General features: G+C 44.1%; 3 protein-coding genes across 5 annotated transcripts; 1 reads left to right on the top strand and 2 right to left on the bottom strand.

The window, feature by feature from the left end:
- Window positions 1-15,546: 15,546 nt before the first annotated feature.
- Window positions 15,547-70,582, bottom strand: SMARCA1 (SNF2 related chromatin remodeling ATPase 1). Of its 2 annotated transcripts, none has more exons than XM_028714667.2 (24): window positions 70,562-70,582; window positions 66,856-66,942; window positions 60,859-61,025; window positions 59,259-59,359; window positions 59,054-59,154; window positions 57,188-57,367; window positions 56,433-56,588; window positions 55,926-56,057; window positions 54,601-54,669; window positions 53,920-54,029; window positions 52,629-52,855; window positions 51,685-51,806; window positions 51,014-51,166; window positions 49,088-49,220; window positions 46,308-46,456; window positions 45,972-46,091; window positions 43,009-43,119; window positions 42,752-42,865; window positions 38,289-38,411; window positions 35,530-35,662; window positions 32,530-32,648; window positions 31,923-32,135; window positions 17,654-17,764; window positions 15,547-16,033 (listed from the first exon to the last, which is right to left on the bottom strand). In XM_028714667.2, exons 1-24 carry the CDS (start codon window positions 70,565-70,567, stop codon window positions 15,962-15,964), a joined length of 3,009 nt encoding a protein of 1,002 aa, XP_028570500.2. In that variant the 5' UTR covers window positions 70,568-70,582; the 3' UTR covers window positions 15,547-15,961. The 2 variants fall into 2 exon arrangements, with proteins under 2 accessions (XP_028570500.2, XP_028570499.2); XM_028714666.2 differs by lacking the exon at window positions 70,562-70,582 and adding an exon at window positions 69,430-69,816.
- Window positions 70,583-95,968: 25,386 nt separating this feature from the next.
- LOC114589097 (synaptotagmin-like protein 2) lies at window positions 95,969-142,612 on the top strand. Of its 2 annotated transcripts, none has more exons than XM_077922333.1 (16): window positions 95,969-96,459; window positions 100,338-100,489; window positions 112,541-112,640; window positions 120,636-120,729; window positions 121,888-121,981; window positions 122,802-123,953; window positions 124,893-124,991; window positions 126,880-126,971; window positions 127,735-127,836; window positions 128,310-128,479; window positions 131,616-131,709; window positions 132,651-132,812; window positions 133,747-133,825; window positions 135,246-135,345; window positions 137,143-137,348; window positions 141,369-142,612. In XM_077922333.1, the coding sequence occupies exons 1-16, from the start codon at window positions 96,359-96,361 to the stop codon at window positions 141,512-141,514; spliced, it is 2,943 nt and encodes a 980-aa protein (XP_077778459.1). In that variant the 5' UTR covers window positions 95,969-96,358; the 3' UTR covers window positions 141,515-142,612. The 2 variants fall into 2 exon arrangements, with proteins under 2 accessions (XP_077778459.1, XP_028570996.2); XM_028715163.2 differs by having other exon boundaries at window positions 131,616-131,718.
- LOC114589098 (uncharacterized) lies at window positions 116,991-124,852 on the bottom strand. Its single transcript, XM_077922335.1, has 2 exons — window positions 124,264-124,852; window positions 116,991-120,778 (listed from the first exon to the last, which is right to left on the bottom strand). The coding sequence occupies exon 2, from the start codon at window positions 120,032-120,034 to the stop codon at window positions 119,429-119,431; it is 606 nt and encodes a 201-aa protein (XP_077778461.1). The 5' UTR covers window positions 120,035-120,778; window positions 124,264-124,852; the 3' UTR covers window positions 116,991-119,428.
- Window positions 142,613-144,179: the final 1,567 nt, after the last annotated feature.

Raw genomic sequence — 144,179 nt, 5'->3', positions numbered from 1 at the left:
TAGCTTAAGTGCATTAAATGCCATCTGCAGTGGGACAGGAAACTATTGTCCTGATTCAAGCCCAAACAAATAGAATCATACTAGCTTTGTGGAAGTTGTTACAGAGGCTCTCTAGATACCAAAACTACCCCTAACTTTTGTGTAGCAGTGTGTTCAGAACCCTTGCTTGTGTGAGAGATGGCTATGAACATGCAGTATTTCTCTGATCATTGCAGTCAGTAGCCTTGATAATATTTTAAGTCATTTTGAACTTTGTTTTGCCTGGCAGAATCAAGCAATAATTGCTCAAAATATATCAAACAGCTCATTAAACTGCCCAGTAAACTTGAAGGTTAATCTGAATCAAAGGGTGAGAACTCAAGTCATTTATTGGTGAGAAGAAGAATGGCTTAATCATTGGTGTGCCAAGCAGAGGCAAGCAGCGACAAGCGACACAGCTTAAAACCAAAGCTGTTAATTTACACTTCTCAGAAAGTGGCAAGCGGGGAGGTGGGGCTGTTATACTGCAAGCTCCTGCGCTGGATGAATGAAGGTTCACTCTAAGTAACTATAATGCTGTGGAACAAGCATTCTGCACATCCTCAAGGCATCCTCGTTCTCCACATTACTCAACAGCAGGGCCAGCCCAAGACATTGTGCTGCCTGAGGCAAAGGACAAGATAGTGCCTCCCCTTTTGCATGTGCAAAAGCTAACCAGTCTTGTAACACGGGAAACTGCCTTATACCGAGTCAGACCAGTGGACTATCAAGCTCAATACTGTCCGCAGAGACTGGCAGCAGTTATTCAGGGTCTGAGGCAGGAGCTTTTCCCAAAAAGACAAAAGGGATTCAACTTGGGAGACACCACTGAGACACATATCTTCTCAACATACGGTATATAGTTCTATATGTACTGGCCACCTAAGGCCTGGAGAGCTGCCACTTGTTCACGTCAACAATACTCAGTCAAGATAGACCAATGGTCTGGCTCAGTGTAAGGTATCTTCCTTGTGGAAGAACACCCTGTTTATACTCAAAAGGTCCCAAGTTCAATTCATAGCTCCTTCAGAGCTGAAAATATCACATCACAGAATCATGGAATCAAGAATTGTAGGTTTGGAAGGGGCCCAAAAGTCCCACTCCCTCCAATGCAGGAATCTCAACTAAAGCATTCATGACAGATGGCCATCCAACCTCTGCTAAAAAACCTCCAAGAAGGGAGAGTCCACCACCTTCTGAGGTCATCCATTCCACTGTCCAACAGCTCTTACTGTCACAAAGTTCTTCCAGATGTTAAGTTGGAATCTCCTTCCTTGTAACTTGAAGCCATTGGTTTGGGTGCGACCCTCTGGAACAGGAGAAAACAAGCTTGCTCCATCTTCCATGTGACAACCCTGTAGATATTTGAAGATGGCTATCATATCACCTCTCCGTCTTCCCTGTTTCAAACCCTGGAAAGTAGCTGACAGTCAGTATTGGCAGTCCTGAGGAAGATGGACCGAACAACCTGACTCAGTGAAAGGCTGGTTCCTGTGTTTCCCTGTGTTCCTAAAATGTATTTGCCTATTGACAGGAGGTCGTCAAAGATAGAGTTGGCCAGGCCTCCTTTGATGGCCATCTCCTGGAGACAGATATGGGGAGCGTAGAGACCTTATGCACAGCTGCTCACCTTTTCTGTGAAAAATCCTGTTCTGACCCTCCTTCAGTCCAACCACTGATAACTGTTACAAGGTCAGCACAGGACAAGCAGCAGCTGCTCAGTTTGTGTGACTGTTGCCATGGAGTGTATCAAGGGGACACTTCCTTTCTGAACACCTAATTCTAGCACCAAGAACATCTGTATGATGGTGCCTTTCCATGCCTGATGAAATCAAACTGCTCTGGAGCAGAATTTTCTCCCTTCCCAACTGCACTTAGACTTTTTCTCCATTTGAGCAACTCAGAAGCCTGTCTCCAAGTGTAAAGACACCTCCCTCCCCCCCCCCACTGGCACATCTGGGCTCAGGCTGGTGTACTCTGAGCTCCACTGCACATCGCCCCATTTTTCATAAGAGGATCCTGCTCGGGAACCTCATTAGAAACCAAATTACTACCTGCATCAGGTTTGCACTAATGTATTGACATCTACAGCAGTTGTTAAATGAACTGTAAATCCAATACACTAAAGTCATTTTCAAGTGAATCAAATCAGGTTGCAGTCAAAAGAATTGTGAAGCGTGAGAGACTTAATGCCTCGTGCTTTGCAAGGCATTCCCCAGCTAGATGATTTCAGACACATACAAAAAAGAGAATTGTAAAGCCATGAGAGAGTGTGAGCTAGATTGGATGCCACTGCAAGCATACTAAGCAGAGGGCTAAGAGTTTAATGGCAATAATGGACTCTAATTGAGTGGTTGGTAAACCTACACAGGCACCCATGGCTGCTTGTTTACTGATCGCTTTCCACTGATCTGTTTCCTTCTCTGCCATTAATTTAGACCCTCTGATTTGAAGCGACATTGCTTGTGTTTTTGAGTGCCTTTGCATTTAAGATCTCACCACCACCCACCTCCCCCTACCCCATGTCTTCAAGGATAATGAATGAAAGGGCAAATGCTTTGGGGGGTCATATTGAAGTGGGAGAAAAGGAGAAACATCTGTTTGCTCTCCAGCATTTGCAAAGGAGTGAATGGCAATTATGCCTCCAATGTCTTAGGCAACAAATTGTGTTTCAGAGGGATCCTTTCCCAAGTTGCTGCCGTTGTCGTTTCTTCAACTTGGCCTTTAAAACAAATATTCAGCTAGCATCCTTGAAGGGTAGGCGCACTTTATCCAACATGTTCTTTCTGACCTTAAGAACACCAGAATAGTACCACAGAATTGGAGGGCTGCTTGTGAAGCCATTTACTCCAACCCCTATTGATTGTAGGAAATCCTGAGCTAAAGCCTCCCTAGCATAGAATGGCTGCTCTTTGCCTGAAAGTCTCCAGAGAAGGGAAATTCTACCCCAGCCCAAGGGAATTGATCCTGCTATTGATCTGCCCTCACTGTTAAGAGGTTTCATCTAACGTTCAGCCAAAATCCTGTATCTTAAGCCAATGAACTCTAGTCCTGCCCTCTTGGACAGCAAAAAACAAAACAAAACAAAACCCAGATCTTCACCCTTTTCTAGCAGAGCCATTCGTGAATTTGAAGAGTGTGATCATGCCTCCCTCGCCTTCTCTTATCTGAGTGAAAGATACTCATTTCCTTCAAATTAATCATTTGGGTTGTGTTTTAATGCAAATCTACCTTTATCTGCACTTCCTGAAACAATATGCAAAATTAAGAATAACTATCCTTCAAAATTAACATGTATTTTGTGATACAATTATCCAACCAAAACATGTGTCCATTTTTGCATATTCTGGGGAAATGTGTGCATTAAAATGCATATTGTTGGCATCCATCTGTCTCGATGGGGGTGAAGTCAAACAGCTGCTTTAGCAGTACCAAAGTGGCCTCCCTGGGGCACAAGTCTCAGCAAGGTATATGGAAGCCCTGGGCTGCCCAGATGTTGTGGTCCTAAGGAAAGCAGAACAATACTTTTGGCACCAGCTTGGCTGCAGGAGTTGCCAGAAGGAGGTGTACAAGGCAGCATCCAACTGTCTGAGGGATTCCATTCTGGATTTGTGTAGGGTTTACTCCTTTGCCTTCTCTTCTCCTGAATATATCCTGCAAGGCAGTGGAGGTTTAACATCATTCTTCTCCTAGATGGGCTGCCTTTCTAGGTGGCCAAGCCCCATCTGCTCCTCACTTCTCTCTACACATGTGTAGAAACAGCAGTCTCCAGCATTGGACCCACTTTTGGTCTCGTCCTCTCAATCTAATACAAAAATTAATTTTACTAGGCAAAATTGCATCCATATATTTATTTATTAGGAGAACTCTGCACTAAAAAGCTGGTGAATTTTCATGGCTATCTTTTTAAAGCGGGGGGGGGGGGGTTAAGAAAATAATGCAGAGATGTGGCAAACCAAATTTAAGATTGGAAAAATAAGAAACTCAAATTGACAGATTCAGCTGTCCATGTCAGTCACTGCAGACCAGAGGTTCTCAAATTTTGGTCCACAGGCCACCAGTGAGCTTCATTCAGACGGTTTGGAGTGTGTTCTGTGAAGAATGGCAGACGCCACTGCTGCTCTAACATTCTTAGAATTCAGCAGTTCACCTGGAAGGACAGCAGGATGGGCCAGTCGTGAAAGGGGAAGGAGGAACATGAAAGTAGTGGAGAAGTTTAGTCGCAAAGCTAATAGGAGGCTAGAATGAAGAGGTTTTATCTTGAATCATGGAGATATATTTCTTACATTGTCTTTTACTGTGTTACAATTTGAATTATATAGGGTGCAAACTGTAATACAAGAAAATGAACAAAAAAAACAAAAGAAGCCATTAAAAAATATAATGAAAAACCATACAGCATCTAGCACAGCACATACCTCACTGTTTCTGAAAGTAGCAGGCTTGTGTAAAAGCAGTATCTGTAATCTGGAACTGGCCTCAGGCGCTTTGTTTGCTCCTATAATCAAAGTCCATTTGTAGCAAATCCTTCCCCAGCCTTTTATAAAAACTATTCTACAGAAGCCAAGCAGATGGGCAAAATGCTGCAGTTCCAAGTGATAGACCCTTAACGATTTACGAGTCTGGACTGGGTGGGAGAGGGAGAGGGGGAGAGAGCATTAACCTGTGCACACAAAATATGTCTGTTGTTATTATTCTCTGTAAACTTGTCATATGCTGGTGGAAATATGCACAGTAAAAACCCAGTGACTGATATACTGTGGTAGTAAACAGCCTGTTAAATAGAAACAGTATACTCAACAAAATGTACTTGATCTTGGTCAGCTGTAAAATACAGTGTGGGCTCAATGCTTGCGAGATGCACAGCTAAACCTTCTGAATACTGTCTACAAACCCCTGATGAAAAGGCAGGCAGGCACTTAGGGGCACTTTCATTTTCAAATCGTGATCTTTTTTCCAACGTCAAGCATCTCTGCCCGTTTGACTTTCAGGGAGCTTATGCTCCTATTCCCGCCAATGAATCAACTTGTTTGTGTCAGGTGAAGGTTCCCAAAGCTTCTCATAGAAAGTTGTTTTGATTGCCGTTGGGTTGCATAATTGATTTCACAACCTTCTCATACAAACTTGTTTTGGCCCCAGTCATACTGCACCACTGGTTTCACAATCCTAAGGCAGCATAAGTCATTTCCATATAATATGTGAATTTAGGGGGTAAATGCTCACAATTTCAGAAGTGATCTGGTAAAAGGAGGGGGAAAGTGGGGAGAACTATTTTTTAATTACAGTATTTGATAAGATTATATAAGGTGTTCTGGACAGGGAATGTTAAAATATTTGAAAGACTCAGGGTGTTCATTACCCTGGCAATCAACAACAGCAGAGATCTTCTTGGGTGTTGATTTGCTGAAAACAGTGCAGACTTTGTAAAGTCTGCCAGCTGTTAGGGAACTGCATTCTGCTTCAGTGGAACTGCAAATTTCAAACCAAATTTAGAATTTGGCAGCCATCCTAATAAACTCACTCCAAAGATGTAAGAAGTGAAGGTTATGCAGTGCTTTGGGGGAGACTAAATGCCAGCTTCTTTTGAAAAGAGTTTGTTGGGATTGTTGCCAAGTTCCAAATAGATTTGAAATATAGATTAGGAGCTGCAGCTCATATCTCACCACTGACTCCTGGGGGACCCTTTTGCACTATTCCTCATCCACAACCCCTCATTTATATGTCCAGGAGATCTGTACATGAAGAAGCATTCCAGAACAAAATGCTGGAAGGGTGCTGGTCAGAAGTGAGCAGCTTGCCCTGCTGGTAGAGGTCACACTGTGGCTGGAACGGCAATTCCACTTAATGTTGGCTAACAAGAAACCTAGTGCTCATTGTCCCTGGACAGGGAATCCTCCTCCCCAGTTGAAAGCTTCATATGGTAAATGTTATCAACTGACTCAAGCTGTGTGGCAGGTGCCGTCCTGAGCTCCTGGCCTGGACATTGTCATTAGCTCTGCCTCTGCTCCTGGATCTGAACTGGGGTGGGTGGGAAGAGCACTTCCAGGGGAGGGACTGCTCTTTATCAAGGCCAAGACACACATAACTGTCACTGATGTCAGAAAGGTGTTGCTGCCTTTAACTGCATTATACAAACTGTAACTTTCTGAGCATGTGCTTGAGCTCACTTTTGCCTCCTCCCACCTGCTAACTTTTTTCTTGCACATCAAGAGGGATAAAAATGTCTTTCCATCTACTTTCTGCACACCGTGCATTTTTAAAAAAAATCTTCTATCTTGTCTCCTCTTTTTCACATTTTCTCTAAGGTTAAAAGCCCCAAATTCTGTAACCTTTCCTCAAATGGAACTCGCTCCATCCCCTTGATCATTCTGGCTGCCTTTTCCTGAACTTGTTCTGGCTCCACAACTTCTATCCCCAACATTTGCAAAGCATTGCCACAGGTAGAGTGCAAAATTTGCAGTATTCAGTGTTCCATCTCCTAGCGTGCAGAAAAGCGGAGGACAAGCCAAAGCTGCAGGCTTCTCCAAACTGCAGAATCTGGGTAGAGAGCTCTTTTTTCCGTTCCTTATAGCTCAAATCCCTTTGGGGATATTCAGAGCTCACCCTGCCCCTTCTGGAACAAAAGGACTGCGGTCCCCAGGCAGTGCCGGGAGGCATCAGAGACAATCATCCTTCCTGACTCAACAGGTGAGAGAATCAAAAGCTCAGCAGGCCACCTTTTGAGCCTTTGTCCGGGCTTGAGACATCCAGCTGCTTTAGAGGGTTTCACAGCCTTGGCAATTCAGTAGTCTTGGAAGGAGCTGGGCCTGTTTGCAGTGACCCACAAAAAGGACAAGGAGGAAAATGTCTTACCTTATTTGAATCCTCCCTTTTCTTCACATGTGCTTTTGTGAATGTCTGGAGGTAGAGCCACATCAAGGAAGCACATGGAGAGGCTAGCCTCGTGGAAAACTCATCAGTACTTTAGTGTGAATCTCTCCATTTTTGCAAAGTATATTATATATATAATATAATAATATAATATAATATAATTATAATAATTTCATTTTTTAAGCACACTATGCCCCAGTATATACATTGTTGTACACATTACTTGGCTTACTTGGCTGGAGAAATGTGTTTATGACATGTTGTCATAAAACATCTCTCTGTATGATATAAACTGGGATGGCTCAGTCAGAGGTAGAGCATGAGACTCTTAATCTCAGGGTCGTAGGTTTGAGCCCCACGTTGAGCAAAAGATTCTTGCATCGCAGGGGGTTGGATTGAATAACCCTTGAGGTCTCTTCCAACTCTATGATGCACTTTGATGTATTTCAATATATTTTGATGTTTGGCATATGTTTTGTTATTGTGATTCTTAGTTGTTTACTTATGTACATTGTTTGCAGATATTTACTCAATTATGGTACCTAAAATGTGGACTTAATTATGATTTGCATTGTTTAGTTTTGAATGTGTGTTTGTTTGTTTTTCCTTTCTGGAATTTGTAAACCAAGAGATGGAGGAGAAATAGGATGAAGAGGCCACATGGAAGATGCTTAACAACAACTTTAATTTAGAACAATCCATGTGACAGGCTGCTGCCTGCAAGGCAGAACTGAAACTAAACAGTACTCTGCCTGAGGGGCTGACTCAGCAGTGCCTGGTATGGCAAGCCAGGAGGGCTAATACACTACACTGGTGACTGGCCCAATATCATTCAATGAGATTTGTGGCTGAGTGAGGATTTGAATCTGGTTTGCTCTAGTCCTAGGTTGACACTACTGTACACTGGTTCTCAACACTGGCTCACCATAACCCAAATATGTGTTTCAGTCAAACCCTTAAAGTGTCCCTATTTTCCAGGGACAGTCCCAGATTTACAGAAGCCATCCCAGTTTCTGCTTTGATCCTGGAATGTCCCACTTTTCCATAGGACGTCTCTATTTTCATCAGAGAAATGTTGGAAGGTATGGAGTTATGCAACCCTGAGCCAAGGAAGTAAGTAACTATAGAATCTTTAGAAGACATCTGAAGGCAGCCCTGTATAGTTTATTGTGTTTTTAAAAATGTTGGAAGCTGCCCAGAGTTGCTGGGGCAACCTAGTAGGATGGGTGGGGTATAAATAATAACATTATTATTGTTCTTGTTGTTGAATGAGACATCCCTGTTTTCATCGGACAAATGTTATTATGACATGGAAATATTCTGTGACCAGTGGCAGCATCTTTCCCAGGCAAGGACAACAGGTTTGTCCTCCTTTGCCGAGAGTCGCAAAAGACCTGATCTGCTTTCGTGATTGTGCTATCCTCTGCGGAAGAAAGTAACTTTTAATAACGTGCGCTAGAGCCAGGGAAAAATTGATCAGATCACAGTGCTGGTATAATAGGATTTAATTCTGCTTCAGATGTGCTAGTTTTAATAAAAAAGGATTGAACAAAGCTAAAATAAATTACACAGAAAGGTCAGGCTTATTGCTTGTACAGTTATGTTAACTCTACTAGGGACGTTTTTAGAGACTGTATTTATGAGACCTTTTGATTTTTGGAAGAGGGATATAAACCACATCTATGGTGCCTCCATTATTTGCTGCTGTGATTCATTTGCAAGTGTCAGCCCTCCACACTTAAACACAGCATCTTTAAGGGGAGTTCATATATACTGATGACTTGTTTATAGAGCAGGTTTCCCCAATATATTAACTAAACTATCTTCCCTTCCACTGGAAAATTAGGAGATCTTAACTGGTTTGTTGCATATGAAATATGGGCTCAATTATGTGTCCATCTCATTCAGCAAATGTGTGCTGGTTTCAGTAATAATACCTCTTATATGCTAAAAATGTAATACTGTGAGTCATGATAGAGAGTAGTCATACCATAGAGATGGAGAACGTTTGTGGCCCTGTAGACATTGGTAGACTCCAACTCCCACATCCCCCAGCCAGCACAGTCAACTGTCTGGGATGAAGGGGGTTGTAGTCCAACAGCACTGGGAGGGCACACATTCCCAATCACTGTGATAGAGGTTTATAAAAATATAAATATGAATGGATAGGAAAGGAAAGGTATCACCTCCCTTTCATTGTTAAAGAACTCAGGGTACAATTCCCAGAATGGTTTAACAATCATTCTTCCCAGGGAACTCTGCGATTTGTAGCTCTGTGAGAGGAATAAGGGGCCTCTATAACAATTCTTTGTTTTGCCAACAAAGGTCCATATACTTAAAGCCATGGTTTTCCCAGTAGTGATGTATGGAAGTGAGAGCTGGACCATAAAGAAGGCTGATCGCCGAAGAATTGATGCTTTTGAATTATGGTGCTGGAGAAGACTCTTGAGAGTCCCATGGACTGCAAGAAGATCAAACGCATCCATTCTTAAGGAAATCAGCCCTGAGTGCTCACTGGAAGGACAGATCGTGAAGCTGAGGCTCCAGTACTTTGGCCACCTCATGAGAAGAGAAAACTCCCTGGAGAAGGCACTGATGCTGGGAAAGATGGAGGGCACAAGGAGAAGGGGGCGACAGAGGACGAGATGGTTGGATAGTGTTTTCGAGGTTACCAGCATGAATTTGACCAAACTGCGGGAGGTAGTGGAGGACAGAGGTGCCTGGCGTGCTCTGGTCCATGGGGTCACGAAGAGTCGAACACGACTAAACGACTAAACAACAAATAACAATTCTCAGCACCCTTAACAAACTAAAGTTCCCAATATTCTTTTGGGGAAGCCATAGCTGCTAAAGTGGTATCATGCGCTTTAAATGTATGGGGCAGGTGAGGCCTGTATGGTAGCTTCTACCAGCTACATGGGAGAACAAGAGAAGAGTGTATGAACTTGAGGTTTGTACTGGGCTTCCTTACACCTCTAGCACAGAGAAATGAACACATGCAAACTTGCCTTGTGAAGATCAGAGACACTATGAAGATTGCTAGCTTTATACAGCCCATTCCTTTGGCCCTTATCCAAAACCCCAAAGCCTTCAGGATTCCAGGTAATATCTGTGCCTCAGTGGGAAAATAAAACAAACTAGCGCATGAGCAACATACTGTGAAAGTCATGGAAGCCACATTAGTGCATATGCTCAGCCACCTGCCTCTCCAAACACTGATGATTCATCTTGTCCCACTGGTTTCAGCTGTATTGATCAAATGTGAGCGTCTCTCTCTTTCTCTCTCTCTCGTCAGACTGAAGAAAGGATGCCTTTCTTTGGAAACGCCTGGTGTGGCTTTGGATGAAGGGTCCCTGGGTATAGAAAACCCTGCTAAGCCCATTGGATTTTCTTCCTTTTTGCCAGGACCTGTGACTAACCTGGGTGGCCACAGTCACTCTGCTATTTGGGAACAGTCTAGCTCCAGGTTTAGGGAGCCCTCCTTGTCCCCTCCTATATGGCTCTTCCCCAAGTTTTTATTTTTTTTAAACACCCAGTATTGTCTGTTTCGACTGACAGATGATCTCCAAGACAGGGATAGAAAACCTCAGATATAGGGCCAAGTATGTACTTACATTTATTGCTCCACCCACATTTGCCTCTGGCCCCACCCACTACAATCATGTGGCTCCCAGGTGGTTGCCTAGAGGGGAAATGCAGCTCTCAAGGCAGTAAAATGTTCCCAACCCCTGCTCTGAAGTGAGTCAGAGACCTTGCTCACTATCTCCCTTTTTTGCTGGAGACACTATATCCTTTGTATGGTGTTCTGCATGCCCAGTGCATGCTCTGCCACTGATTCACTATGAGGGTGCAATGGAACAACCACACCACTTTTTCCCACTTGTTTGGAATAACATCATGATGTTAAAAATGAGCTGCCCCACCCTGGGAGGCATTCACATTGAGGCTTTCTGCTTCAGATCTCACTGCAAACTGTTGAACTGCTCAGTCATACATATGAATGTTGCTGAGGGGAGAGAAAAAGAGATTCTGTTTGCATTTAAAGCAGAATCCACCACATTCACACTTTCTGGAACGATACATGAACCAAAACACAGCCGTTGTTCTAAATTTGCACTTCTCTGAATTTTGCAATGTAGCTCTCCTACAAAGCAAGGGTACAAAAATGTATTGTGTTAGGGGGAAATGCTTTGCAAAAATGTGCATATTACTCAAAACTGCATGCAAACATGTGCATGGTAGGATAAATTTGAACTAAAATGCTGAATAATTTTCATGAAGGATTTTTTAAAAATGCAAATTGATTTGGAAATGTGGAAAGCAAAGCTTAATATTGGGGGGTGGGAGCAAGAAATTGAGAGAAAGCATAATTGACAGATTTCCCCAACCCTAGTCGCGCATCAGATCGGACTATACTTAAACACGCATATAAAAAACTATTATAGGTTGCTGTCAGCATTCTATGGAAACCCCACTGCATAGCTCAAGACGAATTGGGCATCTTCCATGTCTTTGATCTTGTGCTTACAACTTCATAGATACTAGAATAATTTTTCATACTATTAAAAAAAAAAAACACCCACCAAGAAAAACATGCCATGCCGGGAAAATCTTATCCATTCTCTTTTTGCTTCATGTGACCAGAATCAATAATTCCACCGATCGATTGTGGACATAAATTCAAAGCATTAATTTACATTGAGTACTTTAACCTAATAAAAAAGCAACAACTGAATTTGCCAAAATTGATTTCCCTTTTGTTTTCAAGAGGGGGATGGAATCTCGAGGTCTGTGTGGAAAACAAAGCATCAATAAGTTGTAGCATGCAAAAGCAGTTAATTATCAGTAAATATCAGAAAGTGAAGAACTAAGCAAGAAGAAAATGTGTTATTCTTGGGTTGGAGAAATTTCACATATTATGTAAGGGGCTGAGTAAGAAAATTGTTCCTTTACTCAATCCTTCATTCAGGGACAGGCAGAAGATAGATTCAGGACTACTGGTAGATCTTTGGTTTTTTGCAAAGGTTCCTGAAACCCAGTCCTTTAACAATGTTATTTATATTTAATTCAAATATTATAGGTAATGGTAAAATACCCCTGGACGGTTAAGTCTAGTCAAAGGTGACTATAGGGTTGCGGTGCTCATCTTGCTTTCAGGCTGAGGGAGCAGACATTTTTCTACAGATAGCTTTCTGAGTCATGTGGCCAGCAGGACTAAACCGCTTCTGGGGCAACGGGACACCGTGACGTAAACCAGAGCACACAGAAACAGCGTTTACCTTCCCTATTTATCTACTTGCACTGATATGCTTTCAAACTGCTAGGTTGGCAGGAGCTGGGACCGAGCAAAAGGAGCTCACCCAGTTGTGCGGATCTGAACTGCCAACCTTCTGATCAGCAAGCCCAAGAGGCTCAGTGGTTTAGACCACAGCATGACATAAGGGCAAAGTACAGTCAAAATTTAAGCCATGAAATATCTCCCAATTACAACCAAAACAACAATAAAAACAAAATACATAAGAACATTGCAAGCTCCATATTACCCACACTGGCAGCTGCTCTCAGCCTTGCTTGGAGATGTGGGATTGAACCTGGGACCTTTGGCATGGAAAGAAGTTCTACCACTGTGCTTTACCCTGTCTTCAAGCATCTGTGTGGATGCACAAATTTCTTAATTAATTCCTTGCAGTGTTGCAAAAATATGATGGGCACGTATCTAGTATAAGACAAGGAGTGTATATTTTAATAAAGTGCTTTTAATTTTCTGACAGTAAACATACCATTTTCTTGTAGTCACACGTGTTCCTCATTTAGGAGACCTTCAGGAGGCAACCCTACTAGATCATAACTGAGGGCTCAGTAGGATTGGTCAAGCTGGTTGCTGTAGAATATGTCTTGATGGAAGTTAACCCACAGACCAAAAGAGACACAAGCAAATGCCCTAATAATCTGAAGCCCAGCTTCCCAATTACAGATATTCGTTCCTGCATTAGTTATCTTGCATACTAATAGCAAACTCATTCTCCAAGTGAGAATCATCCATGCATAGGAGAGAAGTAGCAGCATGTTTGGAAGCCCAAGATTTGCAGAAATGCAAAACAAAAGAATCCTTAAGAGAGGAAAATCCCAAAACACTCCAGGCACAATCAGACTATTGTAGAGTGGGAAATGGAAAACTAAGGGCGAGGGGAATGAAATGGAGTATCCTGAAGGAATGGCTGTCTACTCGGCTAGCTGGCCCCTTTTATAGGAGCACTCTATGCTGCAACATTTTGTTGAATTTAGCTACAAAGAACTATCATATTTTCCAACCATGATATTAAGATCTATTCAAGTAAGGCAATAGATGATGGAAGCAATCTTAAAAGACAAATCCTACGCAGTGGAAAAAGCACTGTCAGGTTTTTGAAAATATGCAGATGAAGAAAGGGGGGGGCACAGTCTATTGGCATAAAGATAATAAAAAAGCTTATGGCTTACCAATACAATCATTTTACTAAGTTGCTGACTTTACTGTAAAATGCTAGCATTTTATATCCAGTTCCTCAATTGACTGACATGTAATTATAATTTTACTAGGTTAAAACTTCTTGAAGAACTCTCAATTGCATTCAAGTCATTGCTTCAGCAAAGGGAGAGGCCAAATGCTACGAGTATATGAAATGTAAGGGTTGATCATTTATTTAAGTTGTGCAAATTGCCTGGAATGTGAAAATTTCAATGGCAATCATATTTTGTGTGCAAAACTCGTGTCCTCACATTTTGCCGCAATGGTTTAAAAGCCTTTACATTAGCCAGTACTTCCGTTGTGGACTAAAGCAGAACATTAAGAGTGCTACACTTAAAAAGCACGTTGACCTTGCTATTACTTTATGAAAATGTATTGTTACTGTAATTTTGTACTTATTAGCTTTTTATCCTTCTTAATAGTCACACTGAAAGCAGCAACTAGGTTCACACAAGCACATTTGAAACAAATGGGGTTTGTACATGACTGGTAGTTGAGCCAGACCACTGGTCCATCTAAGCCAAATACTGTGTACTCCTACTGAGAGCTGTTCTTCAAGGTCTGAGTTTCTGAGACTCAAGGTCCATGCAACTTCATATGGATGCAGACAACTTTCAAGTAACCTGGTCACAAGCCATTGAGGGCAGCCGTCCTTAACCTAATGCCCTCCAGATGTTTTAGAGTATAATACTGATCTGCCCTGGCCAGCAGCCAGTGGTCAGAAATGACATAAGTTCTATTCCAAAACATCTGGAGGGCACCAGATTGGGGAAAGGCTGGTTTAAGGTGTGTAAATCAGCCCTTTAAATTGAACCCCAAACCATATAGGCAACTAATGAAACTAGTACGGAACTGAAGCCCACCTGACCTCCACAAACAACCTAGAAGGCTTTCTGTAGTAACTGAAGTTTCTGAACAGTCTTTAAAGGTAGCCCCACACAAAATGCACTGCAGTAATTTAGCCTGGATATAACCAGAATGTGTGCAAGTGAAGCCCCTCAATGACCACCCATTCCTCCTGCCCACAAACTACGAACAGTTGACATTATACTTTTACTTGGGCAGGCACAATGGATGTTATTTGCAGGCCCTGTCAAATGACATCTCATCAAACTAAAAGGTCCCTGTGTTTTCCAAACTCTGGTATTATTTAGTGATCACTGAACTTACTTAATCCTTTCATTGCACTTGGGCAAGCAGCTTCCACCTGCAGAAAGAGCCTTTATCCAGCTCTGCCAACAGACGCTGTGCCCAGTGACAAAGCCCTGGCAGGATGTAAAATATTGCCACAGCATGTTGCCCCAGACATCATCTCCCTCAGGGCTGGAGGGGTCCTGATTAATTTGTCTATACTGTTGTGTTCACTCCCCATTTCAGAATAAGAACTAGATCCTTTCTTGCATACCTCTGTGCAGCATTCACACCTAAGCATAGCGTAATGCTAATCCAAAATAAGAAAGACCACCTCAGCCAGCACTTCATCTACCAATGAAGATCAGAAATATAAAGGGATCCCGTTGCTTCAGAAGGATAGAAAGGAGCACACTGGGCGATTTCGTCTTACTTTATTTTGCACAGCACCACAGTCACTTGTGTTTAGATTTTGCAATTATATATATAATAAATGTTGGGCTGGCTTTTGTGTTGCAAACATCAAAAAGCTAAGCCTGATTTTGCTACTGGGAACATTTAAATATTGTGTGAATTATTTGCTTTGTGGACTACGAACTGTTGCTGATAGATACGAGTTGTTGTGGGAGGGGGTTTGGGGGAGGTAAATAAAATGCCTGCGGCTGAGAGAGAAGGTGTATAATCCAGCCCATTCCCTTCATGTTAAGTTGTCTATTTGCAGGAAGCTTTTAATACGGAGAGGCGTTTATAAAAACAAAAAGCATACTTTTTGCACAACCTTTAGTTTGTAGTTTGTACAGCCTGTTTACCACCTACTTCTGCTTCTGCCTAAGAGATACCTAGGAACTGATAGATCAAAAGCCCAAACGGGACCATGTTCACACATACAAAAAGATAATTCCTCTTATAGTCAATTACTCTAGCAGTAAATGTTATCTAAGCCACTGTATAGAGGGGGGGGGGACTACAAGATGGAGTGGGTTGAAGAGAGAGAGAGAAAAAACAAAACAAATTAAAAGTATATTTCTCCTCTGGTCATTTTAATTCATTTTGGTTTTCCACGATCATATAAAGTAGGAAACAACAATAATACAACAACAGAATAATCAAGTTTGTTTTTTTGTCAAAGCATATAAAACATATGAAAGCTAAAAGCCCCAGCACAAACTTCAGAAGAACAAGGACTGAGTAAAATTTTGCTCAAGAAATGCAGAAAAAGCGTAAAATACAAGTGCACAAAAATATTGGAATGCATAAAATAAAAAACTACACATTAGGTAAAGCATTGTAAAATATACAGGTTTGCAAAAATTGAAACTGGCGGGAAGATTTTGGGGGGAAGGGGTATAATGAATACACAGACAGTGTCAATAACACTGGAAGACAGAGAAGGGGGGGAAATGGCAGTTTTAAACTGAGCTTCAATTCCCAATTTTACGTCTTCACTTTCTTGGCATCCTTTTTTCCAGAGCTTTCTATGGCAGAGTCTGCTTTTCTTTTTTGTGACTGGAAAAAAAAGGTGGGAAGGGAGAGAAGTTGTCACATTTTTGTCCATCATAACAATGCTTGATGCAGAATGTATATAAAGGTAATGAAATCCAATAGACCATGAGGTTGCCGGTTAAAATAACAACAGATCCTAGATTTCTCTGGATTTCATCCATATAAATTCAAAAGCAATCTAACAGAGGCATTGAAAGAAGATTCAGGATAAGACTGATAAGGCAAGGAGTGGCTAACTTGGTGCGTTACAGATTTGTTGAACTGCAACTCAAATCAACAAGAATACTGACCATGCTAGCTGATCAGAAATATACACCATTCTGTTTTATTGTTACAGATGCTGCTGCTATGTCATATGTGGTTATGCTTGTTAAATAGCATTTGCCATTGACTGGGAAATGAAAGATCCATCAAGAATTCAGTTTCTAGGTATCAGTGGTCTAAGAAGCACTAAGGAAAGTCACATTAAACCACCTGTGCTAGGAAAGGTAAATGTAAAGGATGACACAGGGGGTTGCCCCTGTCATTCTACTTTCCTATTATCTACCCTTGTGGAAACCAGTGTGTTAGAGAACTGAGGATAAGCCTTCATCAGTACTCCCGTTTCTGACTCTAGCATTTTTGTTTTGTCATGCTGTAGCTAGACAGAAGTGCCAGGAATGTGGGAAGGAGGGGATACAAAAGCACAGCTCTATCTCTTCTGAACTTTCCCACCCTGACAGGTACATTGGGCTCAATGGTCTACAACTGCAGCAAGCTTAAAAATCACCAGGAAGGCCTCCCCCAACCTCCACTTGTCTTATTGTCACCAAGTGGAACAGAGGAGGGGAGCTGGAGCAAAAGAAGTGGGATAGGAAAGTGGCACATGCACAGAGCTTTCCTCCCCCCATAAAACACTCCATAGCAGTAGTCAGCAGTTGGTTTTCTCAGAAACCATGAAGGTTTCCTCCAAGTAGACCAAGTTTACACAGAAGCCACCAATATGACCTTCATCTATTCCCTTTCTGAAAGCAAGGGACCTGAAAGCAAGCTGTGGCCTGTTGTCATAACAGCAGGTCTCTTTCTGGCAAAGGAAAAGGAGAAGGAAACCTCTAAGCACGCTGTGCTATGATTTGTTTCTACCTCAATAACTACAGTACTTTCAAAGTAAGCTACTATTATAGTTCATCTACAAAGCCTGAACCACATACTTTAGAGACTGTCTCTTCATGCATCCAAGGTGGGAAACCTGTGACCCTCCAGATATTTTTGGGAAGTCCAACTCCTGTCACCCCAAGTCATCATGGCCATCTTAAGGGCCACAGGTTTCCCAGGCCCAATTCAGTTAACATCTATTCTGTGTAATCTGAACATCTGCCACTAAAATCGGGGACCCTGGAAGTGAGGAATTATTCCACCTTGTTTTCATTCCAGAAGGACTGTAAACCCTCTCTACTCATCCTTTGGACTTCCTAAAGTGACTTTTCTCACTCATCTGCTGGTTATTTATGTTTTTAAAATCCTATTTATTTTTTAAGTATTGTTTTATGTTATTCTCTGCATTCTAAGCTACTTTGAAAACATGTTGGAAAAGTGCAACATAAGTATTTTAAATGTTTGGAAGGGGTGCTGATGATTGATTACCGCTGGAGCTTTTGTTCCCCGCTTTTTCTTTTCAGCTCTTTCCTTTTCCTCAATTTCCATATTTTCTTTTTCAATGAGTGATATGAGTGTATTGCAGCGTCTCTGGAGTTCCTGAGAAATAAGATTAATATATGTGTGTATATATATCAAATTCTGTGACAACCTAGCCAAACATACAGAGACATTAAGCAAGCAAGACATTCAGAGGAGAAGGTGCAGATCACTCATACCTGTCAAAATTCTAAAATGACACCCACAAAGTCCTTTTAAAATGTGTTTCATGTTAGCAAAACATATTGTTGATTGTAGCTTTAGGGTGCAGTACAGAGTAATTAAAATCAATGGGTATTTAATAATAAAATTCAATGGGATGTTGACTTTTTCTCTAATTATGTCCTATGAGATTCTACAGCAACTTAGAAAGAGAAGAGCTTTGCACTTTAGACTTGCCGAGCTGGCTCATCTAAAACAAACTGCAATAAAAGCATGACTAACACCTAAATGCACATGAAAATGTGCTCTATGGCATGCAGAATGTTTTCAAAAAGTGCATGCATGCAAACACACACAGAGAAAGAAAATTCCGTTATCATTCATTTTATGGCAGCCTTTTTACCTTTTCACTCAGTTCCATATAAAACACAGTATCTCTTAAAATAATTAATATAAAATAATTCAGAAACCTTCTGAAAGAGCACTTCAAATCATCCTGCAACACTTAATTTATATCCAGTTTCAAGATACTGCTAAAATAAATTGAGATTGTGTTTTAAAAAATGGGCTGATTCCACCGCCACTGTGGTATAGTTATTAAATTTAGATACCCAGATTCAAATAATCAGTCATTAAGTTCACTGAGTGGCCATGGTCCAGTCACTCTCTCTCAACCTAACCTACCTCACAGGGCTACTGCAAGGAAAACAATGGGGGTGGTAGTGAGCTCCTTGAAGCAAAGGCATATACATGTAATATGGAAATAAATTTTAAAACAATTAAGAGTACAACTGCTGTTCACTACTTCTGGAATCGTTTTGGGATGAAGCATGTTCATAGAAATTTAAATTATGTATAAATAAATAAAATTTTCAGCCTGTTTTGGAGTACAGTACAAACACACATGTCAGAGACTGCCTCCAGGTCCCAGCTCACCGAAGACCAACGCTAGCCAGCAGAACTGTACAAAAGTCTTTATTGAAGCTTAGTTTCCATTTTCAAGCCCTAGCGTGCGTCTCTACGTCTAGACCCTAGACCAGCGAAGCCTCGTCTGAGTCTCCGCCCCCTGTACACCAGTTTAAGACTCTAGCCTTACTCCACCTTCTTCGTTTCTCCTTCCGCCTCTGGGTCCTACTACCCCCCGGGGTGCCTTCCTTCCTGGACGCCTCGGAGGCGGACCCCTCGGACTCCTCCCCCTCTCTTCGGCGGGCTTTGGGACCCGGCTCCCTCTCCGGGCTGCTCATTGCGCCACCCTCTTGTACATTTGAACTTGGCGCGCGCGCGCTGCCTCTGACCTTCCTTTTGACCGTTTCCTCGCTCTCTGATGCAGGCGTGGCTAACCCTGACTCATGTCCTTCCGCTGACGGAAAGCTGCCTGCTGCCGATGCTTGGGACTCCTCCCCCTTACTGCTCTCCGGTGGGGAAGCTGGTCCCGATTTCCAACTGCTGCTTTCTGAGTCCCCTCTGGCCCCTCCTTCCTGTGGTGTTCCCTCTGGCAACCCCCTAGCTCTGACCACGGGAGCCCCTTTCTGTGAATCCTCTGATTCGCTGGAGAGACTTAGAGACCTCGGACGGCTATCATCGCTGACCTCTCCCTCGGATTCCTCTCCCTCGGTCTCTAATTCCTCCCTTTCCTGTCCCTCTGCTCCTGAACCCCTGACATCCATCCCCCCCTCGAAGCCCCCCCTTCCCCCCTCCCCTCCTTCCGGTGTGGGTACTGGGTGCTCCGTCGTAGCGGGGGTGCGTGCAGGATACAGTTCGTCCCCCATGTACTCGTCGACGTCGCTCTCCTCTGCTTCCATCTCTCTGCCTCCTTGCTCGAACCCCACGTCTTCCCCCAACACGTCCATGTCCGTCTCGCCCCCGTTCCCCTCTGCGGGTGATGCCTGCCAAGGACCCCCCAGCCACTTACTGCGCCACTGCTCCTCTGGTCGATCGTCCCACCAATAAGAACGGTCTGAGGCAGACCCCGGTGGCGAACCCTCCGGGGAGCTTGTGACTGGGGCCTGTTCCTCGTCCGAGGCGAACCCCTGGAAAGTGCTGGCTGAAAGTGTGGGTGTGAAGAGCCAGTCGTCGAAATACTCGGCGGGCATGGGCCTGTGTGGGAAGAGGGCATGAAACTCCTCTTTGAGCAGAGGCTCCTCCAAGGCATAGTCCGGTACCCAGCTGTTGGCACTGGCCGGGGTACCCTCTCTGGCTAGGAGATATTCTACTCCCTCTTCCCCCCATCTCGAGTCTAAAATCTCTGTGACCTCGTTGATGTGTCCCCTTCTTGGCGACCCCCCCTTTCTGGGCCCTTCTCTGAGCGGGTCTGGTGCTGTGTCTGGCTCCTGAAATCTATGAGGTGCTTTGTAGGGCGTGAGCACCGATCTATGGAACACCGGATGCATTCTGGAACCCTCCGGAAGAGCCAACCGGAAAGCCACTGGATTGACCTGTGCCTGGACTTGGTAAGGTCCTAGCTGCTTATGTCCTAGCTTCTTCTTCGCTAACGATCTGGTCGGCACTGCTTGCGCTGCTAACCAGACCCAGTCTCCCACCTGTATGTCTTCCCCAACTCTTCTGTGTCTGTCGGCCTGCACTTTGTATGCTTGCTTTGCTAGTTCTAACTGCCTCCTAAGCTGTTCGTGAACTTCCTGCAACTCCGACGCTAAGGCTTCCGCTGCCATTGGCTCCCCCTCCCCCACTCTCTCTAAACCCGGGAAGGTTCTGGGATGCCTCCCGTTGTTGGCGAAGAACGGCGTCACCCCCGTCGACACGTGCTTCGTATTGTTGTAAGCGAACTCGGCGAGTGGCAGGTAGTCCACCCATGTCGTGGGCTGCTGATTGGCGTAGCATCTCAGGTACTGCTGCATGATGGCGTTGACCCTCTCCGCTTGTCCGTTGGTCTGTGGGTGTCTCGCCGACGCTAAATTGACTTTGACGTTCAGGATGCCCATCAGCTTCTGCCAGAAGTTCGAGATGAACTGTCGCCCCCGGTCGGAGAGAATAGACCGTGGCAGACCGTGGACTTTGAACACGTGGTCTATGAACAGTTTGGCGGTCTGCTCTGCCGTGGCTACCTTCGCACACGGAATGAAGTGTGCCATTTTGGTAAACATGTCCACCACCACTAGCACTGCTGTCTTTCCCCTCGAACTGGGCAGATCCGTGACGAAGTCCAGGGCCACCCTCTCCCACGGTTCAGACGGTGTCTGCAGCGGTTCCAGCAGTCCCGCCGGCGGTTTGTGAACTGACTTGGCCCTTTGGCAGGTGTCACATCTCGAGACGTAATCCGCTACTTCCCCCCGCATCTTGGGCCACCAAAAGTCTCTGGCTACTAGTTCGACAGTCTTTTCTTTGCCAAAGTGCCCGGCGGTGGGAGCGTCGTGTAGCTGCTGCAGTACCCTTGCGCGGAGGTCGTCTCCCGGCACGTAGAGTGCTCCCTTGTGGAGGAGCAACCCATCTCGTATCTGGAACTCGTCGGCCTTCGCTGTGCCCCTATGCACCTCCTCCATCTTGGCCTGTGCGAAGGGGTCTTCCCGCAGCGCGCGACGTACGTCGTCCAGGTCCACGGTTGCCGACGCGCATGCCCACGCTTCCGGTGCGAAAATGTGTTTGGCCGCCGACGGTGCCGCCTCCTCAAGGTATTGCGGCTTTCTGGACAATGCATCCGCCATCACGTTGTTGTCGCCTGGAATGTACTCTATCTTGAAGTCGAAGTCCGCGAAGAACTCTGCCCATCTAATGTGTCTCTGGTTGAGGAACCTAGCCGTGCGCCAGTACTCCAGATTCTTGTGGTCCGTGTGGACCTGCACTGTGTGTCTGGCTCCGATAAGGAAGTGCCGCCATGCCTTGAACGCTGCATGGATGGCTAGCAACTCCCTGTCCCAGATGGTATAATTCTGCTCCGACTTGCTGAGCTTCCTCGAGTAGAAGGCGCACGGCCTCCAGTCCCCCTGCTGGTCTTGTTGCAACAGGACAGCTCCCACGGCTCTGTCTGAGGCGTCTGTCTCCACCCTCATGGGTCTGCTGGGATTCACATGCAGCAGCTGCTCTTCGGACGCGAAGAGACGCTTGAGTTTCTGAAAGGACTGCTCCGCTTGCTCCGTCCAGATGAATTTCTTCTTGGAGCTGAGCGTGTCGGTGATGGCCGCTGTCTGCATGGCAAATCCCTTGATGAACTTGCGGTAAAAGTTGGCAAAGCCGACAAACCGCTGGACTTCCTTCCGATTGCGTGGGCTTTTCCAGTCTAAAACTGCACGAACCTTGGCGCTGTCCATGGCGAGCCCCTTGTCCGACAACTTGTAGCCCAGGAAATCCACCTCCGTCATGTCGAACTGGCACTTCTCTAGCTTGGCGTACAGCCTGTGCTCCTTCAGTCTCTGCAGAACTTCCCTGACATCCCTCTCGTGCGCCTCTCGCGATTCTGAAAAAATCAGGATGTCGTCCAGGAAGCATACGCACTTCTTGTAAAGGAGTCCCGCCAGCACATGATGCATAAAGGCTTGGAAACAGTGAGAGCCATTTTGTAATCCGAAGGGCATAACTCTGTATTCGTAGGTGCCCAGTGGCATGAACATGGCCGTCTTCCACTCGTCGCCTTCGCGCATGCGAATCAGGTTGTACGCCCCACGTAGATCCAACTTGGTGAAAACGCGTCCTTTCCTCACCGTCGCGAGCAGGTCGTCTATCTTGGGCATGGGGAAGGCTGAGGGCTTGGTTTTCGAGTTTAAAATTCGATAGTCCACCACCAGCCTCTTTTGGGGCGTGTCCCGTTTCTTCACAAAGAATACTGGACTGCCTCCCACAGCTTTTGACTCCCGGATGAACCCACGCTTCAAATTGTGATCTATGAACTCCCTGAGTTCCTGCAGTTCATCCTCAGACATGGAGTACAGTTTCCCAGTTGGCAGCGTCGCCCCCGGCAGGAGGTCAATCTTGCAGTCATAGGGTCTGTGAGGAGGTAGCTTGTCCGCCTCCTTCTCGCAGAATACCTCCAAAAACTCCGCATACTTGAGGGGTACTGCTTGCAGCGTGCCCAACTGTAGCTGCGGGTCTTCCTCTTCCCCTTCTGGGCTGGGTATAATGCAGTGTTCCGCACAGTAGGAGGAGCCAAAAGTCAGTTGGCGCTGGTACCAAGCCAATGCTGGGCTGTGCCTGTGCAGCCAACTCATGCCTAATACTACAGGCGTGTCCGACAGTTGGGTGACATTGAAGCTGATGACCTCCCGGTGATTCCCAATTTGCATCACCATCGGCGGCGTCTGCTGTACCACCTGCCCCCCTAGCAGTTCCCTGCCATCCACCGTGACAACCTTCAGGGGCAGCGTGGCTGGCAGTAGCGCTACGTTGTGTTGTTGAATGAACTCCAGTCCTATAAAGTCTGCATTACTGCCAGAGTCAATTGTAATAGGCACTTCTAAGGTGAGTCCATTGGGCAGCTGGAGCGATGCGGTGAGCTGCACCACTGGTTTGGGCGGGAGGGGGTCTGTGGGTTGCAAAATCTCTGGGGACTTCCTCACTGACTCGTCTGGCTGGGCCCCAGTGCCTCCTTTTCCAGCCAGACTCCGTCGTTTCCCTGCTGTGGTTCTCTCTGCTGAGTTGTTTCCAATACTGTCACTGAAGCTGCAGTGTGCTTGTGGAGCCTCTGGGGACACTCTTTCGCCATGTGCTGTCCACTATCACATATATAGCACTTCCTGTTCCCTCTAGGCAGCTTCGGTTTGACTGCTCCCGGTGTTAAGGCTCTGGTAGCTGAGTGAGCCCTAGCACCGCCAATCTCCATCGGCTCTTCGCCCCCTCCCTGTGGAGGCGTGGACTGCGCACGCGCTGCATCCCTGGGCAAGAGGGGGGGCACTCTCGCTGGTGTGCGTCCCCAATGCCCTTCTTCTTTGCTCCATGGGCGTTCTTCCTGCCTCACCCCAATCCTTAGCGCTCTTTCAACCACTTGCTGAGTGGTTGTGGGTCTCTCTCCCCGTGCCATCTCATCCTTGATCTGTGGGCTCAATCCCTCCAAAAAAAGGTCTCTAACTGGCGGAGAATCCTTATCCCAATTCAGCGCGTTGACCAATGCAAAAAACCGGGAATGATACTGCCTTACGCTGGCTTTCCCTTGTCTTAGCCCAAATATGTCTTTCCGGGCAATGTCAATGTCTATGTTTGATAAGAAACAGGAATCCATTGCCCTAATGAATGCATTTGCGCTTTGGAGCGCTGGATCCTTATCCCTCCACAGATTGCGCAGCCATGCTTTCGCGTCCCCATGCAAATGGGACAAGATAAACCCCACTTTCTCTTGCTCATCTCTAAAGTCTCTCTCCAGCAGCTGCAGCGCAAACAGCACGTCTGCTCGGAAATTGGGGTACTGCTGCAAATTCCCATCAAAATGAGATACAATGCTGCCTCCTCTCTTCCCCAACCCAATCCCCTCGGATCTGGGTCCCGGTAGCCCCTGCTTCGCAAGCCCTTCCAACCTGGCTTGAAGATCTTTGCAGGCAGCCGCCGCTTCTTCTTCTCTTCCTGGATGCGATTATTTCAGCGCTGAGTTGTGTCACCGCTTCTTGCAGGGAAGCTATTTTCTGTTCTGTAGTCATCTCGCCTGACTTTTGTGAGCTCGCAAGACACCAGTCTTCTGCCCTCCCTGCCTCGCTCCCGTAGCGATGCTTGAGGCGAAGAAAACCGATGAAATGTGAGACGAGGCTTACTGTCAGAGACTGCCTCCAGGTCCCAGCTCACCGAAGACCAACGCTAGCCAGCAGAACTGTACAAAAGTCTTTATTGAAGCTTAGTTTCCATTTTCAAGCCCTAGCGTGCGTCTCTACGTCTAGACCCTAGACCAGCGAAGCCTCGTCTGAGTCTCCGCCCCCTGTACACCAGTTTAAGACTCTAGCCTTACTCCACCTTCTTCGTTTCTCCTTCCGCCTCTGGGTCCTACTACCCCCCGGGGTGCCTTCCTTCCTGGACGCCTCGGAGGCGGACCCCTCGGACTCCTCCCCCTCTCTTCGGCGGGCTTTGGGACCCGGCTCCCTCTCCGGGCTGCTCATTGCGCCACCCTCTTGTACATTTGAACTTGGCGCGCGCGCGCTGCCTCTGACCTTCCTTTTGACCGTTTCCTCGCTCTCTGATGCAGGCGTGGCTAACCCTGACTCATGTCCTTCCGCTGACGGAAAGCTGCCTGCTGCCGATGCTTGGGACTCCTCCCCCTTACTGCTCTCCGGTGGGGAAGCTGGTCCCGATTTCCAACTGTTGCTTTCTGAGTCCCCTCTGGCCCCTCCTTCCTGTGGTGTTCCCTCTGGCAACCCCCTAGCTCTGACCACGGGAGCCCCTTTCTGTGAATCCTCTGATTCGCTGGAGAGACTTAGAGACCTCGGACGGCTATCATCGCTGACCTCTCCCTCGGATTCCTCTCCCTCGGTCTCTAATTCCTCCCTTTCCTGTCCCTCTGCTCCTGAACCCCTGACAACACAATATGTGCATTTAACTTGCATGATATCAACCATGTGTAGTAGAAGGCAGGCTGGTTGAAACTGGCACATAAAGAGCTCTTAGGCTCTCTGAGAAACTGTCACAACATCTTGTAGGGTCATCCGTTCCCACGAGAGCATTCCTAGCCTCCAAAGTCCATCCGTCAAGCAGGCCTTGCCCAACAAGCAATGCAGAGAGCAATGAATCATCCCTAACTAGCAGGAGCAGTGGTCAGGGATGATGGGAGCTGTAGTCCAACAACAGCTAGAGACCAAAGTTTGAGAAACATCGCCCTAAGCTCCAGGTGGTTAAGATATGTTAAGTGAAGATCTTACAATGCATAAGGGATTATTACCAATAACATCAACCAACCAAAGAATATAATTTCCTATCTTATGTTAGGCCCATTAGGTCCACTGTTGTCTTTGACTGGCATGAGTTCTACGAGGTCTCTGTAGCAGAGGTCTTTTCCACTGCCTGCTACATGATCCTTTTAAAAAGTGACTGCCAAGATTGACCCCAAGACCTACGGCATGCAAAACACACGCTCTAACTTTCCTCATTGTAACCCACAGAAAAGTTTTCAACTGCTTTTCTCTACAACCTCTATAAGAAATGTCATTTGTAGGAAAAAAGGGAAAAGCAGGTAACCTAATGATCCCTTGAAGTCAGTCATTTTCAGCTCAGTCTCTGACCCCAGTGCTGCGGGTATAAAAGTCACGCCGTATCTATGCAGCTGTCTCATACAAAGGAGTTTTCTTAAAAGCCTCTATTTCAGGCAGAGGACAGAGAGGCTGTTCTCAGTTATTTTTGGCATCTTCTGAGTTTAAAAGCTGCACGTCCGCATCTTCTTTGCACTGAAGCAAACCAGAAACTGGGTCCTGCATGTACAAGCTATAGGATTCACTGGCTTCTTACGTCTTTTCTTAGGAGGAAAGACCTGCTATTAGGAGCTGCTCTGTAACAATATAAAACTTTCTGGAATATCAAGCACTTCACATTGCCTCAAAAATTACCCACTGCTCTAAGCCAGAAACTCATTTTCAGTTGAATATTTCATACACGTAGAACAATCCCAACTGTCAAGGGGCGGTGAGAGGAAGAACAGGATCAATTAGAGGCATGGGCACTTTTTCCAGTGAAACCAACATCCCATTAAAAAAAAAAATTAAAAGACTGTATTCTTTAAAATACAACTAAAATTTGGGATACATGAGAAATGAAAACACATTGCTTATATTGTAAATGTCACATGAAGTTCACATTGCAAACCTTTTGTTTAAGATATAGTTATAAAGGGTTGTAGTAAACTAAACCCTACTCAGGGCATACCAAATGAAATGAGTCATGCTCATTAACTTCAATGAGTCTACCCTGAGTAGGATTAAGATAAAAAAAAAGTTTGTACGGGGATGTAGTTAGCAGTATGCTTCCTGCGTCATCTGAGGGTTTCACTTTATGACAAGACTCTTTTTCTGATTCTATGATTTCTCTGGACTACAAATGTTATTCAATTGAAGTGATGTCTGCAGTTCAGAGCCCAGAATCTTTCTTTTCTCTCTCTCAATAAATCCACAACACTAATTTGCACCAAGGGTGTGTGTAATATATGTAGGAAAAGCAACAGGGGTGGTGATGTAGCGCAGAAAAGTGGTCAGCAGAGAAAGGGTTATGAAACTCCTATCAGTGGGAAAGACTTTAGCAAAAGCTGCTGAATCTTGGCTTAGCTTTTCTCACAGGACAGCTGTGAAGAAACAGAGATTACGAATAGTAATCATTTGCTATTGACTTACATAAGGATCAGAAGTGAAATAGCAAGATTGACCAAAAAACACAACCACCTCAAAACAACAAAGGGAATGGGGGGGGGGGGGGAGAGAGACTAGGCAACTTATCTGCACTTACTGCCTTTAGATTTTTCTCCCGCTGAACACCAAGAGTATTGATACAAAAATCACTTACAGCTGTTTCTTTTTGCCTTCCACAAATCTGTACCTGCAGGTTTGATTTTGACATAAGACGACATGGGAAGGACGAACAGGAGCACCTTTGTTCTTCCTCAGGAAAACCAGAGGAAGAAGAAATTTGGTCTCCCCAATTCTGTGACTGAAATATAAATAGCTTACAGCTGTTCTATCTTCCCATGTGCTTAACAGCATATTGTCAGAATTGTTACATTCAAAGTTGTCAAAAGCAGAGGTGATAAGACTTTCTAGAATACTCAAGTTTTAAGCTTACCGTGTGACTGAAACATGCACTAGATTTGGGGGGGGGGGGATGCATGCATAATGGAAGAAGCATTCTGAACTTGCATCAGAGACATGCATGAAATCATTTTATTCTGTGTAGGCTGGAATGTGAGAGTAAACACAGACACCACAATTTCTTTAAAATGTCATGGTTTTCAGATGCCCTTTCTCTTCCTTACTGGTATACCAACATATACAGTGTTTGTGATAATGGATACATTATGTATGGCCAGGGAGAATTCATGATTTACTGAAGATTACCAATGTCACTGATACCACCGCAGCAATACATGTAACAAAATCATCAATAATATCTGCTGGTGCTTCCAGAAAGCCTAACGCTCTGCCTCCAGAAAGGAATTTATGAGGAGCACTGAATAGGACACCAACTCCCACATGTGCTGAAGTGCAGGGCTTAAGGACAGATATTTCATTCCAGTGCCAACCGCAGTCTCTGTTTCTGAAAGCACTCTCAATTCAGGAATTTTCACATTTCCTAACTGTTAAAAAGTAAATACAGCACTACTTCTTTTGGTCCTCCTTGTGTGAATTAAACCTATGGAAATCATATCCCTCCTGCTCAGCAAGTAAGAATGTCTGGCTTTGCTAAAGCTCTAGTAGCAATTTTTTGCATTTCTGTCTATGGTGTTCCCTCCCCATCCATATCTTATTGACCCCCAAAGCATACAGTCAGTGAATGTTACAGACCTCTTGTTCTCACCACACAATATTTCCTTGTATCCTAGGTTTTAAACAATGTTGTACTTCTCTTACCCACATCTTACTAATGAAGCAATTACAACTATCCCTTTTTACACTAGAATCCCCCTACCAGAAAATAAACTCCATTGTGCTCACACTCAGCACCCTGGTTAGTCAATGGAGTAAGAAGAGGAGGCATCATAACAGGCTAAAAAAAAAATCATTTAACTTATTAAAAATTGGAACTTCCAGCAAATGCAGAAAGTATCAAGTAAACCTCAATGGAGGAAGTGCTGTTCTCCACTGCCATGGACAAAAGCCAGGGTAGCCAACCTGGTTCCCTTCTGATGTTGTTGAACTACAAATCCCATCATCCCTGACCACTGGCCATGCTGGCTGGAGCTGATGGGAGTTGGAGTTCCACCACATTGTCTCTCTCTAATCTAAACCACCAATGAAGCAGAAAGACAAAAGAACACCAAAACTTCAAAGGAGAAATCACAGCCCAATGATTCTGCACCAATGGGAAAGGAAGTATACAGAGAACAGTCATATGCACGCCTTAAAGAGAACAGATATGCGATTCAGCGGTGCGCTTACCATTCCCCTCTCAGAGTCACAAAGAAGAAGGGCAGTTACGACAGCAGAACATCTAAATGTGAAGTACAAAGTCTGGTGCAGAAAAACTAGAATTTTATAGAAACCATCAAGCAATTTATGAGCTCATACTGTGTGAGCCATATGCTTGCATGAAAATAAGAAACAAAAAAGAATTTATATTGGTTTCTGAAGAGAAGTTTTCTGAAGAGAAATTTTCAAATAAATACATAGAGGGGAAACATGGAAAAAATCAATGTATTTAGGCAGAACCAGGGAGACATCTAGTGGCCATCAGAAAGTAATCATGAATTTCTAAGTAAAATGCACAGAAGTCTTGGTTTTTAAGTATAAGCATTTTGAAATAATTGTTAAAAGATTATAAAATTTCTACCTAGCAATCCTTTACAAAAAGAAAATTCTAGGAAGAACCTCCACTGTGATATGATATCATGGGCTACTGAGGTGTGACAGACTGGGACGGGGGTGGGGGTGGTGGACTCTAGTTCCATTCCCCACTCAGCTATGAATATTACTAGATGGCCTTGGGCCAATCACATATAAAATCATCCTAGCCTATCTGACAGGGTGACTGTGGAAATAAAAAGTAGGAAATATATGCTGTCTTGAGCACACTGGAGGAAAAGTGGGATATAAATGTAATAAGCAAACAAATACATATTTTGGTTTGATAAACAAGGTATGAACATTAAGCCAGACATTTCTGACAAGACAAGTAAGAGATAGACAACATTTTGAAAAAACTACAAACCCAACATTATCAGAGACCGGAACACATGACTGAACAACCATGCCCTGAAATGCAGTCTGTAAATCAGGATGTCCACAAGCAAACTAACAGTCCTCCCCTGCTGCTGTTCCCCAGAAATTGTTATTCAGGGGCATAAGCTTCTGCACACAGCATAGTCATTATGACTAGTACCCACTAGTGATCACAGCTTCCATTAATTTATTTACTGCCCTTGTAAAGCCATTTAAGCTAGTGGTCAGCTTCACATCATGTGGCAGCAAAATCCATGCTTTAACTACGCAGCATGTGATTCCATCTGCCTGTCCTGAATCTCCAGCCAATCAGTTTCATCAATGATCCCAATGAGGGGGAGAAAAAATTTCTTTATCCACATTCTGCATAATTTTGTATACCTCTTCCCTAACCTCTTACTTATCTTTCTGCAAAACCCAAAAGTTGCAAATGTTGTGATCTTTCCTTATAGGGAACATGTTCCAGCCTCTTAACCATGTTGTTGTTTTTTTCCATTCTACAAGATTTGAGCTGTGACCATGAGAATTGCATCCCATCATGATCAGGCTTGGAATTTCAAGTGGAAGAATAGTGACAGCCAGGACTGATAACTCCAGCTGAAGTGGTATGTAAAATGCCATGCATAGGAACTACTTGTCCACAGTACATGGTAAAAGGTATACTGCCTGCCAATCATAGGTGTTCAGGCACTACTAACCCTTTGGACATATTTGATCCTTTTGGGAAGCATCCTCAAAGTAACCCTTCTTGGAAGACTTTAGCCAATTTAACAGCATTGAAACCATTATTTTCACACTGCTTCTCCAACTTTAAAGCACCAGGCAAAAACATTCCTCTTCTCCCAGATCTCTGGCTAATTAAACAAACAGTGGCCTTTTAAACTGGGGGGGGGGTGTTACTATGTTCTGTATTTTTGTAGTTTTTTATATTGTAAACCATCTTGAGATCCTTGGATGAGAAGAGTACAGATTTATTTTAGTAATAATAATAATTTAAAAGTTATTCCTGAACAGAAGAGAAATTGTCCATGCAATAACAGAAGTGGACAAAAAAACTCAGCTTAGGCTATATGAAATGACTTGGGTGCAAAAACAGAAATTCTGCTCTTAATGAAGTGGCATATCTTTCCCTCAAGGCTTTAATTAATTATCAAGAGAACCGTTGCTAAATTGCCACTGTGAAAAATATGTCATCCTCGAAACAACTCTACCATACAGTCTTCCTTCAAAAAACAAAAACATTACAGGATCAACCACATATAACAGATGTTAGTTGTGCAGCACTGCATGCTTCTGGGAAGTACTCAAATTATAATAGCAAACCACAGAACTGCATCAGACACCAATATTAAATCAGCACGTCTATTAACTAGCTTTTTAGAGCATACCCTCCTACCATCCCACAACAACTTCATGTTTTGCTATAAACATAGAAGAAAAACTATTGGCTTCAAGGTCTATCTTCCTATTTTATGGTTTGTCAGTTTTTCTGGGAAGAATTATTCTATGCATCAGCTGATCCTGGAAAATGAGAGTAATTTTGTTTACTTACTGTTAATGAGTGAATGTACAATTGTACCAAAATCGGTCTTTAAACCAGACACTGCATCTGTGACTAATATCAGGATCAGGACAAACTTCCAGATGGCAGCTTCTCCAGATATGGTAGTGCCAGAAGAGAAAGCAGCCAAGTGGTACTTCCTGTTCATGTGCGCTTGGTTTTATATTGGCTGTCTTCACATTACCACTGCTGCTGAATCTGTAGTGCACCCACTTGTCCATTTGCGTAGCCACACACACCCCATAAGACTTTGGGTGCCGCGGTACTTGCCAGCATCTTGACTGGACAGGGCTCATCTTGACTGGACAGGGCTAGGGACATGCAAGAACTCTAAGACCAGAGTTTTAAATGCACTTGTTCTCATACATACTCATTCTGGTGCTCTTGTAGAGTGGTATAATATACATACAGACCAGGGATGGAGATCTTGGTATCCTCCAGATTTTGTTGGACTACACCTCCCATCAGTCATGATCATTAGGTCATGCTGTGGGGGACTGGTTGGAGTTGGAGTCCATCAACATCTGGAAGGTCTCAGGTTCCCCATGACATAATGATTGATTTAATATCTCTATATTGCTTTTTGATAAAAGTTAACAAATTCAAAACATAAATCAGTGTAACATAATGAAACACAGGAAGACCTAAAACCCTTTGAAATAATAAAGAAAAACCCATGCAAAAACTAAGCTCGTGTAAATCAACACTATTTACTTACCATTGCTGTCCTAGATTTGATAAACCAGTCAAATCTAAATTGGGGTGCATTGCGTACACACTGTCTTAGTTCTTCATACACATTTTCTTTATCAAATCCCATTTTATGCAACATGCATATCAAGAATCTATCTTCTTCTTCTGTGTAGTTTTTGCCTTTGTTTGTTCCATACTGTATACGCAGCTGATGAAAAGGTGCTTTGTATCTAGCAATCTAAAGGGAAAAAAGATTTTTACTAGGAATGTGCATATGAATATTATTCAGTGGCCATTTATGCTATTTTAGCTGCAGTGGGATTATACTAAAGTCAGCAGCCATTAAATCAGCCCCTAATCAAGACTTTTAGCCAGTTGTAAGACTAAAATTGTTACAGCTGGTGTAGCAATCCTAATGTGTTTATACTGGGAATTTCAATCCATATGGCTTAATAAAGTTAAACTACTTATCATAGAAAAGAATAACTTTGCTCACCACTGAATTAGTGTAAGCTTTGTACTGAAAAATTAGAAGGGGACTGAGAATACTTTATCAGTGGGGAACATAACCATATGCTGGTTTCTTAGGAAAAAAATTAATCAGAGGAAATATTAATTTGTGGAAAAATTACTTTGACATCCAGGGCTTTTTTGATGCTAATTCGCCTCTGTATTCTGGCCTCCCCTCGTTCAATCTGAGCCATGATCCTCTCAATGTCCTGGAGTTCATTGCAACGTTCCCAAAAAACAGCTGAAAATTTCAAGCATTCAAAAAAACACCTTAAATGCTTTGTAATAAAATAACATTAATAACTACTTTTATATAATTAAAGCTTTTACTCTTTCCCAATATTGTCTAACACAGTTTAAACAAGGTATATTATCATATATATATTTAGAATATATTTTTTTAAAATCTTACAATGTAGTGAGTTGGACTTCATACAGAAAGTCTTTTTTCCACAAAGGCTCTAAGTCCCTTAAGAAATTTGCAACAGAAAGCAAATGCATCTCTGATGTGATTTTGTGGAAATATATGAAATAATCTAAATCTCCTATAAGAAGGAACTTCAGATGCTTGCTCCAGAAAAGGCCCGCTGAAAACAACCAATGTTACATACAGTGAGGGGGGAAAGTATTTGATCCCCTGCTAAATTTTCTCATTTGCCCTCTGAAGAAATGACCAGCCCATAATTTTAATGGTAGGTTTATTATAGCTGTGAGAGACAGAATAACAACAGGAAAACCTCCAGAAACCCAGAAGACAAAAGTCAGAGATTGATGTGCATTATAATGAGTGAAATAAGTATTTGATCGCCTATCAACCAGCCAGATGGCAGGCTACTTGGTATCTTCACTGTATGTAACCATCTGAGATTAGAAGCACCTGCTATAAGGGAGAGGTCTTACCTGTAATCCCAGCTCATTACAGTACCTGTACAAGACACCTGTCGACAGAAGCAATCAATCCAGCAGATTCCAAAGTAGCCACCATGACCAAGACCAAAGAGCTGTCCAAGGATGTCAGGGACAAGCTTGTAGACCTGCACAGGGCTGGACTGGGCTACAAGACTATTGACAAGCAGCTTGGTGAGAAGGTGACAACAGTTGGTGCAATAATTTGCAAATGGAAGAGACACAAAATAACTGTCAACCTCCCTCAGTCTGGGGCTCCATGCAAGATCTCATCTCGTGGACTTGCAATGATCATGAGAACGGTGATGAAGCAGCCCAGAACTACACAGGGGGAGCTTGTCAAAGATCTGAAGGCAGCTGGGACCATAGTCACCATGAAAAAAGTGGTAACACACTACGCCATGAAGGACTGAGATCTTGCAGAGCCTGCAAGGTCCCCTTGCTCAAGGCAGCACATGTACAGGCCCGTCTGCAGTTTGCCAGTGCACGTCTGAATGACCCAGAGGAGAACTGGGTGAAAGTGTTGTGGTCAGATGAGACCAAAATCGAGCTCTTTGGCATCAACTCAACTCGCCATGTTTGGAGGAGGAGGAATGCTGCCTACGACCCCAAGAACACCATTCCCACCATCAAACACGGAGGGGGACATATTATGCTTTGGGGGTCTTTTTCTGCTAAGGGGACAGGACACCTTCACCGCATCGAAGGGACGATGGGCAGGACCATGTATTGTCAAATCTTGGGTGAGCACCTCCTTCCCTCAGCCAGGGCACTGAAAATGGGTCAAGGATGGGTATTCCAGCATGACAATGACCCAAAACACACGGCCAAGGCAACAAAGGAATGACTCAAGAAGAAGCACATTAAGGCCCTGGAGTGGCCTAGCCAGTCTCCAGACCTTAATCCCAACGAAAATCTGTGGAGGGAGCTGAAGGTTCAAGTAGCTACACATCAGCCTCGAAATCTTACTGACTTGGAGAGGATCTGCAAAGAGGAGTGGGACAAAATACCTCCTGAGATGTGAGCAAACCTGGTGGCCACCTACGTCCGACCTCTGTAATTGCCAACAAGGGTTTGGCTACCAAGTACTAAGTCAACTTTTGCAAAGGGATCAAATACTTATTTCACTCATTATAATGCACATCAATCTCTGACTTTTGTCTTCTGGGTTTCTGGGGGCCTTCCTGTTGTTATTCTGTCTCTCACAGCTACAGTAAACCTACCATTAAAATTATGGACTGGTCATTTCTTCATCAGAGGGCAAACGGGCAAATTTAACAGGGGATCAAATACTTTCCCCCCTCACTGTATAGAGCTAACTGAGTTGTTTCACGGGAAATTGCTAGGCGGGGGTGGGGGGTGGAATTGAGCAGAAAACAGACAGAAGCAAACTGCTTAGTAGTCCCCGTCCCCCCACTTAAACTTCTCTACTCTCAATCAAAGCCTCCGATTACAACTTTTCATTAAACATGAGCATGCAAATATACTCTAAGCTCTGGCACAGGATGTCTATCATGTCATAAAATCATAGAATTGTAGAGCTGGAAGGGACCCAAAGGGTCATCCAGTCCGAAGCAGCCAAAGATGTACAGATCCAGGTTCAAATCCTTACTCAGCCATGAGACTCACTGGGTGACCTTGGAGCAGTTTGCTTCTTTTCTTTTTTTCCAGTGCTGTACCCCAGTGGACAACAGGCAGTTAGCATGTGGTGTTTGTTATATGCGTGTTTGTAGGGAGGCAGGAGCAATTTCTAGTGTTTCCCAATAAATGGCTGAAACTATTTAAAAACACACCTCACCCTTGAAAAGGTACGGCTGAGGCTGCAAAACAGAATTATGTCTGCATACATTAGAACTGCATTTTGGGTTCTTCCAAATTCCTATCACTCAAAATCATTATCAGCATTATATTGCTGTCAAGAGAAGGGAAGAATAAATCCAGCCGCTCCGCCCCTGCTTTGCCATCCACAGCGGTGGCAAATGAAGCATGTCACGATCTAAAAAACAGTGCAGAATAGTAATGGCTAAAGGGTTACAGAGTAGCATTCTCAGCATAATCCCTCTGCAGATTTTAAATCTCTCCATGCGGGACCATGCATTCTTTCTACACTACACATTCTTCAAAATTGCCAACCCTTGTAGAACTACAAAAGTAACCCAACAAATATAACCGTTTTGGAAATATTTTTTTAATTATCCAATATATATTTGACAAACCTGAATATTCAATAACTTCTTCAGGTGACTTTCCTTCCACTTCACGGGCAATATTATCTATATCATCTCGTCCATATTTTTCATTAGCTTTAATAAACTGGTTGAAGTCTCTTTTGTTCCAGTTTGTAAAACCCTGTTAAGCAAGAAGTTGCCATTAGGTGAAGGAGGAAATGTTTTGCTAGATCTTGCATCTTAGAAGGATACAGTTGGATTTGCTCGTTAATGCTTCGGTACAATGTCACATAATAATTACAGGGGTTAATGATCTTGCAGGATTTCCATAAACATCTATTATCCAAGGTTTATTACTCAGTCATAAAAAGTTGAACGAGTTATTTTTGCACACAGCTCCCCATGCATCAGGGAGAGAAGCTTTTTATTCACGCTTGTAAATGGCATTTCTTCGAAGAAACAAAGTTCAATTCAAATCTTAATGGATTTTCACTTATATCACACTTGAGCAAGCACAAGTAACAAATAAAATTGCAAGAGTATGAGGGCACTTGTCCAGATGTCACTGGCAATCTCCTGGGCATCCTGGAACTAAATGCAATAACATTCTGTTTTGAATACTTACAAAGCAAATGGTGAATGAAATGAACACCTGGATAGAAAGAAAATGGAGCCAAAACACCCATTTCCCTACACCTCCTCTATCAATACAATTGCAAGAACTTCTTGTAGCAGATGCAAAACAAAACAAAACAAAAGACCCCAAAGCTAACATTGTATATTAAGTCAGAACTTTAAAATCCCTCAGGTTCTTAACCCACTAGAAGTTGATTTATAAGTTACAAGAATAATGGCAACTTTTAAAAAAGAACTTCATGGGGTTTCTAGTAAAAAAAGCTTCCAAATTTCATCTTTATCATTTTTACTCCTAGATTCCATAGATAATGAATGTCGGACTAACTGCAGGCATGACACTCAATTCACATGGTTGTAACAAACCAACTGTAAATTGTTTCTGACATTGTGCATACAGGAGAGCAAACTGTTCTATACAACAGATTGGATCCAAAGCTTCCATTTTCCATTGCTCCAACAGAAAGTCTTCCCCTGGTGGAAAAAAAACTTCATATGTCAACAAAAGCAGTTCTTCCATCAAATAAAATCTACTTTCATCAGAGGAAAGGAACGTTTGTATCCACCACAATTTAACAACAAGGAATGTCTGAAAAGAAAAGTAATGGCAATGAGAGGCACCCTATCTACATTTGGTTTTGCTGGTTTAATTCTCATTGCTTTTGGGTGAATAAGAAGTGAAATGCATATTTGTATTTTAAATATTAACAGAAGCCTATAACAGCAGCTCTTCTATTTATATTCTGTCCTTAAAAAGGTAAAGATAAAGGTACCCCTGCCGGTACGGGCCAGTCTTGCCAGACTCTAGGGTTGTGCACTCATCTCACTCTATAGGCCGGGAGCCAGCGCTGTCCGAAGACACTTCCTGGTCACGTGGCCAGCGTGACAAGCTGCATCTGGCGGGCCAGCGCAGCACACAGAACGCCGTTTACCTTCCCGCTGGTAAGCGGTCCCTATTTATCTACTTGCACCCGGGGTGCTTTCGAACTGCTAGGTTGGCAGGCGCTGGGACTGAACGACGGAAGCGCACCCCGTCGTGGGGATTCAAACTGCCGACCATGCGATCGGCAAGTCCTAGGCGCTGAGGTTTTACCCACAGCGCCACCCGCGTCCCTATTCTCTCCTTAATACGTGACAAAAAGAGGAAGAATGCTTTCAAACAGCAAAGGAGTAGATAGAGTCATATGGCTTTGGCTTGATCAAAGGTATTACAGAGAAATAAGAAAAATTCCAGGTACTTTGGTATAGCTCTACTTCCAGAGAGCAATACTAGCATTAAAGATTTTTAAACTGCCTACACAGAAACTAAGAGTGATGTGGCTGATATTGTACTTTCAAGAGATTCACTTCAATCAACACAAGGCAATTTAAATTTTCAAAGGACAATTACTAAAATAACCATTTAAGAACACCACTCAAGAATGTGACTACTTACATGCAGAGAAGTATCAGAGAATGTGAGCAAACCCTGCACTTCCTTCCTTATAATATTTAAAAAGTCAAGTGAGCTAAAAATGATCTTCAGAGTAACCCAAAAATAATTATGTAAGTGTCAACAAGACAAGTTAAATGCATAAAGTAAATCTAAGTTTTGAAAGCTGAAGTGGACAGCTAAGGAATGCCTATCCACTGTAGTGTACACAACTATGCTATTCGAAGGAAGATTAATAACGTAATCATTGCAAGAAGAAAACCATTCACTCTGAGAGAAACAATGTGATCTTTCCAAAGGAACTGTCGAAGGACTCGAGATTCAACTTGACTATTGTTGAGCTCAGCTGCTCTCTTCTCTGAACTCTCATCCACCTGCACCTTTTTGTGGAGAGAAATCACCTGACACACCAGCGACAGCTTAGCAGCTGCCATTTTGAAAATAGAAGAGCCTAACCAATTTTCTCAGTTTCTACACACACACAATCCAAAACAAAGGCACTGTAACTAAATCCCTTCAAATTAATGTAACTATGAGATAATTTGTAAGATCAGATGATAGTATCTGCAGTTTTCCATAGGAAAACTAGTTATCACTGCTTGTGTTTACTGCACATGGCTGTTATCAACCTTTTTTCATCACAATCTAGCTTGTCACACAGTAAGCACACAAGCTTATAAATGTTCTTATTTGTTTATAAGTTCTTCTTTCGTTAAAGAAAAGAAATTTAAAAGCCATTTACCTGGGTAAGAAGTCTTTCTTTTTCTTCAGTCTCTTCTGAAGTAAGAGGAGCTGACTCATCAATCTTCCGCTGTTCCTCTTTCTGTACCTGAGCTGCATTTGGGAGGTCAGGGTTTCTGGGGACCTAAAATCAGTGGTGGAATGAATGTATAGTAAAAGAGCAATGCTATTAAAGGTTCTGTATATAGTCCTATCCATCTCCCTTTACTGCCTTTTTGAGAAACACTAGTCGGGTGGGATTGATGCGCTTCTCATCTACTGAGTATTTGTTAGAGAAGGAAATATTTCCCTAGCATGTGGCCGCTGGTGGAGAAACATCTTTTACTTGTGTTTACAGTCCTCAGAAAGTTCTTCAGGCAAGGTGAATGTAGCATATCATAACTCATCCATCTATATTTGTCCTTTTGTAGCTTGCAGGCTCTTGTCCATGGAAATGTAATGATAACTGCAACTAGCAAGCAACCACTGCACCTCAAGAGGGTTTTCTTTAAGCCTTTCAGTGTTCCCAGATACCACAAACAAGAAAGAGAAGGGGGGGAGGAAATGTATGTGTGTTACTCCAGCAATTAAACAGTGAAGAAGACATTAATTCCTACAGTTAGGGTAAAATGGAATGAACACAAGTTGCAATTATCTGATATCAAAAGAATGTTTAAATGTGTTTTAGTGCTCTTTATTTCTTTTAATATTTCTAACTTTTCCCCAACTACAGTGATTATTAGAACCCCAAGGCCTTTTCGGCAAGCACCAACCTTTTCCACACCTGGCATCATTTACAATCATTATCACTGAAACTGAACTCATGCAACTGGACCTGTCAGTGCTCTGGACACCTTAGCTGAAACTGTATCAACAGTGGTATCAAGTTCAGAGTGAAAGTGAACAACTTTACCATCGGAGTGCTTAGAAAATTTGTCAGAACAAGACTCTGATGCTCCATTGCCCATAACCTTTGGGGCATATCTCAACAGTTCATTAACCACTTGGAAAAGCTCTCCTGGGCAGCTAGCTGAGCATGTGAAAAATAAGAAAAAGGTGGAAAAATAAGCCTACTCTGTGCCTACCATGTGGCAGTAATGGCAGCAATCATGTGCTCAGTGGTATTCTCTATGAGATTTCTGGCACTCGCACCCCAGCTGTCACCTGTTCTGCTTCCTTGCCTGTAACTCTCCTGAAAACAGGGGCAGGGGGAGTAGTACAGGTTCCTTGTCACCAAAAAAGGGCATATAGGATTGATTGTGTCCTCCTCACCATTCTAAACTGAAAAAGAGCCTTGACAAGAGCACCAGCCATGTCAACTGGAAAATACCCCAGAGCATTCAGTAAGCTTTATGATTCCTTAAGTCTCTATGAGCAAACCATCTCAGTAAGTCCCCCCACCTTCCGGGAATGGCCTGGCATGGGCAGGGGGGTGGGGGAGAAAGAACTGCCACTGTCAAGCCAGGCATTGCCATGAAATAACTCATGCATGGCAAGGGAAACACTAAAATACTCCCTACACACTATAGCAGAAAGCATATCGAGGACCTATCTTGCCACATGCACTTGAGCTGTGATGTACTGAAACAAGCTCATGATTGTGATGGTGACCATGAAGTCCCAGGCAGGTGCTTTTAAGGCAGATCCAGTGTGATACTGGAAGTCTCCCAGTATCTGCTCTATCTGGGGTAGGCCATCTTGGCTATGGAGACTGTTGGGCAGTGGGATGGATAGTACACCAGCAAAATCCCTGCTTTGTTCTTTGAACTGACACTAGGCACAGATCCTCAAAGCCAGCCCCCATGCATAATCAGTTTCCTGATTTAGATGGATTCTTAAGGAAGAGCCATAATGATCCATTTGTCTTGATGCTGCATAAAGAAAAGGAAAGCAACATAGGGTTAGATCAAGATATCATGGCTTCCCCACCCAAGTCTGAATAATACACGAGAGGTTGGGACCTTCCTCTCCAATAAGACTGTGGATGATAAATGTCTTATAGTGGATGACCTGGTGACCAACTTGGTAACTTTCCTGGTAAGGGCTGTGGGAAAAGCCAACCTATAAATCAATCTCTGCCTCTGTGAGAGAGATATCTTTGAAATTAATACACAGCTGATATTTGACGCCCAAACACTTGGCCCATATTACACACTATTGGAACTGTTTGACAGGTCAAATAGGATCTTAAAGAACAAGTAAATTATTCTCTCTCTCATAAACTAGAGGTGATGAGAGGGCAACAGAAAAGAGATCAATTGGAGGCTATTTAGTTTCCCTTCCTTGGATATAAAAATGCACAGAAGCCCAGCAAGATGGCCCCAGCAAAATATTGGTGTGGATATCCTGAAGTCTATGTGGAGAAATTCAATCTTTAATTTTTCCATATTTGCTAGTCAGAAACTCTGTATTTTCTTTTTTTAAAAAAATAACTGAAGGGCAACGTAACACATTCAACATTAAATATTCACATACTGCTTTTGACAGCTTATTAAATTTATGTTAACTGTACTGTCATATTTCATATTGCACCTTGAATTGCAGTGTGGGGTCTTGGTCCTGTTTATCTCTGTGAATGAAGTGGGTGGGGCTTTTTTGGTAGTTTTATTTATTTGTAGATATCCGATGACTGTTATTTTTGTAATACATAAAAACTCAGTAAGAACTGTATTAAAAAAACAAAACCTTGGTAACTCTCCATCCATAGCCTGTCAGACCTATAAGGAAGACACTTCCCACCACTCTGACACTTCTTCCTGGAAGAAGGTGACGCTATTTGGACCCCGGGGTGGAACTGATGTTCTGCCCACATGTGTTCTGTCTTTTGAACACCATATGGTCACCAGAACAATATGAGGAATCAGAAATTGTCCAGAGCGCATGACCTCTCCCCCAACTGGATGGGACAAATAGCTTTATTTGTGTCACTAAGATCCCAGGTACACTATGGAAAAGAATGTTATTTTTGGGATTGTGAAATGGAATTCAAGTCTTAGGACATAGATCTTATACATAGGTAAATGTAGCTAATATATTCTTCAGAAGGAAATATCGCTGATTTTGTTCTGTTTTCTTCTTTTATTCACAGCAATCCTTTGAAATTATATCTATTGTAGTGAGGAAAATGTGCCCATTTCTACTACACACTTCTGAATTCATTTTAAAATGATACTTAACTTCACATAACTGCTATTGAAAAGTAACACATTTCCTATCCATCATATCTAAGAAGCCTGAGAGATATCTTCATGCCAGTTATTTCAGGACAAGAAACTGGAGCGTACCTTATCCCTGACATTGGTTTACAAAATGATATTTCACTGATTTCAGCACATATATAATCTTGGCTTGATATAGAGCATGTTACGAGGCAAATTGTTACCATTGTAAAACCATTTTTAGAAAGCATGGAAGTAATTTTGCCTATGACTATATAAATTAGCTACTGAATATTTCCATTTAAGCATGTCAGTCACAAAAGCAAAGTTTAGAAACATAGAATTAAATAGCTCTGATTTTATCCTTTGAAGATGAAAGACCATACCAACATATTGTTCTTTTCCAAGCACAATATTACTATTCATACAATCCATCTACAGTGGTACCTCGGGTTAAGAACTTAATTCGTTCCAGAGGTCTGTTCTTAACCTGAAATGGTTCTTAACCTGAGGCACCCTTTCGCTAATGGGGCCTCTCAATGCCACTGCGCTGCTGGCACGCAATTTCCGTTCTTATCCTGGGGCAAAGTTCTTAACCTAGAGCAACCACTTCCTGGTTAGTGGAGTTTGTAACCCGAAGCATCTGTAACCTGAAGCGTCTGTAACCTGAGGTACCACTGTAATCTATGGTTGAATTTCTTTTGACAATGTGCCAAAAATGCAAATATTTAAAAGGACGAATTTGGAAGGCTTATTTGGAAACAATGCATAGAAGTTGTAGGGGCAGAGCTGTCAAGCAGAACCAAAAGTGTCAGACAGTAGAACCACTAATGTGGAGGCTCAACCTGACAAAATAGCACTCGGAGCTCAACAGCAGTAATCCTAGAAGGGTGTAGTGGTGGTAGCTAGGGGACATCACTATCATTACAAAATATTCACACAGCCTTAATGGCAGCACTCTTGCTGAGGCACATTCAAGGCACCAGAATGTCTGCTGTCCCTATTCCTTTGTGGGTTAGGATCAAGCTTTCTATGATTCTACTGTCTTCCCCCAATGTTTTTGTTTAATTTTAAAGTCAAGCAGCTGCAGGAAGCCACAACTGGGATCAGAAGCTTACACAGAGAGGAGACTGCTCCTCCTTTTCCTTGTTAAAATCACTTTTGATTGTGTTTGCTCTCACTCCACTTCACCCTTGAGCAAACAACATAAGTTATAATGTCCCCCATTTACATAAGAGCAGGTCATCTAATCATTTTCAAAATGTGGATACATGGAAATCCACATTCCTGCCTCATATTAGGGAAGGAAAGGAAAAGAGATCCTTACCTTGTAGCCTATGGTCTTGCGATAATAAAGAATCTCTTTTTCAAGGAGTTCAAACAACCGTGGGGGGAAGAACTGGAAATCTTGAATATTTGGCTGTTTCGGAGGTCGTGGAGCCTTTGAAATTAAACATATATACCATTAATGCTACATGTTTGTCTTTGGACATGTTGCAACATGTTTTTATATAAAAAAGGTTATTAAAGGCTGAGGTTGGGAGGTGGGTGTAACTAGTATGAACTACCAAACTGTCCCCTCACCTTTGGGATTTTTGGTTCACTAACTCGAAGAGCTTCTCTGAAATAGGCATCCACAGCATAGTTGGCTTTGCGTTCTCGTTTTGGAGGCTCTATCCATTCCATCATGCTCAGCTAGAAAACAAATAAGATCAAAACTTTTAAAAAATACCAAAAGATAATTCTAAGTAGTACATATTTAATTGCTCAATTGGTATTGTTGACAGAGGTACTTGTTTTAAGACAAGACTAGAATGCAGAAGACTGGAATGAAGACTAGTGCATGTTTCAATAGATATTAAACTACCTGCATTGCTATGAATGGATAAAATAGCAAATCACTTAGTTCAAGAGGGGTTACTTTAGAATAGCATTTCTTTCAGGTTTTGTTTTTTAATTTCCAACTCCTCTTTGAAACCTGATAATTTTTGAATAAGCAGAAGAAATAAGTTTTGTATGTTTACATGTTCCTCTTGTAAGCAGACAGCAGACTGGCTAACATTCAAACATGAATTATATTATTATGTCATCAGCACAAATACCAAACTTCATTGCCACATCCTAATCTGCACTATTAGTGATTTTCGGCCAGCTGGTTCCACCAATCAGAAAAGCATTTATCAGCAAAGTCCTCCCGATGTTACTGTATGGGGTTGAAATCTGGGGGTGGAATTTAAAAACACTACAACGGCTGGAGATTCTACAAAACTCTTTTGCACGGAAGATACTGGGTCTCCCCAAGGGCTCGGTTGCAGCACAGTTAAGAACAGAACTGGGCCTCCCCTCCATTGTTGCGAGAGCCCACATTAGAATTATTAGCTTTTATTGTAAATTAATCAATGCCCCAGGTTCCCTACTAGCCAGGCAAGCCTTTTTAACGTGTTCTCAAAGCAATAAATGGTCCAAGGCCATGGTGACTATTACTGCACGCTACTCTCTCCCAAATCTTGACTCGCTGTCCTCTTGGGACAAACATAAAATCCGGGCCTGGATTCTTACAAGAGACGAGGCCATGGACCGGGCACAGTCCACCTCAGCTCGCCTTTCCATGTGGCTCCCTAAAGTGAAAGTGGTAAGATCACTTGCCAACTACTTGATAGACCTGACGGAGCCCAATTTGAGAAGAGCGTTTACAATGGCCCGCTTCCATTCTATACCCACGGCCTTCCTGCAGGGGATTTACTCTAAGACCCCTATTACCCAGCGTCTATGTCCATGCACAATGAATGAAGTAGAGGACTTCATACATTTCTTTTTCTACTGCCCTATTTATGAGCCAATAAGATCTAAGCTCCTCCTTTTGATCCCGTCCACCATTACATCTAAGGAAGACTGTTTGAAATCGCTTCTTGTGGACGCAAATCCCCAAATCTCACGTGGGGTGGCAATCTTCATAGTGCAGGCTCTGAAACTCAGGGCTACTCTGACAGGGTAGCGTGCCCTAGACCTGGACCTGTTTTAATTCTTTTATTACTTTTAACTCATTATGCTGAGTCTGTTCTGGGGCCATTTTGTGCTTTATATATACCCGCATATTAGTTTTTGGGCGCTGGCTACTATATCTTTGCATTATTGTCTTCGGGTAACTTAAATGTCACTACGCCAGCCAAAACACCTGAATTTTGCTTGGTTGCTTGTCTCTAGTTTGTCTTTTTTCTTTTTGTATTGTCTTATTTTGCTATGGCAGTTTGCTAATGCAATAAAGGTTTGAGTTTGAGTTATTAGTGATTTTTTTTTTAAACCCTCTCTCACAAACAAGGAGAGAAACCAACAAAACATTCCAAACACATTAACTTGAAACCAGGCTCATAATCCTTGCCTCGTTAAATGAAGAGGGTAGGCCTTATGTTGCCCAGTTGCATGAACTATAACAGAACTAAAGAACAGAGTTCACTTTTCAGCAAGTTTCTTTCACTTCACTTAAGAAAACTAGCAGTTCTTTCCTTTAACGGAATCTTCCAATCCAAGGTCTGCATTTATTTGTAGGCTCTTAAAAGAATCTACCATGAAATAAACTGCTGCTCTTATAGCTTTATTGTCCCATTTCGTACAGTGATAGATTGCTTTCATTCATTTCTTTTCTTCAGTTATTATTCCCTCACATTATGGACAGAATCCCATTCCAGTATCTTTCTGAACAGAGGCCTCTCAATATGCCTACATATCCTTTTAACTTCTGTCTTACAGTATTTTTTCCTCTGCATATGCAACAGTTCTACAGTGTTCATGCTGAATACATTTTACATTATTATGGACTCCTTCAAAACAGGTAAGTGAACTGAATTAGTTTTCTAATGTGAAACATACAATTATGTCTTGTTACAGCAAGCTTCATTTGTTTTCTCTGAATGTTCAAATTCCAGGCATCAAAAGAAAGATGTGTTCTCAGGACTCTTTCTTTTTGATAGATATACTCTAAGCCTGGTTAATGCCCCTACAAAGTGCTATAGGTAAAGTGAATCAAAGGGGGGGGGGGGGAGTACATTGAAATCCTACATCTTCCCTACATAACCTGCTCTGAATATTAGGAGTGTTTGTTGTTAACCTTTTTGAAGTGGAACTTTATTCACTTACCGTATTTTTCGCCCTATAGGACGCATTTTTTCCCCTCCAAAAATGTGTGTGTGTCCTATGGGGCGAATGCAGGCTTTCGCTGAAGCTTGGAGAGCGAGAGGGGTCGGTGTGCACCGACCCCTCTCGCTCTCCAGGCTTCAGGAAGCTCTCCGCAAGCTGTGGGAGCCCGGCGCGACGGCGCGACGGGCTCCCTAGGCTTGCAGATAGCAGCCTGTTCTGGGGGCTGGGGTCGGGGGAAGCTCAGGCTTCCCCCGCCCCAGCCCCACACCTGGGGGGGAAATAATTTTTTTTAAATTTATTTTCCCCCCAAAAAACTAGGTGCACCCTATGGGCCGGTGCGCCCTATGGGGCGAAAAATATGGTAACAGTACAATGCAAACACATTTATACTTATCAGTACAGCAGAAAGGTACCTTTTGTTTTCCTCTATAATCTTCACCTTCAAAATTGTACAAACTCATTTCTGTGTCCATAGTGAAGTTTCGGAGAGAGCTCTCACCCATTTTTTGCAAACGCTCATTCATTTCAGCTGTCTAAAGCAGGCCACCAAAAATAAAATGAAGTTAATCTTTAGAAAACCCTTTTTTCATCAATAAAACATAAAAACTGATTTGATAAGATACTCGAATAGCTAAATCAGACAGACTTGATTCTTTTTTCTTAATTCAAAGCAGATGATTTTTATAGAGACAGAAGATGAGCAACAATGAAAGTAATGGTAACATACAGAACCATCCAAATCCTCTCACCTTTTTTTCACCTCTTTCTAAAATAGTGGTAATATCTTCATCAGTCAGTTCACTGTCCTTGGAAGCAAATACATGTGTTGCTCCATGTCGGATCATCTGTAGCATTTCATCTTTTGCCAGTTTATTAGACTGCTGATCAATAAGTCTCCCTGACACAGGAAACAAAGTCACAGTTTTAATGCAAAACATCTCAGCTTTTTCATACCAGAGTTATAAAGGGACTCCAGTTAGAACCTGTAGTAAGGCAGAGGGGTAAGAATGAATCCTAATACATGATTTACAACCCAAAAATGCATAAGTTTTAAAAATAATTTCTATAGGTGTAGGTAATGAGCTAAAGTAAGCATCACATTAAACTAATGCCATTTTATAGATTCATCAAACTAACTCTTGAACATTTTTTCTTACTACAGAGATGGAGAATTTTTTGGCTCCATGGGTCAGAAACTTATAAGGATTAGCCTAACAGGCCAAATTTGACCAGTGGGTGTGGATGCTTACCTGACAAAATCTCTTGTGCGGCTTTGCAACATTCCTCCTACAAGCCTGGCCAATTTGAGGTTTAAAAGGGAAACATGGGGAGATTTACAAAGGCTTTAAAACAGCCCCTACACTCCCATTTCAGCCTCTTGAAACAGAAGTGTCCTGTTTGAGGCACTTCTTCTTTAAGCAAGTGAATGGGCAGCGGCAGCAGGGCAGGTGCTCGCCTACCTCACTGCTGTCACTGCCCATCCACTGACTTTTGAAGCACAAGCTGCTTCAAACAGGGCTTTTGCAATGTACTTTAATCCTTGTTCATCAGATGATAGGAATAGGCATGCAGCCAATGCAGGATTAAATCCTTTCCTCCCACCCCAGTTACACCAGCTGATGGGGGTGGTGCAGTCTGGGGAAGATGGCTTCATGAGCCAAACTGGACTCTGTGGCAAGCCAAGACTGGTCCATGGGCCAAAGGTTTGCCACCTCTGCCTCGCTGTCACTGCTAAGGAACATAACATATTTGGAAAGCATAGCCTACTTGTTTGGCATTGAGGGGCACATCAGAAATGTAAGATAGAAGGATGCTGAGCTTCAGCTGTATTACATTAACATAACTTAGATATTTTTATGACCACAGTGGCCATTCAACTAACATTTGTGGACAAAAGCATTTATTGTGCAATATTCTGGTTCATATGTGAAAAATATGAGACAGGCTTTGAAAATCTTTAGGACTTCAAAATCAGAAGAGATGTTGAGCAAAGAAAATAGTCTTCTTTTACAACCATTTTTTGTTTCCAATCCCAATTATTTCACACAGTATTTTTAGAACATCCCCCTGGAATCCTTAAGTGCCTAGAGCATCCAAAAGCTGACATTCTAACAAAGATGTTGCAGACTGCAGAAAAATCCCTTGAGCTTATGTATGGCTTATGAGTTTTATGTTGCCCACCCAGCATTTATATATTTTATTTCTTTTTTAAAAAAACTTCATAACAAATGGGATGCCTGACCTACATAATGTTTCATAGTCACAAAGTTTCAACTACTTCAATAGAGCTTTCACCAGCTGAAAGCTAAGTTCTAATCTGCTTTACAAAATTAATCTTTGCTAACATTAAGTCAATGTTTAGACCATAAAAGGCCTGTTGGTTTTGAGGGTCTTCTGTGTGAATGAGTAGAGAGTGGTCAATAATTATCTATGCTGAAATATCCTTGCTACAAAAGAGCCTGGTTTTATCTTAAATAATTGCTTTTTGTTTGTATAACAACTCACTCATCTCTCCAAAATAATTGTGTGTGGGATGACAACTGGCACTGTGACTCTTTTTTATGACACGAAACAGAGGTGATCAGATAGCGGCTTGCCCAGCAAAAAAATTTAAAAGCTGGGTTTCCTAGGTGAATTGCAAAACACTCTACTAGAATATCTATCTAACTATCTATTCCTTTTCATGACAAACATTTGCCGCCCCAGGCACATGATGACCGCGGCCGGTGCAGGGAGGGCCTCCAGAATGGACACAGGAGACGGGTATTGAGTTGAATTATGCCACAACTTTATTGATTACAGGAAAGGAGTAGGTTTGGCTCTGGCAATGGGCATGTATCCAGCAACAGGCAGCCTCAGTGGGGTCGACCTTGTGCTGCTAAGTCGCCCCCAACATGGATTGGGTGCCATGACACTGCACAGGCCGCCATTGGGAGAGTTGAATTGGCCCATTTCTCTCCCTCTGGACTCCCAGACAGTCACTCCTCTTGGGCCCCTCTAACAGGGTTCCCTTGAAACAAAGAACTCACCCAATGCCTTATCCACCAAAGTTGTGACGGATGCTATGAGGTAGGCAAAAACCTGGAAGCTGGCCAATTCGTTTGTAGGAGAAAATTCCTCCCTATCCCCGAATATGGCAACCGCATAAGCCATAGCAAGCTCCATATGTCAACTTGCCCGTTTTCCCCAATGGACAATCCCTTAACAGTCTGAGCGGGTGGGAAAATCCTATGTCGATCTACAAAGAGGGTGGCCTGCACCTGGCCGCTCCCTTAAATAAGCCAGGGGCAGGTTGGGCTCAGCACCCATGCTCTTCCCCTTGACGGGCCTTGCAGGCACTGACCACCCCTACCTGGAGGTCCATTGCAGCTGGAGGGGGGGCACCAGGTGACCATCCCCTCCCCCGCCCATGTAGGAAGGTGACAAGCTCCCTGGACCAGCCGCGGCCGTGCCATGCGGCAAATGCCGCCCACCCGGAGCCCCAGGTGAGCGACTATTTAGCCACTAACAGTTAAATATTATGCAGTACCTTGCTGTATAACTATTGAGTCTAGCCTCAGTTTTATCTCAGCTCTCTCTACAATTCTCTCTTCAACAGTGTTGTCTGTGATAAGTCGGAATACTCGAACTCGCTTCTTTTGACCAATACGATGTGCTCGATCCTAAATCACAAAAATAGCAAATTTAAATAAAAGCATCCTGGCACATCTGTAATTGAAATTCTGACAAAAGAAAAAAACCACACACTGCCCTGTAATTATTAAGGTTAGCACAAATGAAAATATTTTTCATTGTTGTTTATTTTAATTGTTTACCCTATTTTCAGAAGTCCTTCAAAGCTGGCATGTATTAACATAAGCAGCTTGTTATTCTGTTTTCTCTTTTTCTCAATTCATTTTAACGGCGGCAGCTGCACCAAGACTTGAATTGGGGCAAGCCATTTGCAATATTTTTTTCTTTAACAGAATGAGATACCACCTTTAAACTTTTGCTTTTTCAGCAGGTCTTCAGCTTAGCTGAAGCATGGGAAACAGGTAGCCTTCCAAAAGATATTTACTGGGCTGCAACACCCATAGTCCCACATCCTGGCAGAAGCTGATGGGTGCTGATGGCCAACATGTTCCCCATCACTATCTCAGATTGTTAATAGTGTTTTAGTTCTCCCAAATGATTGGCTTCTATGTGCTTCTGTTTTAATATTTAATTATTTATTTGTTATTTTGTTATGATTTTAGAGGAAATACAACAGCCTTAGTACTTAAAAAAAAGCAGAAAAGTGAATATAGATAACCAATTTTTATTTTTATTTTAAAGGATTTCCTAGTCAACAAAGGCCTAGCAACTGCTACATTATCCATATTCAGAAATATTCTGTTAACTGTTCTCTTTCGGGTCTGTGCAATGTGGCTATGCCCAAATGCATCAGTGTGACAATGTGCTGCACTGCACTGGCACTTCTACGTGTACCTATGTTCTTCCTATTAGCATTTGACAGACCCCTATATTGAGATGCAGACTAGTAGCATCACTTTATGCATGTGACATTTGACCCCTTCACCCTTAAACTCCTGAATAAACAGTTATCCTGGTGAATAGACAGCTAATCCCTTTTTCACACTAGTCAACTAGTCTAATTATTTTTTTGTAACTGAAGTCTAGAATCATTAAGGACATGGACTCAGTCTCTTTAAGGCCTCCCTTACCACTGGGCAAAACTATAGTCTGCTTCCAGTAAAGGGTCAGCTTTTACCAATCTCACTCCCATAAATATGTGAAGAATCACCCAGTTTTTAGTCACCTTGGAAACATCCAAGCAGGTGACCAAAGATGCTCTTACACTCTCAGAATCTCTTTCCTGCAAGGAATTTTGCACAAGCTCTGAAAACCAAGACTCTACTCCAGCAGGTAAAATGCAGCAAGCTAAGCTAGACTGATTTTGATTTGATTTTAAATGTGTTTCCCTTCCCCTACTTTTTCTTCCTTTCCCCTTTCCATACACTGACAGCTGACTTCAAAGTGATTTTACTGAATTTCTCACTAAAATTGTCCCTGTGTTCTAGACTACATGGTTATCTAACTACCTTTGTATTCTAAGGAGAGTTCACAAGGCTCTGAAAATATTTGGTGTCCTCTGGCCTTTGGAAAAGTGACAGTAAAGTGCCCATTTATTTTTCTCTAGAGATGGACTGAAGGGAGGGTCCTTGTGTATGATTTGGTATTATTTGGTATTATGAAAGATAGGCCCAGGTGCTCCCCCTTCCTCTTATATTCATCCACACCTGTTTTTTATTACACATGAAGCAAGCCAAAGCCAGCTTCCTAGGCTCTTGGCTCTCTGAAAGATTGCTCCAAGCCTGCCTCTCAGCTCCACAGGCACAGCCTATCAGTTCTAACTATCCTGTTGTTACTACAGTAGAAGCTCTGGCTTTGCATGAGACATTCCAAGAGTACTCACCATTGCTTGTAGATCGACTTGTGGGTTCCAGTCAGAGTCGTAGAGGATAACAACATCAGCTGTTGCTAAATTAATCCCCAGGCCTCCAGCTCTTGTACTCAGCATAAAAATAAACTTTCTGCTGTTGGGAGCATTAAAGGTGTCTATTGCTTCCTATAAAGGGAAAACAATTTAAAATTGCAGGGATTTCATGAAAATAACTTGTTTACGGGGTATTAAAATTGCATAAGTTGCTTATTTTCCCTGGAAAAGCTGTTGGGCTAAATATGGACAAAGTAAGATCACCGTGAATCAAAATAATTTCCTTCAACTTCACTAGTACCACAAGGCCCCCTGAACCAATGAATCACAGATAACCTTCTAGATGCTTATTCCTCACAGGTACTGTGTAAATGCATCTTTCACTTGACTGTTTAAACACAAATTAGAAGACTGAATGATATGAAAGAAACTCAAAGGACCATTTAATAACCCTAGATCAATCCCTGTTTATAAGGCATGCCATAAAAGAAATCCTTATTTAGCAAGATAGCACTCAGGGAAGCTTAAATGCCAACAGAGAAATGACTAGCCACCTTATAAGAGCAACTGGACAGCTACTGTCAAGGCTCCAACATGCCTCCAGGATAGAATGGAATGAAAATCCAATGAGCTACATAAATCCTTCTCACCTCTCTCTCTTCGTGCGGTGTTTGCCCATCTAATCGACAATACTCATAGCCCCGCCACATACAATAATCTTCCAGTATATCCAGCAGACGGGTCATTTGGCTAAAAATGAGAACTCTGGAACCTGAGAGACAAATAAGTTATAAGACTACAATTCATCACACTGCTGAACTTACACTTATATGAAATAAAAGTATGTTCTCTGTCCCGTACACTGTCTCTCCATTTTACTCTATCCTTTCTTCTACAGCTTCTGGTACTGCTCCTTCCCCTCTATAACTTTCTCTCAGTTCGTAAGTCCCTTCCTCATACTAAAAACTGGCTTTCCCCATTCCAATCTGATGTCTTCTGCTTCACTGGTATCTCCCTAGTCTCAGGAATTCCACCCCAAAGGTCTACAGCAGTAACAACTGGCCTTCTCAATTTTGGATCCTGATAATTCTCAACCCACTACTTTTCGTCCATTTAAAATACCACTTTGTACACATCTATTTGGCTAAGGTGTGGAACCCTGGGTAGGTGCAATATGTGCCTCTGCAGAACACAGACATATTGCACATCACCTTGGGCTGCCCTGCTGAAGGCCAGGTCTTCTACAAGAGGAATGGCAGGGTTTGTTCCCAATACATTACTTTAAGGTCCCCATTTTTAGGCACTGTATTCTTTGCCATATGAATAGATGGATGAATTAAAAGGGATAAATTCATAGACCCACCTGCAGTGGGAACTAAATCTGCACTATTCCCCAGTTGACCCCAGGTTTTTTCCCATCTAGGTTGCATCCAGAAATGCATCCCATTTGCCCCTTTTCATTCAGTGGGATCCACCAGAGAACCTTAAAATTTCTTTCCCTCATAGTTTCACCCGGGGGTCTGTTTTCTTGGTCATGCCACAATGACTAAATACATTTCTAAATAAACAGTGACTCATAACAAGCCCTTCTTACCCTGCTCTTTGAGTTTTGATAGTAATTTATCCAGAGCAACCATTTTGCCACTGTTGGTCACAAGATGAGTATCAGTGGTATAGGGTGGGCCAGGCTCGGCACCATCAAAGAGGTATGGGTGATTACAGCACTTCCGCAGCTGCATCAGAATGTTCAACAGCCGCATCTTATCCATTTTTCCAGCCGAATTTAAGATATCAATATCTTTCATTAGGATCTTGGTGTACCTAAAAGGTTATTGGACAATTTAAAAACAACTCTTTGTCCTTGGACGTATGAAAGCATACAAATATGAAGGCATCTAAATCCCAATGCTTTACACATTTACACAGTGGCAACTGGCATTTATTTAAATGTGGTTTGTGTCTCTAATATTATTTTATTTTTCTGCAAAATATGATTCTAACAAAGATTCATTAGCACTAGCTGCACACACATCAGATTTGACAGTGGTTGGGGACAGGGAGGCCACTCCAAGCACAGACTAGGAGAAAGATAGGAAACAATGGGACAAGTTTCTGCACTTTCTGAAGCCCCCAGCTGAGTTTATCCTGAAGTGCTACCATGGGCCAAGCATGGGCAGGAAGCCCTGCTACACGACCATAGTGAAACACAAATACCCATGTCCAGCTTAGCTCAAACACAACATCCTGCCCCAAAGCTACTGAATCTGGATATTAAAGTGGTAGCCAAGAGATACGCTGCCTCCTTCATCACACACCCACAAGCTAATTCCTGGCTTACAGGGAGGGACTGCATCTCTGACACCATTCCACTCTTTCTCTGTATACGAATTTCCTTAGCTCCATGTTGGAACTGAGGAAAAATTGTTTTTATACCTAAGGTTCACACCATGTAGAATGGCCTTGCTTCATCTCATCCTGAAACCAAGTTTCTGTCTTCTGTTTCTCTGAGGTGACAGCTCACAGTATAAAACACAGACAGAACATAGGGAATTGGTTTTATTTTTCATCTACATAGATACCTGTATGGATTATAATACTTAGCATGTATATAGTACATTTCAAGTGTACAAAGTGCTTCACATACATTGTCTCAGTAATATTTATTATAGTACTGTAACGTAGGTCAGTACTATTATTTCTCTATTACAGACTAAGGTGCGGGGTTGGGACTGAGATGTGGTAGCTTGCCCAAGGCAATTTAATGAATGTGTAGCTTAAATCATATGTAGGTTTGAAGCGGGTCTTTACTGTTAATATGTTATTGTTACTATGTTAGGCCAGTATAATAGACTGATTTTAAATTAAATTTTACAAAAGAATCTTACCATTCCCTCTGCATTTTGCTGAGTCCTAGATAAATTTTTACTTCTTTTTTAGGAGGCAAGCTCTTCTCCACCTCAGCTTTTATACGCCGTAACAAAAATGGCTTCAAAACCTAAAAATCAACACATCAACACATTTTACACATTGCTACAAGTCAGCATTTCAAGTATTTGTTTTGCCAATGTCCTAGACTTCTTATACTGCTCTTATGGTGCCTTTTCCTAAACCTAATTTTTTGAGGCTACTTGAGGTGGGAGAGCATGCAGAATACATGACCATTTCTCATGGTGTTTCTAGGACAAACAGGAGCAACTAGGACCCCCTTATACAGAATGTATCTCCTAAAGACCTTGGTATCACAAATTGTGAAAGGAAAGTTTCAAGATGCGCCTCATTCTAAATACATTTACTGAGTGTATAGTATAAATAACTGGATGCTTTGCTTCTATTGGGAAAAGACACAAAGGCACACATAAATAGTTATGTTAATAAGTAGTAAACAAATGACTGCCTCACCAGAATTCCACAAATTCTGTCTTATATCACATCACAATCTACACAACACATAGCCTTCATTTCTCAGAAATGTACATTAAGATGTTACACTAAGAATCATATACTATTCGTACAATACAATGGAAATAAATTTAATTTATTTCAGAAAGCAGAATTGCCATACTTACCGCGTGAAGTCTCTCTACAAGTTTTTGATCACCAAGGCAATTTTTAGTGTCAAACCATGAATCAAAGTCCTGTAAAAATTATGTTGTTGTTACTGGGTTTGTTGTTACTGTGTTTGTACTTTCAAAACTCAAGGGGAAATTTTAGTAAACTAGAAACGAAGCTGTCCACTGGAAACACTGTGTCAAGTTCTTCCCTTCTTTAACATCTAGTAAAGCATACCTATGCCCTGACATTATTATATTTCTGCCACAGATGTGCATCACTAGCAGGGGGGCGTACGTGAACAGGCACAAGCAAATGTTGTTACAAATTGTGAAAAGCATCCCTGTGTCTCATATAATGTGCAGATCCACTTAAAATGTGGCCCAAAGTGGCTGAACCAACTTCTCAAAGCAGTTCCACCTACCCCTCCCTTCAAATGCTCGTGTAGAATACACTGACTAAAAGCTAAGTCAATAGGAAACAATGCAGTTCGGATACACCAATACTATAAACTAATACTTGCATCTGAAAGATGCAATGACGATTTAGTCCCTCTCCTCCTGTAAAATGTCCTCTACCCACAGTGACCATTTCAGTTGCTCATTATGCAACTTCATTATGTAACAGTACAGTCATACCCATGTTACGTCCGCTTCATGTTACATTCTTTCAAGTTATGCCCCACGGCGACCTGGAAGTACTGGAAAGGGTTACTTCAGGGTTTCACCGCTCGCGCATGCGCAGAAACGCAAAATGTCACGTGCATGCACAGAAGCAGCAAATTACAACCTGCCTGTGCGCAGATGCGCCACTGCGAGTTGCACTCTTTTCATGTTGCGAATGGGCCTCCGGAACGGATTGTGTTCGCAACCAGAGGTACCACTGTATTAAGAATCTGCTACATAATTTTTATCCTAACTTCCCTCTCTATTCATTTACCTTCTCTTAAGAATGTAAACCATTACAGTGGTGCCTCGCAAGATGAATGCCTCGCAAGACGAAAAACTCGCTAGACGAAAGGGTTTTCCGTTTTTTGAGTCGTTCCGCAAGACGAATTTCCCTATGGGCTTGCTTCGCAAGACGAAACGTCTTGCGAGTTCTTGCGAGTTTGTTTTCTTTTTCTTAAAGCCGCTAAGCCGCTAATAGCCGCTAAGCCGCTAATAGCCGTGCTTCGCAAGACGAAAAAACCGCAAGACGAAGAGACTCGCGGAACGGATTAATTTTGTCTTGCGAGGCACCACTGTATAATATGATAAAAAGATAAATTATTGGCAAAAGTTAGGTTACCATATAAAGTGTGCAAAACCAAAAAATAGGACTTTAACATAATGTACAATCTCACCTCTGCAGAATTGAAGACATCAGGCAAAAGGAAATTGAGCAATGCCCATAGTTCATGAAGATTATTCTGTAAGGGAGTTCCTGTTAATAGCAACCGATTTGTTGTCTTGAACTCTCGAACAATTTCAGAGAGCTAGGAAATTTTTTAGAAGAGCACTTGTTACTACTACATTACTACCATACTCCAGGATACATTTTTTACAAATGAAAGTACATACAAAGTATTTCAAAATGAAGCTCCAAACTCCCATAACCTAAGATAATAATTACAAGCATTATTAATAGTTCAGATGTAACAGTTAGTGTTTTAAATTCTTCATTTTTTCCCTGCCTGCCATTCTGAAAGGAATTATTTTTTAACTTCCTATTTTTTTACTTCCTATTGCTTCCTATTTTCTCAAAGTGTACAAAAAGTTATCCTTCCATTCAAGAGTTACCAGATTTTTCCACTATCCTAGTATTCTGTAGTATTTCTCTAGGTATCTACAGAAATAAAGCTTAGGCTCACCTTAGATTTTTCATTCTTGATTCGATGGGCTTCATCAATCACCAGATACCTCCAGTTGAATTTTTTGAAAACAGACTTCTCTTTAATTACCATTTCATAGGAGGTAACACACACATCCCACTCTCCAGGCATCATAACATCGCGGATAAAAGCAGCCTAATGAAAAATGAACATGGTAAACACTTCTAGATAGGTAAGCTGAATAGGGCCACCTAACTCATTTGGAAGCTGCTCCTGCAGCCATATACTAGTTATAAGGGGAAAGCATTTCACAAAAATGAAGAAGAAATGGAAGGTGGGGAGGAAATCAAGTTCCATAAAGGCTCATACGATGACTCACCCCCCAGTAAATAAATAAAAATCAATGATGACAAATATATATTTAAAAATAAAGGAGGGGAGGGATAAGTGAATGCCTCTTCTCAGATGAACCTTGGTGTGACATATGCATCTTAAAATGAAGTATGTCATTCATTAATACATACAAAACTTTTATATCCCGCCCCTTCTCCAAACGGAGTCTGAGGGGGCTAGCAAGAATAAACAACACAGCCATACAAAATTTGATAAAAAGTTAAAAAACAAAATCTTAGTAACAACAACAAATCTTAGTAAAACAATAAGAACATTAGTGATGTATGGTTTAACCTGTAAACTGCTGTGCACAATTATGATGCTATACAAATGCAATGGCAGAAAGGCATTACACTCCCAACTTGAAAAGCAAGTCACTTCTTTATATAGTGCTCACTTACCCTGGCATCCTTGTCTCCAATGAGACAAACGGCACGTAGAGATGGAACCCAGCGTTTAAATTCATTCATCCAGTTGTGCAAAGTCGATTTGGGGACCAGAACCATGTGTGGGCCAGGAATGTTTCGGTAATGTTTCAGATAGCCCAGCAATGCAATTGTTTGCAGAGTCTTTCCTAGACCCTACAATAGTATTAAAAATTATTTAAAGTTATGCATCATTGTTAGCAGCACTGAACTGATTTCCATTTATAATAATGAGCAGAAAAGTTTACGAACATGGTACAATTTATGGAATAGAAATCTGCCATAATTTCAATATATTGCAATATGCAAATTACAACTCTGTTTTGAGTTTGTTTTGAGATAATAAAACTACAGCTTCTCATAAGCATTCCTCTGCAATATGCATGAATTATTACAGAGAATGAATTTTTTAATTACATTTTGCTCTTAGCTATGTTACAACTGAATATTTGAGTCTCAGTCTGTACTACTGCTATGCATTATGCATCTTTTCTTTGAATTACACACAATTGTTATTCCTTGACTCTCTGAGTTCAGTAAATTTTCTACATACCAAAGAGAAAATGCCCACATAATACTAGGAAATGCTAATGGCAGGCAAGTTGTGATACTTATCTCCTCTGTCACCATACTGAATTCTATTTCCACCAAAGTTCAACAGACCTGCTGTCAATGAACCCATGAGAAATCTTTCATGAGCTCAGTCAATAGTACGTCAGTTAAGACATAGTGATCTTCATCTAACACATCATGGTTTGTCAGAGACAGCAAGCATTGTGCTGCCTTCTCTCGTCTTCTATGCCACAACAGTATTAATTCTGCAGTTTGTTAAGCCATAGTTTCCCATTTCATCTGAACCAGGAAACTCTGGTTTATTAATCCTGAACTATAAAAATAAAATGAAACCATGGTCAGATCCTGGTCCGTAGTTCAAGATTAATAAACCAGTTTCCCAGTTCAGATGTTATGGGAAAGTGTTGCTTAACGAACTCCAAAAGCAATGTATTGTGGTGCTCATAATACAACACTCTTGATCAAATAAACCATGATTTATTAGACCAAGATCATTATGCCTTAACTGGCAGCACAATTCACAACTAAGAAAATGAATGGGACATTTACTATTTATTTCAATAAGGGTTGGGAACAGTTCGCAACCATTTATTTATAGTTGTCATCTTAGCAGCCATTAATTACTTTCATTACCTGGGGCAAGCAACAATCATGTAGAGGCAACCAGACAGAAAGCTTAAGTAAACTGAGGGTCAATTGGTTCTTCTTTCCTGTCACCCCAATCAGGCACCACAAATGACTAACATGGACATATGACAGGATAAATTTGTTCTTCCATGAATGCCATCAGGGAGTCACATTCTTCTAGCCAATTTCATCTGACTAGCTTATTAGGAATCATAGCTTATCAGAATCACAAAGATAATAAGAAACACCATTGCTTTTAGTAATAGCTGTATGATATCTGAAGACAATGGATTTAAAATCTTACTCCAAATATTCTCCAATTAGCTAATAATTATGGGCTAAGTATGCTGAAGAGACTTATTCCCAAAGTTGTACTAAAACCACCTGGATTACTTAGAGCATAGGAAATGTGGACTCCAATCTAAAACTGTTCTTTAAATTCATGAGAGTTTAAAAAGTAGTTTGAGGATTTGACAAGGGAGACATCACTGGAGGTCCACATCTGGCTTATGGCCACTGACTTCAATGAGAATTACATTTTTATTTAAAACCATTTTTTTCTGCTTGGAGAATTGTCTTCTTCCAAGAGATATACACTTCACTTCCACCCCAAAGATGTACTCCAAAAAGAAAGCTTTTTACCATTTCATCTGCCAAAATGCCGTTCACGCCATTTTCGTAAAGGGAGATCATCCAGTTCAACCCCCTAACCTGATAGTCTCGTAACGTTCCTCCTTTAACATCTGCAAAGCACATAAAATGTGACTTTTTATCTATATGCTTGATTATACTATTATTTCCTAACTCGTTTAAGAAAATGGAAAAAGATTTTAATAAATATACTCACACGAAGGCGATTCCTCAAATCTAATACACACATTTGAGGTTTTTCGACTTTCTGAAAGTAGCTCTTCATCCTCCTCTTGCTCTGTGCGCCTATGGCGATAACTGAAGAAAAAATGAAGAAACTAGTCAAACCTATGATGTGCTTTCCACAAGGACCTTTTCATATGCCACAAAAGGCCTGCCTTTTTTCCTGTAGTAGAGCAAGGAATCTCAAATAAGTTGCTCCTCTAACTCACTCCACAAGGAAGGACTATGTGAATATGAAGCATGGTCATTAAGGGGTGGGACAGCCCCTGCCCCAGTTCCTTCCTGCCTACTCAATCAGCCATTTCCTCACACGTTTGGTAGCCCTTCTTTTCTCTCTTCACTTCCTTTTGAGGCTACTCTTCATACATGGGACAGGAAAGGAGGATGAATTTAGACCAGTGTCAGGACATTATGCCTACCATCTTTCCCCCTCTCTAGAGCTGCTGAATTCAACTATCTTGGACAATTCTTCAAGCCATGTGTCAAAGCCATGCTGAGGAGGCACGGAGGTTTGAGGAACCTCCCGGATGCCAAGACCAGCAAAGCAAAAACCATCCTCAGCAGTGGCTTTCTCTCTCCTCTCCACTAGGGCAAAGAACAAGGCCATGAGGCAGATATTGCAAACGCCAGCGAGTTCATGGTTTGCTTCAATCTGGCCAACAGGGCCTGATCTATGACCACAGAGGACGTTCATACTTGAAGAGGGTATCCTCCCGCTATTAAGTCCCTGCACCTCGAATTCTACTGGAAAACAAAAACCCAGGATTGGCCAGAGAGAGGTGCTTCTCACTAGAGGGTAGACCTTTGTGGGCCTAAGAAGGGAAGTAGGATTGTGGCAGTGCAGAATCCCAAAACAGTAAAGGGCAAAAAAAAATCCTCATTGGCTCTCTTCTCCCCATGCCTGAATTTGCTGGCCATCTCAGCTTCAAGAGATGGCACTTTCACTCTCTCAAACCACACCCCACCCTTGTCAGGCATAAAAGCCATGATTCGTCCAGCACAGAGCTGGAGAATAACACAGTCCTGAGGCAGCCAAGCTGCAGGGACAGGCAGGGGAAGCAGCAGGCTGCAGCAAAGGTATCAGAGCCCAAACTATCATCTTAATCAGCTTCACCCTAGCCTAAGAAGCTAGACCACAGGACCCCTTTTAATGAAGGCTCGAGCCATGATTCTCGCCCCAGCAGCAAACCTAAATCAAGAGGAGACAGGTTCTGCATAGTAGGTGTGGTCCAGTTGCCATGGGCAAGGAGACACCCCGGGAGCTTCAAGTAGAGCATCTTCCATCTTCCATTCCAGGAGCATATTATGGCAAAGGTTCATTGCAAGATGAGGCTGTACCACAAAGTCACAGTCACTGACATGATGGCTTACTCTGTTTTTAGGTTTTCTAGGGTTTTTATGGTTTTCCGGGAGTGTTCTAGCTTTAGGCAATTTTGCTTATATGTTTGATGGCCAGGAAATTAACGCCCATGTAAATTGCAAGTTACCTGTACAGGTTTGCATATAAAAGATGCACTACATTAAACACACATAGCATTTAATATCAAACAGTAATTTAAATTAAAAAGACATACTCTCCAGCCGAAAGTAAGCTCTGCTTTTCATCCTTTTTTATTCGTGGTCGTCCAAGTTTCACTTTCAGGGGAGATGTTGGTGATTTCTGCGCCGCAGGTTGAATAAAATGTGCAAAGAGTTCTGTCTGCTTCAACAGGAATTCAAATCTCTTGGCTCGATCTGTTTTCTATATTCAAGGCAACAAACACAGTATTTATTTCATTTATCTTTATTTTATACATTTGTATTTCACTTTTTCAGAAAATATCCTCACAAAGTGGGCAAATGCAGTGTAAAATGACCAAACAACAGAGTACAAAAATACATTTTGAAACTTTTTAAATACCTCAGAGCCTTACAAGAATCCATTCATAAACAAGCATGGCAGCAAAATAATATATCAAATACAATATAAACTGCACTCTTCCTAATCAAGAATACAATATTTTCTCAACTTCTGTAGTGTAAACCTGAAGATCTCAGAAAAATCTCAGAAAAATACAAGATAAAAACACAAATTACATAATAAAAACAAGAACATAAACAAACCAATAACACACACCCTCCCATTAACACATTTAAAAGGATAGAGGATGTTAATCAGCCAAAGGTCTGATTGAAGAAGAATGTTTTTGCCTGGCACCTAAAAGTGTATAATAAAGTCACCAGGTGAACCTCCCTGGAGAGAGCATCCACAAAGGGAGAGCCACTGCAGAAAAGACCCATTCTCATACTGCCACCCTTTGGACCTCTCATGGATGAGGCATACCAAGAAGGGCCTCTGATGATTATCGCAGGTTCCCAGTAGGTTCTTTGGGAAGAGGTAGTTCCGGAGGTATTGAGATCCTCAGCCATGTAAAACTTCATAGTTCAAAACCAACACTTTGAATTGGGCCTGGAAACTAATTGGCAGCCAATGCAGTCAGTCCAGGATTGGTGTAACATGCTCAAATTCTCTTGCCCTGTGAGGAACCTGGCCACCGAATTCTGCACCAGCCAAAGTTTCTGAACTGTCTTCAGAGGCAGTCCTACGTATAACACATTGCAGTAATCTAACCTAGAAGTTACCAAAGCATAGACAACAGTAGTTAGACTATCACTGTCCAGATTATGGGTGCAGCTGGGCTACCAGCCAAAGCTGATAGAAAGCACTCCACACCCGTGAGGCCACCTGAGTCCTAAGCGATAGCAAAAGATCCGGAAGTACCCCCAGGTTGCTAACACACTTCTTCCAAGGAAGTACAGCCCCATCAAGAGCAGGCAACCTTCCATCCATCCTGTCTAGGGAACCACCCACTAAGAGTGCCTCATTCTTATCTGGATTGAGCTTCAGTGTGTTGGCTCTCATCTAGTCCATTATCAAGGCAGGACAACAGTCCAGCATATACACTGAAGGTTCCATGGAGCCAAAGAGCAGTCCCCATCCAAGTAGAAGTGGAACTACTGCAAAGTGGTGCCACCCAGGGAACCAATATGGCTCTACGATGCAGGAAAGGGCACCCAGGAGCGATCATATCAACAGCCCAATCTATTCAGATGTTCCAGAGGTCAGCCAGCACTTAGACAGGAGCACCCTTCATATCAGCCAGAATATTCCACAGAACTGTCTTGAAATCCACTGGCTCCATTAGCCGCTGAGGGCAGACCATTCCAAAAGGTCCACTGCCTCTGCAGAGAGGAAAGGGTGCTGAAAGTCTAGATCTCAACAGGAAGTGATCTGACCATGACAAGCAACTGATGTCAATATCCCCCATCTTCAGATTACCCTTTCTGCCAAGTTGAGAAAACAAGATCCAGAATGTGACCTGCAACATGCATTGGACCAGTGACATACTGTAACAGCCCCATGGTTTCATGACATATGCTACACAGTTCTTCTTTTGTAAGGATGGCCTAAGTAAGAAACAGCTGGTGAATTGTAGTGGGTATGAAAATAAAGCTGCAATCCTATACACATTTACCGTATTTTTCTCCCTATAGGACGCACTTTTTCCCCTCCAAAAATGAAGGGGAAATCTGTGTGCGTCCTATGGGGCAAATACAGGCTTTCGCTGAAGCTTGGAGAGCAAGAGGGGTCGGTGCGCACCGACCCCTCTCGCTCTCCAGGCTTCAGGAAGCTATCAGCAAGCCTGGGGAGCCCGCGGGAGTTCCCGCAGGGCTCCCTAGGCTGCGATAGCAGCCTGCCGCCCGGGGTGCCCTGACGCAGAGCGCCCCTCGCGCCGGGCAGATATCCGCAGTGTGGGGAGCCCTGTGGGAGTTCCCGCAGAGCTCCCTAGGCTGCGGATAGCAGCCTGCCGTCCGGCGCACGGGTGCCCTGAAGCAGAGCGCCCCTCGCGCCGGGCAGATATCGGCCAGCCCCACAAGCTCGGGGGACAGCGGGGAGGCGCAGCGCCGCCATGCCGCTGTTCCCCGACCTGGTTTGGTTTCCCCAACCTGGTTTTGGGGGGGAAATAAAGGGGGAATTTTTTCCTTTATTTCCCCCCAAAAAAACTAGGTGCGTCCTATGGGACGGAGCATCCTATGGGACGAAAAATACGGTACCTAAGAATAAGCCCCATTAAGATGAGTAACAACATTTTTTTTATTTGTACCCCACCCATCTGACTGGCTTGCCCCAGCCAACATATATAAAAGCATGCTTAGGAGTATACATGCTTACACTGTGAACCAAGAAGTCCAGAGTTCAAATTCTGTCTCTGTCACAAACACACTAGGTGACTACTAACAAGCCACACTTTCTCTGCTTCCCATCTCCAGCATGGTAGCAATATTTATCATTATCCAGCTCTACAAGTCTATCTGTAGCTGCTTCTGTCCCCCCCACTAGAGACCAAAGCCTGGAAACTAGACTATGACAAATAGGGAAGATCTGGTCTCAAATCCTCATTCAGCCATAAACCCACTGAATGACCTTGGATCAGTCACCCTTGGGACATCCATATTTCTCTCCCTACCCGCCATGGTTTCTTCCTAAAATGGCTACAGCCAACCTGCAAATGAAAAGAGAAAGGAAAAACTGATCTGTCTGATTTCTCCTGCTCTCTGGCCGATCTCTCTCCCCACCTTCCTCTGTTTTCCATCTGAAAATAGTTGCAGTCAACCAGCAAAGCACAAACAAACAAAGATATGGGAAAACTCCAGCTATCTGAATCAGCCATGCATCTAGTGGGGTTTGGGCATATTTTTTTATATTTGGATAAATGGACAACAAACATTCAGATAGCGGGACCTGCATGTATATACAAATGCTAAGCAGTTTATTTTAATTTAAGCTAAAAAGGATAGCATAACATTTCACCACATGAGGGCAACATAATACAGCATAAAATTTCTTGATGCTTTGAGGCCTTTTGTGGGGGAAAACATTTAACATACATACACAGGATTTGAAAAAGAACAGACTAAAAATGAGCAGAGCTCTATTTAGAATAATAAGCAAGAGCTTCCTGTATTTTCTGGTTAATTCTTCCCTTGCTTTTCTGTCTTTTTGAGACACTGCTCAGGAAGTATGCTGAAGCTAAGGTTTTAAAGAATGAGCAAAGGGGAGATACAAATTTCTTCAAGACCAAAAATAACATACACTCTGTAGTAGGCACACAATAATATCCTACACATGTCTACTTAGAAATAATGCTCCCAAGTAAATGTGTATAAGATTACAACCACACTATCTTTCTACAAACTTGGAAGCAACAATACACAACTCCTTCAAAGAACCAGGAAACCAGACAGGTGTCAGCTGTTTTTAACTTGAAGACTGTCTTAATGTTTGTCTCCTTACTTACTGGAGTTCTTGAGGCAGATTTTGAATACTGGCTAACTGAAAAGTCCGATTCCATTAGCAGCTCTGAGAAACTGCAGGATGGCTGCTATAATGTTATCATACTTGGGCAGCTGAAGTTAATTCTTGACAGAATTTCATTGAAACAAGTGAATGATTAAATGTTGGTTATCATTCAGTTTCCTCTTCAATGGAATCTGTAGACTTTCAGAGCTAATTCTTATTTAGCAAGATTCATATCAATAAGAGTTTCTAATATGGATATTTTCTTACGTTGTACTATACTTTCGCTCGACAGATCCTAAGCATTAGGTCTTTCTATACCACAATAGCCAACATGGTGCCCTCCAATTCTCATCACACCAGCCTGCATGGCTAGTGATCAAGAATGGTGGTAGCAGCAGTCCACACAAAATCTGAAGCGTAACACACTGGCTATCTCTGTTCTATACTGTACTATACTATACTATTTTATATTTTATTCAAATTGTTTAATTTTATTGTCAACAGTGATCTTCATCTTTAGGGGTTTTCCCTCTCAAGGGAAAATCTCTTCTTTTTCTCTACCAAGAAACATTCTAGCAATAGTGAAAAGCTACTATAAATTTCAAACATAATTACAGATTTGCTTGAAATACAAAACCACTGAGTGCTGCCAAAAGTAATGTAATCAGGCTGGAATGGTAACTATGGTTAATGGCATACAAACAAAGCAGAATCTGGAAGCCAGCTTGAAATCATGGCTTCATATTCTGGCTTGTTTGGAAGACATTAACCATAGTTTCCCAATTCTGATATAATAGAAAGCTATTGTTAACTGTAGCTTCCTGGCTTCTCTACTCACTCATGCAAAGGAATGAGCAAACTGGTTGTGCATGAAGCTTGTTCCTATCTCATCTTATTAAGCTAATATTTGATTATGCAAATACAGTCACTGTTTGAATAACAGAGAGTAACCCAATCTAACAGAGGACAATGTTACTCTATACTTTTAATGTGTGGAAGAGAGAATTTCAGAAGTGCAACTTTCCTCACTTTTCTGACAAACTGCATCTTCCACATAGTCTTTAAAAGTAGTACAGTAGTCTACTCTTCTCTTGTGTATGACCATCCTAAGGAAAGATCACTAGAATATTAAAAAGAAGATTTGTTGAGCATCAGTTTTAGAATCAAAACAATGATTTCTCTCAAGGCTACTGACATGAGAAAATGTTTTTACTTTTTAAGCAGTAGTAAAAACTTCTCACACCAAATGACGGAACCTCAAATAGATGATGTTGTTTGGATTTTAAAAGACATGTAAGACAATTATGTGTAACACACACTTACTCCGTTCACATATAAAATGGGGGTAGAGGGATCTAATTTTAAAGGAGCACAAAGAAAAGTGGACCAAAACCTGCCCTTTTTATTGGCTTACCTTATTGCACTCTGTAACTTTTAAGCAGTTTTCCAACAGACCGGGTCCAATACTACAAATAGGGTAGGAAGGGATAAATTTGCTAAAATCTATGGAAAGCAGTAAAGTAAGATGGGTCTTATGTTTCTTTTGGGTAACAGCAGACTCCTCCACCTCAGCTTTATTATATGTGTATGTGAAGATACAAACAAATGCCTCAAATTTCACCACACAATTACTTGGGAGCAAGCCAGAGATAGGGGAAAACTGAATTCCACATAAGCATGCACGGGATCAGGCTGCACATACTACATACACAAACTTGTTCTAGTATTGATTTGGTGTATTAAGGATCCCCTGAATGGGTTATAGCTTGCTGTTTTCACTCTGGCATATATGAACATCAGTTAAATTATCCTAATTTTATTCAGATACAAGTGTATTATTTTTATTTATTTTACTTGAAATATTACTTAAAAGTGGAACTTTAAAGGGAGGGCACATGTTGTGATCTGCCAGGGAAATTCAGCATTTTAAGTTCATTTATGATGTAGTTTTATTTGGGTCTGAGTTAATTTCAAATGATGTCACCTTGTGTTACTCTCAGACTGTTAAACATTTGTTTTGTGATGGTATCATGAATAAATAATATTTTTTAATGTTTACATATATGCACTTTAAAGCTTCCTAAAACTGTCTAGAAAAACAATCTGTTTTATTTTAGAACAGTTAATATTATGTATACTAATATTTTTACTTCTCTTTTCACCACAACCAAAGCTCAACAAAAACGTAACAAATATATTATCAGATAAACTGCTATATCAGAAAGTTTACCATCTTTTCTTCATACTCTGGATCAACATCTTTTTCAGATTTAGATGCCTTTGGAGGGGGCTTTAGTTGAAATGGAGGATCATTTCTCTGTAAACAAAATGACAAATTCTACAATTACTGTGTGTCTAATGGAGGACCAAATTGCCCATTCAACTCACCTCCCTCCCCCCATTGCCTCTGTAAAAATCAAGAAAATACGACTTCTGAAATGAGGGGAAGAACTTGTTTGTGCTTTCAAAACAATGCATATACCTCCACCACCCACACTGTGAAAAGTTTCCTGCACTCAGATACCACATAAATTGCTTAAGATTCAAAGAGTGATACAAGTAGTTGTGCCTATGGGCATCTGAACTTAAGATTTTCAAACAGCAACACATCCCTGTGACATATTGTGCACTGCTTTTAAAACTGAGGAAAATTTCAAAAACACATGGTTGTATAACAAGGGGAGACATGTGGGCTGTTGAAAAAGGGAAGTCAAAATTGCACTGGATATGCCTGAAGTTGCTCTTTAGGCTCTTACACAGGGGCAGGGAAAATTCCAGTGCTTTATTTTTCCCAAGGAACATTTTCCATTCCATAAGATCATTTACAGCAATGAATGGATACTAGTTACAAATATATTAGGCACACGTTCCAGTTTCAAAATGTTCATCTTTGTTTACTTAATATAAGTAAAATAAATAAATAAATAAATTAGATCACTCTCTAGGTCAGGGGTTGGGCTAGTTTGACAGGTGGGCAGGAATGGACAGGTGGGCTGGGAATGAGCAAAACTTGAGCAACTGTAACATGCTCAAGTATTGCTGCTTGTTCCTGCTGAACCACAATAAGCCAACAATCATACCTTAAATATGAGTTATAGTTTAGGTGGATATACAAGGACAGCAAACTATACTGATCATCTGTTCTTTTCAGGTCTCTGTGCCCATAGTGGACAGAAAGTAGGTAGAACCTGGGCAACTGGCCAATGATGGTAACTGCACCTAATGAAAACTCCTAAAGAATGTTTAACTATATGGAATCTGCCTGGCTTTTTATGTTTTTAGGTTACGTTAGTTATTCTTCTGATTGTGTGTTTATTTAACTGATTGTGGTATTGTTTGTTTATATTGCTGTAACACACTCTGGATGGTTAACAAAAATCATAAACAACCTGATGGTCTACAGATTTTGTTGAACTCCACATCCCATCAGCCTGGGCAGCATAACCAATAGTCAGAGAATATGGGAGTTTCAGTACCAACACACCTAGAGGACCACAGCTTCCCCACTCCTGCTCTCAACCTGTCCTGTGGACAGCCTCAGTGCACAGCTGCCGCCATTGCATTTAGGCATAAGCAAGAGAAGGTCAAGAACTTGCAAGGAGGACTGCTTGGTTCTCCCACCATAACTGAGCTTCACAGTCCTGCTCCCAGGAACTTTCGATGCTCTTCAAGGAATCTTAAACCAAGGATGGGGAAATTTTGACGCTCCTGAAGTTGCTGCACACCATCAGTTTCAGCCAGCACTGTCATTAGCCGAGAAGATGGTATAGCAGATATAGAATGCTGGACTAAGATCTGGGAAACCAGGGTTCAAATCCCCGCCTCAGCCATGAAGTTCACTGGGCCAGTCCCTTACTCCCAGACTATCCTACCTCACAGGGTTGTTGTGAGGATAAAACAGGGGGAGAGAAATACATTCAACACCTTTAGCTCCTTGAAAGAAATGCAACAAGCAATAACTAACACACGCTGGGAACCACAAGTCCCTCACCCTTGCTCTAGTCCTGCCTCCTACAGCAGCCAACCCGGTGCCCCTGGGAAGCCACATAAAACCCGCACATGATGGGTTGGCATCAGCCCTCACAAAGCCAACCCCTCCTGCCCTCCCACACCACATGAGTGGAATAAACGTGTGTCTGGAGGGTATATACTTCGCCTGAGGGCGTTTCTTCCATACATTAAGTATCAAACAGCAGATTACACAGGCAAGCAAGCACTCAGCATGGTAAACCTTCCCAAGTCCCTGATGGCGATGGGTGTAAAACGGCTGATGAGGCATAGCTGTCAACCTTCCCTTTTTTTGCGGGAAATTCCCTTATTCCAGTGCCGTTTCCCGCTATCCCGGATTGTTAGATATCCCATAGACTGTCCCTGGGATAGGTGAGGCCGCTGATCCCTTATTTTCAAATCTGAAAGTTGACAGCTATGCTGATGAGGACCAGCGATCCTCCATTCCAGATGTGCTGGACAGCAGCTCCTGTCATTCCCGAGCACTTTTTGGGAATGCTGGCTGGGCGGCTGATGGGGAGGACACATCTGGAGGGCCGCTAGTTCTGCAGCCTTGGTGTAAACGAAAAATAAAGAAATGGGCGCGCGAGGGTATGGGGGGGGGGTGATGGTATCTCAAAAGGCCGGATGCAGTTTCGTATGCTGGCTCCCCGGAGCTTAGCGCACTGGGTGGGGTGTTAAAAAATGAAAATAAAGCGTTCCTCTGAGCATACGCAGAGGTTTGAGGTGATTGTGGCGCGCGATCTAGAGGCCGCCGCCGCCCTCGTCCTCCTCCTCCCCGTTTCCCGCGCCGTACCTCCTCTGGGCCGCCGGGCTCCTGTGAGGAGGAAGAGAAAGCGGCCGAGGTGGAGGGCTCCTTCTCGACCTCCTCGCAGCCCGGGCTGGCAGCGGCTGCGGCCGGAGCTGCTGTCAGTGCTGTCGCCGCCACCGGGACAACGACGTCGGCCTCGGCAGCGTCCATTTTGTGTCTCGGCAACCGCCGGTCGGTAGAGCAGGAGTTGTGGGGGCAGGAGGGGGGGCGGGGTAGGGACCCCCTCAAAACCCGCCCCCCTCCCTTGGCTCCCCCTCCTTTTCCTCCCGCCGCCCTCCCTCGGCAGCGACGGGTATCGCAAGAAACCGCGAGAACGACGCTTGGGCGCCTTCGCGCGCGCGGGAATGGGAAGGCAAGGTTGTGGTTGTTATGGTTCGGAGGAGCACGTGACGCGAGACAGGAGGCTCCTCCCCCTTTGGGAAACTGCAGGGGAGAATTTTAAAGGTTGCTTCCAACGGCATCGTCGCGCTTTTAATAGTCAATACCGGTTAATTAATAGCATGAGTTTGAGCTTTTTTATTTTTGGTTCTAGGTTCCTTCCTCGCTTTCTTTTTTCCGTATTTTTTTTTCATAAGGAGCGCGGAAAGCTGCTTAAATCAAACCAACGGTCCACCTGGCTCAGTATTGTCTACACTGGTCGGCAGCAGCTTTCCAGGCTTTCTGACGGGGGGGGGAGGTGGCAGACATTGCACCTGGGTCCTAATGCCCCGCAAGGGATGCGCTGTTGATGCTGTAGCGCTTACCCACAGCCCTCGACCACCCCCCAAAAAACACATACACAAACTTCCTATTTCCATATTTGAATTTCACCAGCTGTCTTTTCTTTGTGAACAGTCCGGTCTTTTGATTTCATACAGCACATATATGTATGTAATGTATATTATAAAAACAATAAATACTAATAGTCAGGTGTTGCTTCCAACGTTCCTCTTGTCTGTTATGATGACTGCCTTTATCTTTTATACATTTACAGCGCGTTTAGGTGCTAAAGCAACAATAGATATCTGTTGAGAGGTGGTTGGGGTTTTTTCCTATTAGCAATTTAAAAAGTGGACGTTTGTAAGGGAGGGGGAAGTTAATAAGGAATCTACAAACCATGGCCACACCATCGCCTTACATGCATACGATCCCTATCCAGACAGTCTTAACTCATGCTCGTTGTTTTCCTCCCTTAGTTTTAAACTTCCGACACTTATCATGATGTTATCATACTGACGATTAGCATAAACACCAAACTGATTAATTAATTACTAATGCTGGCGAAGAAGATTTGTATTTCCCCCCATAGCTGTCAACTTTCCCCTTTTTTGCGGGAAATTCCCTTATTCCAGCGCCGTTTCCCGCTGCTTCCCGCTGCTGTCCCGGATTGCTAGATATCCCGTAGACTGTCCCCGGGACAGGTGAGGCTGCTGATCCCTTATTTTCAAATCTGAAAATTGACAGCTATGATTCCCGCCCACCGCTCTGTTCCCAGTTCCCCGCTCTTTCCAAGCGCTCATAACAGAACATGCGCGAGTGACCCCGGAGAGGGAGGGACGGAGGGAGGGAGGACCGAAGTGAGCATGCGTAAAGGCGACTTCCGAGGCTGGTTCCCTTACGTTGAGCCCTTAAACAAGATACTGTAAGCCTTGCCGCTGCCGAGGTGAACCCATAGATATAGGGAAAAAATGAAGAGGAGCACGTAGCTTGAACTGCCGTTACAAACTTTTTAAACACTTAAATTTCTATACCACCCTTCAGGCGAGGAAATCAGAAAACTAATCTTCACAGTATTCAACTATAAAGCATGTGTCATATCTATTGATGCATGCAGGCGGAAAGTTCAATACTCCATACATATCGATTTTTAAAAAAATTGTTACTTGTCTGAATTTTTAAAGCATTTAATGTGTAGGTTTCAACATGGTCAGGTACTAATGCAATTTATTCTGTGATCCTGTACACATCTCCCCAAAAGTAAATGGGTCTTACTCCTAGATAAAAGTTTAGGACTAAAAATGCTTAGTCCATTACGACTGGTAGGACTGAGGGTTGAGAAGCTCCAACAATAGACAGAGTCAGACGAAATGATAGACAGAGCTAAATAATCCTAGTTTTGTCCCCGTCCTCTGAGAAAGCTCTGTTGGCAGTGCATGACATGACATTAACATTTGAAAACCTTCCTTTTGATGGCGCCCCAGTCATGCCTGCCTGTTAAGTTGTGGGTGAACATATCAGACGACACAGCGATTCTTCAAACAGCTCTTGTTTATTCACAGGCCAGAACAGAACTGAACTGAAGGGTTCAGTCAGCCTGTGTATATAAAGCTCCAGTACAACGTAACTGTAACAATTTTCTAAAACTATCCAATCACTGAATGTCACATTCGATCACTTATTTGCATAACTATCTACAGTATCCCCCTGCTGGCCCAGGGTGAGAACTTCAGTACATAACACTGCCCTCAGAAGGGAGCTGTCACAAGATCTTGCATTAGTGATTTAGATCAAGAAAATGGTGCAAGAGAAAGAGTCAAACATTATTAGCTTCCATGCCCTGATCCAGCTGAGGAAAGGAGGGACATGCTTTCAAATACTGTAAAAGTAAATATGTAGGATATCCTATCATAAAGGTAAAAGTAAAGGGATCCCTGACCATGAGATCCAGTCGGGACCGACTCTGGGTTTGCAGCACTCATCTCGCTTTATTGGCCGAGGGAGCCGGCGTACAGCTTCCGGGTCATGTGGCCAGCATGACTAAGCTGCTTCTGGCAAACCAGAGCAGTGCACGGAAACGCCATTTACCTTCCCGCAGGAGCGGTACCTATTTATCTACTTGCACTTTGGCGTGCTTTTGAACTGCTAGGTTGGCAGGAGCAGGGACTGAGCAACGGGAGCGCACCCCGTCGCGGGAATTTGAACCGCCAACCTTCTGATCAGCAAGTCCTAGGCTCTGTGGTTTAACCCACAGCACCACCCGCGTCCCTATCCTATCATAACACCTCCTAAATAATGTATTTGGCCTCATAAAACAATGGTGGGCTGAAGGTATATACAGTACTGTATTATTACATCCCACCTTTCCTCTAAGGAGGTTCTCCCCCTCCCCCAATTGTTTCCTCACCACAACCCTTGTGACGCAGGTTAGGCTGAGAGACAGCAGTTGATCCAAGCTCACTCAGGGAGCTTCATGGCTGAGCTGCAACTTGAACCCTGGTCTCGCAGACCAACATTCTAATCAGCATTCTAGATTAGGATGTACTGGTATACAGGTGAAACTCGGAAAATTAGAATATCGTGGAAATTTCATTTATTTCAGTAATACAGCTTAAAAGGTGAAACTAATATATGAGATAGACTCATGACATGCAAAGCGAGATATGTCAAGCCTTTATTTGTTATAACTGTGATATTATGGCGTACAGCTGATGAAAACCCCAAATTAACAATATCAGAAAATTAGAATATTAAATGAAATCGGCAAAACAAGGACTGCAAATAGAGCAATATTGGACCTCTGAGAAGTAGAAGCATGCATATGTACTCAGTACTTGGTTTGGGCCCCTTTTGCATCAATTACTGCCTCAATGCGGCGTGGCATGGATGCGATCAGCCTGTGGCACTGCTGAGGTGTTAAGGAAGACCGGGATGCTTCAATAGCAGCCTTTAGCTCTTCTGCATTGTTCGGTCTCATGTCTCTCATCTTTCTCTTGTAATGCCCTATAGATTCTCTATGGGGTTCAGGTCAGGCAAGTTTGCAGGCCAATCAAGCACAGTAATCCCATGGGCACTGAACCAGGTTTTGGTACTTTTGGCAGTGTGGGCAGGTGCCAAGTCCTGCTGGAAAATGAAGTCAGCATTCCCATAAAGCTCGTCTGCAGAAGGAAGCATGAAGTGCTCCAAAATATCCTGGTAGACGGCTGCGTTGACCCTGGACTTAATGAAGCACAGTGGGCCAACACCAGCTGATGACATGGCTCCCCAAATCAGCACTTCACACTGGACTTCAAGCATCTGGCATTGTGTGCCTCCCCATTTGTTATGTACTGAGTTGAATAGGATCCAAACTGCAGCAGTCTGATTGGTCCTAGAACAATAGGATTCAGAATGCAGCAGTCTGATTGGTCCTAGAACAATGCAGCAGTATGATTGGTTGGCAGGAACTACCCAATCATGCTCCAGATAGAAGTGAATCCACAACCTGATTGGCTTACAGTAGAATTCCGGAATTAGCCAATCATGTGCAGCCCATTGTGTAAATAATGTATATAAAGCAGATACTTGAGGGGACTTTCATTCATTCCTCCTCACCACTATGAGCTGAATAAAGAGCATGAAATCACTTTGCGACTCTGAGTATATTTCACTGGCGACGAAGGTGGGATCCCGCTGAGCTGACTGCCACACACAGCACCGCAGCACCGCCACCTGCCGCACCGCTGCCTCGCACCGTGTATCCAGGCTTCAGCTCCGGGACACAAGGAACTCAGAATGGCAACCGACAACAGCTTCTCGCCGTTCAACCCAGCATCTGGAGACTGGGAAGCGTACGCCTCCCATTTCACCTTCCTCCTAGAAGCCAAAGGGGTCACCGACGAAGAAGACGCCAAGAAGAGGGCGATATTCTTCAGCGTCTGCAGAGAGGAGACGTTTGAAATCGCCCGGGCTCTCCTTGCGCCTGAAGACGTCGCTACTGTTCCATACAAAACAATAATGGAACAGCTGAAGGGGCACTTTTCGCCACAGCCCTCAGTGGTGGCTCGTCGAAATGCCTTCTACGCAAAGCGGCAAGCCCCTGGGGAAACCATAACTGGGTTTGTGACCTCTCTCCGCCAAGCCGCCCGGTTCTGCAACTTCTCAGAGCTGGAGAACATGCTTCGTGACCGCCTCGTCGGTGGCCTGAAGGATGAGAAGCTGCAACGACGCCTCTACGCTAAGAAGGACCTAACGTTCCAGGTCACTCTGGAGGAGGCCCTGGCAACGGAAGCTGCCGAGAGGTCGACGCAAGAGGCATGGCCGAGCCTGTCATCCCAACCGAGGGTCCACCACGAAGACCTCACCGACGACTCAGGATCCGACAGGGAGGAGGTGCACCGAGTACAGCAGCGCACTCAAGCAGCCCACATACCACAGCTGCCTCGACGAGAAGGAGGGAACTGCGCAAGCTGTGGAGAAAGTCACGAGAGGAGGACTTGCCGTTTCCGCAACGCAGAGTGCAGGCAGTGCAGAAAATTGGGACACATCGCCTGGGTGTGTCGGGGTCCCAAACTCAGGCCGGCCCCATTCACCCTCCGGGACTTCCAGAAACGTAAGGTCCCCACAATGGGGGTGGGGACCTTCAGGGTGCAATACCGAGGGCGGACGCGGCAACTGGACTTGCTTGTGGTCAAGGGCCCCTACATTAGCTTACTGGGATTGGCATGGTTTGGACCACTGGGGCTAGCCGTCACCGGGGTGAACCACACTAGCTTACAAGTAGACGTGGACGCCATATGCAAGGAATTTCCGGGGGTTTTCGATGGGAAATTGGGACAGTATACGGGCCCCCCCATTGCTCTACAGCTTGACCCCGCAGTACGACCGGTCAGGCTCAAGGCCCACCGGGTCCCGTTCGCCCTGAAACCCCGTATAGACGAGGAATTGGACCGGCTTGTGGAGCAAGGGGTGCTGGAGCCGGTGCCTAATGCCCCCTGGGAAACCCCAATTGTCACACCCGTCAAGCCTAATGGTTCGGTCCGCATCTGCGCAGACTACAAATGTACCATAAACAAGGCCCTCACGGCCCATGCATACCCAGTGCCAGTGGTCAGCCATGTCCTTGCCACCCTGGCTGGGTCGAAAATTTTTGGCAAGCTGGACTTGGCCCAAGCATATCATCAGCTGCCAGTAGATGAGGCTACAGCAGAGGCACAGACGATTGTGATGCACAGAGGAGCATTCAGGGTAAAGTGGCTGCAATTCGGTGTCAGCGTGGCACCAGGCATATTCCAGAATCTAATGGACTCTCTCCTTAAATGGATTCCTGGCGTCACCCCCTTCTTCGATGATGTGTTGATTGCTGGGCCCACACCAGAGGAGTTTGAGGACCGCCTCCGCACCGTTCTGCACCGTTTCCAGATGGCGGGTCTCAAGGTGAAGCGGGAAAAATGTCTACTAGGAGTGCCTCAGGTGGACTTTCTGGGATTTATGGTGGACGCAGAAGGGGTCCACCCGACTGGGGACAAGGTACGGGCCATTTGTGATGCCCCAGCGCCCAAGAACAAGACTGAACTTCAGGCCTTCTTGGGACTATTGAACTTTTACCATTCCTTCCTTCCCCACAAGGCGGCGGTAGTGGAGCCCCTACACAGACTCCTGGACAAGCGGGCCCCTTGGGTGTGGGGCCAGCGCCAGGAGGCCGCATTCCAGGCAGTCAAGGACTTGCTTGTCTCAAACTCGGTCTTGGCACACTTCGACGAGAGGCTGCCGGTGGTGCTAGCATGCGACGCCTCGCCCTATGGAATCGGCACTGTCCTGGGACACCAACTCCCGGATGGAAGAGAGGTACCAGTGGCATACTTTTCCCAGACACTCAACGCAACCGAGCGGAACTACTCGCAAATCGACAAGGAGGGTCTGGCAATCGTGAAGGGAGTAAAAAAATTCCATGATTTCTTGTACGGGCGGCCCTTCACCGTGGTGACGGACCACAAGCCGTTGCTTGGCTTGTTTGCCCCTGAAAAGCAGACCCCCCAAGTGCTGTCTCCTCGCGTCCTCAGGTGGTCAATTTTCCTTGCCAGCTACCAGTATGCACTGATTTACCGTCCTGGGAAGGCGATGGGCCATGCGGATGCCCTCAGCAGGCTACCACTACCAGAAACAGGCCCCGACCCAGCACCTGCACAAGAGGTTATGAGCCTGGAGCTGCTTCCCGACCGCCCCATTCAGGCACAAGAAGTTGCACAGCATTCCAAGAAAGATAGGGTCATCTCCCGGGTCCTGGACTGGGTGTGGAGGGGATGGCCCAGCAGCAGCCCCGGGCCAGAATTCGCCGGCTACACAACCCGCAAGCATGAACTGTCGGCCCACAAGGGGTGCCTGTTATGGGGAAGCAGGGTCGTTGTTCCCCAGCCCCTCCGCAAAAGGGTCCTCACAGCCCTACACGAGACACACCCAGGGGTAGTAAGAATGAAGGCCCTTGCCAGGAGTTATGTGTGGTGGCTGGGGATCGACGGAGAGATAGAGGCCTGGGTCAAACACTGCCAGGCCTGCCAAGAATCCCGCCCAGATCCCCCAAGGGCCCCAGTCCAGTCCTGGGAGTCCGCCCGAGCACCATGGTCACGCCTGCATGTGGATTTTGCGGGCCCCTTTCAGGGGAAAACATTCTTCATAGTGGTGGACTCCTACACCAAATGGCTGGAAGTCGCACTGGTACCGTCCACTTCTACGTCCGCAGCCATCCGGGTACTACGCAGGCTGTTTGCAACCCACGGGCTCCCTGACACTCTCGTCTCAGACAACGGGACTGCATTTACGTCAGGAGAATTCCAAACCTTCACAGCACAGAACGCCATCCGCCACATCCGTTCGGCGCCATTCCACCCTGCCACCAATGGCCAAGCAGAACGCATGGTGCGGACCACCAAGGACACCCTTCGCCGCATGACGCAAGGGGATTGGGAGTACCGCCTTGCCACATTCCTTCTAGCACAGCACAGCACCCCCAGCTCAACGACTGGCCAGAGCCCCGCTGAACTACTAATGGGTCGGCGCCTTGCAATCAGATTGGACCGCCTTCACCCCGATAGAGCTCAGGATGAGGTAGTGGTGGGGGAAGGCAGGAACCCCCGGACCTTCGAGGCCCAGGACCCAGTGTATGCAAAGAATTTTGGGGCAGGCCCAGCATGGGTACCTACCACAGTCACCAGGGTCACTGGCCCCATGTCGTACGAGGTGCTAACAGATGGGGGGCAATGCTGGCGCCGCCACTGCGACCAGATACGGCGACGATTCCCGGGAGAGAACCAGGAGGAGGAAAGGGCAGAGGAGTCCCAAGGGAACAGAGGGGCAGTGAGGCCCATAGAGCACGAGGGGCCAGCAGGAGAGGCAGAATCAGTCAATACAGAGAGGACCTGCGAGGCCGAAAGGACACCGGAACCAGAACCACGACTGAGCGAGCCGGTTGCGCCAGACCAGACAGCCCCATCACAGCCAGCATCCTTGGAACACGAGCCAGAACCTGAACCTCGGACCAGGGAACACCCCAGGCCGCAACGCACACGTAGGCCGCCGGCGTACCTCAAGGACTATGAATGCGACCTCCCGGGCAGGACTGGAACTTAGAGGGGAGGGGTGTTATGTACTGAGTTGAATAGGATCCAAACTGCAGCAGTTTGATTGGTCCTAGAACAATAGGATTCAGAATGCAGCAGTCTGATTGGTCCTAGAACAATGCAGCAGTATGATTGGTTGGCAGGAACTACCCAATCATGCTCCAGATAGAAGTGAATCCACAACCTGATTGGCTTACAGTAGAATTCCGGAATTAGCCAATCATGTGCAGCCCATTGTGTAAATAATGTATATAAAGCAGATACTTGAGGGGACAGTCATTCATTCCTCCTCACCACTATGAGCTGAATAAAGAGCATGAAATCACTTTGCGACTCTGAGTATATTTCACCATTCTTCCTCCAGACTCTGGTTCCTTGGTTTCCAAAAATGCAAAAGCGGCTCTCATCAGAAAAAAGGACTTGGGACCACTGAGCAACAAACCAGCTCCTTTTTTTCTTTAGCCCAGGCAAGATGCTTCTGACGTTGTTTCTTGTTCAGGAGCAGCTTGACAAGAGGAATACAACATTTGAAGCCCATCTCCATGTTCCGTCTGTGTGTGGTGGCTCTTGATGCACTAACTCCAGCCTCAGTCTACTCCTTGTGAAAGTCCTCAACACATTTGAATGGTCTTTTCCTGACAATCCTCTCCAGGCTGTGGTCATTCCTGCTGTTTGTGCACCTTTTTCTTCCACACTTTCCCCTTCCACATAACTTTCCATTAATGTGCTTCGATACAGCACTTTGGGAACATCCAACTTCTTCTGCAATTTGAGGCTTTCCCTCCTTATGGAGGGTCTCAACGATGGCTTTCTGCACAACTGTCAGGTCAGCAGCCTTCCCCATGATTGTGCTTCCTACTGAACCCATTGCAGGTGTTATGGATTGAATAGCTACTGCACCTTTTCACAATATTCTAATTTTCTGAGATTGTTAATTTGGGGTTTTCATCAGCTGTACCCCATAATCATCACAATTATAACAAATAAAGGCTTGACATATCTCGCTTTGTATGTCATGAGTCTATCTCATATATTAGTTTTACATTTTAAGTTGAATTACTGAAATAAATGAACTTTTCCACGATATTCTAATTTTCTGAGTTTCACCTGTATCTCCTTGAAACTTGTGTGGCTTTCCACCTCCCAGTGGTTTTCCAATACTGACAACAATTGTCACTCTTCTTCCTCCTGCCCTCACATGCTAAATTAGGCCACTGAGATTTTTTAAAAAAAGTTTAAGGGAAGCAGTAAAAGATATGTGGTTGAAAGGAGTGAGAGAGAGAGACTTTCAGTTTGGGCACTGAAAATAAACTGCTGGGCTAAGCATGCACTCAAGAGACAGCTTGTTCCAAAAAAATTATGTCCCCCTTCCTGAGTCAGTATTTTCCACCTGGCTTCACTTTGTGGGTGTCAGCATTTCAGGGGAAAACAAAGTAGATACCACTGACAAGCCCAAATGTTACCCACTCTTGAAAGACAGCTCAGAAGTTAGTAATAGTAGCGATGCTTCCTTCCTACCACTAGAGAGCACTAGATCCCTACTTAACACGAGCATGGGGTTTTTAAACAGTACTAAAACATGGCATTTTTGCCTTTCAGTGAAACATATCCTACACGCAGGCTGCTCCATTAGGACAAATGGGGCACTGCCCCACCAACTTCAGTCTGCCCTTACCCAGCCCTCACCTGCCTACCTCCTTATTTACCTGCAACCAGTCCTGGGGGTGGCATCATTGCCTGTCAGCTTCCTCCTCTTTAGTACAGTGGTACCTCGAGTTAAGAACTTAATTCATTCTGGAGGTCTGTTCTTAAACTGAAACTGTTCTTAACCTGAAGCACCACTTTAGCTAATGCGGTCTCCTGCTGCCGCCGCGCAGCCGGAGCACGATTTCTGTTCTCATCCTAAAGCAAATTTCTCAACCCAAGGTAATATTTCTGAGTTGGCGGAGTCTGTAACCTGAAGCGTATGTAACCCGAGCGTATGTATGTACCTATATCTATCTACCTATATCTATCTATGTACCTATATCTATCTAACCTGAAGCATATGTATGTACCTATATCTATCTACAGTGGTACCTTGGGTTAAGAATTTAATTCGTTCCGGAGGTCTGTTCTTAACCTGAAACTGTTCTTAACCTGAAGGACCACTTTAGCTAATGGGGCCTCCTGCTGCTGCCACTCTACCACCACTGCACGATTTCTGTTCTCATCCTGAAGCAAAGTTCTTAACCCGAGGTACTATTTCTGGGTGAGCGGAGTCTGTAACCTGAAGCGTATGTAACCTGAAGCGTATGTAACACCAGGTACCACTGTATTGCTGTTGCCCACATAGAACTCAAGCAGGATATCTGACATATATACAGTAGAGGGCTTGAGCCTGTAATGTAATGTAATATTTAATAATTGATATACTGTAAGAAGGCGCTGTGGTCTAAACCACAGAGCCTAGGGCTTGCTGATCGGAAGGTCGGCGGTTCTAATCCCCGTGACAAGGTGAGCGCCTGTTGCTCGGTCCCAACTCCTGCCCACCTAGCAGTTCGAAAGCCCGTCAAAGTGCAAGTAGATAAATAGATACCGCTCTGGCGGGAAGGTAAACGGTGTTTCCGTGCACTGCTCTGGTTCGCCAGAAGCAGCTTTGTCATGCTGGCCACATGACCCGGAAGCTGTCTGCGTACAAACGCCGGCTCCCTCGGCCTATAAAGTGAGATGAGCGCACAACCCCAAAGTGGTCCGTGACTGGACCTAATGGTCAGGGGTACCTTTACCTTTACCTTTATACTGTAAGAGACCACGAAACAATACAGAAATGAAGAGAGATGTTGAAGCTAGCACAGTCGAAATCACCTAACTGCACTCCTGGTGTCCTGAAGGGGGGGGGGGACGGACCAGACAGCACACTGCCCACCCACCACACACTATTTGTAACCAAAAGAAAGAACATGAAAGAGGGAAGAGAAAATAAGAATTAACAGGTAGAAATAAGAAGGTAGGGGAAATGGCAAAGAAGGAAAGAGAAGGAAATTGAGGAAATGCAAAATAAAGTGAGGGGAACAAGAAAAAAATCGAAGTGTCTTGAAAAGAGTGGGGGAGGGATGTCCCCCACTTATTTGGGGGAAACAATTATCTCCCTTCCTTAAGCAATAGTGGGATAGTGAAACTCCCTCCACAAAGCATAACTATGAAGCTGAGCTCCCACCCCCAAGCAGTATATAAATTTTATGAAACTAATAATATAATAAAATAGCAAACAAAAATACAAATCATTATGATATCACCTGGAGTACTGCATCCAGTTCTGGGCACCACAGTTTAAGAAGGATATTGACAAGCTGGAATGTGTGGAGAGAAGGGCAACCAAGATGATTAAGGGTCTGGAAACCAAGCCTTAGGAGGCGGTTGGTTGTGTTTAGCCTGGAAAAGAGGAAACTGACCGGAGATGCGATAGTCAACTTCAAATATCTACAGGGCAGTCACGTGGAAGATGGAGCAGGATTGTTTTCTCCTGCTTTGGGGGGGTAGGACTCGAACCAATGGCTTAAAGTTAAAGAAAAGTTAAAGGCAAAGGGACCATTAGGCCCAGTCGTGGCCGACTCTGGGGTTGCGGCGCTCATCTCGCTTTACTGGCCAAGGGAGCCGGCGTACAGCTTCCGGGTCATGTGGCCAGCATGACTAAGCTGTTTCTGGTGTGGCCAGCATGACTAAGCTGCTTCTGGCGAACCAGAGCAGCGCATGGAAACACCATTTACCTTCCCACCAGAGCGGTATCTATTTATCTACTTGCACTTTGATGTGCTTTCAAACTGCTAGGTTGGCAGGAGCAGGGACTGAGCAACAGGAGCTCACCCTGTCCTAGGCTCTGTGGTTTAACCCTTAAAGGAAATGAGATTCCAATTAAACATTAGGAGGAACTTTTTGACAGTAAGAGCTGTTTGACAATAGAATGGTCTGCCTCAGGAAAGTTTTTAAGCAGAGGTTGGATGACCATCTGTCACAAATGCTTTAGCTGAGTTTTCTGCACTGCAAGGGTTTGGACTACATGACCCTCAGGGTCCTTTCCAATTCTGCAATTCTATGATTCAGCAAACTGATAGCATTGCAACGCAAGCCTCACAAGTGATCCATACCGACAAGGGTGGGTGGGGAGGGGGCACCACCACCTTTCCCCCTTTAGTTATTTATCCTCGACTTCCAGTTTAGTCTGTGCAACGCTGCCCATTTTCCAGACAGCCAAAGATGGAAGCGGGGCTTTTTCATTTGCCTTCAATGTTGCAATGTTTGTTTGCACAGACCGGCCAGCCCAGCCCACCTTAGCGGGAGTGTCGCTCGTGCTGTCCCCTGCGCCCAGCCCAGGTTTTTCCGCCTGTTGCTCGCTCCTTGGGCGCGCGCGACACACACACACACACACAAAGAGGCATAGAGTTCTGGCCAAAGGTCTGGATGCTGGAATCCAGGCCGGGTTTTCACGCCTCTGCAGCCGGGCTGCTAGGTCTGGCTGTGTTGGGAGGAGGAGGAGCGGAGAAGCGCAGAAGGCGAGAGGCGCAGAGGCGGCTGCGCTATTGCCAAGAAGGCTGGTCGCCGGCGGCAAGCGCCAGGGGTGTTCTTGCGCACTTGGGAGTGCGCGTCCGCTCCTGCTGCTGATTCAACCCACCGAGCTGCTGGCTCCCCGGCATCGGGAAGGTCTGGCCGGCGACGGTAGCAGCAGCAGCTGCCCAGGTAAGGGAGCAGCGAAAGGGAGCGCCCAGCTTAGTTCAGCCTGGCACGGGCGAAACTTGCCGGGTAACTTTCTAGTCAGCTCGCCTAGCCCAGCAGGGGTGCATTTGCCAGCTTACTTCTGTCCTCCTCTCCCCGCCCCCACTTCTTTCTCTTGTTTACTGCATTTATAGCCCACCTCCTCCTCCAATGAGCGCGAACTCCTGCGCCTGGTTCTGCTCCTTCTCATTTTATCCCCGCAGCAACCCTGTGAGGTAGGTTAGGCTGAGAGAGGCAGTGAGTGGCTCGAGGTCACGCAGCAGGCATCATGGCTGAGTGGGGAATTCGAACTCTGGTTTCCCTCCTCCAAAGTCATAGTCGCAAAACTCTTCACCGTTACATTGGCTCTCATTTTCTTCCATTCCGGACCATGTGCCCAACTTTACAGAGACAGTCCTCTGTTTGAAGGGCAGTCCAGACCCGGTTTTAAAGTTCAAGCGGACTTCCTCCCCGTTTTCTCATGACGTTCCGTTTATTTATTGCACATTTTCATCCTGGTTTATCTGCTGCGGGGGCTAGACCATGTTGCCTAAAGCAGTTCTTATACAGCATCGTTTCCCCATCATTTTCTTTAATGCAAACAGTGATGTATTTATTTTAATTTTTGTGGTGGACTGGGTTTGTTGTGCAAGAGGCACCCGGTCAGCTATAATTAGGCAACCTGAATTTTCAGGTATATATAAATGTTGCTATTTTCAAGCGAGGTTCAGTCTTGAAAGTGTGCATATTATGAAGTTTCATTCAGCTATTGCAAATGGCTTGCTGGCAACATGTCTTATCAAAAATTTCCCAGAAAATGTAAATTTGGATTAAAGGGGTGGGTGGGAGCTGGGTGCAATACAGTCTGTCATTTTCACCCCAAGGACTTTGTGTAGTTGTTGCCAAAAAAAAATAATGTATGCATGACGAGCACCCATCCCACAATACACACTTGCTTGGAAGCACCCCTCTCCCTCAAAAAGAACCTCTAAAAAGGAGAGTCTTGAAGTTGCCCATCACCAGGAATTACCTGGGCAGCAGATAGAACAGGTACACAGATCATATGGTCACAGCCATCCCCAGAATGGTGAGATATTGGGTGTTCAAGTGACTAGCATTATTACTTCAAAATTTGCATGTATTAAAAAATTGGCATATGAACAGCATTTTTATCCCCCTTCAGCAAAAAAGTGGGGGCCCCCAGAGCAACTTATTCTTAAGAATACAGTAATAAGAAAGTCCCACTCAAACTTACAGTTTGAAAGACACAGAAGGAAAGGGAAAGAGAGTGGGAGGGAGGAGGAAAAAGAAAACCCCAGGCACTAGTTCTTAGTTACAAATATTCTCTTAACAAAAAAAATTCCTTCCAGTAGCACCTTAAAGACCAACTAAGTTAGTTCTTGGTATGAGCTTTCGTGTGCATGCACACTTCTTCAGATACACAGTGTGTATCTGAAGAAGTGTGCATGCACACGAAAGCTCATACCAAGAACTAACTTAGTTGGTCTTTAAGGTGCTACTGGAAGGAATTTTTTTTGTTTTGACTATGGCAGACCAACACGGCTACCCATCTGTAACTGGAAATATTCTCTTAGTTCTTCATGCAGATCGTTATCCTTTTGGGAGGCAGGTGGTGATGCATTTTCTTTCTTTTAGCAGCGCTCAGGTGTGACCTATCTTTCTTTGATTGCTTCACACATCCTCCTCCTTTCTGCCTTTCCACTCTGGGTTTGGGACAAGTACGTGATTGTCATACGGGCAATGCCAGGTGTATGCAGTCATCATACATTGCAGGTTTGTTTGCTCAAGGGAAATATGACTTAATATGCTCTTAAGCCTATACCTCAAATGATCCAACTGCTTATGTATGTGACAGGCACTTGATTGCAAGTGTGCAAAGACTAAAGTAGGGCATGTGACATTACATGTGTGACTACAATTAACGGGTCTAATTTTTTAGAAGTTAAAGAATAGCTGTGGAATGAGAAGTGATCAGGAATAGGACTTAGAAGCACAGGGAGCCATGTTTAACCCTATCCCTTGCAGTCACGGTCCTGATGAAAATCACCCTCTTAAGCTGCCCTTAAACCTTAGTATGTCTCTGAATACCAGGGAGGCATTATGCTTTTGAATACTAGTTGCTGGGAAATCACAAGTGGCGAGAACACTGTGGCACTCGGATCCTGCTTGTGGACTTTCCAGAGGCATCTGATTGGTCTCTGTGAGAACGGGATTCTAGACCAGATGGGCTCCTTTGGCCTGAGCTTCCACCATACATATACAGGTTACTGGTGGGGGAGCTGTGATTGGACTAGTTCTCACAGCCAAATCAGAAGGGATGCAGAACCGAGCCAGTGTGCTGCAGTGGTTAGAGTGCTGGAGTAGGAGCCAGGAGACCAGGGTTCAAATCCCCACTCAGCCAGTTAAGCCCACTGGGTAACTTTAGTATATGTGCTGCCGAAGTGAGCACTGGGTAACTTTAGGCCAGTGGGTAACTTTAGGCCAGTCACTGTCTCTCATCCTAACCTACCTCACAGGGTTGTTGCAAGGATAACAAGGAGAGAGAGAGAGAGAGAGAGAGAAGTGTAGAGAAAAGATGGGATGTGAACGTAAGAGTAGAGAATAAATGAATAAGTATTACTGCAGCTGCAAGGGGTAGGGGAAAATTTGGATAAGGAGCATCCAAATTTAACCAGGTTAACCTCCATAGTTATGCCTCTATAGCTGTGCCCCTACTACGACTATGCAACAGAATTGAAACATTGACCAAGGCAGACATTTTGGTTTCAGTGGCAAATCACCTTCTTTTCCTTCCTGCCCCCTCTACCCTCCTTGTTTAACATTCACCTCGAATAGGAGTTCTGGTGGAGTGAAAAGATTGCACGCTATTTTGTGATGATTTTGATTGAACATAATAAAGAGATTTTGGATTTTTTCCCCAAAATAAAACTTTCAAATTATTATAATGATGCAATGTATGGCTCATCTTATACTCAAAGGTCTGAAGGAAACATAGATCATAAACAAGTAAATACAAACAAATATTATGTACACACACAGAGACACACTGATCATAGGAGTGATCACATGAAATGTCCTTCCAAGTACACATTTCCCAGCATAAAATGGGGTTTTGTGTTTTTGTTGTTGTTATATCTTCATTTTAGATGTTGTGATTTATGTGGAAATTGTTCAGTTTGGTTGTGTATTTGTTGATGTTTTATTTATTGTTTATGACTACTTTTGTTATGTTGCAGTTACGTATTTTTTAATGTTCGAAGCCTATTTGAACTCACTTTGAGCTCTGTGTTAGCCTAACCTCCCTTGCAGGAGTTGTTCAGGTTGTTGTAACGATAAAATAGGGATAGGGAGGGGAACCATGTATGCTATCTGGAGCTTCTTGGAGGAAAGGTGGGATAATCCATCCATCCATCAATGCAGGTGGTTCCAGATTCCAGGTAGGACTGGTAGGACCCATGTTCTGACTAAGCATAAGGCAGCTGCCTATGTTCTTATGTACCATTCCCCTTGACTTTGGGTAGCACTTGCTAATCTGTCTCAGGCAGCAAAACGACTTGGACTTTCACCTGTTACAAATTACAACAGAACCATGAACCTGAAAATTAATATACATCTCTAGTCTTCCTAAGTGTGCTTATTGAAAATCTTTCTCATCAAAACCACAACTGGAGCAAAAAAATGTTCAGGGTGGGAGTTTCCATCTGAAATACACAGTTATGCCTCTTCTTCCTGTAATCTGATGTTGAAATAGCTGGGGGAGTACGAACATAGTTATCGTGCCTTTGGGATACATATGTGATGGGAAATACCAGAACAAACCAAGCAGCAAAGCTTCCATTCAGAAAGGGCATTCCTGAATGAAAAGCTTTGCTCGCGGAATGCATTCCTAAGCGCTTCCTCTCAAATCTGTTCTGAGACAGGGAGGCAAGAGAAGGCTTTGTGCCTAACGATAAAAGGAGGAGGGTGGACTTGGTCTGAAGGCACCTGGTCTGGTCAAGATCTGGATGGGAGACTGTGCATGAACTCTATATATGCTGCTATGGGTTTTTTTCCAAGTTACAGTGGTACCTCAGGTTACATACACGTCAGGTTACATACGCTTCAGGTTACAGACTCCACTAACCCAGAAATATTACCTCAGGTTAAGAACTTTGCTTCAGGATGAGAACAGAAATCATGCTCAGGCGGCGCGGCAGCAGCAGGAGACCGCATTAGCTAAAGTGGTGCTTCAGGTTAAGAACAGATCTCCAGAACAAATTAAGTACTTAACCCGAGGTACCACTGTATATAGAAAAGTAAAGATAGCTGTGTTGGCCCATAAGAAACAGGAAACAAACAAACAAACAAACCATGTTAGGGTAATACTTTTATTAGGCCAGTCAAAATGCTATAAATCAATGTGCAAGCTTGGGAGTCCTCCAGAACTTCTACCTTTGTTTACAGTCTAATCTGATGAAGCATTGTGGGAAATGCAAAAGCTTGCAAGCTATTTTGTGACATATTTTGGCCAATTTTTATTGGCCTTATAAAGGTGCTGCCCTCATATGGATTTGAGTTTGTTGCTCTTAACCTCTCTCTCCTTCTCCCTGCCGCCCAACCGCTTGTGCATTTCTTTTTCTCATACATAACCTCTTTTTCTTCTCCTTCCCAGACTCTAACCTTGCTCTCTCTCTTAACCCCCACCATCACCACTACTTAAATTCTGTGTGGGGGTCAAGTGTGCTCTGCCTACCCCTAGCTTTTAGCTGCCCTGCCCTCTGTCCTGTCTTGCATTCCATCAGTCCCATCAGCCACCACTGCATTCAGGCATAAGTTCTTCTTGTTGTCAAAAGAGTTAAGATTCTGCAGTGAGGTTTGTTTGATTCTGCCTTCCTTGCTCCTTCGATGAAAGTGGAGCATCACAGTCCAAATGTTGTTGTTGTTTAGTCGTTTAGTCGTGTCCGACTCTTCGTGACCCCATGGACCAGAGCACGCCAGGCACTCCTGTCTTCCACTGCCTCCCGCAGTTTGGTCAGACTTATGTTGGTAGCTTCGAGGACACCGTCCAACCATCTCGTCCTCTGTCGTCCCCTTCTCCTTGCACAGTCCAAATAGAAGATTCCAAAGATGTGGGAGGCTAACAGCCCTGCTCCCAAGATTTTTCAGTACGCTTGGAGGGCTATGATAAGATGGAGCACCTGTAGTCTTCCAGATGTTGTTGTGCTCCAACTCCCATCAGCCCCTCCAGCTTGGCTAGTGAGTACTTTGTGATGGATGTTGGGAGCTCGGCAACATCTGGAGAGTCACACAGTCCCCATCCCTGGTTTAGTCCTCCCTCCCAGCTCAGTACTTGCAATGCATCAGTCAAACTGTGTACAAAGAAAGCTTTCGTAGGATTGTAGAATTGTAGAGTTGGAAGGTAGCATGAGAGTCATCTAGTCCAACCCTCTGCAATGCAGGAATCCTTTGCTCAATGTGGGCTTCAAACCCACAACCATGAGACTAAGTGTCTCATCCTGTACTGAATGTCTATCCCAAGCTCTGCTTGATGTCTTTATCTGAACAAGGTACCATTTAAGCCCCAGCCTCTCTCACTTTCCTGTTGTTCATTACAGGGCTCATTTCATGATTTTCTTCTTGAGAAAATGTATTCTCCATGCACATAATGAATTTTCTCCACTTGGCAAGGACAATATGCTCATTGTGTCGCTGCCTCACTTTTGATTGCACTATAAATCAATAGTGTTATCTGCAACTCAGAAAGATTGTAGCGCAACCAAACGAGCAGCAAATTATCTTGAGTAACCTTCCAATAAAGTCACACGAGTGAATAAAAGCCCATTCTGACCATTGTCAGCGTGCTGTAAATATACCTTGGGGAGTAAAGCACAGGTCCCCTTGAACTGAGAAATCAAATAAATGTTTGGAGGTGATGCCAAATGGAGCCATTTGTCTTTCAAGGAGCATGTTGAGATGATACAGATTGGGGCAACAGTTTACGGAAGCTGCCATTTGGCAGGCACCACTATTATGCTGACTGATGTGCGGCTGGTGCAGTTGAATAAACTGGCTTGTTTCAGATTGTTCACCTTGAGCAACTGCAGATTGTTACACCTGTGCAACCTTTAAAGGCTTTGATTAATGCTATGCAAACCATAACTTTTAGCACTAGTTACAGTTGCAGCTTGTTCTCTTTTGCTTGCCAAAGGTCAGCTCCTTTGAACCTGTGAGGTGGAAGCAATGAGTGGCTCAGAGGTGGAGCTAGTGATGTTACATACATGCCTGTTCAGCCACTTCCAGTTGCAGGACATGCACCTTTACAATACGATAATTTATTGTCTTTGTCCCATACAGAACAACAAAATTGAAAATCTACATCAGATTTACACACATTACAGGTCTGCTACTCCAGTGGGTGCTCCCAGGAGCTAGTCTCCTGGTCACAGGTGATGTGAACTTACCCATAGGCACCCAGGGCTTCTCTAATCTCCAGTAACTCAACCACTGAGGGAGATCATTTGCATATTCCAGCCAATGTGTGTTTTGTATGCAAAACAGGGGCACGGGAAATAGGACTTTCCAGTTCCCAGTGTTGCATAGGACAACAGCTTGGAGATCTGTTCAGTGTCTCATTGTTCCATCTAACAATATGGAAAGTGAAGAGGCTACATCCGGTGGCCTAGGCAGGTTAAACATGCTACACCTATAAAATCAACACTATTTCCAAATATTTAAACTACAGCAGTTAAGTCTCTTAATGTTCCACTGTCATTATGGGTTCTGAGCAGTGTTTTGTATCCATGCAAATGGTGTAGGAATGAAGTCCCTTGTGAGGAACCTTCAGAGGAGTGTGTTTGTCACATGCTGGTGTTGGATGAGGCAGGGGGCAAAAGTAGACAGAGGAATGGATGTAGTTTTTAATTTCTAGTGTAGGCTACATTCCAGTCACTAAAGTCCAAGTGATCAGCATTTCAGATCTACACGCCTCTCCTTCCACCTCTCGTCCATTAAACAAGAGGGGATGTGCTGGAACATTTTATTGCAGGTCCCCCCTGTTGTAACCTAATAAGAAGTCTTGACAGCTTGGAAGTAACAAATTGCTTCTTCTTCTTTTTGCATTGCTTCCACCTTGAAGCTGGATAACTGAAACAATAAAAGCTTTCAGGGGAGCATTTCTGAAGGGTGAGATTATTTCTTGATATTGACAGAGTCAGGCCTTGACCCTCGGGGTGAAAAAACACAGGTGGAATGGGGAGAGCTGCTGTTTTGTGATAAACCACACAGCTCTCTTTGTTTTCTGGTTAGTGTGTGCCAGCTCAGCAATTCCTTCTACACTGAGCTGAAGTTTTAAGGCGTTTGAAGCACACCTCATTCACTTTGGCCAATAATGGACGTTTTCACCTTTGGTTGGAGATGATGTGCACGACTGGTTTTTCACAATTTGGCCTGTCTTGGGTAGGATGCAATAGATTAAATGAGAGGTTTTTTAAACCTCTGCTCAGAACTTTTGCTTCAATATGGGGAGTGGGTGGTGCTAAAGCAGAGTAAACCTTCACATCTCAGAAGTGGAGAGAAATTTATGAGGGAGAGTATGAAACTCAGGAGCTACCAGCTACTATTTTTTAAGTACATTGACATAACCTCCTTCCACTAATTCCCCCCTCCGGCAATTAGAATCACGTGAGGAGGAAGGAGGAGCAATACTTGCTGGGTCCCTCCCTTGCCATCCCATTTTCGGTGGCCCCAACCCCTGCTGCCCATTCACTGGAGCCGAAGGACTGAAGAAAGATGCCTGCTCTGTGTGAATATACCACGCTTCCACCTTATATTTAAATCACTATTATACCACTTTAAGAGTAATAGGGCTGTAGTTTAAGGATGTTGAAAGCTGTTAGGAGACCTCATATTCCCCTCACAGAGATCCAAAATCCTAGAGGGAGGGAGGACTGTTTGTTAAATCAAACTGTAGATCTCTGAGGATAATTGGCAGGGTGTATCTCTAATACCGCTCAACATCCTTAACAAACTACAGTTCCCAGGATGCTTTATGGGAAATCATGGCAGTTAAAGTGGTACAAGAGTGCTTTAAATATATAGGGTGCAGATGTGACCATAGACTTCATGCGTGATTTAGAATCTTGAACATTCTGTGAAACGTAGGTCTAACAACTCTTAGGACCATAACAAACTACGGTTCCCAGGATGCCCTGGGGGAAGCATGATCATTCTGGGGTCTAAATCATACAGGGGACCTACAAAAAGAGCCAGATTTCCTATCTCAGACCTTTAGGCCCAGCATATGGACAGATCCATCAGGGGATGTGTTCCTGCTCTCTCCATGCTATTTCCATCGCATCAAGAGAAATGACTGAAGGGAGCTGCTATGTTGCTGCTGCAATGTAAGAACAGTGGAGCAGCCCCTGCTCTCTGCAGCTAGTCACTTTCCTCCACCTGAGTTTTGCTTCCACCCTTGAAAACCTGTGTGTGATTCATAGCCTGTTCTATATTACCTACATGATATTCCTGGCCTTGAGTGTGTTGGATGACGCTGTCTCAAATTCAACGGCCAGTCAGGCATCTTCTGCAAATAGGGCTACATCCAATGCTGAAGTTCCACTGGCACAAAAGACACCTTTGTGTGCCGGAACTCCTCTTCCTCTCCTGTCCTCTTCAACTTCCCACATTCTTTCAAAGTCAACTCTGGAGGGTTAGGGAGCTGGAGGGAAACAGAAGTCCCATTGCACAAGTGCATTGTTGGATGCAACTGACAAAACTGAGGGGGCACCATTTTGTTCTTTGCCTCAAGCAGCACAATATTCCATTCAGGGCACCCAACTAGGTGACAGTTTGTCATGCTATTGATTGGCAGTTGTGTACTAAACTGAGAGGGCAAAAGCCCAACACAGTAGAGGCCTTGATTTTTATTTTTAACGTACCTTTCCCTCCTCTCTTCTTTCTTTCTTTCTTTCTTTCTTTCTTTCTTTCTTTCTTTCTTTCTTTCTTTCTTTCTTTCTTCAGGCTCATAGCACAACACCTACCCATAACAACCACATGTCCTGCACAAGATAGGTTAGGTTTTCTGGTTGTATGCACCACTTCCCTGAAGTGATTTACATGAAGTTTGAAAGCAAAGAATAAGAATTCATAGGGGTCATCCACATTACCACCACCACCCCCGCAGTGCTTTAAAGCACCATCTCCATGTGTGGTTTTGGAGAGGGTTTTTGCCCTGTTGCTTTCCCAGCGAAAACCCACTCTTTGCCTCTGAATTGGAACAAATGACAATTCACCATTTGCTAACAAAACAGATTGCCGTTTTCTCAGATTAAGGATTTTGTAGGGAAAGCAGCGGGGCAGAGGAAGCACTCAGACACAGCACTTTAAAGTTCAGACCTGTGCCTAGAAATTCAGCACAAAAGGAAGCCTGGATGAGCCCATAGTCAAGGTGAAAACATCCAGTCATTTGTGTTCTCCAAATGCCCAGGAAAACAAAAACAACTTTGCAGTGGTGGCTGGTGCTCATTGGAACTGGTAGGATGGGAAGCTGACAGTGGGTTGAGCTAGAGCCAATGACAGGCAAAGCTAGCTAATTCGAGTTTCGTCCCCATCCTCCTCCCTGAGGAGTTCTACAGTGACAGTACCTAGAACAAGGAGGAGGAAGTTGACAGGCCGTTCCACCCCACCCCACCCCCGGACTTGTTGTTGATGGGGCAATGCTCTACTCTGCCTATAGGAACAGCCTTCAACTGCTTCTTTACTTGGCACTGAAACAGTGACAAAGTTGGCACCAGGTGGGCCTCCCCAGGGAGCGCATTCCATAGATAGGGAGCTGCTACAGAAAAGACCCCTTTTCTTCATCACCACCTTCTGGACTTCCCTAGGAGGTCTTAGGGTCTGGGTAGGTTATATAGGGATTGTAACAAAGAAGGACATATTTGCCAATATATGGTAAGAATGTAGTGCAATTAATAAATATTGGGGAGAGGGAGGGAAAATAATGGTATTGTAAGAAAGACAGCAAATGCGATCTACAGACATACCTGATGTTTCTAAGGCATGTGAAGTAGCAGCCCAGGAGAGATACATCCCATATGCTAATTAAACCACTAAGGGACTTGGCTCATGGTTGCTAAAATTGGGGAAAGTGCTAGCCAGTTCCCACAACTGATCCGTGGCTAAGGAAGATCTAGGACCTTATGTTCATGAACAAAATTACCAGTTGTAAATAACATGGGAGAAGTGAATTTGAATGATTAATAACTTTCAAAATAAACTAAACACTTACTCTGTTTTCCATTGGAATCAGAACAAAACTGATTAAATGATTTCTGTGGATATATTAAGCATAAATTGATTTTGCTGCAGTGTCATATATTGATATTATTAATATTTAAAAAATAAAATAAAAACACACAGTGCCCAGGACCAGTCAAGTTGAGTCAGAAAACCTGAGTCAGAAAATCTGAAAAGTGCCTTTTCCTGGCAATGAAAATGCAATAATAACTCTTTGCTACCTTTTCATTATTCCCAGAATCACCCGCTGCACCCTACCTAATGGTAGGGCTGGCCTTATATATGTAGGGGAACACTATTGTTGTCGTTATATAATGAATTAGTAATTATTATCATTTTACTCCTGCAAGTGCCATAAAGTTTCAGAATCTGTTTCTGCATCAGTTTTTGCTCAGTCCCTGCTGGGAACAACTTGATGTTTCAGTGCAGAATGGATTGTACTATGTTTTCAAGTAATTCCATTGTTTCACCATTCGTACTGCTATGCACTCATGGCAAGCCAAGCTGTCAAGTCACACAAGGACATGGGGAGGTAAAATAGGAGCTACTTAGCAACATGCAGGATCAAAATGTATCTCAGCATGGCAGGCAAGATTAAAAATGTCTTCTCTTTTGAAAAGCAATTATTTATTAACTGCTAGAATGGGCTTTAGAACAAAGTGGTATGTATTGGTTTAGAGGTCTGTTTAAAGAGAGATGTTAGGTTGGCCACTGGACTGAACATCTTATATAGCTGCTCTGTATTTACTTTTATAGAAATAATTATATGCCACTTAATTAAAATAACCTCCTTAAGTCGTCTACATAAACTAATATAAAATGTATTCTTAAAAAAAGCAATTGCAAATTAACTTCAAAATGTTAAATATAATAAAATTATCAAAATATAGATCAACAGTTTTAAAAACAAATGTGATATACAAAACATTGTTATAGGTTGGAGGGCTGTCCTAAACAAAACAGTTTTTGACAGGTGTCAAAAACAGGTACCCATGTGGTGCCTGCTTAATTGTTGTTGTTTAGTCGTTTAGTCATGTCCGACTCTTCGTGACCCCATGGACCACAGCACGCCAGGCACTCCTGTCTTCCACTTCCTCCCGCAGTTTGGTCAGACTCATGTTGGTAGCTTCGAGAACACTGTCCAACCATCTCGTCCTCTGTCATCCCTTTCTCCTTGTGCCCTCCTTCTTTCCTATCATCAGGGTCTTTTCCAGGGAGTCTTCTCTTCTCATGAGGTGGCCAAAGTATTGGAGCCTCAGCTTCAGGATCTGTCCTTCCAGTGAGCACTCAGGGCTGATTTCCTTAAGAATGGATAGGTTTGTTCTTCTTGCAGTCCATGGGACTCTCAAGAGTCTCCTCCAGCACCATAATTCAAAAGCATCAATTCTTCGGCGATCAGCCTTCTTTATGGTCCAGCTCTCACTTCCATACATCACTACTGGGAAAACCATGGCTTTAACTATACAGCCTGCTTAATATCAATAGGCAAAGAGTTCCAAAGTTGGTGCGGGCTGAGAAGTGCATCCAGCTTAAAGTGCATCCGGACTGCAGGTTCCAGACCTCCCTGCCTGCTGTCTGTACTAATATGGAAGGAAATGGGACAAGGCAAGTACCTTGGTGGAGCAGATGCCTCCTTTACCCAAGCAGGAATGACTCTGCTGCTCCCACTGTGACTGCTAGACAGAAATACAGTTGTATTTATGACATTGGCTGGGTGATTTTGCCCTGCAGATGCTATTAAGTCAACAGCATGCGAACAGGAGATTGCAATGAAAACTTTTATGGCTTCTTTTTTCTTCTTTTTTTCTGAGGCCTCTGGAGGCTCAGAAGCATGTAGAACAAATATAGCACAGGAAATGCACAAAGTGTACAAAAGCCTCATCTTTATGGCTGAATGCACGATATGTACACCATACTGGCAAGCAGCTTCAGACTCTGTTTACTTTTGCCAGCTGGATACTGTGAGTTTAGCAGCACTGAAAAGAAGGGTCCAAAAGACTGGTTTCCTGAAACCCCAGCATTTTTCGGTCCCATGAGTTTTCTCAGAATTATGTATAGTAGGACCTTTTTTAGCACACATAGTTCAGACCTTTAATGGAGCCGGTTGCTATCTAAATAAATAAATAGTGACAATTTAAAATAATATTGTAAAGTATTGCAACTTGTTACAATTTTTAACTTAAACTGAGAGCTCTATATTTGATGAAATTTACCCAAAAGTAATTCCCCTTTTGTCCAATGGCGCTTAGTCCTGGAAAAGTATGTTAACATGCATAGAGTGAAATCCTGTCCTCAGAAATAAGCCCATAGAATCAGGGATGAGTAAGAAATGTAAAGGTGAGTCTCCTTCATTTGCAGTTTCCCAAACAGCCATTGAAATTTTCATTGCCTTTTTTTCTTGCAATTTTCATTGCAAGTTTTCTGCAGCCAAGTAACGTTTACCAAAAAAATGCATACACTAGGGTGAAGTGTGCATTAAAAAGAACATGTCAGTGGATGTAACATACAAACGTGAATTATATCAAGGGAAATTGCTTTGCAAAATCCCACACGAAAATGTGTGTTTTAGGATAAATTGTCATTTATCCGAAAGATGTGGAGAAGTATGAATTTTGAATTGTGATTGTGCTTCAGTTTGCATATTGTTTTGGAAAGTGTGAATTGGGTATGTTCGCCTTCAGATGTGAACTGAACTGAATTTCTCTCTCTCTCCCCCACCCATCCTGAATTGCAATACAACAAGGAGTCTTGCAGCAGCTTGCAAATTGACATATGCTAGCATTGTGTCATAATCACCTTGTTATCCTTTTGACTACAAGGCTCTTCTTGGTAATCCTCATAGTGAGCAGATGCCCTTTCCTCCTTCTTACAGTTAAGTTTGATCTGGCTGAAGCAAATGGGTCTTTCCTCTACAAAAACAAAACATTAAGGCAGTTTGTGTTGCCTGCCTACTCACTTGGTTTCTCCACCCAACTAAACTTAGGCGAAGATTATATCTCATTCTCAGGCTGCTACAACAGAGAGATTGTTTACAGTTAAACGCACACACAGTGTTGCTTGCTCGAGGCTCATGTGCTCAGGAGTAAGTAAACATCCTTGATGTTCACATGCGATCACTGCATTTATCTAAAAAGGCATCTCAATGGGTTTTTTTATTATTATTATTCCTCTCTTCTCAGGAGCAACTGAACCAAACTGACAGACTTCTCCTGCATCCAACAGCTACCCTGTCTTCTCATTTGGGTGCCTGGGAAAGCTGACTCATTTACACTTCCACCCGCACGTGGACAGAGTGAAAGGAGGAAAAACTCACTGGAGGCTGCAATTGTTTTGGTTGACACAGGCATGCCGTAAAGAGGACCAGAGCCTGGAAGAACAGATCTGTGCTTTGAAACAGTAGCCTGGATCCTGCAGGGGGTTATTCCCCAAGGTATGCCAGAGTAAAGTGCTCCCTACTGCTCCCTGTACATTCTGACTCAATACATAAAAACTGTATCCCTTCAGGCTCTCTATTCTGGTTTTTCATGAGCCCCTCACCACTGTAGCTTCTGCCTCCAAAGTGCCAATGCTTTGATTGCACAGAGAACGCCAAGGGAAAGATGCTGGATCTCAGCTTTCTCACAGAAGAGGAGTATGGGAAGCTGATGAAGGTGCTGCAGAGGGATGCCGAGTTGAAGAAAAGGGATGGAGATCGTATCAGGTAAGAAGTCAGGGCAAAGTATTTACAAATTCTGAAAGGTTGAGTTTCCTGTAGTGATGATGGTGATGATGATGTTGATGCCGGAGTCACCAGCATGGTGCACACAGGCACAGTGGCACCCTTAATATTTGCCCCTGGCACCCAAGAAGCCTCTGACCCCTCCCACTCACTTCTCCCTTGCTCATGAGTTGGTAAGGGTGGTTGCCTCCCCTGCGCCTTGAAAAGTACTGCTCAAGTGATGCTCTTTCTCAATTTCTTCTTTTATTTCCATGTGCTTTATTGAGCTCACATTCCACTGGATTTGGCTTTAACCCAGATCCCCTGGAAAGATAAAGTGTGTGTGTGTGTGTGCGTGCGTGTGCGTGCGTGCATGCACACGCTTTCTTCTGTCTTGGTAGGGATCTGATCTGGGAGAAGTGGGAGAGAAGTGACCAAAGTAGGTGGCACCTATGGTACCTGCTCAAAAATCTGTATGTGCCCCAAAACCTGAAGTTCAATTCTCCCTGTGATAGCAGGTTTGCTTTTTGAAATGTGAATGAAGCAGCATACAGCGCTGTGAGAAAAAGGACAATTTCCCGTATTCATGCTTGAGAAGCTGTCCATTTTTCTAAAAGAAACCCCCCAAACGAACTACTTTTATGCTTCCATCCTTTCCAAAGAGCTTGGGGTAGTGTATGTGTCTCCTACTTTTATTATCACAACAATCCTATGAGGTAGGCGTAGCTAGCTCCTTGGGAGCCCACGGGGTAGGGCAAGCTGGGGCAGAGCACACTGCACAGAACCTCCACGGAGTCTACAAGCCCCACATCGCTGTTTCAGGCAGTGCGGAGCCTACAGGTGCCCAAGCTACCGCGTCGCTCCCCAGGAGAGACGTGTGGCTCGGGCGCACTGCAGGCCAGGCCCCGTGGACACCATCCTCAGTGATGACACTCGGGGTGGCCCACACTCCCCTTCCTACACCACCAGGTAGGGGGAGGCTTAGAGAGAGGGGACTAGTATTACTCAGCTTGAGTAGGAATTTTAATTCAGGACATCCCAGCCCTAGACCCCTTGTATCTGTCTGTCTCAAAAGACAATGGAGTGCACCTCTGGAGGTGAAGCCAAACCACTGCATTAGCAGCATTGCAGTGACCTCCCCAGGGCATAAGCCCAGGCAGGGTATTTGGAGGTTCTTGGCTGCCCAGACAGCAAGACCCCCATCCTGGTCTTGCTGATGTGGTCCAAAGGAAAGCAGAGCAATATGTTTGGCACCAGCTTGGTGTACAAGGTACCATCCAACCGTCTTAGGGACTCTACTCTGGATTTGTGTAGGGTTCACTCCTTAACCTTTTCATCTCCCGAAGATATCCTGCAAGGCGTTGGAGGATGAGAGTTTTCCTTCTCCTAGATGGGCTACCTCCCAGGTTGACGAGCCCCATCTGTCCCTCAACCCATTATGCCCCACTAAATAATAGTTTGACCCAAGACTTTCTTAAGCTGGAACTCAGTTCTGGCATCTCTCAATACAATTGCCATTATAAGAGAAGAAGGGAAGGTTTCATGGTGAGTTCCAGCACCTCTTTTCCTAGAAAAATAGCACTGGTATGACCTAGCCCAAACCAGCTTTCAATGACCTGTGTGGGAATAGTGATGATCTCTGCCTTTATGGCTGCCACTTCATGAATTCTTGCAAATCAGCGATCGAGCAACTGTTCTCCTCCAGATGTTTGTTGGACCAACTGCAATCAGCCCCAGCCAATATACCTGATAGTTGGGGGTGATGGGAGTTGTAGTCCAGCAACATATAGAGAGGCCTGGCAGGGGCTGATGGGAGTTGTAGTCCAAAGTTCCTGCAGGGGACCAGGTTGTCAAAAGCTGCCTGGGGGATGGGGGGGGGGAGGTTTACTGTCTCTTTTACAAATGGCACCTTCCCAGCCTATTCATTTACTTTCAAAAACTGAATGTTTCTTGTTGGCGGGAAAATCTTTATTGGACCTTCTTCCAATAAAGTCTAATATTTGCACACCGGTATAAAACAGTGAAACACAAAATAGCCGAGCAGAGGAAACACAATAAAAAGTCAAAGCAATAAAATCAGCTGAGAAAGTGGAAGGAGAGACGATGAAAACCAACTGACATGCTGCACGTCCTGGACAAATCAAAATGTTTTTTATTTGGCGCCAAAAAACCCAACAAATTTGGCCCTAGGAGACTCGTGCAAAGGATTTTACAGCAACTGTAGTCCTAAGCTAGCAGTGGGCTGGGAATTTTTCCAATTTATTTTCAGCCATTCTCCAGTTGGGCCACATCCATGCTGTACAATCAAAACACTATTATACCACTTTAACTGTAATGGATTCCCTCAAAGAATCTTGGGAGCTGTAGTTTGTTAAGGGTCTGCAGGATTAGACCAATGGTTCATCTTGTGCAGTATCCTGTTCTCAAGGGGGCCAGCCAGACGCCTGTGAGAAACCCACAAGCAGAGGTACAATTCCCAGAGTTCTCTGTGAAGAGGGACTGATTGTTAAGCTACTCTGGGGGATTGTAGCTCTGAGTGATCAGAGACATGGTCTGGAATATCCCCCCAAAGGCAAAAATCTTCCTATGGCTAAGCTGTTCGTAGTGACTTAGCAAACTCTGTTCTGGCTTAGGAACACAAGTTATAATTCACTGACAGACGTTTTCTTCATGTTGAATGAATGTACATACAAGACGGAGGGGGAGTGGCTTCACAATGGCAAGCTTCACTCCCAACCACCCCCATATATTTTTCGTTTATTTTATTTAGCAAGACCTATATACCACTTGGGACGCGGGTGGCTCTGTGGTTTAACTAGGACTTGCCAATCAGAAGGTTGGCGGTTCGAATCCCTGCGACAGGGTGAGCTCCCATTGCTCGGTCCCTGCTCCTGCCAACCTAGCAGTTCAAAAGCTCATCAAAGTGCAAGTAGATAAATAGGTAGTGCTCCAGTGGGAAGGTAAACGGCGTTTCCATGCGCTGCTCTGGTTCGCCAGAAGCAGCTTAGTCATGCTGGCCACATGGCCCGGAAGCTGTACGCCGGCTCCCTCGGCCAGCAAAGTGAGATGAATGCTGCAACCCCAGAGTCATCCGTGACTGGACCTAATGGTCAAAGGGACCTAATGGTCCCTTTACCTTTATATACCACTTAATCAAAGAGTATCTCTGAGTGGCATACAAAAAATGGTGTAAAATGTTCATTCAAAATTAATAAAAACAGACTGATATGTTATTAAATTCAGGACTTTGGCTTGGCCAGTAGAAAAATAGAAATAAAATTATTTGTTACTGTTTGTTCCTGGGACAAATTTAGGGTGTTGCTGGTAACATATAAAGCTTGCCAAAGCTTGTGACCGCTTTATTTGAAGGATTTTCTTACCATATATATTTGCCCACTCAACCACTTTCAACTGCAAAACTGGCACTTTTACAAGTGTGATATAATATTCTGTGAGAAATACATATTTTAGTTTGGCAGCACAAGCTCTCTGGAACTCCCTGCTTATTGATATTAGGTAGGCAGCTTCTCTGGATTATTTCTGACGCCTGCAAAAAAAGTGGGGTTTTTTTTAGGCAAGACTACCTAGACACATAGGGCTCATCCACACTTCATTTTGTGCCCCTTTTCTAGGCAGACATTCATGGCTGCCAGATCTGGATCCAAGTGGTTTTGTTTTGGATTATTTTGGTCCTGGTGCTTTCCCTAGGGGGAGGGGGGAACAACATGTTTTGCTACTGAATCAGAGCAGTGGCAATCAGATTTCCCACAGATTGCTGTTTGCTCCAATTCAGCGGTAAAGTGCAGGTTTTCTCTGAGTGCGTCTGTGCACTGTGTAAATGCAAGGCTCTGGCACTGATTTTCCTTTTTATTTCTGCTAAGGCGATTGGAAGGCTCACTGAAGGATGAAAAGAAGAAGAAATTTGTGACTGGACAATGGTTCCATGAGGTGAAGGCACAGCGCTTCCAGGAGGGATTAGAAGGCCCAGAACTACTCCGAGCATCGATTAAAAAGAAAAAGAGTAACTTTGACCGTAAGTACACAGTAGTAAGCCAGAGGCATGGTTCAGATGATCCTCTAAACCAGTGTTTCCCAAACTTCAGCTGGTTTTGGACTACAATTCCCATCATCCTTCGCTAAGCAAGACCACTGGTCAGGGATGATGGGAATTGTAGTCCAAAAACAGCAGGAGTCCCCCATTTTGGGAAACCCTGCTCTAAAACATGGTTTGGATGGCAGAAAGACACCACAGCTCATATCCTTTCTCCTCCCTTCTCACATGTGTTTTACAGAAACCACCTTCATAATTTCTAATTCCTGTTGTTGGAGCACTAACCATTGTTTGTCATCATAGCAATCTGTGGTTAGGAAGCATGCTAGGTATGTTACCTGTAAGTCACCTTGGGTCATTTTGAGAAAAGAGACTAAGAATGTTATAATGGTGACAATACTACTTTTATTATTATTACTATTATTATCAACATTATTATTTCTCTATTTATTGTTATGGCCAAAGAACCTCAAAACAACATACAAGAAGGTTTAAAACTCAAAGTGATGTTTTGGGCGCCTGAAGTTTGCTTCATTTGCAGCTCTAGAAACCCAAACACTTGGATAATGGTTTTGGGGTTTTGTTGGCCTCAAAAGTAGGAAAGAGGGTTATATATGTCAGGTTCCTTTAAACAAGATGGAAGCAGTTATTCCTGCTTCTGCTCTCTCACTTATACCTTCCAGCTAAAATCCACATGCATTAACTTTCATTCTCATATTCTGGCTGTGCTTTAGCACATGGAATATTTTTTGAAGTTTAGTCATGCGTGTTTTCCAGTGGTGTAGTAGAGGCAGACTTTTTCCAGAATACAGGTAATGACATTATCTACCTCAGGGTAATTGACAGGCTCTCCTTGCTCTAGCACAAGGGTTAGCAACCTTTTGGCTGGTCCACTGTCCCTCAGACCATGTGGTGGGCCGGACTATATTTTGAAAAATAAAATAAAAATGAACAAATTCCTATGCCCCACAAATAACCCAGAGATGCATTTTAAATAAAAGGACACATTCTACTTATGTAAAAACACGCTGATTCCCAGACTGTTCGCGGGCCGGATTGAGAAGGCAATTGGGCCGCATCCAACCCCTGGGCCTTAGGTTGCCTACCCCTGCTCTAGCAAGTGAAAAAGGAGATAACAAGGCTTTCAAGTTTGTTTGCACCAGGTTAGCATATGGAAAGTCAGAGTGAGGAAAACAATCAAGCAGTAGCTGAGTACTACAAGTTTTCTCCTTGATAGAGTTCCTGCTTTCACATGAGCAGGGTCAATGCAACCCTTTTTTTTGCTAGATGATTTGCATTTCTAAATAAAACCAAAAGGTGGCATTTCAGTGGCTCAACATCTTTTGTTAAAGCTCAGTGTGTTTTGCAAGTTGTGCAGTCAGAAGTAAGCCCCAATGAGTTCAGTGACTTTTATTTCCAGGAAACTAAGCATAAAACTGCAGTCATAGTGATCCTAATGAATAGGATATTCTACTTTGCCCTTAAACACTTTTGGGTGTGTGTAGGGATCAACACAGAACACATGAGCAATATTCAAGGTGCTGGTGTATGAAGCCCTTTACAGCATGCGACCAGGATACCTGACAGAATTATCTCTCACCTTGTATTGCCAGTTGATCACTGCATTCTACAGGCAAGGGCCTCCTGCAGATACCATCTTATCAGGAGGTCCATTACACAAAGTGTGGGAACTGGGCCTTTAGTGTGGTGGCACCTACCCTTTGGAGTTGCCTCTCCTTAAATATTAGACAGGTGCCATCTCTCTTGTCCTTTTGGAACCTAATGAAGACCATCCTCTTTCAACAAGCCTTTTAAGTTGAGGTCTTTCCCATTCTGCATCTGTATGGGAAGTGTGCTTGCTTTTAAGATGTTTTTAGCGTTTCTCTCTTGTTGTTTGCTGCCCTGGGCTCCTTTGGGAGGAAGGCTGGGATATAAAATAGGCAGAGGGCCTTCTTGGTAGTGGTGACCCTCCCTGTGGAACACACTTCCATCAGATGTCAAGGAGATAAGTAACTATATAACCTTTAGAAGATATCCGAAGGCAGCCTTGTATAGGGAAGTTTCAAAATGTTTATTTTTTTATTATGTTTTTTATATGTTGGAAGCCACCCAGAGTGGTTGGGGCAGTCAGATGGGTCAGTCAGATGGGCAGGATACAAATAAAGTTGTTGTTGTTGTTGTTGTTGTTGTTGTTGTTGTTGTTGTTGTTGTTGTTACCACCACCACTACTATTATACTGTCGCCTACATTTTTGGACTCCCTTTGAGATCATGGCTCTAGGGGCTGTTAAAATGCACTTCAAAATTTACCACAAGTATTGTCACTTTATTGGATCTAAATATAATCTGTTTTGGATACCAGTGTAATAGAGAAGATGGATGATGATGATGATAATTTTATTACAACATTTATATCCCACCTTTCCTTCAACGAACTCAAGATAGTTAGTATATGGTTCTCCCCCTTCCCATTTTATCTCCACAACAAACTTGTGAGGTAGGCTAGGCCTAGATACAGTAACTGGCCTAGGAGAGCTTCTTGGCTGAGCAGGAATTTGAACTCTGGACTCCCATTGCCCTAGTCCAGAGCTCTAACCACTGAACCAAACTGTCCCTACTTCTGAGAGCAAAACAAGTGCAAGTGAATGTTCTTCTAGAACATTGAAGGGGAACCATAATGTACTCTTCAGCGGCATTCTGGGGCCTTGCCTTTTTTCCAGGAAAAAAGAAAGAGGGGGGTTATTGCCTTGCACTTTGCTTGGAAATGCACAGCACTTTTTGAAATGGAACAAATCCGACCTGACGGAGCTTTTGTGAGGTAGATCATTAAACCTGGGCTTGAATCCAAATCCCGCCAGCCTGAATTTGGCACTTTGCTATCAGGGTGCACTGGTGGGTAATAACACTTTGGGATGATTCATATGATCACAGAGGCAGGACAATTAAGCCTTGGCTGAAATATTACAGGACTGCTGAGCAATGTTGCCCAGCCTCCAGACGAATTCATTTTCTTTCTTTCTAGTGAGGATGGAACACAGTAGAATCTGAAAACGGTTAGGTGTTGATTCCAGGAACCTAGAGCCTTGTTAAGTACTCTGGAGGGAGGTTTTCAGGGAGGATACTACTTTTCGCCCTGTTCTCCCATAGCATATTGTGCACTGTGGGAATCTTGTCTACACATGCATGTACTTTTATTTTCCAGCATCTCTCTTCCCAATGAGGAAATGTGTGCCATTTATACTCCCCCTTCCCTCCAAGAAACTCGAGGAGAAGGCCTGTAGGAGTATTTCCTTTTGTAGGTTCTGACTCACAATAAAATAAAGTTCCTCTGATGCCAGGGAGTTGTAGGCCTCTGCAGGAGAAATGCAGACAGCAGAGACACCCCTTTTACATCGCCTTCATAGACCTGACGAAGGCCTATGACCTCGTCAGCCAAAAAAGACCATTCACACTGCTCAACAAGCTAGAGGGCCCACCTAAGTTCCACAAGAAGATTGTGTCCTTCCAGGAGAACATGCATAGCACCATCCATGATGACGTCCATTCATCCTCTGATGCCTTCCCTATAAAGAGCAGCGTTAAACAGGGCTATGTTCTCACCCCAATTCTCTTTGGCATATTCTTCTCCCTAGTGCTCTCCTATGCTTCATCTCAATTGAAGATGGTATGTACTTTCATTCAAGGAGCAACAGGGCATGTTTCTGGGCCATGACAAAAGTGTGGCGGGTCCTTATCCTTATTCTTTGCAGATGTTGCAGCCTTGACAGTGCACTCCAAGGAAGCCCTGCAGAGACTCATCAGCTGTTTTGCCCAAGTCTGCAGGGAGTTCAGTTTTACCTTCTGTCTGGCAAAGACCAACATCTTGGGTCAGGACACTGCTAGCATTCCATGCATCAGCATTGGTGACCACACACTTGATGAGGTGGTAGATGATTTTGCCTCTGTGGGTTTCATCATAACCAGCAACCCCTCCATTGATGATGAGTAGGACAAGTGTATTGGCAAGGCAGTTATGGCTATGGGTTGCCTCTCCAAAAAGCATTGGAGAATGTGATGTTAATACTAATATGAAGGTCTACCAGGCTTGCGTGTTGAGCACCCTGCTTTATAGAAGTGAGTCATGGACAACTTATAACCATCAGAAGTGGTCCTCAATGCCTTTCACATGTGCTGCATCAGGAGGATTTGAGGTATCACATGGCAGGACAGAGTTTCAAGAGATGTGCTCTTCAAAGCCCACAGTCCCATTATGTTCACACTCCTGTCAACCATGTCTACTCTGGCTTGGTCTTGTCGACAAAATAGAAGATGACAGAATCCCCAAAGACGTGCTCTACAGGGAACTGGCTGCTGGCACCAGGCCAAACTGGAAGACCAACTCTGCGTTACAAAGATGTCTGCAAGCATGGCATGAAGGCTGACAACATTAACCCCACCGTATGGGAATCCCTTGCAGACAACCACAGTGCCTGGAGACAGACAGACAGGTTGTGCATCCATAGTGGTGACCAGAGGAGGAATGGCCATTGGAAGGAGCACAGAGAAAAGAAAGGTCATGGTGCATCTGGAGTAGTATAACCGGCCACCTTCATCTCCCCCAGCTGCAACAAAATATGTCTCTTCCGTATCAGTCTTTACAGCCACAGCAGGCACTGTGACTCCAACGATTTGACTTTCCTCCTCCATTGTTTCCTGAGACAAGACGGATACTAACAATGGCAACAACCTGGTATCACAGTGATGCTAGGTACTTAAACGATCCAGAACTCAGCCCCATAGCACAAAGTTGCACATTTTACTTTTTACATAAAGATGAAATTTAGACCGCTTCCTGGCTGGAGGTGGAGACAAATTCTGGCTTTTGCTATCAGGGTTTACTTCAGAGCAGTGGCGTAGCGTGAGGGGTGCCAGGGGTGCCGGCCGCACCGGGCGCAACATCTGGGGGGGGCACGAGTCCAGAGGGAAGGGACAAGTTCCTTCCTCCGCCGGGCTCCCCGCCGCCACCGCCAGCCTTGCGCCCTAGCGCATGCGCGCCCCCCGCCGCTGCGGCTGCACTCCACTCACTGCTCGCAGGAAGAGCAGCCACTGCAGCAGCGCCGGCGCCGCCACCAACGCCTGGCCGGGCACGGGCAGCCTCCGCACCCCAACGCCGACGCCATCCCCTCGGCCCAGCCACAGGCAGCGGCTGCTTCTGCCGACTGGGAGGGAGGAGAGCTCCGAGGGGCCTCGCCGTGCCCTGCACTCCCCAAAACCCTCCGAGAGGAAGCCGGCGGGCGGGCGAGGGTCTCCCGGCGGAAGGGGGCGCTGCTGGCTCCGGCTCTCAGCGCAAGTCTCAGCCGCAGGGGGGGGAGCGAGGACGGAGCGCGGCTGGAAGCCCCCGGACCCGGCCGGGAGGAGGAGAGGCGCTCGCCAAGCCCCGGAGCGCGGGCTCCACCTACAGCGCAAGGAGAGCAGGGGGCGGGGAGGCGCCCGAGGGGAGGGGGCTTCGGCTGCCTCGGCCTGCGGGGGCTCCGCAAATAATAAATTTAATAAATTCCTGCTGAGCCTTTGGGGGGGGGTCTTTGGCTCCTTTGCTCGCCCCCAGCCCCAGTGGCGTACCGTGGGGGGTGCAGGGGGGCCGGCCGCAACATCTGGGGGGCGCGCGCTCACACTCGAGTGCTAAAATCCACGGGTTAGGGGGCGCAAATTACTTGCCTTGCCCTGGGTGCTGACAACCCACGCTACGCCACTGCTTCAGAGCTATGGATTGACAACAGGATTTTCTGGATGTACGCAGTATGTGAATTGAGCCCTCCACCCTACCTGCAATCTGTTGTCAACTGCTGCTTGTGTACATATGTGCTTACATACATAATAAAACTGAAATAAGTGATGTCCAACATCTCACCTGACTTTTCTCACTCACTTTCACTCTCTCTCGCATATATAGTTCATTTGAGGGGGCCATGGTCCTGGATCCAGTATGGATTAAAATCTAATGGAGGAGTCTATTTTTGAACTAGTGGAACAAGTTCCTTTGCAAGATAATGGCCATAGCTTACCAGCTAAGTACTGTCATTAGTCCCTTCATCTAAGCAATTACTGTTGGTCTGAGCAATTAAGCACCATAATCATAGGCTAATGGGTGGGCTTCACACACACACTCACCTGGCTGGTATATTGAAGTTCAGGGGCCAGTGTGTGGGTGTTAGCTGAGCTAGAAGCAGGTGGAAGCCATAGAGACAGAACTGTGTTTGATTTATATTTGATTCCAAGGCTGAAACTATGAGAAAAGCAAGGCCCTCTTGGCGTATTAATGCTGTGAGCCCCTCCATTGTAGACTCAGTTTGTATGTATGTGTGTAAATAAACCATATATCCTAAAGATACCACAGTCTCCATTGACCCTCATTCCACGGAAACTGAACCCTGTGTAAACGCTTGGAACCCCTGGAATCTCTCACCTGTCAGAGATTGTGGTAGCAGGTAACAATCTCTCTCTTCCCCACTGCATCCAAGTATTGCACATACTTAAGGATATGTATGTATTTTGCAATACATTCTGGACACAGTAATAGTGCATTAGTGGTGAATATTCTGCTTTTGTTTTTGTTTTTTATGCTTCCTCAGGGCAACCAGATTATTGCTGTTCAGAGAGGCCACAGCACAACAAAAGTGGGACAAAAATAAACCCAACCATTTGTGTTATTAAAAGTTCTGAGAGTTGTTAAGAGATCCCTGTTCCCCTCAAAGAGCTCCAATTCCCAGAGTGGTTTAATAATCAATTCCTTTTCCCAGGGACCTCTGGGAATTGTAGCACTGTTAGAGGAATAGCAGTTTTGCCTAATATAGTGCATTTTACCCTAGAACATGCATTTCTGCACACATTATCTTGCTGGTGAACTGCATTGCAAAACTCAGAGAACTACAAATTTAGAAGGAAAGTGCAAACCAGGTAAGTTTGCCTTAAGATGCTAACTGAATCACATTTCTCACCCATCCTTACAAACAGAAACACATCTCTGAATTTTGCAATCCAGTTTGCTAAACACAAATGTGTGCAGAACATAATTATGAGAAAGTATGCATCAAAATGAATATATATCTGAAAACAACATACAAAAAGTGCATTATACTAGAGAAAATTTCTTGTATGTTAGGAGAAAGGAATGTAGAAATGTGTGTGACCTTTAGAAACAGATGCAGAAATGAGGCAAACCAAAGCTTCCAATCCCTGACATCAACATGTGGGTAGGTTGATGTGGGAATAGGTATTCATTCATTCCTTCAGGTACTCAGGTCCCAACCATGTTGTGCTCAGAAAAGGACAGCTAGGCTGCATGAAAAGTTTCATTCAGATATTAAGTGTACTTAAAAGAAGTCATCCTGAACTTCTTCCCGTTTAAATAGCTCAGCAGATAGGAATGCTTCTCTTTTCGAGGTCAATAGCATTTTCTTTGTCACATCACTGATAATAACCCAAAGGTCACTTGAAGGGATTTTACTGTCAAACTAAACTGCAGCAAACATTGCATTTGAATCCCCAGCCCTTCTCTTTGCCCAGTAGTGCTATGGCATTTCATTTTTTTAACAAAACTTAACAGTTTTCATAGTAATTATAGACTTGTAGATTGTAGGACTAGAGTCTTAATTCATGAAACACTCTAAGCCAGAGGTTTTCAACCTTTTCGAGTCCACGGCTCCCTTGACCAACTACATTTTTCTGCAGCACCCCTGTGGAGATCAGGAGCCCAGTGATGTCACCCCTTTCCTGCAGAGCTGGCAGCCTCTCACCCATTTTTGAAACCCTCCTTTGTGTAATGTTTCCTCAGCCTCTTCTCCTCTCCCCTCTCCTTGGGAGTCCTCCAGACAGCTGCTGCTGCCACCCCTGATCTCTGAGCTGCCCTGCCATAAAGAGGCCGATTCAACTCCTGGCAACCAGCACCCCTTGGCCTGCTCAGAGGCACCATTTGCATGGGGAGCTTGTAGCCAGGGCTGCTCCAACAAACAGCTGTGCAAGCCTTTGGGAGGCAGAGACAGAGAGGGCATTAGAGGAGGAAGGGAAGGGAAGAGGGATGGAGGCCAGTGTTGCCCATGGTACTCCTGACCATCATTCAAGGCACCCCAGGGTGCAATGGCACACTGGTTGAGAACCACTGCTCTAAGCCAAACTTAGGCTTAATGAGACTATGGGCAAGCATGCGGGCTTCCAGAGTGGATATTGCAGCCACTTTACTCCTCCTCCATCCTTTTTGTACCTATATGAATGTAGCCAAAGTTTAATTTAGCGTGGTATCTAAACAAGGACCCATGTTAAGCTCTCTCCTCACTAACGATGAGCTGTAACCAAGAACAAACTTGGATTTGCTCTGCCCAGGTATAAAAATAGTAGATTGAAATAATTAACCCTGGCTTATAAATGCAAGCTCCTCTCTTGGAGTTCACATAGCCTTGCTAAGCTTGGGAGCATGTCCGCAGGGCTGGCTCAAGACATTTGGCTGCAGAAGGTGCCCAGCAGGTTGTTCAGTCTTACTTCATCACTGGCAATGGAGCAGGGTCTTCCACCCTGCGTGAGGACAGCAGGCTAATTTAGGAACCACATGGCATACTAGCTCTATCCTCTTACTATTTCACCACTGTTCCCTACATACTTTTAAAATTTGAAGATGTCAGAGCATAACAAAAATAATAAATGCAACTTGAATTACTTGGAATGATGCATCTCCAAAGTTCTGCTGTTCATCAGGTCTTTGTTTCAACTGGATACTAAAATTGTTAAAGCGGTTGTAGTTTTTGAAGAGCTGGACCTTTAACACAACAAAGAACTAAGCAAGTTAAACTGGTTGGGCAACAGTGAGCCAGAGTGTCACTTGCCATTTCATTCTAGCTGTCTTCCTTCTATGACACTATTTCCTAAGGCAAGTTTAGTATACTGAAAGCACCTTCTTTAAACAAGCAAAATAGCTCGTGGAAATGCTTTTAGATACAAAACTTACCATAAAAGGAAAATCCTTCTCATCTCCAACCTGATATGCATTAAAGTTTTCCCAATGTGTTGCTGATCCAGTGAATTGTGGGTGTTTTAGTTCTGTAATGATCCCAGGGAGGAAAGTTACAGTAAAGGACAAATATTGTGCAATGCAAGATCAGTGGCACCTTTTTGATTGGTGTGGTGTAACCCAGTCTAGACGCATTGAGTATTTACACAGGGGTGGGCTGACTTCAGTGTTTATGATTAGTTTTTATGATGGTTCATTGCTATTTTTATTAGAACCACTAGCAACCTGCCCATTGTGTCTAGGAAAAGATGCAGAATAAGTAATAAACAATATTATTATAAGCATAATAAATACAGTGGTACCTCGAGTTACAAATGCTTCAGGTTACAAACTCCGCTGACCTGGAAGAGTTAATTTGAGTTGAGAATTCTGCCCCAGGATGAGAACAGAAATCGTGTGCCGGCGGTGCAGCGGCAGCAAGAGGCCCCATTAGCGAAAGCACGCCTCTAGTTAAGAACAGTTTCAGGTTAAGAACGGACCTCCAGAACAAATTATGTTCATAACCAGAGGTAGCACTGTTGTAGCAATAAATCAAGTGTGCATTTTTGAACCTCTTAACTGGTAAGACATAGCTCAAGGGTTGGCAAGGTTTACCTCGCCTGGGCCTGTTCACTCCAGTGGAGATCCCTCTGTGGGCCAGATTGTGCGTGCCCACAAGTGTGTGTGCCTGTGATTTCCGGTGTCCGCATTTGCACAGATGCGATTTCCGGTGTCTGTGCAGACGTGATTTCTGGTGCCACGGAAGCGAGTCCCTGCACTGCGCTGCGCCGGTTTAGCGCAGCACGTGGGGACTTGCCAAGCGGGCAGCTCGGTTCGGGTCTGGCTCATGGGCTGGTCAAACAACCCCCGTGGACCACTTGTGGCCCATGGGCCTTTGGTTGCCGACCCCTGACATAGCTGAACTGAGTAAAGCACTCTTGCCAAAGAACATAGCAATGCACCAATGCATTTAATTCAAGGTGTGCATCTTAGTGTTTAATGCCCTAAATGACTCAGGCCCCAAATGCCTTAAAGACTGCCTCCATATATCCTCTCAGGTGCTAAGAGGAGGCCTTCTTGGTTGTTCCTCCATCCTCAGAAACTCAGAAGGTGGTGACCCAGGAAAGTGCATTCTCTCTGGCTGCACCTAAGCTGTGGAAATCCCTTCTGACAGAGCTGCATTTGGTACCTTCATTTCACAGCTTTCAACCAGGCTTCTCACTGGCTCTGCTTTGAACCCCAAGTGTTTCTGCCTGGCCGAAATGTGTCCTTGAATTCTAATAATGCCTTTTGCTTGGTTGGGTGGAGGATAGAAAGTGTGTGTGTGTGTGTGTGTGTGTGTGTGTTTGTAGTTCAAAGGTAAAATTTACATGGATTGCTCTGCTCAATCTGGCCCCACCCACCACTAGCATATGGCCCTCAGAAGGTTGCCCAGAGTGGAATGCGGCCCTCAGATTGAACAGTGTTTCCTACCCCTTTTCTACACACATTCTTCTCCATCCTCCTTCCAGGTAAACAAGAGTCCTAGGACCAGTTCCAGACAGGCAAAAACACTCAAGGAGGGCGTGCAGCAGGGTGGTTGAGGGATGTGGCTGGGGAGGACGGGGTGTGTCCTGGGGAGAGTCCTGAGGGTCAGATGGAAAGCTTGGAGGTCCACATTTGGCTGAGGTTTCCCTACCCCTGGTCTACTGCCAAACATCCTACCTGGGTGGTTTCGATGCCTCCATGCTCTCTTAAATATTTGTGTGAGCTGCATTGTTTTCCTTTCATCCGGTAGGTACAACACAAGTCCCAACTCATTGCTTCTTCCTGTGCCAGAGCAAACAAAGGGGGGGGGTCCTCCTTTTATTAGCTCTCTTCGCCTCCTCCTGTATTTGCCAAGATCAGAAGACTTTGACTCAAAACAGGAAGTAGCTCCCTTAAAATCCTGGAGTGGATTAATTTCATTGACAGCTCTCTGCCACGTCCTGATTAGCTTTCAAGCTGGGTTTGTTAGCTTGCCACCCTGGGGAAAAGGGTGGCCTGTGTCTCTGGTTATGGCTAAACCCTGTAAGGCAGTTTTCACAAAGCTGATCTGCAAGGGCCATATGCCACCCACTGCCCAGTTGATATCTGTTCCCCCCACGTAGCTGCCATACATTGAAGTGCCCACCAATCACTGCTTCCTTGAACAAATAACTCTCCTGCTCCCTCAACGTCAGCACATTCCTCCAGTCCTTTCAGCCATTGCTGTTCTTTTAAGCCTGAGCCATAGCTAGAGCTAGGAGCTGTGCACTTGGAGTTGGGTCAGAACCAGTGGGAGGGGGCAGAATCTATTACTACTCAGTACAGAGGAACTAAGCCAGGCTCAAAACCAAATAAAGTCCTACTCAGGAAGACCACAGTTGCTCAAGCAAGGTTCCAGCCAAGACAGGAAGTCTTATATAGTTCTCCCTGTCTAGAAGGTGCCAATGGCCAGCCCAGGTGGGCAGGGCCAGTGCAGAGCCTAGAATACTTCACTATGCGGGATGTTGCTCCAAACTTCAATACAGTGGTACCTTGGGTTACATACGCTTCAGGTTACATACGCTTCAGGTTACAAACTCTTCTAATCCAGAAATAGTGCTTCAGGTTAAGAACTTTGCTACAGGATGAGAACAGAAATCGCGCGGCGGCGGCACAGCAGCAGCAGGAAGCCCCATTAGCTAAAGTGGTGCTTCAGGTTAAGAACAGTTTAAGGTTAAGAACGGACCTCCGGAACGAATTAAGTATTTAACCAGAGGTACCACTGTATGGGGCAGTTGCTCACAGAATCCCAGTTCTAGCTCCAGAATGCTAGGAACTAGTTTGTTAAGGGTGCTGGGAATTGTAGCTCTGGGGATAAACGACAGCTCCCATGATTCTTGGGGGGAAGCCATGTGCCTTAGCTTGGCATTAATCATACGGAAAACACTTTCTTATGTAAAATACCACAGAAACTATAGCAGCCATCAGCATTAAAAAATAATTGATTCAATTTCACTGACTCCTTTCTAACAGGTGAGAATAATGAACATATCCCAGAGAGTCCGAAAGACAGGAAATCAGTCTTACCACCAGAAGCAACAGTTTTGCCTTCCACTATCTCAGAAGAAGAAAGGTAATATTAACAAAAGAGAACTACTCACATGGAACTCATTGTCAACGAAAAATGTGACAGTCAAGGAATTGGTGTGATATTGCTTGCTGAGATTCTTATTCATACAGTTCCTTCTGTATATGGGGCACTTCACTGACCATCAAAAGATACCGTATTTTTCGTCCCATAGGACGCTCCGTCCCATAGGACGCACCTAGTTTTTTGGGGGGGAAATAAAGGGAAAAAAATTCCCCTTTATTTCCCCCCCAAAAGCAGGTCGGGGAAACCGAACCAGGTCGAGGAACAGCGGGGTGGCGGCGCTCTGCCTCCCTGCTGTCCCCCGAGCTTGTGGGACTGGCCGATGTCTGCCTGGCGTGAGGGGCACTCTGCTTCAGGGCGTCACGCCCGCTGGGCGGCAGGCTGCTATCCGCAGCATGGGGAGCCCTGCGGGGAACTCCTGCAGGGCTCCCCACGCTGCGGATGTCTGTCCGGTGCGTGGGGCGCTCTGCTTCAGGGCGTCACACCCGCCAGGCGGCAGGCTGCTATCTGCAGCGTGGGGAGCCCTGCGGGGAACTCCTGCAGGGCTCCCCAGGCTACGGATGTCTGTCCGGCGCGCGGGGCGCTCTGCTTCAGGGCGTCACACCCGCCGGGCGGCAGGCTGCTATCCGCAGCATGGGGAGCCCTGCGGGGACCTCCCGCAGGGCTGCCTAGGCTGCGGATGTGTTCCCGAAGCGCCGGGTGCTCTGCTTTCAGGGCGCCTGACGCTCCGAGAAGCGGGCTGCTATCCACAGCCTAGAAATCCCTGCGGGACCTCCCGCAGGGCTGCCTAGGCTGCGGGTGTGTTCCCGAAGCGCCAGGCGCACTGCTTTCAGGGCACCCGACGCTCCGGGAAGCAGGCTGCTATCCGCAGCCTAGACATCCCTGCGGGACCTTCCGCAGGGCTGCCTAGGCTGCGGATAGCAGCCTGCTTCCCGGAGCCTGGAGAGTGAGAGGGGTCGGTGCGCACTGACCCCTCTCGCTCTCCAAGCTTCAGCGAAAGCCTGCATTCGCCCCATAGGATGCACCCAGATTTCCCCTTCATTTTTGGAGGGGAAAAAGTGCTTCCTATAGGGTGAAAAATACTGTAGGTATTTGCCCCAAACACCTGCAATTTAAATATAGATGGGGAGGGGAGGAAGAAGACAACACAGAAAGTCAAAAGCAACAAGGGTTGTATGCTAGTCCAATGGTTCACACACACACACACACACACACACACCACAAATTGTTGACGGTCTTGGTGGACCACTTAATGGGGGTTTTCTTTTTGCCTGCTGCAGCAATTGTGATGTGATGTGCTAGATGCTGAATCATTTCAAAGTGTATATTATTACTATTACTATTAATTAAATTTGTTTACTACCCTTCATCCAGAGATCCCAGGGCAGTTCACAACAGAAAAACACTAAATGAGAATACAAAATATGTAATAAAACAAAAAACAAAACAATAACCCCCCTTCCACAAGCATATTTAAAAATTATTTCTTATATATTGTATTTTCATTTGAATTCCATAGGATTCAAATGGGTAGGTTTTGTTCACATACATACACACAGCAGACTCCACAAATGAAGCAGTGGCCCATGGACCACAATTTGGGAACCCCTTTGCTAGCCAGTGAAATTACACATGCTTAGAAAAAGGAGACAATTGGCACCACATTGGTCTGAGAACATCCGAAATGGATCTGGCATCAGGGAGTACACCCAAAGAAGGCTTGCAGTTAAGGCCTTTCCCATAGGTCTCCACCAGAGGGTTGAAGCATTGAAGTTCAGAGGCCAGCACTTCAAGACCCCAGTTACCTGGCCTGGCAAGTCTGTTGTCATCTTGTATGGACAGCAGGAAAAGCTATTATGTATTAAATACATTAGGACCATCCTCTTTAACTGAACTGCCAGTGCCTATTGATAGCAAGTAAGGTATATTCCTCTTCTCTAATAAGTGTCTGGTTATGTACTTATCAAATCAATGTTATTTCCTAATATAATTCTCAGAAATATAATTCTCAGAAAGTTCTGGGGAGGGTGTAGTTTTGTCTGTTGTGTTTTTTGGTGGGGATTCCTCAGCATCATTGGTGTTTCTTCTGTGAAGGGAGTATCTTGCAGGTGTCCACAACAATTCTCTTATTTCCAAATGTGCCCCTAGGCCCAGGAAGGGTGGATATCCTTGCTCTATCATATGAAGTTTTGCAATCAAGCACTATAGAAAACCTCCTCCTCCTAGCTTTGTTTTGGAAAATCTTGCCATTTTCCCTGGCTATTCACAGTGAAATCACCTCCTTAATTCATGCTCTGAACTGAAGTTTGAACCCTGCAGACTGTCAGGTCCTGTTTACAGGCTTCCCAAAGGTTGGATACTGTGGGAACAGGATGCTGAACAGATGGGCCTTTGTCCTGATCCAGCCACAAGGCTCATGGTTTGCTGTTATGTTCAGAAGACATCTACCCATTGAAGACTTGGGGGATAGTCACGGCTACTTTCAGCTATTTAAAAGCTAAAAATAAACCATGCAAGGAATTTTCTGTTGATTGCTTCCCCATTTTGTCAATTGCAAATACAACAATTCCAACCAAATGTTAATCATTAAACAGGCACTAGCACCTGAGACGCTGAAACAGTTGGATGCCATTTGCCAAACTGTTTGTTTAAGGCTGTAACTGCTTCCCTTTTGCAAATTGGTCTTTTTTGCCAGTTAGTGCAGGGTGAAGCATTTTGTAATCCAATCAGCTGATGGAGAAACATTGGGGGCCAGTCCTGATTTCACTATGTCTGGCCTCAAACAACTAGTCCAGACTGTTCCCTGCTAAGGAATCAACTCCTTCACATCTGACTGCTCCCAAGATCCAAAACATTCAGAGAAGGCAGACTGGAAGCAGAGTATGGAACTATTTTACTAATGACACTTAAAGTGCTTATGAGCCTCTTGCTTGCTGTTGGTGTCTCTCTCTGTTTGTAAGACAGAAATGCAGTTTATAGTGTGCTTGAATGCAAGTTTTTAAAGTGATGAACAAACATGAAGAGAAGTTCGTTATAAAGGTAAAGGGACCCCTGACCACTCTGGGGTTGCGGCACTCATCTCGCTTTATTGGCCGAGGGAGCCGGTGTACAGCTTCCGGGTCATGTGACCAGCATGACTAAGCCACTTCTGGCAAACCAGAGCAGCGCACGGAAACGCCGTTTACCTTCCTGCCGGAAGGTAAGTAGACCTATTGATCTACTTGCACTTTGAGGTGCTTTCGATCTGCTAGGTTAGCAGGAGCAGGGACCAAGCAACGGGAGCTCACCCCGTCGCAGGGATTCGAACTGCTGAGAAGTTCGTTATAAGCTCCCACTATTTTTGTGCTGCCTGTTACTTGAAGCATTGTAACTAGTGCCACAAGCATTATCTTCTGAATGAGGCCTGCCCGGCACCAACACTGACATATTTTTGGTGCCACATTAAAAACCTTCCTTTTCATTCAGGTGTTGGATGGAATTTGATCCTGCTGGGACAAGCTTTGTTTTAGTGCCTCTCCATATTGCTGATTGGTTGTCCCCCACCAGTAGAAGCTGGTGTTTTTATGTTTTGTGTATTTTATTTTATTTTTGTTCAAATTTTGATGCTTGTTGTTTCTAACAAAGGGGCATAGCTTTGCATATAGAAGGTCTCAGGTTCAACCCTTGACAGCTCTAGGTAGAACCGGGAACCTGTCTGAAACCCTGGAGAGCTGCTGCCAGTCAGTGTAGACAATACTGATGTACCAGTGAACTGCCTCAGTATAAGACACCTTCCCAGCTTGGCGAGATGCTGCTGGTCACTGTAAACAGTATTGAACCAGATGGATACATACATGTGATAGATCTTGTGATAGACCCCATGTTGACACACAACACACCCGCTCAACCAGCAACAGTAACAGCACCCAGCATCTTCATGGAACAACATTGTTTGTATATTGGCCTTTGACACCTCATATTATTACAGTGGTACCTCTGGATGCGAACAGGATCCATTCCAGAGCCCCGTTCGCATCCTGAAGTGAACGTAAGACATGACTGCACGTCTGCACGGGTTGTGTTTGCTGCTTCCGCGCATGCGCGTGATGTCATTTTGAGCGTCTGCGCATGCGCGAGCAGCAAAACCCAGAAGTAACACATTCCGTTACTTCTGGGTCACCGTGGAGCGCAACCCGAAAATATTTAAGCTGAAGCGTATTCATCCTGAGGTATGACTGTATATGATTTAGGACCTCCTCTATTCTTCTGACTGTAAATTGTTTACTGATTTCAATGTCGTCCATGTCAGAATGTCATCACTCAACTCCCATTGGAGGATTTGTAGGGCTGCATCACAATCCTGGATTTGCATGAAGTTAGGCGGGGGAGGGGAGCAAAAGAGAAGGCAGGTTTTAGACAACAGTGGAGGTTTGAATAAAGGAAACTGAGCAGTGGGGAAAGTGGTGATTTAAACAATGGCAGAGGTGTGAGTAGGGGGCGGGGGAAGAGTGGCAGTTTAAGACAAGGTTTGACTACCTTGAGAAGTAAGCCGGGAAAGACTCTGTTGTATTAGCCTCAAATGTCCCATAGCACCTTTGCACAAAAACTATTTTGCTCTTGGTACTGTGAGTTGCCTTCAACATGAAGTTCCAGATCCATTGTTGTAATTTAGAAGAGATACTTTAATAATGAGCAGACCCCCATCTTTGTATAACACCCATCAACTGAAGTTAACCTTCTGTAACGGAACAAGCTGGCAGGATTCTGTTCACTTTCAAGACACAGTAGCATGCTGTATATCGGCATGGGGTGGCTGGGTGCAAAGGTGGCTGCAGAATAGGAGAGTCCAGAGGGGATTGCAAAAAAAGAGGGAGGAGGAAGCATGAAAGAGGAAACATCAAAGGGTCTGGAGAAGAGGAAGGGATGGTAGCTTCATAACTGGGCAGAGGGTGAAAAAGGATTCTTAGTAATTGTAGTCTGTAGGAGGAGGAAGATGCATGAAGTTACCGCAAGGGTGGTTTGCATGCAAAAAAAAAGGGTTGCACAAAAGGAAAGGGAGGCAGAGACATGAGTGTGAAGGCAAAAATAGGTGCAAAATGAGGTTGCAGAATAGAAGAGAGAATTGACTTCAGAAACGTGGTTGGGAAGGTGAAAAGTGAGGTTAGTTGTTGTATTGGGGTGGGAAGGGGAAGCTCTAGGGAGTTAATATGGGAGAGATAGCGGGGGGGGGGTTGAGTAAGGCAAGCAGTGTCACAGTCCCTAGTATTTTTGTTATGTACTGAGTTGAATAGGATCCAAACTGCAGCAGTCTGATTAGTCCTAGAACCCCGCCTTGTGGGGAAGGAAGGAATGGTAAAAGTTCAATAGTCCCAAGAAGGCCTGAAGTTCAGTCTTGTTCTTGGGCACTGGGGCATCACAAATGGCCCGTACCTTGTCCCCAGTCGGGTGGACCCCTTCTGCGTCCACCATAAATCCCAGAAAGTCCACCTGAGGCACTCCTAGTAGACATTTTTCCCGCTTCACCTTGAGACCCGCCGTCTGGAAATGGTGCAGAACGGTGCGGAGGCGGTCCTCAAACTCCTCTGGTGTGGGCCCGGCAATCAACACATCATCGAAGAAGAGGGTGACGCCAGCAATCCCTTTAAGTAGAGAGTCCATTAGATTCTGGAATATGCCTGGTGCCACGCTGACACCGAATTGCAGCCGCTTTACCCTGAATGCTCCTCTGAGCATCACAATCGTCTGTGCCTCTGCTGTGGCCTCATCTACTGGCAGCTGTTGATATGCTTGGGCCAAGTCCAGCTTGCCAAAAATTTTTGACCCAGCCAGGGTGGCAAGAACATGGCTGACCACTGGCACAGGGTATGCATGGGCTGTGAGGGCCTTGTTTATGGTACATTTGTAGTCTGTGCAGATGCGGACCGAACCATTAGGCTTGACGGGTGTGACGATTGGGGTTTCCCAGGGGGCATTAGGCACCGGCTCCAGCACTCCTTCCTCCACTAGCCGGTCCAATTCCTCGTCTATACGGGGTTTCAGGGCGAACGGGACCCGGCGGGCCTTGAGCCTGACCGGTCGTACTGCGGGGTCAAGCTGTAGAGCAATGGGGGGGGGCCGTATACTGTCCCAATTTCCCATCGAAAACCCCCGGAAATTCCTTGCATATGGCGTCCACGTCCACTTGTAAGCTAGTGTGGTTCACCCCGGTGACGGCTAGCCCCAGTGGTCCAAACCATGCCAATCCCAGTAAGCTAATGTAGGGGCCCTGGACAACTAGCAAGTCCAGTTGCCGCGTCCGCCCTCGGTATTGCACCCTGAAGGTCCCCACCCCCATTGTGGGGACCTTACGTTTCTGGAAGTCCCGGAGGGTGAATGGGGCCGGCCTGAGTTTGGGACCCCCAGTAGGACACAGTTTCCTTAAGGTCCTTGCTGAGATTATGGATAGAGTTGAACCCGTGTCAAGCTCCATGCAGCATGGGGGCCCCTCTATCTGTACGTCAACATAAATTTTCTCTACGTTGGGGTGGGGCAACTGGTATACCTGGAAGTCCGTGAGCTCTGTCGAGTTGCCTTGGTGCGTTGGGGCTCTTGGATTGGTCATCTGATGCCTGGCGTCGGGTGGGCCGAGCCCGACACACCCAGGCGATGTGTCCCGATTTTCTGCACTGCCTGCACTCTGCGTTGCGGAAACGGCAGGTCCTCCTCTCGTGACTTTCTCCACAGCTTGCGCAGTTCCCTCCTTCTCGTCGAGGCAGCTGTGGTGTGTGGGCTGCTTGAGTGCGCTGCTGTACTCAGTGCACCTCCTCCCTGTTGGATCCTGAGTCGTCGGTGAGGTCTTCGTGGTGGACCCTCGATTGGGACGGCTGGCTCGGCCGTGCCTCTTGCGTCGACCTCTCGGCAGCTTTCGTTGCCAGGGCCTCCTCCAGAGCAACCTGGAACGTTAGGTCCTTCTTAGCGTAGAGGCGTCGTTGCAGCTTCTCATCCTTCAGGCCACCGACGAGGCGGTCACGAAGCATGTTCTCCAGCTCTGAGAAGTTGCAGAACCGGGCGGCTTGGCGGAGAGAGGTCACAAACCCAGTTATGGTTTCCCCAGGGGCTTGCCGCTTTGCGTAGAAGGCATTTCGACGAGCCACCACTGAGGGCTGTGGTGAAAAGTGCCCCTTCAGCTGTTCCATTATTGTTTTGTATGGAACAGTAGCGACGTCTTCAGGCGCAAGGAGAGCCCGGGCGATTTCAAACGTCTCCTCTCCGCAGACGCTGAAGAATATTGCCCTCTTCTTGGCGTCTTCTTCGTCGGTGACCCCTTTGGCTTCTAGGAGGAAGGTGAAACGGGAGGCGTACGCTTCCCAGTCTCCAGATGCTGGGTTGAATGGCGAGAAGCTGTTGTCGGTTGCCATTCTGAGTTCCTTGTGTCCCAGAGCTGAAGCCTGGATACACGGTGCGAGGCAGCGGTGCAGCAGGTGGCGGTGCTGCGGTGCTGTGTGTGGCAGTCAGCTCAGCGGGATCCCATCCTTGTCGCCAGTGAAATATACTTAGAGTCGCAAAGTGATTTCATGCTCTTTATTCAGCTCATAGTGGTGAAGAGGAATGAATGAATGTCCCCTCAAATATCTGCTTTATATACATTATTTACACAATGGGCTGCACATGATTGGCTAATTCCGGAATTCTACTGTAAGCCAATCAGGTTGTGGATTCACTTCTATCTGGAGCATGATTGGGTAGTTCCTGCCAACCAATCATACTGCTCCATTGTTCTAGGACCAATCAGACTGCTGCATTCTGAATCCTATTGTTCTAGGACCAATCAGACTGCTGCCTTTTGGATCCTATTGTTCTAGAACCAATCAGACTGCTGCAGTTTGGATCCTATTCAACTCAGTACATAACAATTTTCATACTGTTGTAACCAATACATGATCCAATGAGATTATCCAATACATCATCATCATCTCAGGATTTGTGTCTTTGTGATAAAATGTTGTTCTTTCTCTGCAGATCACGTGAAGCTTCTTTGGATTCAGCAGAAGGACACAGATCCAAACCAAAGCCAAGACTGAGGTTGTCTACTCTTCCATCCTCTGCAGAGAAGGTAGTGTGTCCAATGGAAGTGGGATTGGCATTGACAGGCAGCTGTAGATCTAGAACAAACAAACAAAAGTCCTCTTTAACATAGGTAGGGATGGGGAACCTTGTTGAACCTGCTGCAGCTCCCATCATTCCTGGCCATTGACCATACTTGATAGGGCTGATGTTAGTTCAGCAACACTTAGAGGACCAAAGATTCCCCACACCTGGCATAAAGGATACAGAACATATGAAATCTGCTGTCACAAGGTGTGGTGATGGCCAGTGGCTTAGATGGGGAGGCGGTACACAGATTCAGGGAGGGCGGGTGTTCTTTTCTGGTCACAAGGTGGAGCTTCCAAAGCACAGTGGGGCAAGACAGCAAAGAGAGAGGTTCTCCTGGGCGATGTATTTCATTTATATAACACTTGATTGGAAAAAAAGCCCTGGAAGTGGTTTACAAGTCAGGCTCCCTCCCAAAACACAACTGCACCCAGATGGAATGTCTATGTGTGCACATGCAGCAGAATTGTAGGGAGAGAGGGAGAGTCTCATGAGTGAGCTCACATCCACTTTGTCTTTAAAAGCTTGGTGGGTGGGGTATGCCAACCATTGGGACATCTTTGTAGCCTCTGTTTCATAATGAATCTCTTCCCTTGGAATCATGACTTCTGCTGCTGAGCCTGTACCACTTTTCGCCTGAATAAATATCTCTGTCATCTGAGGGCAGTCATGCCACCAGACTGCCTCAGTGGGATAGCTGGGATTTGGAGCTCATTTCATCAGTTTTGTTGGAGGCCCAGCTCCACCAGGCATCTCCTGCCCCTGAACTGTGCCAACTGGTTGCTACAAGAACAACTGTTTAGAAAGTGGGGCCTGAGCGTAGCTGTCAACATTTTCCTTTTTTTAAGGGAAATTCCCTTATTCCGAATAGGATTCCTCGCAAGAAAAGGGGAAAGTTGACAGCTATGGGCCTGAGTTGTGGATTTGATTTTCCTCTTCCCTCCCTGTCCTTTTCCCCCCGTGTGTAGTGGTTCTTTTTTTAAGGTTGTAAGCCTGTGGGTGGGAGCTGTCTGTCTTGTCTTGATCGTATGCAAGCTGCTCTGAGAGCCTCTTTTTGGCTGGAGAGCAGGGTACAGATTCTCTTAGTAAATAAATAAATAACTCGTATTTTCCTCTTCAGAGATCGAGCGTAGAAGATATCTCTCCAGCAGACAGTGGCGTTGGTATAAGTCCTTTCTTGGTTACAAGAAGCAACTCGCAAGGGTATGGAAAAGGTAAGGTGCCTGGCTAGCTCTGGTCCATGGGGTCACGAAGAGTCGGACACGACTAAACGACTAAACAACAACAACATGCTTCATTTTTTGAAGTTAAGCATTGGGAGCTTCTATTCAGGGAGGCACATTTACAGGGGAGAACCAGCAGGTGAAGGAAAGGTAAAACATTCCCCTCCTACCCAGTAATTCTTCCTAGTCCATATTCCATCCCTGCATCTGAGGTCAGGTGGTAGGTGAGTGTAGCAGCTTACCTGGATGGGGCCACTGCAAGGTCAAGCTCCTGTGAGTTGAACCAGCAGAAGCACTAAATTCGTGGGGGTGGCCCCACCAATGCACCCATATAGTCCCAACTTCACCTCTGGCCAGCAAATGCTGGCCTCAGCTCCACCATACCGTACACACTTCCACTGGAATTGGGAATCCCAGGTTTGCTTTGCAATGTGTAGTTGCACCCTGCGCCTGGGGCAGAATGCACTGCTTTCTCCAGAGCCAAAAGAACCATAGGAGAGCACAGAATGAGGACATTCACATAGCCCAGTTGGATGGTATGCACTTCCTGATAACAGTCAGTTGCCCATAATAAATTATAGGGTACTGCTTTCCCCAACCTGATGCCCTCCAGATGTTTTTAATTTCAGCCACCATCAGTTGTGAGCATTGGAAATTATGCTTGGGGTTCATGGGAGTTGTATTGCAAAACCTCTGGAGGAAACCAGACTGGAAAACACTAGTTCAGAACACCTTGTAATTGCAAAGCAGTTGAGTGTAGTTCTGTCAATGATGCTCTGAACAGGCTCTTGGGGTTCTATTTTTGTTGCAGGTCATGAAATACCCTCAACAATATCCACAAAGCTTTCTGAAAAGGATCTTGATGATTTTTCTTATTCAACTGGCGGGGATGTTGCAGATGCTCCTTCAGAAAGCCACACATTCTCACCAGTTCCACAGGAAGAATTTAGCCCTTCCAGCAAAATACCCGTGAAGAGGATGTCCAACAAAGGATCGTTCCAACCTAGCACAGTTATAGCTAATGGAGCTGAGAATCCTGAGTTTGGTCTAGCAAAGAGAGAATCACCAAAGAGCTCAAAATTACCTACTCTAGATTGGGAAAATGGCCCTTCTGTCAAACAAGGAGCCAATTATACAATCTCCTCTAGCAACAATAAAGATGAGGAGATTGGTCTGGATCGGGAACACTTTAAGAACCTGAAGAACTTTTGGGAGAAGGGTGGGGAGTCCCTCTTGGCTAATGATGTATCTGAAATCTCAGCAGAAAAGGCCAGCACCACAGAGGCCAATGGAAGGCCAGCAAGACTGAACCGATCTCTCTCAGCCCAGTCTAATAACAGCCAAAATGGTGATGACAAGTTCACTTCTAATATACACCCCAAAGCCAGAATCCCCTACAGGAAGCCAGTCGCCTTGTCTTCCAGTGAAGATGAGCCCACTTATACTGCTCCTCCAAGGAAAGGATCGGGATCTGCAATCCCCCGGTCCACATATGGCAGAAGCAAAGGGGCAATGACCAACAGAAATAGCCTAAGTGATGGGAATGGGAAGCAGTCTCCAGTGGAGGAGGAGAAGAAGAAGGTACCACGTTGCACAAGGAGATCAAAGTTGCCAGTTCGAGTGCCATCAGTCAAAATAGAGGCACCAGCTAAAGAGCGAACTGGCATCATTTTTGAGCCAGAGACCCCTGCTGACGAGTTTATCATGGCTGATGAAAGCAAACGTAAGACTGATTCTTTAGCAGGTAGGGTTCAGATATTGATAGAGTCTGTATCTTCAGAGGATGTTGATAAAGTTGGTAGCTTTGTGGAAATAAGTTCTGACTTGGGCTCTCAAGACAACCTGGAAATGGAAAAGAAGCAGCTTAAAGATGGGCCTAGTAGCCTTGCAGAGGACCCACTACAAAACGAGGCTGTAGATGAAAGAGGAGTCGCTCAGGAAGTGGATTCTTCCATGCTTTCAGGTACTGATGCTTTGCTAGTTATACATAGTTTTGTCAATACAAAAAACACAAAAACGTGAGGTTGTACCCTGATAAGTTAGAGTAGACTCATTAAAGTTAATGGGCCTAAGTTAGTCATGTCCATTAATTCCAGTGGGTCTATTCTGAGTAAGACAAACATGGGCTGCAACCCTGTACCAACTTGCACATACCACATTGCCAATCAAACGTAGAAAATGTTAAGTAAAATATTGTCATCTGTTTATCTAGGATAGTAAGCTACCATCATATACATCTTAAACAACAATTAATCTACAATTTGGTGCCTTACCTTTCGGAAATACAACCACCATAATTATTACTCCAGTACAGTTGCCCCTTCTCTAGGCTTGTCTTCTCCAGGGGCTAAGGAGCCTGTGCCTCTTCAGATGTTGTTGGACTCCAACTGTTACCAGGCCAGCTGGCATGACCAGTGATCAGAGACAATTATCTACTTTGAGGACTGACCCTGACAGTGAATGAGAGAACCTGAGCTCTATGAGTGTTCCATCAGTGGATGGTCCGGGAAGATCAGAGTTGTAGTCTAACAACATCTGGAGAGCCACAGGTTCTCCACCCTTAGTCTGCTTAGCCATGGACTAAAAAACTGGAATCAATATTACAAAGAGCTCATCTTCACTTGCAAGCTGGCAGCAACTGACCTGGGTGGCCAGCAGTGCATTAATACAAACCAACCCAGTGTCTGGAAGAGCTGCTGGAGCAGAACAGTGTAAGCCAGAAGGCCCAGCTGTGTACACAAGCTCCAGGACCACAAGCCGTAATCTCTAGATCAAATAAACAAAGAATAGGAGGGGAAAGCTTAGGGGGAGGTGGAAGCTACCCTGTTCAAACCTTGGTTACAATAATGCCAATGTCTTACATTGTTTAATACACACCTGCTTGTTTTCCAATTTATTCCAGAGGGAAATGAACATCATTCTCCGGCTGCCAATAAATTAATATGTGCCAATGGCTATAGCCTTGCGAAGAGCTTGGTGAACATTTATACTACCACAGAAAGTAAGTAGTAGCTTGCTTCAATCCACTGGTCTGACTTTTTCTAACAAAGCAAGCTGGCAAAAGTTACCGTATTTTTCGCTCTATAGGGCGCACTGGACTATAGGGCGCACCTAGTTTTTAGGGGGGGAAATAAAGGGAAAAAATTATTTCCCCCCCAGCCCCAAAGAGCAAAGAAGCCAAGACAGCAGGAGTTGGCGCTGTGCTCCCCGGGCTTCAGGCTGCAGGCTGCTATCCGCAAGCCTTCGGAGCGCTGGGGGAACTCCTGCCGCGCTCCTAAAGCTTGCGGATAGCTGCCTGAAGCCTGGTGCACCGACCCCTCTCGCTCTCCAAGCTTCAGCGAAAGCAACACGAAGCCTCCGGAGTGCGGAGGGAGCGCTCCCTCTGCGCTTCGGAGGCTTCCTGTTGCTATCGCTGAAGCCAAGGAGCCTGCATTTACTCCATAGGACGCACACACATTTCCCCTTCATTTTTGGAGGGGGGAAAGTGCATCCTATAGAGCGAAAAATACGGTATAACACATGGAGCTGAACCTACCAGTCATACATAGCAGGCTTAACAAATCTGGTTTTGCTGCCTGCTGGAGAATAAGGAAACAGAACAGGGTGGAGAAGCCCAACAATCTGGAAGGCCTTTCAAGACATTTGCAGACGACCTGCCTTCAGGTGTTCAAAAGGAATATGCTCTTAGAGTGGAGTGGGGGCTGTGCATGTTAGCCCTACTCCTTCCCTGCCCCCCAACATTGCTGTTCCTGCTGGAGGAAGTTGTTTGTTTTGCTAAGAGCTATGGGCAAAGCTAACATTATTAATTACGTAATTAATTTCAGTGGAAGGGGAACATCAAACACAGTGCAGAAAATAACATAATTATTAATGTAACAATTGTGAAATTAAAAAAAAAAGCTATATCAAATATTGGTCATACTTCCTCATACTGACCTCAAACAAACATGTGCATTGCAATGATTCCTGCACCCGTTTCCAGCAGAATTCTGTATCACCCAGCTGAGACTGGCTTGGCTTAAACAGCCCTAGTCTGTTGGAATATTGTACGTCCATTTGGCTGAACACACCTAAAGGATTCTTCAAGAATAGATTGTGGGGAACCAGTCCATCCCCCCATTGTATTAAATTTCTTTTAATTTGTGGCTGATTTGGTAAAATGTGGAAAATCAATTAAAAATGATTTGGCAAGGGGGGAGGGAAGGATTCCTGAAGATTTGGAATTCTTTCTTATGAGCTCCCACATCAGTAGTGGATTTATAAGGGGTTGTTTTTACTTACCAGTGAAATGCAGACGTAGTACAGGATGACATTTTGATAAAGACAACACGTGGACAATGCAACAGCAACAACCCCTCTGATCATGAACACCACTGATTCTCCTAACTATTTATCTACACAATTTATTAAATCCTGTGCCTTATTTACACTAATTTCACCGAATGCTTTTGGCAGTCCAGCAATTTTTATTTCAACCAACAGATGGCGCTGAATCCATGCGTAAACGGAGATATTCCCCTTTAACTGCTTTAGTTGCCATGCCTTTGTAATGGGCTTTTTAAAGGCAATTAACTCACTGGAACCCAGTTCTGGTGACTTTCAGGTAGGTGCCATGTCTGTTCCAAGAGAACGGGGGAGGCGTTCATGGTGAGTTCCAGCACCTCTTTTTCTAGAAAAATAGAAAATGGCTATTGATATTTTTAAAAGAAAAAGAAAAAAGAAACAGGCTTAAGAATATGTGAGTGCAATGCAACACATATTTTTTTAAGCTGCTTGGTTTGCCACAGTCTCTATATCTAATGGTTTAGACAGATAATGAAACTGGTTCAGTTGCTTCAGAGCACAGGATACAATCTTCATGTTGATATGTTTTCTTTTATTGTTTCCAGCATACACTAAGCCTCAGGTGCCCAACCACCAGTACCTTGAGCCTGAGAGAGCCAAAGACTTTAGCAAATCCACTCCTCTCCTGCTATCTGAGGTAGGACTATGTTGGTCTGCCTGTATCGTGTTTACTAAGTCCTTTTGCTGCTCAGGCTACAACTGCACCAAATATTTACAGGACCTTTATACCACTTTAACACTCACATCTTCCCTGCAAGGAATCCTGGGAGCTGTAGCTTGTTTAAGGGTGCTGAGAGTTGTTAGGAAACCCTTATTTCCCCTCACAGGACAGCAGTTCTCGGAACTCCCTGGGTAGTGGGGTAGGAAAGTTGGAAATAATTCACATGCAACCCATGAGTCCCTCCTAGCCGGTGGCTTAGTTTGGTCAGAATCAAGCATGCACTTCCAGAGTAACGATAAGTACGTTACGTCTGGTAAATGACCCACCATAGCCACTAGAGGGCTAAGGAAAGGCTGAAAGAACCACTTTCAAGGGAATGGACTTGAAGATGAAGTAGGAACTGTTTAAAGTTCTACCCGAGATAAACTTAATTCACATTTAGTGCACCTAGCAATTATGGCAACTGCTTTCTGATGTTTTTGAACTAAAACAGTTAAACTTAATTAAACTGAACAACTTTATTCCAAGCCCTGCCTATTTTAATAAGAAAAATCAGATGGATATCCCCCTTCCCCCAAAAAGTATTCTGATGCACTAATAAAAATTGGGAAGTCAAGAACCATAGTCATTCAACAATCATCTTCTGCTTGCACCAATCACATCCCTCAATTCCCATTGCAGAAAAACACTCAAACATTCCATGACCAATAATTAATATCCACCTTGGCTTGATTTGCAGACAGAATCAGACACAGCTTCAGAAATCAGCTTCCAGTTCAGCAGGCACAAGAAGACACCCAGTGTGGGGAGCCACTCCTCTGATATGGCCTCCGTCTCCTCGGTAAGCAGAGGCAGATTTAGAGGAGCATGATTGATTTGGCTGCACTGGGCGTGAAACCTCAGGGGTGCCGCAATGTTGCAACTATTATTTAGAATTGAAAGGGGGGGTGCTAATTCTGGCATCACACAGGGTGCCGCTGAAATTTGAGACCCCAAGGACCAGTATCTGGACCAAGATCATCTAATGAAATTCACGGCTGAGAGAGGATTTGAACCCTGGTGTCCCAGGTCCTAGTCTGATATTCTAACCACTATACCACACTGTTTCTCACTGTCATTTGTTAAGAATGCTAGGAATTGTAGTTCTGTGGAGGGGGTAAACTACATTTCCCAGGATTCTTTGGGGGAATCCATGTGTTTTAGAAGTATGTTGTGTACACAGACCAAGTTGGGTCATTTCTCCACATTTTAAAGCAATCCTGAACCTATAGACCTTCTAACAATGAATGAATGTCTCTCTTGCACCTTGGACAGGTGAGTGGCAGTGTCCTGAGTGTGTACAGTGGTGATTTTGGGAGTGTCGATGCCCAGGGACACGTTCAGTTTGCCCTGGATTATGATGAGAAGAACCGGGAATTTCAAATTTTCGTTTGTCAGTGCAAGGACCTGGCCATTGTGGATGAAAAGAAAGGAAGGACAGATCCGTAAGTGGAGATTAAGATGTTGTGGTAATGTTATCGCAAAGCATACATTTCATAAGTGTTGCTGAGGCATTCCACCTGGGGACCTGGTGCTAAAATTCTAAACTCTGGAATTGGGGTGGGGAGGGAAATAGCACTATCACTGCCAATTAATTGTAAGAGTTTTTTAGGACTAGAATGGACAGTATCTCTCCCTGGTCAGTCTCATACATATGGAAGGGGACCAGAGCATAGCTGCTGACCTTGATTCTGTTACATGCCTGTCTCTGGCATCCTTGGACATCTGCTCAGGACCATAAGATTCAAAGTCGCCTGTACAAGTAATATCTAGCACATGTAGGAACAGCCTGCATGGTCAGTTACCAGAGATTATCTGGGAAATTTGCCATGTGCATTGGATTTTCCACATGTAGGTGGAAAATTGCAGCCACAAATGGACATCCCAGGAGGGAAGTAATCAAGCACTCAGAGTGTGCATAGAGGGCAGGTGTGCTATAAAGCCATCTTCAGCCCCCTGTCCACAGATGTTCATAAAATCATAGAACTGTAGAGTTGGAAGGGTCCCCAAGGACCATCTGGTTCAACCCCCTGCAATGCAGGAATGTCAACTAAAGCATCAATGACAGATGACCATTCAGGCCCTGCTTAAAAACCTACAGAATCCACCACCTTCCAAGGGAGTCTGTTCCACTGCCAAACAGCTCTTCCCATCAGAAAGTTCTTCCTGATGTTTAGTTGGAATCTACTTTCTTGTAACTGGAAGCAGTTGATTGTTGGACTACAACTCTCATCATCCTCAGCCAGCTTAGAAATTGTAGTCCAACATGACATCTGAGGATCTGGACTGAATAATACTGTGAATTTAGCTTTTCTCTATGGCTGGTGGGCTGGAAGCACCCAAACCAGCCTTTAGCTGACTGAATAGTCCAGCAAACTTTGCACAACTTTGCAAATGAAACATCCTTCATTTTGAGAGGAAGAATGCAAACGTTCCTTGTAAAAGAACACTCTACTTGATTGCCCTACCCCAGAATATATCTCTTTTGCCACCTCTCTCCCAGGCATACAAAAGCCTTTTGATGTCCCTTGAGTTCTGGCATGAACTGGTGTCTCCTGCAGATATATCCTTTTTCTGCCTGCCCCCTGCCAGTCACAATCTCTGCCCAGCAGGTCACAGGCAACAGGAAGTCATGGAGGACCTCAGATGGGAGATGCGTCAGGATCTTTATCCACCATGAAGTTCTAATAATAATAATAAATTTTATTTATACCCCGCCCTCCCCAGCCAAGACTGGGCTCTCAGGGCGGCTGGCTAACAACCAATAAAAAACAAGTTGATTGAAATGCAACTTAAAAAAACAAGATTAAAATACAACATTAAAACAATAAATGCAGCCTCCTCACAAGAAGAGAAAGGAAAAAGAAATAGGGGGAGGGAATCAAATTGACTCCAAGCCAAAGGCCAGGCGGAACAACTCTGCCTTACAGGCCCTGCGGAAAGAAATCAGATCCTGCAGTAACCTGGTCTCATGCGACAGAGTGTTCCACCAGGCCGGAGCCAGTGTTGAAAAGGCCCTGGCTCTGATTGAGGCTAATCTAACTTCCTTAGGGCCCGGGACCTCTAGGGTGTTGCTGTTTATGGACCTTGAGGTCCTCTGTGGGGCATACCGGGAGAGGCGGTCCCATAGGTATGAGGGTCCTAGGCTGTGAAGGGCTTTAAAGGTCAAAACCAGCACCTTAAATCTGACCCTGTACTCCACCGGGAGCCAGTGCAGCTTGAAAAGCACTGGGTGAATATGCTCCCATGGCAGAGACCCCGTGAGGAGCCTCACTGCAGCATTCTGCACCCGCTGGAGTTTCTGGGATCTTTATCCACCATGAAGTTCTCTCTTCCAAACTGTGCTGCAGGGCATATCGGGCTTCGCAGATAAACTCCCTAACCCCCAAATGAACAAAAAGGAAAATATACATTCTCCTTTAATACAGAACTGTCCGTATAAAAGCATAGCCCATACAGACTGTCAATTTCAGCAAAGTCCCAGTCCCAATTAAACATGAAAGTAAAAATCACAAGAGCATTCTTATAATATGAGCACTCCTAGATCAGGCAAAGGTCCGTCTAGTCCAGCACTCTGTTCTCACAGTAGCCAGACAGATGCCTTTGGGGAACCTGCAAGCGGGACCTGATTGCATAGTACTGACTCCACTTGCAACTTCCAGAAGCTGTTATTCAGAGGCATACTGCCTCTAACAGTGAGCATAGCTGTCATGGATAGTAGTCATTCACAGCCTTCTCCTCCATGAATTTATTTATTTACTTCGTTTATTTTAATTTCATAAAGTTTATATTCTTGATTGTAAAGAAGCCCTCAAAGCAAGTGGCTTACAAAAAGTACTAAAACAATTGTTATCAGTAACAACAGTTTAAAACAACCATTTGCAACATTAAAAAAAAGGTAAAAACATATTAAAGCACAAGTCAACATCTTGCCTAAGCAAAACTGTTTATCACAGGCACCATAATGAAGGTGCCTGCCTGATGTCAAATAGACAGGGAGTTCCAAAGTCTGGATGCCTCCACACTAAAAAGTACCAATTTCTTAGAAATGTGCATTGAGTATTATTACCATATTTTTCGCTCTATAAGACGCACCAGACCACAAGACGCACCTGGTTTTTGGAGGAGGAAAACAAGAAAAAAAATATTCTGAATCTCAGAAGCCAGAACAACAAGAGCGATTGCTGCGCAGTGAAAGCAGCAATCCCTTTTGCTGTTTTGGCTTCTGGGATAGCTGTGCAGCCTGCATTCGCTCCATAAGACGCACACACATTTCCCCATACTTTTTAGGAGGGGAAAAGTGAGTCTTATAAAGCAAAAAATACGGTATGTGGCACCTGTTATACTGCCAGTTCTGCAGATCCAAGTGGTTGAATGGGTATATATGGGGTCTTATCCTCTTTTTAAGGCCATTTAAGTTGGTGACCAACCCTACATTTGTCCCTGGCTCCACCAGATGAATTATAACTCGGCACAGACACCATGTTGACAACCCAGCTGTTGCTGACTGTCAGGCATCCCCTGTTTGTATGCAAGATCCTAACTGTGTTGAATGTTAACTCGGTGGCTCCCTCTTCGCAGGTACGTCAAAACCTACCTGCTTCCAGACAAAGCACGGATGGGCAAGAGGAAGTCGTCTGTGAGGAGAAAAACTGTTAACCCCGTTTTCAATGAGGTGTTACACGTAAGGAATAAATACCTAGGAAGATTAGCATTTGTGGCAAGGGAGGAGGTGGAATCGAGGCTATAATTCTGAATCCAATCTCAGGCTCCCATCACACTAGAGCTCAGGACCACTACTGAGAATATCCTGTAGAGGGCATGGCTGGCTGGGACCATGAACAGGAATTAAGAGGTGATGATACCCTGCAGTATTTAGTTTCAAGCCCCATTTGTTGTTTTATAAAACAAATGTGTAGAAGTGTGAACTACATGGGGCTACATAAACAAAGTGTGCTCCTCTTTTAATTTATTGTGAGCAAAAGCTGTGTTTAGCTTCAGTTGAATGGGATAACAATGATCCCTATATACCAGGGGTCAGCAAACTTTTTCACTGTCCCTCAGACCTTGTGGGGGGCTGGACTATATTTTGAAAAAAATAATGAACCAATTCCTATGCCCCACGAATAACCCAGAGATGCATTTTAAATAAAAGCACACATTCTACTCATATAAAAACACCAGGCAGGTACCACAAATAACCCAGAGATGCATTTTAAATAAAAGGACACATTCTACTCATATAAAAACACCAGGCAGGTACCACAAATAACCCAGAGATGCATTTTAAATAAAAGGACACATTCTACTCGTGTAAAAACGTGCTGATTTCTGGACCGTCCGTGGGCTGGATTTAGAAGGCGATTGGGCCAGATCTGGGCCCCGGGCCTTAGTTTGCTTACCCATGATATATACATATGCATCCTGTTCTTCTGTGAACTGCCTGGTGGTCTCCTATCCAAGCGATTAGCCAGCTCAGTTCTGCTTAATTCCATCAATACTATGCCTCCGCCTCCAGAACCCTCCCCTCAGCACTATGAGATGGTGACCATTAAGAGAACAGAAGTAAAAACAATGTGTGCAAAGTGATAAAAGTCGCTTCTCCTTTTTCCTCAGTACAAAATAGAGAAAATGGTCCTGCTGATTCAAAAGCTAAACCTCTCCATTTGGCACAATGACCCTTTGGGACGCAATAGTTTCCTGGGCGAGGTGGAAATAGACCTTGCCAGCTGGGACTGGCAGAACAATAAACTGAACTGGTATATGCTCAAGCCACGGGTAAGTATAGTTCAGCAGGGATCCTGATAAGTATAGGTTCTTATATAGGGTGAAGGGCTTAATCATACATTCACATTTTTCTTTTAAGAAAACTTCAGTCAATCCATGTGCAGCACGTCACTTTGAGTTCCTTGGAGAACAAGGTGGGGTATAAAAGGGGTGGGGTGTTGCCTAGCAACCAGTTAGAATGGCATGATCCTTGCTGAGGTAACTCATGCTCTGATTGGCTATGTAGCTCTGAGGGAGTTTTCCTCAGTATGTATTGTGGAATTTCTTAAGGCCAGTTCTAAGAAAGGCAAACTCCCCCCATTCATTTCTCCTCAAACTATATACTCTTGTCCAGCTTACCTTAGATCAACAAGGAGAATTTCAACATAATTTTAAACAAATATCTCCTTTAGTGCAGCATTTCTGCTTGCCTACTGTCCTTTCCTCCCCTCATGCGCTATTCTGGTGGCTTTACAGATCCTCCTGAGCCAATTTGGGGACAAACCAAAGCCCTGTTGTGCTAGCAGAAGTTCTTGTGCAGGCTTCCAATGGTGGGAACAGTTAGTCAAACCTGACCCTGTTTTCATTCTCTCTCTGGACTTTGTCTATGTTCTTCAAGTGCTAGCATCGTTCCCCTACACACACACACACACACACACACACACACACACACACACCCTGCCTTTCTGCTTCCACTCCTGATGACAGCCTGCCAGGGCTGCATTTCATTTAAAAACTACTCTCAACTGCCATAGAAAAGAGATCAGCATTGCCCCTCACATCTAGTTTTGCCCAGAGGCAATGTTGCTGATTTTGATGGAGAGAAATTTGATTGAATTTTCAGCATAGGTTTTCAGAATTTGTTTGGATCTGGTCACCAGCTGATTTGAAATCCCTCGCTGTGGTTTTCTGCACACCATGCTTCTCACAGTCCTTTCTCTTTCAGGTCCTCCCAGCCATCAATCTTGTCGACCATCGGGGTTTGATGAACCTGTCCATCAAGTATATCCCACCAAGCAGTCTAGGTAAAAACACAACAGTGAAGATTTCAGAAAGCGTCTCCATGTTACTACAGGGTTGGGTACCGTGCACCACCCATTCTCATTATTATATATTGTTGGGAATCAGAATGGATTCCCCGCCCCCGCAAGCCACACTACATATATCAGGGCTTCCCAAACTGTGTTCCATGGGCCACCAGTGGTCCTTGAGCTTCATTCAGGTGTTTCACAGCATGCCAAATATTCATTTTGATTTTTTTATCTGCTTTTATTTCTTACATACTTTATTTTATCATACTGCAATTTGAATTCTTTGGAACACAAGTTGTACTAAAATGTCACCCTGGGACAGTGTGTGGAGAGAGAAAATCTGATGACTGAAATTGAATCCCTAAGGATCTCAAAAGAGAGAAGAGAATTTTAGAATTCTCCCCGCAGCCCAACAGCACTAAATATTGGACAATTAGGAAGAATAGTTGGACCACCTGAGAACAGAATCATAAAGACCTATGGGGGTCCTTTCATGCTGAGGTCTATGTTGTTCTCCCCTCTTAATTTTCATAACAGGCCTGTAAGGTAGGTTAGGCTGAGAGGGAATGGCTGGCTCATGATGACCAGCAAAGCAATCCTATGCATGTGAAGTCAGAAGTAAGCTTCATGGTATGGAATGGGCTACCTTGCAAGTTTGTCATAGCAAACTTCTTTTCTCTTCAGCACATGGGGTGAAAGAGCTGTGGCTCAATGGGATGAGGGCCATAGCTCAGTGGTTTGCATGGAAAAGGTCTCAGATTCAGCCAATTTCATCTCAAGATAAGGCTACAGAAGACCGCAAAGCCGCTGTTGGTCAGAGTAGACAGTACTGGGATAGATGAACCAATGTTCTAACGCCGTCTAAGTCAGCTTCCTATGCAGGGCCAGCTCTACCATTAGGCAGTGAGAGAACCCCCTCAGATGGCATGTTCTGGTGGTTAACAGCAGCCTCCTAGCTGTACACAACTGTCTCTGCGAGGTAGAGTTGGCTGGGAGACAGCGACTGAGCCCAGGTCACCCAACGAGCTTCATGGTTGAGTGGGGGTTTGATATATCCTTGTCATAGGAACATAAAGAGCTGTCAGACCATTGGTCTCTCTAGCCCACTGTTGTCCACAGTGACTGGCAGTGGCTCTCCACGATTTAAGGCTGTGGTCTTCTCTCACCACTGTACTTGGAGCTGCTGGGGATTGAACCTGGGACCTTCTGCATGCAAAACAGATGCTCTGCCACTGAGCTACAGTATTCCCTATACTTAATAGCACCTTTCCTAGGCCCTGTCCACCATCAAGTCCAATGTTCTGGCCGCTCCACCACATTTCACTCTCTGTTTAGACTTGTTTTATTATAACTATGAATTGCTGGCACCTGCAAACTTAAAAGTTTAAGGATTTCTATGCCTACTTCATGGCAGGTCCATTAACTCCTCCAACTGGAGAGGTCCATATCTGGGTGAAAGACGCTAAAGACCTCCCACAGTTACGTCCTTCTGGAGTGGATTCCTTTGTGAAATGGTATGTATGTCATTTGCTGTGAATGTGCGCGCGCACACAGAGAGAGATGTATTTGCAGTTAACATAAATTCCTTTTCTGACCAGGGACATCTATAATCCCAGTGCAGAATTAGTCATATTAGGAAGATGCAACCCCTTAAGTAATATTTAAATGCTGGACTGAGACAGAGCCAGTGCTGATTGGTTCTCATTGGGCAGAAGGCAGGGAGACCTACCGTAGGTGGCAGCAGAGCTAAAGACAGGCAGGGTCAACTAATTCAAGTTTTGTCCCCATCCTCATGCCTGCTGAGTTCTGCAAGGGCAACTGGGAGATTAAAGAGGGGGAACCTGGCAGGCAGTGCCACCCCCTGGACTGTTTTGCATGCAAGAAGCAGGTGGGAGCCAGCCAAGCTTAGAATGAGGTTGGAGGGGGCACCAAATGGGCCAGCCTCCATTGGATAGAGCTGAGAATGAGGAGGCCCATGGTTTGAAGCTCCCCTCCACTGTGGACTCGCTTGATGACTTTAGGTAACCCCCCTCTCTCAGCCTCAGTAGTTTCCTCCCCCCCCCCATTACATTATGGGGGATATTAATATCCCTTACAGCGTTGTGTTGCGAGGATTACAGGAAGATTAGGGACTGGAATCTGGTGGCCCTCAGCCTAATCTCATGTGGCCACTAATTCCACTCAGGTGAAGGGAAACCCAGAGAGGGAAAAGGAGGGGAGCCAAAATGGATGGAGTGATGGAATGAACAGAGGGGGGAAACCCTCTGCAAGCAATTGGTCCAGGCCATGGACCAGAGCAAACGGTCCATCCCATAGCAGCCTACTGGGTGGCAAGGGACAGGGAGAGGTAAAGTGAAGCCAGAGAGTTGGGCTAGAGTGCTGGGGCACAGGCATCGCTCTCTTTTGGCTCTGGCTTTACCCACCACTGTCATGTGGGCCCTGAGGAAATGCAGTCCTTCTCACAGTACCCTCCTCCTGAAGTTCATTCCATAGCTCAGTTGGTAGAGCATGAGACTCTAAATCTCAGGCTCACGAGTTCAAGCCCCACGTTGGGCAGAAAGACTGTTGCATTGCGGGGGGTTGGACTTAGACCTCAGGGTCCCTTCAGGCTCTACAATTCAAAATTTTTAATTGATTTTCACAAAATTAAAAACACACTAACAAATAAACAAACAGACATAAATCATAACCTTATTAAAACTAATCTCCTTACCATTGTTAAGTGACTTCCTCGTATTCCCCCTGGTTGAATTTCAGTGCATATTATTTTAACGGTTTTCCAAATCAAAGTTCTTATAATTTTAACTTAATCACTTAACATCCCTCTTTCTTCCCAATTCAGCATTAAACATAGTAATTATCAAGCTCTACAATTCTATGGACTATGCAGGCAATATACTTTGAACTATCGAAATAACTATTCCAGTGTTAAGTAGTACGCAGCATCATCACACGGGGTGTTCAGAATGACAGCAGCAGCATCCTTGCTGCAGTTTCACTGCCCCTTGCCAAGGCAGGGCAAGTTTGGGGGAGCTCCAGGTTGGTGGCATTGGTGCCCTTCAGGTCCTCCTGACCTCACCACCCCCATCTTATCCTGCCCCACCCTGGTCACAACAAATGCAGCTATACCACTAGGAGGGTCAACCCGCTTCTGCTGCTCTGCCCCCTTACCCTCAGGTTGCCTTCTCCACTGCTTGTGTAATTACTATTATTGTTATTATTTGTTTGCAGGAGAGGGGGGTGGTATTTGAAGGAACATGTAAATAAAGAACTGTGGGCATATATGACATGAAACACTGCTTCTTTTTAAGCTACATCCTTCCAGACACCAGTAAGAAGAGTTATCAGAAAACCAGAATTATCAAGAGAGATCCAAACCCTGTCTTCAATCACACCATTGTGTATGATGGATTTCACACAGAAGATCTGAAGGATGCGTGTGTGGAGCTGACCGTCTGGGATCATGAAAGGCTGACCAATCACTTCCTTGGTGGCATCCGACTGGGAGTAGGGACAGGTAAGTGGGTCACCTGCTCTCATCCTTTGATTTTCATTTATGGGAACATGGAACACAGTCTGTCATCAAGTAATTACTATGACTACAAAGAGCTGGCATCAGAATGTTAACCTGGACTGTATTTAAATAAGAAAGAAAATGTGTGTGTGCTGGGAAGGCTTTTCTTCAAAAGGAAGGCTTGGCTGAAAAGTAGGTTTTGTTTTGTTTTTCCAAATTTTTTATTAATTTTCCACATTTTTAAACAAACAAACCAACACACATCGTAACTGAACTTGGTCCAATGTTAATATCATAGTTAAATGACTTCCTCAAATTCCCTTGACTGAATTTCATTGTATATCATTGTAACGGTTTTCCAAAATAGTATCTCATAAAATTTACTTAATTCTCTTAACATCTTTATCTAATTTTCATCTTAACTTTAAACATAATGTTTTATAATTTCATATATTTATATCCTTAGCCTATCTGTTATTTTGCAAGTATTTCTATTTAATTTATCTTAGCATATTTGAATAAATAGTCTTTAAATTTCTTCCATATATATATATATATATATATATATATATGCTTTTGTAGATTTTCGTAGATTTATATATTTATATATATATAATTTTTATTAATTTCAACATACCAATTATTATACATTCCACAGAACTTCACATCATATACAATCTTTTTGGACTTCCATCAGCACCTTTAATGATCCACCATTTTTATCATTTCTTCTGCATTTCTTAAATTCCTATTGCCTTTATCTTAACTCACAATCCACCTCTTTAACCATTTTTGCAATAATTCAAATAATTTACCTCACAAAACTTCTTGCAAACTTACAAACGTAATCTGGTCATCACAATTACTTTTCAAATAGTCCGTAAATTTACACCAGTCTTCGGTGAATCTCTGGTCCCACAGGTTTCAAATTCTTCCGGTTAGTTTATCCAATTCTGCATAGTCCATCAATTTCATCCTGCATTCTTAGTTGTTAAATTTCTTCCATTCTTCCTGGTATTCCTCCTCCTTCTGGTCACAGATTCTTCTGATCAGGTCGGCTAGCTCCAAAAAGTCCATCATCTTCATCTGTCATTCCTCCACTGTTGGTATTTCTTGTGTTTTCCATTTCTTAGCTAATAAAATTCGAGCTGCAGTTGTGGCATACAAAAACAATCTAACATCTTTCTTGGGCAAGTCCAAACCTGTTATTCCAAGAAGAAAGGCCTCTGGTTTCTTAACAAATGCGTATTTCAACATTTTTTTCCAGCTCGTTATAAATCTTCTCTCAAAAGTCTTTCACCTTGGAAACAGGTCCACCACATATAGTAAAAGGTACCCTCCTTTTCTTTACATTTCCAGCATAGATTATCACTGTTGTGATAAATCTTTGCTAGCTTTACAGGGGTCAAGTACCATCTATACATCATTTTCAGTATATTTTCCTTTAACATTGTACATGCAGTGAACTTGACCCCTTTCCTCCACATCCTTTCCCAATCTTCGAACATTATGTTATGTCCCACATCTCTTGCCCAATCTATCATCATGGATTTAACTTGTTCATCCTTTGTTTGCCACTCCAACAGTAAATTATACATTTTAGACAAATTTTTAACTTTAACATCTAACAACTCCATTTCCAATTTAGTTTTTTCCAAAGCAAAACCATTTTTCTTATCTGTTTTGTACAATTCATTAATCTGGTGGTAATGTAACCAATTTATTTTATCTTTAATTTGACCAAATGGTTTTAATTTAAATCCTTCATTATCTTCTAGTAACAAATCTGAATATCTCAATCACTAGGTTTCCATGTTTGACTTTTTCTGAGCCTTTGCCTCCATTGGCGAAAGCTATCTGGGTGTTTTCCTTTCTAAAAGATCTTTGTATTTAATCCAAACATTATATAAAGATTTCCTAATTACATGATTTTTAAAAGCATTATGAGCCTTTATTTTATCATACCATAAATATGCAAGCCATCCAAACACATTGTCAAATCCCTCCAAATCTAAAACATCAGTATCTTCTAGTTGTATCCATTCCTTAATCCAGCAAAACTCTGCTTCTTCAAAATAGATCTTCAAATCTGGCAAGGAAAATCCCCCTCTTTCTTTGGAATCTGTTAGTAATTTATATTTAATTCTGGGTTTTTCCCCCTGCCAGATAAATCTAGATAAAGCTTTCTGCCATTCTTTAAAATATTTCATATTGTCAGTACTGTAATTGGGAGGGCTTGAAACAAAAACAACATCTTTGGCAATACATTCATCTTAACTACAGATTTTCTGCCCATTAATGACAATTTCAAATTCGCCCAAATCTCCAAATCTCTCTTAATTTCATTCCATAATTTCTCATAATTATCTTTATATAAATTCAAAATTTTCACCAACAAATTAACCCCCAAATATTTAACTTTTTTCACAAAGACTAGGCCCGTCTTTTCTTGTAATAACTTCAATTCCTCATTGTTCAGGTTTTTCCTCTAAGACTTTGGTTTTGCTCTTATTTAACTTAAACCCTGCTACCTGCCCGAACTCCTGTATCATCTCCAGTGCTTTTACTGCACTGGAGTCTGGTTCTTGAAGTGTCAATACCAAATCAGCAAAGGTTTTTAATTTGTATTGTTTGGATCCTACTACTATACCTTTGATTTTTTTTCTTCTTTTTTTAAATAAGAAAGAAAATGTGTGTGTGCTGGGAAGGCTTTTCTTCAAAGGGAGGGCTTAGCTGAAAAGTAGGTTTTTTTGTAAGATTCAGTTGACTTGTGGGGGGGACTTAATTTGAAAGCTAGTGGTTGCAGTGGGTTGCTTTTGTTCTTTTTTTTTTTTAATTTCTTTTTATTAAGTTTCATGTAAGTAACCAAAAAGGAAAACAAATCAACAGTTACAAAAAAAAGAAAAAATAAATAAAAATATCTAAACATAACATAAAAATATTATCCATTTCCGTTACAGTTCTTTGTCTTCACGCTTGTCTCTTTATATCTTTAAGAACTTAAATCATTCTTCTACACCCTACTGACCTCCATCCCTCCCGCCTTCAGGCTTCTTAATATACATAATTTATTTTTGCTGCAGCTAGTGATTGTTAATAGTTTGCACATCGTAAGATTTATATCGAACCTGCTATAGTTTTTAGGTTTCTGTAATTCCCTTCGATGTATATCATAAATTTGTTCCAATTGTTAATAAACTTTGTATTTTTTTGGTTTCTGATTTTTTGTGTCATTTTTGCGAGTTCAACAAATTCAAATAATTTTGTTTGCCAGTCTCTAATTGATGGGGTATTTTGATTTTTCCAATTTTGGGCAATTAATAATCTGGCGGCGGTTGTGGCATACTGAAATAGTATCTTATCTTCTTTTTTGATTTCATCCCCAATTATTCCTAGTAGGAATGCTTCTGGTCTTTTGGCTTTTGTTCTATTTTTTACTTATTTGATTGTCCCTGGAAAGGGTAAGTCTCAGATAAATTGGAGTCTGGCATCCCATCCGGAAGCTCTCTCTCCATCTAAACTTGTAACCTGTTACAGCTTACTTTCCCTTTAAGAAGGTTCAGCAGCTTTTAGCAACCTACGTTCCTTTGAAGCTCCAAGTCTGCCTTTTAGAAGAGACCTGGAGAGGCTGTTAACCCTAATGGAAGTCCCAGCCCATTCTCATCACCAATAACTTAATTTTCAAATAATACTGTTAAAGAAAATAAAATTACTTCTTGGTGGCCATCACTGCCTCCAGTTCCATAGTTTGACTACATACTATGTGAAGAGCATGTCCTGAATCTTCCAACATTCAGCTCCATTGGTTTTCAATGAGTTCTTGTGTTGAGAGAGAGAGGGGAAGTTTTTCTCGATCTACTTCCTCTATGATGTTCATAATGTAATTGCTCATTAGGTATATAACAGTCCTGCAGAGAATGCAGGAGACTCAGAAAAGAAACAGTTTAGCATAGGACAGCCCCTTCCTGCAATTATTTCTACAACGATTCACCACATCTTTCTCTCCCCCACCCCCCAAAAAAGGTATGAGCTACGGGATTCGTGTTAATTGGATGGATTCCACACAAGAGGAGGTGGTCTTTTGGCGGGAAATGATGACGACACCAAATGAATGGATTGAAGGATCAATGCCTTTGCGCTCCTTGGCAGGGAAAAAGAAGTATAAATGACACTCTGGGAACTCTATGAATCATCTGAGATGAAGTTTTGAGTACAGGTGACAGACAGGGGAGGACTGTTGACTGCCAGTAAGCATAAGGCTATTTAGATCATGTTTGTGACATATTCCAAAGAAGCTAAGTATTGTTTCTTATCCCAAGAGAGATCTGAAAAGATATAATACTGATATCACATTTCAGCTTAGGTAAAAAGCACGGAAGAACTACTGTTTACCTCCACAACATTATGTACTACAAATTAAGTTTTGTTTTGTCTTTAATTAGATTTTGGATATGTACCCAAAAGGCAAGGAAGAAGAGGTGTAAATATTTTATAGGTTTTTGAATTTTCTGTTCTATTACTATTCCCATGATGGTTTTGTTTGTTTGTTTTTCTGGGCAGAGGAAGTTATAATAAAAACTGTGGTGTAGCATTCATCAGCAAGCACAATATCTCTTTTGCTGAATTTATTATATTGTTCTGTCCTGGTTCAAATGGTTTTGTTTATTTTTCATAATTGGAACAGCTTGGGGTTGTATCTGGCATAGGTATCCTGTTACCACAAGGACTTCCACTTCAGCAACAGAACTTCCCTCTCCCTTTGTGCCCTCACCTCCTAAATACCAACGATGGTTGGAACCTTAAGGAAAGATTTGGGGGCGCACAGGGGAGGAGCGGAAGGAGAACTTCCATTGAGCAAGTGGAAGTCCCTTGTGCCATCACAGGAATGACTGTGTTGAATACAATCTGTTGAATACAATCAGTTTTTATAACTTTATGTTGTGATTTTGAAACCTGTTGTGGGAGATTATTGAGGATAGGCAAGTAAGAAATATCACAAATATAAATAACTTCTCTTTTTCAGTGTTGCCACACCCTTTATGTTTCACTTTAAAAATGGAAAATGCACTTCCCACTATTTTGGGGGGGTGGGTCCGGTAGCCTGTAACATGTAAACTAAAATATCCTTATGTTTCATGGTGTGCAATGCTTATGAATGTTACCTGTAAGTCATAAACATCTCTTAATGCTGTACCCCCCTCCTGATATGGGTCTGTGAATATGTGCCTTGAACATTAATTATATATAATAAACCTGAAGATCATGTATGTCGTTGCTAGCTGTTGTTTAGCCCCATCAGTGGGCTTCGTGCTTTCTAGCAGTGTTGAGGGGGGCTTTTTCATCTTGAGGGCTGCATTCCCTTTTGGGCAACCTCCCAAGGGCCACATTGGAGTGGTGGGTGGGGCCTGATATAGAGGGCAGTCTCCAGAAGTATGCATGTATGATTTGGGGTGGCCCAGAGGTTATTGCGAGATGCAGACCTCCAGGTTGCTATTTGTTACTGTCATTAGGGATCATTGCAGATAGACTCTCCCAGTTACGGGTGGTATATCCACACCTGCCCAATGGCACTTCCTCCTTCATTCACCAAGGGAATGTGCAGAGAGGGGAAAGCATGGGTAGCCTAATAAAATGCATATCAAGTAACTGCTCCCTCCATTGTGGATGGCAGGGTTTAGAATCAATTTAGACTGAAAGTAGCACATTGAAGAAGAACACAAACAATTTCCGGTTGAGAAAGCTACTTTGTGCTACAAATGAATGAGTGTGTACACACAGCCATAGTACTGAACACCTTCAGCTCATGATTCTTGAATACGACGGTTACAGCCTTTTCCAAGATGTTCTGGGAACAGAGGGGCTGCTGTTGCATAGTGACATCTGAAAAAGAAAACGCATGTTGCAGTTCAATTGATTTATTGTTTCTGTCTCCCAGGTAACGCAGATGCAAGCACTGTTGCATGCAGGGTGTCCTACAGCGCTTGTTGTTGTAGTCTTCTTTTCAGCCAGGAGATTGCTAAAATCTCCAGCTGCTCATTAAAACAATGAATTTTGCATCCTTTTACTCCTCTCAGGTTAAAATGCATCTGTTGCTCTCAGTGTAGGCAAGTAGGCAAAACCCACCTGGAACTGACCCCAGACAGACATCTTATGATTTTTCCTCTTTGGAGTTCATGATATGACTGCAACTTTTAAAATTTTGAGGTCCATTTTATTTTATTCTATACTATATTTATTTTTCTATTTTGCCCTACTTTAGACCTCAGGAAAATGTGTTCCACGTGCTTCTTATTTTGCTTCTTTAATGCTGGTCATTGACTGCAACAATAAAGTTTTGGGACAATATGAAAGACATTTCCCTTCTATGGATGCATATAGAAGTAATGGTAAAACAGGAATTGGGAGAGGGTTTTGCACCATCAAGTAAAGCTAGCTTCTTTCATCACTCAGAATCATGGCAAGCGAACATATCAACTGTTCAAATATTATTCTAGGCTAAGATGTCAATGATTCAAAGGGGGGTTGCAGACAGCCTGTTTCTTCAGCATTCACCTTTATCTTTATGCAGGGTAAGATTAGATATTTCTGGTTGTTTAATGAGTATTCATTCTTATTTGTTTACAAATGATACTGCATCAAAACACTTGCTACCCACACTTCCCAGTGAATTTTCCCACCCCTTATCGCAAAAAAGCCTTAACTTTTAGGGAAGCAGTATTGTTACACAAGGTCTCCCAATCAACTACAATTGAATTGATAGCATGTGATTGAATCTTGCCTGAAAGTAGTGATAGACTGGAATTTTCCAAATGCAGGCATTGACAATCCAAAGGC

The sequence above is a fragment of the Podarcis muralis genome, chromosome Z, assembly GCF_964188315.1.
Source record: "Podarcis muralis chromosome Z, rPodMur119.hap1.1, whole genome shotgun sequence".
NCBI classification, from domain to species: Eukaryota; Metazoa; Chordata; class Lepidosauria; order Squamata; family Lacertidae; genus Podarcis; species Podarcis muralis.
This window is presented reverse-complemented; position numbering and strand designations above follow the sequence as displayed.

Bases quoted from the DNA above. Each gene is read 5' to 3' on its own strand.
- SMARCA1 (XM_028714666.2), bottom strand. From the start codon at position 69,594: ATGGACGCTGCCGAGGCCGACGTCGTTGTCCCGGTGGCGGCGACAGCA. The intron at 59,360-60,858 runs GTATGTCTTTTT...TTTTTTCTTCAG, and splicing joins AGCTTACTTTCGGCTGGAGA to TTATCGCCATAGGCGCACAG. The intron at 49,221-51,013 runs GTGAGTACTCTT...TTTGTGATTTAG, and splicing joins AAGTCGATCTACAAGCAATG to GATCGAGCACATCGTATTGG.
- LOC114589097 (XM_028715163.2), top strand. From the start codon at position 96,359: ATGCTGGATCTCAGCTTTCTCACAGAAGAGGAGTATGGGAAGCTGATG. The intron at 112,641-120,635 runs GTAATATTAACA...CTTTCTCTGCAG, and splicing joins ACTATCTCAGAAGAAGAAAG to ATCACGTGAAGCTTCTTTGG. The intron at 124,992-126,879 runs GTAAGTAGTAGC...TATTGTTTCCAG, and splicing joins CATTTATACTACCACAGAAA to CATACACTAAGCCTCAGGTG.
- LOC114589098 (XM_077922335.1), bottom strand. From the start codon at position 120,034: ATGGCAACCGACAACAGCTTCTCGCCATTCAACCCAGCATCTGGAGAC.